The sequence below is a fragment of the Phocoena phocoena genome, chromosome 4 (genome assembly GCF_963924675.1).
Source record: "Phocoena phocoena chromosome 4, mPhoPho1.1, whole genome shotgun sequence".
NCBI classification, from domain to species: domain Eukaryota; kingdom Metazoa; phylum Chordata; class Mammalia; order Artiodactyla; family Phocoenidae; genus Phocoena; species Phocoena phocoena.
Genome location: NC_089222.1, coordinates 123880319 through 124024497, shown reverse-complemented (window position 1 = coordinate 124024497; position 144179 = coordinate 123880319). Strand labels below are relative to the sequence as shown.

Below are 144179 nucleotides of genomic sequence, written 5' to 3'. Positions count from 1 at the left end.
GATTTACAGTGACAAACTTTGTTTTCTCTCCTAACAGGATGTCATGGGTTGTGACATACCTCTTTCAGGGTCAGTAAATTTCTGGATAGTGTTATCTAGTTTTAACAAAATTAAGTCATAAAATGGACAAGCAGCTGAAAAATATCTCTGCAAGAAACTATGCATTGAAGACATTGATAGTAGTATAAGCACAAGCAAACTAAACATAGCAGAGTGTACATTTTCTTACTTAGCAAAGTACTTACATAAGCTCTTCATCAACAACTGATAGAATAAAAACAATGCCAGTATAATAAAATTTAAAGGGAAGATGGCAAAAATTAAAAGTTAGAAAACAATTGGAAAAGTGCATTTAATTCTCATCTAAGTATGTGTTACCCCTGGAGATTATGGTTGATGACAGTATTAAGCCATGATCATTAGATAAGCTGTTAAGAACTAAGCACTGAGAAAAGTGTTGATTTTTACTGAGCCATAAATATCAATAATTATTTTGCTGAGAGTTTTCTGTGTCAATAATAAATGATATAAAATATCAAATCATGCAGAATTATTGCATATTTATCATTATTCTGTCCTCTAAATATTTTTTCTACTTTTTATTTTATACTTTGTGGATATTTTATAGCACACATATGAACATATCAGTATGGCAGTATAATTATATAAACTGTAAACAAATAATATTCATATATTGGGAGTAAATTCAAAAAATTTAATGAGAGGTGCATGATTAAAATGGTTTGGTAATAACTGTCTTAGGATATGAATGACCCATTGTCTACACATTGTATTCATACAAATCTAAAACCACTAATGGAATTTTTTTATTCAAGCAATTGGTTAATTTGATAAATATTTAAAATCCATTAAACAGACTAGTGCCATGCAGAAAAAGAAAATGTTGCATTAATGCTAAAAGGCCTGTATTCAAAAATGAGAATTTTGATAAAATTTTAGCTAGTTTTTCTTATAAGATGTAGTTAAATTAGGCTAATTCATCACATTACATGGACATGAGCATAGGGTTCTAAATACAATGTGAAGAAGAGGCTTCCAAAAAATAAGAAAATAAAAACAAATAATAAGAATAAAAGAGTGTAGTAGCAGTTAAACAAATTTAAAAGAAAATAACAATTCTGCATGTATAAATGAACTTATATGGACTTGCAACTCAAAAAGCTTGTTTTCTGTGTAATAAATTGGTATATTTAAAATAAACAAACTATATAGTTGATACTATAATTATTAAATATTTTAAATAAAACTGCTTACATCAATGTGACTTACAATTGTTCCTGATTAATACAAAATACAAACATTTTTTTGTATAGGAATGCAATTGTGTATCTAAATTATTAACAATATTGTTCTTTGAATGTACAATATATATTAAACTTGTAATAAAAAATAGTGTATATTTAAAAATTTCTGTTCATGCTAATGATTCATATTTAAGGCTTTCAAATATAAAATTAGTTTATAAACTCAAGAAAATCAGCTCAGTTTTGCATTCTACTTGAAGTTAAATATTTAAAAGTAATTTAAAATGGGTTTTTGAGAAATAATTTATTCTTATATGTTTATTATTTAAAAATCAATGATATGTTTTAAAGAACCAAAGAAATAGCCTCAAGGATTCTAAATCATACTGTCACACATTGTAAATTGTATTTACCCAAAAGACTCTTTAAATTCTCAATTAGAATTAATGTACTTTTTGTTATTTTTGATATATTTTAAATGAAAAGAATAAAGTGGAGCTATTGTACTTTAGAAATATCAAACTTTTTAAAACGTCTTGGAAAAATTCTTATACCATGTTAAATATATAACATTTAAATTACGATTTTAATTCTTTATTTGGAAAACAGTGATTTATACTTTATTTGCAGACAGTGATTTTTATTTTGATCTTTGGGGAATGTTGGGAAACTTTAGGGGAAGAAGAATCTTCTGAGCACTTTTGAAATTTTATTAAATCCACTCTATTTTTCTCCTTTAATACAGAAACTAAAAGTAGACCAAAAAAAAAGAAAGAAGGTAACTGCCAATCTCAAAGAAAAATGCTTCAAACAGAGAGACATACACAATAGTTCAATTTCCAACTCCCCAGCTCAATTGGTATTTCAATTAAATATGAGGCAGTCAAGTAGGGTAGTCAAATAAATGTAAGATAATGAAAAGATGAAGTGCTCTTAATATAATCATCTTCAATTTAGTGTGCAGATAATAAAGTGAGCTAACTGATGACAAACCCAAATGCAAAGCAGTCCAGGCATTAATATTTATCATGTTCAAGGGAAGTTCAACAATTAAAATAACATATATGTAGAGTGAAATTTTTTAATACCTTAGAGACACAGCTTACATGTCTCTAAAAATGTTTTCAGTACCTAATAATCAGGAGCAACTATAATTCACATGGTTGTAAGCATTTGACTCTCAGAGGAAACTTGACAATAAGGAGATGCTGTGCTTTGGGTATTAAGACATAATACTTCCCACATCCAATGTGTCAGCTAAATGCGTCAATTTTACTTCCAAAGCATCTGTCTCCATATCCCACCTTTCTTTCCCATCTACAGTATACTCTAGTTCCATTTAGGTGAGATGATAATATATTTCAACTTCTCTATTGAAATATACCCCTTATGCTTAATCTTGGGTTCAAACCAATCACCACTGACACAAACTAAATTTTATTCCTTAAAGACAAAGATGCTACTGACATTCTCTATTTAAAATAAGAAAAATCACCAAAAGCAAGCAAATCAGCATGCCCAAACAAACTTGTGTTAGCTACCTGTTGCCTACTAGATAGAATTATGATTCTGGCTACTTAATGTCTTTCAAAATGTACTATCCAATTTCCCCTGAACTAGCTGTTTAAAATTCATGACACTCGAAGCTCAATCTCCTCCCAGAGCATCCTATGATCCTGCTACTCTAAACTCTTTAATTGTCACTCCTGGTCACGTTTGACTTGGTCAATGCACTGAACCTTTACAGATTTAAAGGCTAAAGAAGCCTCCAAGAAACATGTTATATATATATATATATATATATATATATATATATATATATATATATATATATACAATCTAAATGCATCTTCATCAAAATATATATTTCTCTTACTATGGTGGATTTAACTGTGTCCTCACATTTGTTGATACTCCTCCTTCTAGGAGGTGGAGCTTAATTCTCTTCCCAATGACCTTTGATTATGTCTCCAGTTCGTGCACAGACAACTTTAGAAGCTTATGGACATTTACAGGAAGTTTAGGTATATTTGTAAAAAGACAAATTTAATCAGATCTTGAACTTCCTATAGTGTTCTAAAAATGTCTACCTTGATTTGAGTAAATTCAGCTTTTTCTATGTAATTTATAAAAGGCAAAATCATAAAGACCTGTAAAATTACTAGAACATTTACTGAAAATTCTTAGTTAATAATATATTTTTAAGGACTGAATTTTGAATTTTTATTTTTAGCAAGATAAAAAAGTAAAGCAATTAACAATTTTTTTTCTCCCAAATTTACTTCATACTTTGTAGAGAGGCTACTGACTTTAAAAAAGCATAGTGGAAGAAAGTTACATTATTTTACATTAATTTTCAGAACAAACCTATGAAATTAAGAAACTCTTGCAAATTTGTTTAAATCACAGACCCATAAGCACATCTAGTTTCCCTCCCTAACCTCATAAATAACCAGTTAGCAGAGACAGATGCTCATCAATTCAAAATACAGTCCTGTGGAAACTCTCGCAAACTAGTATGCAATATAGTAACCTATATAATAGCTTATTTGTAGTAGATTTTAGAGTGTTTTTTTTTCCCATTTATATATGAAAATAAAATTACAACTGTATTAAAGTCCATTTCCTATTGTTCAGTCATCTGGGGACATGGAAAACTGCATCTCCCTCCTAATTACTCTACGTATGACTCATTTCTATAATCAGATCAACTTTGTCCTTTTCTCTAAGCTAAACAAATCTAATTCATTTAATGTCTGTTTGCCAAAGGTTAAATATCTTTGCTTCTCTTTTCTGACCATCTCCTGTTCTTCTACTCCTTTTTTTTTTTACATTTTAAAGTTCAGTATCTAAAACTAGATACAATTATAGAAACCTGATTGATGTAGAACAGTGAAAGATTACATCTACTTCTTCCATAATTATTTTATTTAATATTTCTTAGTATCTTATTTGATTATTTTTATCATGGTATTTCACTGTAGATTTCACCAATGCCATAGATGCCATCTTCAGTAACCCTTTTCTTCCCCTAAATCTTATAACATTTCCCCCAGAGGTTCTGTTCTTAATTCATTCATATATCAATAAGTTTGAGGCTCTGACAGTGCCATCTACTTCTGTATCTATCCTCTCCAATCCATCTATCTTAAACCATTAGATTGGCCATCCTAAAGTAGTATGGCTTCACTACATCTTATGGGAACCCATTTCCCGTTAGCTGTCCCATTAACCCTTCTGTTTACTTTGAAGATGTTCCTTATTACATCCCTGGACATGAAGTGAGCTGGATATTCCTGATAATTTCTCTTACAATACTCTCTTCCTCCTCTGTCATAGTATTTATAATACTCTTTTGTAATTTTCTATTTAAATCTTTGTCTTCCCTGTCCTAATCCAAATTCATTGAGAACATTGACTATGTGATGCACAATTTATCTTGACAGCATAGCACTAAGACTGTCCATACATACTTGTTATCAGAATATGTAAATGAATTAACATGCAAATAATGTAAAAATATGAAATCAATGAATTTAAATACTTTCATAAATAAAATTTCTCTGCAGCTCATTAGACATGTCTGAATCTAAACTTTTTGTCTATCCTAGAAAAAGGACAAGGGTGCATGTTATCTTGGAGGGAGGAGAATAAGACAAAACAGTAGCTCCTGGGTAAAGAAACTCTAGGTCTAAAAAGGGAGAAATAGGGAGATGAAAGAAGTCAGACCTGAGGTTCCTGAATACTCATCTGGGTTATAACTTCATAGATAAGGGACCATGAAACTACAAAATGCCCCTGAATAAAGGAAACATTTGAGTCCAGTGGGGCTTTTGTTTATCTTCTCATTAGGGAATCTGGACCAGACCCCTATTATTTATACAATTTTAGGAGAAGAGAAATAGTGCTTGATTTATTTAGAGTCAGAAAGGAGTTTAAGAATATTCTTCCTACACGCAAGTCAATTCTTGGGCACTATGGAGGGGTAGTCGAGAGCTAGTAGGTCAATAGCTAGTATTGAGAGAGGATGATGATTCCATGGCAAAGGCTACATTTAAAGAGCCTAGGACAAGTAGTCGGAAATGTTGGAGGCCCCAGGGTTCAACAGTACCAGCAAAAGCAGTGGTGGGGATGGGTCCACAAGGAGGGTCCAGCAGGCTCTGACTGTGGCCAAGACACCGATGAGCTTTCGCAGCCATAGTTTGCACCATAAATGGCAGAAGGACACCTAATGCTAAAGAGTATCAATGTACAATCCAGTAAGGACCCAGAAGACAGGAGAAGGATCTCATACAAAGCTTAGGCTCAAGACCTTGTCATGATGTGGACACATAAGCAGTCTTCCACACATCAGGCATACTGAGGAGTTGAAGAATCCCTGGAAGACTGGGCATTTTCCTAAAGGAGACTGTTTCAAAAGTTTTGTTTTGTTTTTTTTTTTTTAAAAAAAGGCTTCTTTACTTTTAACTGTAATTTTCCAAAACTCCCTTGTCCTCAGCAGAAATGGAAACTTTGGAGCCTAATGAAAAGGCTCATAGGAAATAATCCTAATGTATTTTCTAGAATACCTAAGGGATGTTATGAAAGAATTCTACCCAGCAACAGATAAATTTCATTTTTATTTATAAACAGATCATTTGCCCCATCGTCACTGGGTTGGATTCATGGGAATTTCTTGCTCCTTCACAAACTCTGAGTAAACATTCTAAAGCTGCATACAGGGTCAGAGAGCAAAACCTGCCCACAAATTTCAGCTTTAATATATTGGTACAAACGTATTATCCAGTTGGCCTTAATACCTATGCCTCCCATTATGGATTGAATTGTATCCTCCCAAAATTTATATATTGAGACTACACTCCCAATGTGACTGTATCTGGAGATTGGGCTTTTAAGGAGGTAATTAAGGTTAAATAAGATCATAAGGGTGAGTCCCTAATCTGATAGTACTGATGCCCTTATAAAAAGAGCAAGAGACACCAAAACTCTCTTTCCCCTTCTTTACAGAGAAAACATCATGTGAGGACACAGGGAGAAGGTGGTGATCTATAAATCAGGAAGAGAAGTCTCACCAGGAGCCAAATGTTCCAGCACCTTAATCTTGAACTTCTTGCCTCTAGAACTGTGAGAGAATTAGTTTCTGTTGTTTAAGCCACCCGGCCTGTGGTATTTTGTTACGGCAACCTGAACAGACTAATATACTACTCTAAATAAATTTTCTGTAGTCATATATATTTCTTCACTGTGTTGCATAGTTTCCCATTTTTGTGTATTTATTCATGAATCACCTCACTTTTTATTTTTTTCTTCTATTCCCGCTACTACTGATCTTTAATAATTAAGTCAGCTTCTATCTTCTAGGTCCTAGTACTCATTTTTCTCTCTCTATGCTAGGATCTCAGAGCTACACAATTTAGCTCTTAATTGAATCTATATTGCTCATGTTTATTTATTAGACTTTATTCAGCAATTTGACTTTGAATTTCTTGGGAAAGTTGGCAACATTTATACTTCTTGAATAAATCCTACTGGAGAACTTTATTCTAAATGAGAAAATTCTAGGAATATAAGAAAAAAATCCCATAACAAGAACATCTGTTTTTTCCCTCATTTCTAAATTATCTCCTTTACCCTTTTCTCTAGAAATTAAAGATGTTTAAAATTCAAAAAAATTCCTACTACATCATACAGGATGTTTGACTATTGAGTACATTCTTTCAAGCTTATGGTCAATGTGGACCTTCCGGGTCTATTTTATTTCGTTTGTAGTTTCATGAGGTTATTTTATTACCATACATTTTAATCCCATACTAATAATTAATTTCCTTTTAATGAATGTACTTTTCTTATTGTTTTTGTACTATGTATAGTTGTTTAGACTAATCTATGTTTTGAGTTTAATTTTTTGCTTTTTCTTTTGTTTTTTGGCTTTAATTTTTATTCTGTGACCATTTATTCAAAATAGCCATATCTCTTATATCTGAATATCGTCATAACATGTCTAAAATATTGTAGAAAAATCGAAAGTCATGGAGTCAGAAGACCATTAAATAATGATCTCTTTTTTTCCTCTGAGCTTCTTCGCATTCTCTTAAAAATATGGAAAATCCAGTCTCTATTTAATTATAAAGAAGAACTAAAAAAAAAAAAAAAAAGCTACAATGTATAAAATAGATAACTAATGAGAACCTACTGTACAGCACAAGGAACTCTACTCAGTGCTCTGTGGTGACCTAAGCAGGAAGCAAATCCAAAATAAAGAGGATATATGTATACGTATAGCAGATTCACTTTGCTGTACAGTAGAAACTAATACAACATGGAATGCAACTATACTCCAGTTAAAAATTAACTTTAAAAATATGAAAGTGTTTTTAAACCATGAATAACAATAAAAATATGCTATTCTTTGGAAAGATCAGAAATTTTAAAATTATTTAAGTTCCAACTAATTGAGAATACTTTATAAATAATTTAAAACAAAATGCTACATCATATTTTGCATACTATTGTAAATGTCAAATGTCATCAAATTCATTTATCATGTTATTATTTGATTAAAATATAATTAAACTTTTAAATGCCTAAATTAGCATGGCAATGATACTGATAGTTTTGATACAATTATTCTCAAGTAAATTTGCTATATGGGCCATAACCAGCTTATGGTACTTACATAGGTCTAAATATTCATCATGGTCATCTCTTTACTGTCACTAAATCTGTGAATTTAATTTTGCTGCTTGTCTGTCTTCTTTTGAAATAAAAAGACTGCACTAGGTTTAAAAAAAAGTAAAAGATTTAGACGTTGGATAATGGCATTGAGAGCAAAATCAAGGGGAAAGGGTAAGCTGGGACGAAACGAGAGAGTAGCATTGAGGTATATACACTACCAAGTGTAAAATAGATAGCTAGTGGGAAGCAGCTGCATCACACAGGGAGATCAGCTCGGTGCTTCGGGGTGGGATAGGGAGAGTGGGAGGGAGACACAAGAGGGAGGGGATATGGGAATATATGTATATATATAACTGATTCACTTTGTTATAGAGCAGAAACTAACACATTGTAAAGCAAGTATACTTCAATAAAGATGTTTTAAAATAATTTACATAACAATGTTGCTGTGTTCCAAGGGAAGTTACAGTGAATGGTACAAAAAGAAGTAGTGAGGATCCAAGAAAACTACCACTGACTCTGGTTGGGGCATGAAAGAATGTGTATACACAGATATACAAAAACATGCACAAGTACACACACATGTACATATTTAATAGTTTCTTTTTTTCCCTATGAATGATATGTATTCTACTGTCCTCAAAGTGAGGGCTCTGGGAGATCATTTATTCTGCCACCACCCTATCCCAGCTTATAATTGGTACCAAAAAAATTCTTACCCTAAAATATCTGGTATCTCAAGCTTGATTTACATATTTCCATTTCATAAGTATCCTCAGATAATCATATCTAAACAAGAGAAACTTTTGTTATATAAGATTTATTATATTATGTTGGCTTTTCCTTTTTGTTTTTTATCATCTCTAGAAAGTCTACTTTTCATAACATATTTTTAATCAAAATAAGATATTGCTATGTTGTTCATAGAATACCCCCCAAAAAAAATCCCTTCATTACTAAAGGCAATTACAAAGTGTAAGTATCATTTCTATCTGGCTATTAAGTCTCTGATCAATATGAAAGTAGCCAGGAAGCATAGGAGGTAATCTGTTCACTAATAAACTGTACATGAAACTTTGTGATTTATTATATTTTTAGAATTTAATGTGCACATAAATATTTCAATATGCTCATTTCAAATATATTCAGAAACATACTAATAGATATTTGGATAACACCAATAGATAGTGGATAAACACTAATAGATATTTGGATAAGTCATGAAGTCTGAGGTTTTAAAATTGAATTATTATATTAAATAGAAATAACCAGTGATGAAAGGCTATTTTTCTTATAAAGTATCATACTCTCTAGTTTTAATCATCTTTTACTCATATAGATTTTCCCAACACTTTCCACTGTCCCAAATCCTACAAACCAGAATAAAGCATTATTTTGTACCTTTAATTTCTCATTGTACATTTTAATCTCTTTTCTGGCACACCACTGTCTGTCTGAATTATACTCATGTGCCCATATACCTATGTTCTGTATTAGATTCTATAAAAAATGGTATTTGAGGATATAATATGTTTATTACAATTTATTTTTTATAGAATCTGGTACAGTTTCTTACACAAAAGACATATTCAATAATATCTCCTGACTCAGTAAATCTGTAACAGATTGTTAAAGGAAAGTTTCCTAACTTATTTTTTTATTTTTATTGGAATATAGTTGCTTTACAATGTGTTAGTTTCTACTGTACAGCAAAGTGAATCAGCTATACATATACATATATCCCCTCTTGATGTTACATTCCAAAGTAGCTTGTAAGATATAACTCTAAGCAGACATTTTATGGTAGATGATTGAGAACTAGTTAGAGGATTCACCCATATCTAATATATAAAAGGGTCAGATTTGTCTGTAGAATTTTGTGAAGAAAGTGTAATCGAAAATACCTGCACTAAAATTTCAATCTCCAGCAAGGAGTAGAATGCAGGCCACTATCCCAAGTTCTCAGGATGCAGTACCACTTGAAAGCTTACTATGTGTCTCCTGCCATTGAGATCGAGGGAGCTGATGTCTGACAAAGATGAGGGTGAGGACCTGGCTGGAGCAGGACTCTGTCTGGGAATGAAGTGTACTTTTCTGTCAAGCCAGTCAAAGGGGTGTGAATTCCAGTGACCTCTTTAAAAGTTTTCCAGTTTCTGATGAATTCTGCCAGAGAGTGAGATGTCCTAGGAGTCTATCTTCAGATGCCAAAGTAGAAAGGGGTTCAGGAGCATGCAGATGAAAGTTTGGCCTGGTCTACATTGAGAGAGTTGAAGCTGAAGGGGCCCTATATGGGACATGTGATCACAGACCACAAAAGCCCCAAAACACTTTAAGATGATACCTATTTGTTAAAATCTTTTGATTTTTCTTTCCCTTCCTCTCTTCTCTCAGACCAGCTCTGAGAAGGATGAAAATCTTTTATTGAAAAGAAAATATCAGATAGAAGAGAGCAGAAAGACCCCTAATCTACTTCTAAAACTGTAGGTTCTCACCTGCAACAAGCCTCAGCAGGAGGTGACGGAGACAATCTAATTGTCTTGTTTTTAAGAGCTTTCTTGAGATATAATTGACATAAAATAAACTACACAAATTGAAAGTGTAAAATTTAATAAGCTTGACAGATGCATGCTTCTGTAAGACCATAGCATAATCAAGATAGTCAACATATCATCACCTCCCAAAATTTCCTCATGCTACTTTGTAATCCTTTCCTCGTTCTTATCTTCACCCCACCTTGCCATCCCTAAATAACCACTAACCTATTATACTAGAGATTAGTTTGCATTTTCTTGAATTTTATATGAATGAAATTATATAGCATCTATTCTTTTGTGGGGAGGAGAGGTCCGGTCTCTTTTATTCCACAGAATTATTTGGAGGTTCATCCATGGTATTCTTGTATCAATGGTTCGTATCAATGGTTCACTCATTTTTATTGCTAATATTTCATTTTTTAGGTATACCACAATTTATTCACCTGGTAGTAGACATTTAGATTAATTTTGTCTAGTACAAATATTTCTGCTATGAATAAATGTACATTATTTTTGTAGGGATATATATTTCCTTTTTTTTCTCTTGGGTAAATGCCTAGGAGCAGAATGGATGGGTCATATGGTTGGTATATGCTTGACTTTTAAAAAAGAACAACCCAGCAGACATTTCCCAAAGTGGTTGTATAATTTTCATTCACACCAGCAGTGATTGAAAGAGTTCAAATAGCTCTGCATCCTCTCCAGTGCTTGACACGAACAGCCTTTTTTAATATTAGCCATTTGAATGGGCATGTCATGGTATCGCATTGTGATTTTAATTTTCCTTTCATTAAAAACTAATGATGTTGAGCATATTTTAATGTGTATATTTGCAATTTACCTAAAACTGAACATTTCAAATTATAGAAATTAGGCAGTTTTTATGACTTTAAGTGACTCCAGGTCTGTCTGTTCCTTGATTAAACAACATTCCAGTCATAATTAAATGAACTTTTGTTCAGCTTATTATTTCAATAAACACCTCCTGGTTTAGTAACTCAGTAAACCTATAATATCTTGTTTAATTAGTTCAAAGTTGTATAGGTGTTAATGTGGCAGACTGTTAATCAAAGAAAGCTGCTTTTAGGAAACAATAGGTTAATTTTTGATTGTTATAGTACTAAGCAAGGCATTTGTGAGAAATTAAGCATATTACCAAAAATAAGTGGTGAAACTGCAGGATGATGTGAGGTTCACTGGATGTCTTTTAAGTGTCCCAAAACAGGTTTCAGACAACTGTTTCAGACTGGAGGCACCACACTGAACATCATCCAACTAAGAATGAAAATTAAACATTAAAATCAATAAAATATGACTGCAAAGTTGATTTCAAATTCTGCAGTGTGTATTAAACACCAATGTTGTATCTAGTAAGCTATGATACAGTAGAGGCTTCAAATCCATCACATATGTGTTTTAAACAATCTTATATATGTTCAATTTTTAAATCCAGGACAAGAAGGAACTTGTGTTGCATAATCTTATATTTATTATATTTCATTCTATTAACCAATTATCCATACATTTTTCCCAAACTACTTGCTAACTTGACTCATAAAATCTCCTATAGTTACTCACTGATTCAATGCAAATTTTTTTCAGTAGTATTTTTAAAAAATGGGTTGGGGAGTTGACCCTGACAAGCAGCCACAAGATATTTCCAGTTTTATAAATGCAATTCCTTTGACATTACATTAGACCTTTTGCATTATTGAACTAATGAGGAAGAGAAATATAAGAATGGTGATTTAATATTAACCCTCAAAAGTAAGGTTTCAGCAGCATCCTTGCTGTCAGTCTATAAGGATGGTTGTAATAAATTGGAAAGAAACATCACTCTAAGAGCTCTCTTCATAAAAAAAGACAAAATAGTCACAAACTTGAAGTTTATTTTTCCAATGTCCACATACTCTGAGAAAGCTTAATTCATTTTTTATATAATTTTTAATCAATTTTTACTTTGAGAAATGGAAATGCTAGAAAAGAAAAATGAATCCCAGTAGTTAGAACATTCTCAGAATGTTTTTTTTTTCTGACCTAACATTGTTCCATAAATTTTATTAGCAAAATATTCAAAATTGAGTATGAGCTACTCTTTTCATGTGGAAATCTGAGAATCATTGTCCTGTAATTAGCTATAATAAGCTGATACTTCCCCTTTCAATTCCACACTGGAAGATCTATTTTACTATCCCCCACCCCTTTCCACTACTGTTACTCCCTTTTTCAACAGTGAAATACCTTGCTGCGATTGTCCACAATGCATAATCTCATTTGTCAATCCCAGAATACGTAGAAAGTGGTTTCAAATTTACTAATCCATACCAATACAGAAATCTTGCTAACTAGATTTCAGAACATTTTAAAAAATATTTTTATCTTTATACTGAAGGCATTATAGGCAAAATACAATGGTAATATGTTTACAAGTTACTTGGGCTGTTTCTTTGTCCCATCCTTCACTCTGGTTGTGCTATTCATTTGAAATACAGTTAGGTTAATTTGTTTTCCATTTTAACGTTTTTTTTCCAGCATCATTTATTTTATTTTATTGACTATATAAAACCTTAATTTGTATCCAAATGTCAGAACTATACCAAAAGAAGGGAGATCTGAGATGTTTTAGAACCATCATTCTTAGGTTTTGATTTTTAAAAGTAAAAACATATAAATTTCCTATTTTCCCTTCTTTCTTATGCAAATGGTAGCATACAATATACAATCTGTTGCTGTTTTTTTCTGACCTAATATTATTAAGTGAAATTATTTCACATTAGTTAATATAGAGCTTCTTCAGTTTTTCTAATAACTGTATAGACTCCAGTGTGCAATTATACCATAGTTTTTTCAGCCAATATCCTATGTTTGTGATTATATTTTCCTCCAGTATCTTGCACTTATAAATAAAGCAGCAATAAATAATTTGGTGCATGTGTATTTTCATATAGTTTGAGATATTTTTTTCATTCTAAAACTTGAAATTCCTAAATCCATATATTGTTTTAACATATATTAAAATGTTATCTTTCTTAAGAGTTATAAAAGCTTATATTCCTAGCAGCAATGTTTGAATGCTTGTATTTCTGTGAGAGAAAGACAGAGACAGAGAGATTTGTTTCAGAGATTTGAACTTTGCAGTAATTTCAGTGGTTTGACCTTATCCAGAACTGGTTAAGCAGTATTTATAAATCTGTTTTCTTATATCTGATGCTGGATCTTGAGGTACACAGCGACAGGCAGCAAGGAGGGGAAGATAGATGTCATGTCAGGGTGAGAGCAAGAACCCAAAGCACAAGCTATATAGCCCATGAGGAGAAGCTGAAACCTGTGTCACTTGTCGTTGTCTCTGTCCTCAGTGGCTTGGGTGTTCTACAGAAGCTGGGCTTTGTCACAGAGCTAACACAAACCCAACTTAGGAGTTAGTGAAGCCAAAAAAGGAACAAAGGAAAGGTGAAGCAACTGCAGGCCCAGATGCAGCCTTATATAAAAAAGAGGAGTCAGGCCATCAGCAACAAGGTGTGAGGGCTACAAAATGGCTGCCGCTTCACAGCCATCCTCGAATCTCTCACAGAAGTCTCTCCTATAACCCACTCTAAACAGAAACATACAGGAAAGGAAATAATAGCGAATGTATTTCAGCATAGCCATGTTGACACGTCACAAGACAACATAACGATTCTATACCAGCGTTTTCTATTTTCAAACTGAGTTCTCAAGTTCTGTGCTATGCAATTATGATCAGAAGATGATTAGAGACTTCTTTCCATGACTTTTGAGTGTAAGTATAGTAGAAGCTGCCATGTTCAGGCAATTGAGGAAAATGCATTTGCAAAGAAATGATGTCTAACCAGAATTAGTAATATCTAGCATGGCACTTAGCACAGTGGCAAAAAGTAAGCACTCAGTTAGTACAAATTAAATGAATGACTAGATTGGGGAAAGTGGAGAAAGGAGAAGAAACAGTCATAATGGATATGAAAGCAAGGCAAATGGTGCCAGAAACTTGATGGTCCTGGGGAACCAGAAGAATAGCTGAAAACCAAATATCCTGAAGTCATAGCTAAAAGCCTAGTGAATCAAACCCTGGATTTTCACATGGTACTTGTAATCTGATAAATAGATGGTCTTTTTGTTTGTTCATTTTAAACTTCCTTTTATATCTTTATGTTAACAGGAATGTTTACAAAATATTTTGTGGATTTAGTGTTTTCTGAAATGTGCACTGAAAAATTCTTGTCTATTTTCTACATCACTCATTTGCACAGATTTATAAAATACTTGCAGTAGTCAAGAAATTAACTTTCTTCTATTCAGTAAACATTATGAAGCAAACAACTGTCCTTTAGATCTATTGCTTGAATAGCAAAGAACAAATATTTTCTGGAGAATTTTGAGTAAATTCTTAAATTTATAATTTTCTTGGCTTATATTTTTTAGAAAGATTTTTTTAAGAAATGACCCAAATACCATAGTTTGTCTAGGGAGACTTTCAGTACACATGAAAGCTGGTAATACTTAAAATTTTGCTGTTAATATTAGATTACCACAATAGGATAGGAGATATGATCAGAGACCATGAATTGGTCTAACAGAAAATACTATGAGATATAATTTTGACCCGGATTCCTATTTTGATGAAGTGTGCAAACACCCTGTGTCAGAGCAAATTTATTTTAAAAGTCAATAGTGATAAGCGATGGATGAAAAGTGCAAATCTATCTTTGTGAGCAATAGAGTTTTAATAGAACTAATCTATATGGTCAAGAGAATAGCACGTGTCCCAGTAATGGTTCATGCAAGGTGAAAGATGGGAATTAGTTTTTCAAAAAGCATAAAGAAAAAAATGAAAAGTTAGTCATATTTTATCTTAAATACCATAAAGTATTGTATGCATTAGCCTTTGAAGTTTCCTGTTTCTTCATTGATTATTCAGTGTAATTATAACCATGCATGAAATAAGGTCACTTAGGATATAACTGAATATAGTAAACTTGAATTTAGCTTTGGAGCTTCACTCCAAAATGGAAATGAGTGTGGTTACTTAGAAAAAAATTTTTCAAACCAATTAACATATTCCCATTGTTTCCTTTATGACAGCAATTGCCATTAAAGCACTGTGCAAAATTTTACTGCACATCACATAATGGAATAGAAAAGTTCTTGCCATCTAACTTTAAGATGTAGAAGGATTATCATTATAAGTATTTCCAGCATTCTGAATTGTACCTTAAACATTTCTCACCAAATGAAACACATAAACCAGTTATAACTGCCAAGGCACCCTTTTATATCTTATATGTTGATTCCGCGAGGTGAAATAGTAGCATGATTACTCAAAAAACACCCAGAGAACACTTTTGATCCGCTTTTTGATCCTGTTTCTTCATTCGGTGAGAACTAAGACGCTTACTTACTTTCTCACTTCAATTGTCCTTATTCTGGAATACCAAACTCCATGTGGGCTGCCTGTCCAATATTGGCACTTTAATTGTATGTCAGTGATGAAAAGCCATTTCACTCCTTAACTCTTATTATCATGTGGAATGTTTCAGCCTTAAACATTTCAGTCCTGTGGGACTCATGGATGTGAAACTCATTGGCTTTCAGAGCTGGATGTTTTGGGCACCCATACCTCAGGTGAGAGCTTTAAAAGTGTGGGCTGTATGTGTGTTGCCCAAACTCTTTATTCTCCAGGGAGAAACTGGGAGTTTGGGGTTCTCTCCTAACTGTAAGACTCTGTGCCAGGAGTGGGATTTATGGCCAAACTGTATCTCAGCCCTTCCTATCTGCTTCCATGTGGGTGTTTTCTAGTCATCTGTCATGTACAAGTCTTTCAGTTAGTTTCTGGATTTCTCTCAGAGAAGATTGATCAATGTGTAGTTGTATATTCAGCAGGTCTGTAGGAAGAGGGAAAATTAAGAGCCTCCTATCCTGCTACCTTGATACATGCCCAAAACAAAACAAAATAGCACAAAGCTTCCCCTCTCTTTTTTACATTTTCTTTTTTTACATTTTACATTTTTTACATTTTCTTTGGTAGTGCCTTCCCACTCTGATCCTAGATTTGGCTGTGGGACTTGCTAATACGATAATAACAAATGTGATACAAGTAGAGCTTTCCAATTAATTGCACTTGGCAACTCTCTCTTGTGACAATTGAAATCATTTTGACTAGTCTATCACATTCATGTAAACAAAATCAGCTTATTGGATGATGTGAAACATGTGAAACGTGTGACCAGTATCCCCTGTTACCTTGGGCAATAGCCCACAAATCTCCAAACATGTGAGAAAGACCATTCAAGATAAGCCATCCCCCAGCCAACTCTCCAGCTGACTGCAAACACATGGGAAAGTGCAGACCAAAAAAACAGCAGACAGACATATCATAGATTTGAGGGAAAAAAAAATATGGTTGTGGTTTTAATCCACTAAATTTGGGGGTGGTTTATGAAGCAAAAACTAACAGTTATAGCAGAGAGGCTTTCCCTTACCATCCTAGAATAGTATATCTGATACTCTCTAAAATGTCATCTTGTTTTAAATTATCTTCATAGCTTTTGTAACCATCTGATTTTTTGTTTGTTTCTTTTTTCTCTGCATTTTCTCCACTAGATTGTAAGCTCTCAGAGACCATGATTTGACCTGGCTTTTTCATTCATATCTCCCAGAACCTATAGCAGTTTTTGACAAATACTAAGAAGTCAATGAATATTTTTTGAAATAATGATGAAAGGAAAAGTGTATTTGTAATCATAACACACTGTCAATACCATTCTTTAATATATTTGCTCATTCTATATGAGTTTTCCCAGAAAAAATTTTGAACCTTTTCCAGATATAATTAAGGTGTTTGATAAGTATTATTACCTTATTCTTCTATAGATGAATTAATTTTTGTTTTGAAGCCCAACTTTACCAAGTAGTGAACACTACAAATCTTTTAATTTGTGGCTCTTGAGCCTCTGCATTTTGAATAAGACTAAAGAAGACTAAATGAATTTGGGCAGTACAAAGTATTAAAAGGATATATTGACTACCCCTCTTTATCTTTCATTGTCCAAGCATCATCTGAGAAGTTCCTTTTTATATCTGATCTTCGGATACAAATCAGTGTCAGTCTCAGAAGCACCCTCAACTTCTACCATTAAATTCCCTCTCTTTCTCTCTTTTTCTCCCTTTCTACTTTCTCTCCTAGTTGTGAGGCACTCTAGAACTGCAGAAAATTCGAAAATTCAGCAGGGTAGTGTTGGTCTTTTTACCCTCCCCAGTTTTTTGGGATTTTTAAAAAATTATTTATTTATTTATTATTTATTTATTTATTTATTTTTGGCTGTGTTGGGTCTTCGTTGCTGCTCATGGGCTTTCTCTAGTTGTGGTGAGTGGGGGTTACTCTTCGTTGCAGTGCGTGGGCTTCTCACTGCAGTGACTTGTTGCAGAGCATGGGCTCCAGGCACACGGGTTTCAGTAGTTGTGGCACACGGTCTCAGTAGTTGTGGCTCAGGGGCTCTAGAGCACAAGCTCAGTAGTTGTGGCACACAGGCTTAGTTGCTCTGTGGCATGAGGGGTCTTCCCGGCCCAGTGCTCGAACCTGTGTCCCCTGCATTGGCAGGCAGACTCTCAACCACTACACCACCAGGGAAGCCCATACCCTCCCCAGTTTTACTTTGCTTTACATAGAAAATTATTTGATACACTATGTAGTCATGCTGCTAGGATGTGCAGAAAATCTGTGAAGTTATCTAAGAACCCACTTTATGGAAACCCAGTAACAATGTCTATCCTCTTCCCTTAAGCCATGTTTATGTAAGCAAAATCTCTAGGATCATGCCATTACTTTGGGCATAAGTCTGTCTTGAGATTCAGTTTCCTCTGAGTTTCCAAGTTTCAGTTATTCCCTTGAAGGCTTAGCCTAATGGATAAAGTTCTGCTTAGGGACAAGCTCCTTTGCCAACTCTTCCATTTTTCTTATAACTTTCCCCTTACTCACTTAGTCCAGGGGTAAGGCAGATTCTCTCCCTTTATCATTCCAATCTTTGTGAATACACATTAATTAGACCCAAATCACCGAATATTCTTATTTTTAATATATATGTATGTATCACAGATAAAAATCAAGATCAAGCTAAATAACTTTCCTCAACAGACTACTAAGTCTTCAATCAATTCAGCCACTCCAAATATCATGATAGACTTATCTTAACAAATTATCCAATCTAACTAAGTCATTCTCAATACCAATGCATCCCAGAAACTTATATTTACATTTATGTGTGTTGGAAATCACAGATACTATCAATGTTTCTCAAAGTACAATACCTGATTCACCTGTAATCATCTGGATGCTATTTCAGAATGCAAACTCCTGATTCACACCCCAGAAATACTTAGTAAGAATCACAAGGATGGAGGAAGAGGGATCTGATTCTTATACACTTTAAAAATGAATGCATTAAAAAATGTACAATGTACATAAGAGTAAGTCTTTTAAAAATGTTTAGATGATGCAATTAGCCCACTTACAATTACACATGTACTTGAAGTTCTTTACATGTGGTATAAAGAATTCAATTCTATTCTCTCCTTCAAGGTAGAGCAATGGCTTGCCCTAACAAAAATGTTATCCAAGTATTAAGAATGCAATAACCACAGAGTGCAGAGATGCAGTGGAGCCTTCCAGACACTTGAACATAATATCATATTGCTACTGCTCTATGGAATTTGTAATTTCAGACACTACTAATTACATCTGAATAATTCAGTTTAGCTAATATGGGAGTTCTTATTATTAACATAATTGACTTGATTAGTTTCAAGATCCTGACCTTGGCTTACTTCCCTGGACTTCATATTTTAGAAAAAGATTTAATTTATAAACTTGTTCTAAACAAATCTGTGTTTGAAGTAACTCCTAAAATAGCTAAACAACTAATTCTTAAAGTAATTTGGTTAATTGATCTGTTGAGATTACCAAACGTTCAATATTTCCAATGGATTTTTACATAAATTTTGGACAAGAATGGACTTTTTAAAGCATATTACACACTAAAGATTTTTTTTTCAATTTGGTTAATTCATCTGTAACATTTTATGCTTGACTAGTAAAAAAATGTGTTAGTCAAAGTACACTACTAATAAAATTATTTATGCTTTTTGTAATACTTAAAAACAATTACGTGCATGCAATCATTCAACTCCCTGAATGATTGACATTAAGCATCATTTTATTTCTGGAATTGTCTTAAACACATGTGAAATTCAGAAAAAGTCTTTGAATAAAGTAAACAGAGTAATTATGGAAATACTTGTTGAGCTTGCAATATTATTTATTTAGCCTCTATTACAGTTTATAGTCTAAAGCCAGTCAACACAAGCCATTAGGAAATGGGTTTTGGATTCACACTTCCTTGTTGCAGATTTCAGCCATGTCACGGTGTTAAACTTCTCTAATTGTCAATTCCTAATACAAATGGTTTGAGGACAGAGTGAGTTATTAGTGAAACGCATAGTTAATGCTCACTCAATGATAGCTATTACTAGGCCTTGGAGGTGTTTTCCTATAGTTATATTCTTTATATATTCCAAAGTAGCTAATATAAATATATATTTTTAATATGGACACTTCTAGCTCTCCCATTGTGTGTCACACACATATCTGAGTTTTCATTGACTATGTTCCCCTCATTTGATGTAATAAGAAACAAAAATGATGAAGCTGTAAAAATTCTTCGAAGGACAGAAGAGAATCTTACATAAGCCCATGACATCGAGTTTTTTAAGGACACAATGACTATTATTGGAAGTATAAGTATCATTTATATTTATTCAGGTACTTTAAAACATCTCAAAAAAAAAAAAACACCTCTGTTTTCTTCAGTTTCCATTTTACAAATGAATGCCTTAACAAATGATCAGTATCTTTTATAAGCAGAGATTCTGATCATCACAGCTGTGGCCACAGAGCCAACAGACACAGTGGGCTACTCTATTACCATGTGATGTGCATATTCAGGTGTAAAAAATCCAAAAGGTGAAATTCATCTAGCTTCCACTCTGAAGTGATGGTGTGTTATAATAAAGAAGAACGTGATAAAGAACTACAGAACCTTGACCATCTTATTAACTACATTAAAGGGAGAGAATTGTAATATCAGGTAACAAGAGGAAAAATATGATATTCGTCAGTGAATTTGTATAAAATGTAGTAGTATGTATTATCATGTGAATGAGATAGGATTTTTTTTTTTTAAACAAAGAACAGGGCTTCCCTGGTAGTGCAGTGGTTAAAAATCCACCTGCCAATGCAGGGGACATGGGTTCGAACCCTGGTCCGGAAAGATCCCACATGCCAGAGCAACTAAGCCCATGTGCCACAACTACTGAGCCTGTGTGCCACAACTACTGAAGACTGCATGCCTATAGCCCATGCTCCACAACAAGAGAAGCCAGCGCAGTGAGAAGCCTGTGCACCACAATAAAGAGCAGGTTCCGCTCACCGCAACTAGAAGAAAGCCCACGCAGCAGCAAAGACCCAACATAACCAAAAATAAATAAATAAATAAATTTCTAAAAAAAAAAACTAAACAAAATAAAACAAAGAACAATGTAGACTTCTAATTTTGTAACCTGTGACTTAGAGTAAAAGAAATCACATTTTTCATTTTCTTTAGGCTATTCCAACTAACTTCTTCTAATTTACCAGCCAAATTGGTTTCCCAAATTCGAATGTCTGCCTATGCTAACAGAATGTATAGGGTAATGTAATTACTTAGTCCATTCATTATATGGGATAAAGATAGTACAGTTAAAATGTCAAATAGAATCAAGGCTATCTGAATGAGAAATACTTTCAACTGTAATTTTTCCTTTCCCAAAAGAGACATGAGGTATAATTTCCTGCATGCATGAAATGTTTTATATTAGCTTCTGAAAATAAAAGTCTCAGGAACCATTTCAAAGTACAAAGTACTTCATATTCGTGACTTTGGACAAGTTCTGTAATCTTTCAGGGCCTCAGTTTCCTCATCTCCAAAGTGAGAATTGTAAGCCACTATCCTCTCACCATATTATTAATCAAAAGTTTTATGAGTCCAGAAAACAATCAGTTTTTTAAGTAAGAAAAGATGCAGTGAGATTTTTCAATTTAATGAGATTGAAGCAATTACGATATTAAATTGATTGACCTTGAAAGCTGAAATTTAATTAAAAAGTGTTTTATAGAAAAATGGTAAAAACCACAACTCAGTAAACATATTTTGCCCACATATGCTTGGAGCAACTCTGCTTTTGTCTCCTGCAGAAACCATGCATCTCTTGGAAAGCACGTGACCCAGCAGCAAGGAGGTGTCAAAAGGAAGACAACCTGTCCAGAGCCCATTATAATTATTCTGTGAAAGTTTTAAATAGCAATATATCAGGCCAGGATGGAGACTGGGAATGAGAAAGAAAAGTGAATCAACATTTTATCTGCAAAACACAAACAAATATACACATACACACACAGAGTAGATGTGATTTTAGTAATCTCAGTAGGTCAAAAATAAAAGTTTTCTGTAAAACCCATATAATATGGATAATTTGAAGATGAGAACCTAAATTTTAAGCGACACATAGTATTGATTCTTTCAACAGATATCTTTGAGTGTTTAATATATTGGACACTTGACATATATCTGTGAGCAAAACATCAAAGATCCCAGCTCTTGTAAGGATGTACATTCTAGGAAAGGAGGTAGCTAAGAAATAAATAGTAATCACAGTATACAAATTATATATAAGGTTGAAAGCAAATAAGTACTTGGCAAATGGAGAGAGGAGAGAGAGGAATGAGAGACAGGGAGAGAATGGTTAGTTGAAGGGGATTGAAAATATACTTTCTGACCACAATCAGCTGCATGCAATATAGGCATGGAATAGTCAGGGAGGTAAATTTAATTAGGTTTTTCAAAATGTGTATGTGAAACCAGAAAGGGAAAGTGCTCTGGGGAATGTAGGCAAAGGATGATTATCATGACTGACCACAGGATTAAACTTAGTTAGCAAGACAGAGAAATCATCAAAGCAGCAAAGAACAGTTGAAAAAAAGTGTTGTGTAGAATCCATGAAATATATGTTTTGTAGATCACGGAATATCTTAAATGAGGGAATAATAGGGAATACACTGTTCTAAACCTGGATCCTTACATAAAATGAAGCTTGCATATATTGATAATGTATAACATAATAAAGATTCTTGTCTAAAAAGTAAAATTGTTTGTATTAATATAAAAATAATAAAACAATAATAAAATAAGATAGTATACTACTGAGTTTTTTCATTAGGAAAAATAAAATTATTAAAATCATGCCAGATTGAACCCAACACATGAAATAAACATTTTAGTATTTCATTTGTAATTTGACATTGGTCACTGAGATGACATTGGAAGTTTGCATTTGTTTTTCTTACTTATATTGGCTGGCATTTTGCAGATATGGAAACAAAGGCATGGATAAAGAAATGGCTTGCTGATAGAGGTTCCAGGACTTAGACTCAGAGATTGACCCTTGCTAGTGCTTTTGAGAAAAAACCACAAGTCCTCCCTGATAGATATGTTCAACCTCATCTCTTTGTATCACTGTGTGAGAATAGCAACAGACATAAGAAAACTTAATTGTAATGCCTAATGATAGGAGTTCTCCTATGCAGATTACTTAAACTATTATTCATGTTATTCTTTTATGTAACATTATAATTGTATGTAATATTTAAAGACATACCAAAAATAAATAATAGTTAAAAAAATTAACACCTTGAGGGAATAAAATTCTGAATATGCTATTGTTATTTTAGATGAGCAAAGAGGAACTCTCAAATACCTTGAAATTGACTTTTGATTAATTGCATTTTTGCCAATCTCCATAACAAAAAGTGTGATTTTTCTTATAGCAAAGATGTCAATGATTGTTTTCCTAACAGATGCAGTGGTGTCCAGCTTCATGCAATCCTGACACCCTCTCTGAATACAACACAATATATCATTTTTCAATTTTACTATAACAAGAATCCTTCAATGTAAGTTTTTTCTTTTTGGAATGTGCTAAATAGAGGTGAAACTATGTTGTTTCCTAATCCACAGTGAGTTTGCATTTAAAAGAATAAAGATTAATATTAGACCTTCTGACTGAAATGCAGTTTAACCTTTGTGTCATATTTTGAAGCATACTAAAATCTTTAGCTAAAATTGATATAACTACATATTTTTATTCAGCCAAATAATTTTAAAAAGAAAACAGTAATCTTTTTTAGTGCATTTCAAAAAAACTCTAAAATCATCAATGACAAGGTTAATATTTCAGGGCAGTCAATCTGTCTTCTGAATATGCATTGTCAGGCAAGCCCTAGATACCACCAAAATATGTTTCCCTAATAGTAAATCATCATCATGATTGCCATTATTGATCTGTAGAACCAGTAACTGAATCTATCCATGAGATTCAACACCATCTATCTTGATATTATATAGTCCCATCTTCCTGCCTAAACCCATTAAACTGTCATCTGTGGGTTTACATCATTTTTATTTGAGGGGCCTAGTGAAACTTTGCACTTTTCTTGTTTTCTAAAACACTTCTAAGACCAAACTGTCTCATCAGGAAAATTTCATTGTTTCCTGTTATTATCTGTTACCAAGATTGGAGGTCATAATAACTTTTAATGTAAGTATAACCATTAACACAACATAGCATGGTATATATAGTGTGCATGTTTATTTTCATGTCTATACATATACATATATGAGTGTATAATGTGATGCCAATTTAAACCTATTGGAACATGGGAAATATTATGTATATATCGAATCAATTAAGAACTGGAGAATACTATTTAAACACTGTAGCCTATCTCTCCAAAACCATTAAATAGTAATAAAGGAAAGATATTACATATAAATTATATAGTTAATACATTTTTCTGGAGTTAAAATAAGATATCATGGAGTATGAAATCAGGATTTTTCTCTTCCTTTATTTCCAAAGACTTTCAGGGATTCATTAATGGATTTCAATGTGTGCATGGATATATTGACAACGCATGCAAGAGATGTTATCTATGTGCATCTCTGCTAATTGGTGAGGAAAAAGTCAATAGTTTTCAATATCTCAGGAGATATCATGATCTATAAATTATTAAGAGATACAGGATAACTAAAAACATTTTTAATTTAAAGGATAATTATAAAAAGCAATTTGCTGAAAATTAAAATGTAGCATATTTTACTTAGTTTACACTAAAAACATTGAAAGTAAGCAATGACAATTGGTTTAATATCAAAATGAAACATAAAACACTGCATAGCTGTAGCCTAAAGCTCATTGCGTGAAACGTGTTAGAAGTGTTCAGAGTAAAACAAATAGATATTGCAAGTAAAGAAAAAGAAATGTATCTATATCTCTATATCATCTATCTTTCCATCTATCTATCTACGCATCTATGTAAAAGTTAGTATAATATATAACCTTTGGCTTATGAGTAACTTTTTATGGTTTTGCCTATATTTTCTACATTCCATGATTATAAATTACTTTTTATCCTTATAAAAGTATAAATATTGCCGCTACAATACAGTGCATTTGTCAATTATATTTCATAGGTGATGAAACTTTGAAATTTTATTTATTTGTTATTTAATTCTTTAACATCTTTATTGGAGTATAATTGCTTTACAATGGTGTGTTAGTTTCTGCTTTATAGCAAAGTGAATCAGCTGTACATATACATATGTCTCCACATCTCTTCCCTCTTGTGTCTCCCTCCCACACTCTGTACCCGGCCACTCTACGTGGTAACAAAGCACCAAGCTGATCTCCCTGTGCTATGCAGCTGCTTCCCACTAGCTATCTATTTTACACTTGGTAGTATATATACTTGTATATATAAGTATATATATAAGCCACTCTCTCACATCATCCCATCTTACCCTTCTCCCTCCCTGTGTCCTCAAGTCCATTCTCTACCTCTGCATCTTTATTCCTGTCCTGCCTCTAGGTTCTTCAGAATCTTTTTTTTTTTTTTTAGATTCCAAATATATGTGTTAGCATATGGTATTTATTTTTCCCTTTCTGACTTACTTCACTCTGTATGACAGACTCCAGGTCCATCCACCTCCTTACAAATTACTCGATTTCGTTTCAATTTATGGTTGAATTAATATTCCATTGTATATATGTGCCACATCTTCTTTATCCATTAATCTGTCGATGGACATCGACATAATTTATGATTTATTTATTTATGATTTATATCATATGTCAATTTATGATTTATTTATTTATGATTTATGTCATAGAGAGTTCTGCCTATGTTTTCCTCTAAGAGTTTTATATTGTCTGGCCTTACATTTAAGTCTTTAATCCATTTTGAGTTTATTTTTGTGTATGGTGTTAGGGAGTGTTCTAATTTCATTCTTTTACATGTAGCTGTCCAGTTTTCCCAGGACAACTTATTGAAGAGGCTGTCTTTTCTCCACTGTATATTCTTGCCTCCTTTATCAAAAACAAAGTGACCATATGTGGGTGGGTTTATCTCTGAGCTTTCTATCCTGTTCCATTGATCTATATTTCTGTTTTTGTGCCTGTACCATACTGTCTTGATTACTGTAGCTTTGTAGTATACTCTGAAGTCAGGGAGCCTGAACCCTCCAGCTCCATTTTTCTCAAGATTCCTTTAGTTATTGGAGGTCTTATGTGTTTCCATACAAATTGTGAAATTTTTTGTTCTAGTTCTGTGAAAAATGTCATTGGTACTTTGATAGAGATTACATTGAATCTTTAGATTGCTTTGGGTAGTATAGTCATTTTCAAAATGTTGATTCTTCCAATCCAAGAACAGGGTATATCTCTCCATTTGTTTGTATCACCTTTAATTTCTTTCATCAGTGTCTTATAGCTTTCTGCATACAAGTCTTTTGTCTCCTTAGATAGTTTTATTCCTAGGTTTTTTTTATTCTTTTTGTTGCAGTGGTAAATGGGAATGTTTCCTTAATTTATCTTTCAGATTTTTCATCATCAGTGTAGAAGCACACAAGAGATTTCTGTGCATTAATTTTGTACCTTGCTACTTTACCAAATTCACTGATTAGCTCTAGTAGTTTTCTGGTAGCACCTTTAGTATTCTCTATGTATAGTATCATGTCATTGGCAAACAGTGACAGCTTTATTTCTTCCTTTTCTATTTGGATTCCTTTTATTTCTTTTTTCTTGTCTGATTACTGTGGCTAAAACTTCCAAAACTATGCTGAAAACACTGGTGAGAGTGGACAACCTTGTCCTGTTCCTGATCTTAGAGGAAATGTCTTAAATTTTTCACCATTGAGAATGATGTTGGCTGTGGGTTTGTCATAGATGTTCTTTATTATGTTGAGGTATGTTCCCTCTATGCTTCTTTCTGGGGCTTTTTATTGTAAATTGGTGTTGAATTTTGTCAAAAGCTTTTTCTGCATCAATTGAGATGATCATATGGTTTTTCAACTTCAATTTATTAATATGGTGTATTACATTGATTGATTTGCATATATTGAAGAATCCTTGCATTCCTGAGATAAACCCCATTTGATCATGGTGTATGATCCTTTTAATGTGTTGTTGGATTCTGTTTGCTAGTATTTTGTTGAGGATTTTTGTGTCAATGTTCATCAGTGATATTGGTCTATAGTTTTCTTTCTTTGTGACATCTTTGCCTGGATTAGGTATCACAGTGATGGTGGCCTTGTAGAATGAGTTTGGGAGTGTTCCACCCTCTGCTATATTTTGGAAAAGTTTGAGAAGGATAGGTGTTGGCTCTTCTCTAAATGTTTGATAGAATTCACCTGTGAAGCCATCTGGTCCTGGGCTTTTATTTGCTGGAAGATTTTAATCACAGTTTCAATTTCAGTGCTTGTGATTGGTCAGTTTATATTTTCTATTTCTTCCTGGCTCAGTCTTGGAAGGTTGTGCATTTCTAAGAATTTGTCCATTTCTTCCAGGTTGTCCATGTTATTGTCATATAGTTGCCTGTAGTACTCTCTCATGATCCTTTGTATTTCTGCAGTGTCAGTTGTTATTTCTCCTTTTTTATTTCTAATTCTACTGATTTGAGTCTTCTCCCTTTTTTTCTTGATGAGTCTGGCTAATGGTTTATCAATTTTGTTTATCTTCTCAAAGAACCAGATTTTAGTTTTATTGATCTTTGTTATTGTCCCCTTCCTTTCTTCTTCATTTTTTTCTGATCTGATATTTATAATTTATTTCCTTCTGTTCACTTTGAGGTTTTTTGTTCTTCTTTCTCTAATTGTTTTAGGTGTAAGGTTAGGTTGTTTATTTGAAATGTTTCTTGTTTCTTGAAGTAGGATTGTGTTGCTGTAATCTTCCCTCTTAGAAATGCTTTTGCTGCATCCCATAGGTTTTGGGTCATTGTGTTTTCATTGTCATTTGTTTCTAGGTATTTTTTGATTTCCTCTTTCATTTCTTCAGTGATCTCTTGTTTTTCAAGTAGTGTATTGTTTAGCCTCCATGTGCTTTTATTTTTTACAGTTTTTTTTTTCCTGTTATTGATATCTAGTCTCATAATGTTGTGGTTGGAAAAGATACTTGATATGAGTTCGATTTTCTTAAATTTACCAAGGATGGATTTGTGACCCAAGATATGATCTATGCTGGAGAATGTTCCATGAGCACTTGAGAAGAAAGTGTATTCTGTTGTTTTGGGATGGAATGTCCTATAAATATCAATTAAGTCCGTATTGTTTAATGTATCATTTAAAGCTTGTGTTTCCTTATTTATTTTCATTTTGGATGATCTGTTCATTGGTGAAAGTGGGGTGTTAAAGTCCCCTACTCTGATTGTATTACTATTGATTTCTCCTTTTAAGGCTGTTAGCATTTGCCTTATGTGTTGAGGTGCTCCTATGTTAGGTGCCTAAATATTTACAATTGTTATATCTTCTTAGTTTGATCCCTTGATCATTATGTAGTGTCCTTCTCTGTCTCTTGTAATAGTCTTTATATTAAAGTCTATTTTGTCTGATATGAGAATTGCTACTCTAGCTTTCTTTTCTTTTCCTTTTCCATCCCCTCATTTTCAGTCTGCATATGTCCCTAGGTCTGAAGTGGGTCTCTTGTAGACAACATATATATGGGTCTTGTGTTTGTAACCATTCAGCCAGTTTATGACTTTTGGTTGGAGCATTTAATACATTTTTATTTAAGGTAATTATCATTATGTATGTTTCTAATACCATTTTCTTAATTGTTTTGTGTTTGTTTTTGTACGTCTTTTCCTTCTCTTGTGTTCCCTGCCTAGAGAAATTCCTTTAGCATTTGTTGTAAAGATGATTTGGTGGTGCTGAATTCTCTTAGCTTTTGCTTGTCTGTAAAGGTTTTAATTTCTCTGTCAAATCTGAATGAGATCCTTGCTGGGTAAAGTAATCTTGGTTGCAGATTTTTCTCCTCCATCACTTTAAATATGTCGTGCCACTCCCTTCGGGCTTGCAGAGTTTCTGCTGAAAGATCAGCTGTTAACCTTATGGGCATTCCCTTGTATGTTATTTGTTGTTTTTCCCTGTTCCATTTTTTTTTTTTTTTTTTTTTTTTTTTTTGCGGTATGAGGGTCTCTCACTGTTGTGGCCTCTCCTGTTGCAGAGCACAGGCTCCGGACACGCAGGCTCAGTGGCCATGGCTCATGGGCTCAGCCGCTCCACGACATGTGGGATATTCCCAGACCGAGGCACGAACCCGTGTCTCCTGCATCGGCAGGCGGACTCTCAACCACTGCACCACCAGGGAAGCCCTCTCTTGTTGCTTTTAATATATTTTCTTTGTATTTAATTTTTGATAGTTTGATTAATATGTGTCTTGGTGTATTTCTCCTTGGGTTTATCCTGTATGGGTCTCTCTGCACTTTCTAGAGTTGATTAAATATTTCCTTTCCTATATTATAGAAGTTTCTAACTATAATCTCTTCCAATATTTTATCAGTTCATTTTTTTTTTCTTCGTCTCCTGGGACCCCTATAATTTTTATGCTGGTGTGTTTAATATTGTCCCAGAAGTCTCTGAGACTGTCCTCAATTCTTTTCATTCTTTTTTCTTTATTCTGCTTTGTGGTAATTATTTCCACTATTTTATCTTCCACGTCACTTATCCATTTTCTGCCTCAGTTATTCTGCTGTTGATTCCTTCTAGAGAATTTTTATTTTCATTTATTGTGCTGTTCATCATTGTTTGTTTGTTCTTTAGTTCTTCTAGGTCTTTGTTAAACATCTCTTGCATTTTCTCCATTCTATTTCCAAGATTTTGGATCAACTTTACTATCATTACTCTGAATTCTTTTTCAGGTAGACTGCCTATTTCTGGTTCATTTGTTTGTTCTGGTGGGTTTTTACCTTGCTCCTTCATCTACTGTGTATTTCTCCTTTTGGTTAACTTTCTGTGTTTGGGGTTTCCTTTTTGCAGGCTACAGGTTTGTAGTTCCCGTTGTTTTTGGTGTCTACCCCCAGTGGCTATAGTCGGTTCAGTGGGTCATGTAGGCTTTCTGCTGGAGGGGACTACTGCCTGTGTTCTGGTGGATGAGGCTGGACTTTGTCTTTCTGGTGGGCAGGACCACATCTGGTGGTGTGTTTTGGGGTGTCTGTGACCTTATTATGATTTTAGGCAGCCTCTCTGCTGATGGGTAGAGTTGTGTTTCTGTCTTTCTAGTTGCTTGGCACAGGATGTCCAGACTTCCTGGTCATTGAGTGGAGCTGGGTGTTTGTGTTGAGATGGAGATCTCTGGGAGAGCTTTCTCCATTTGATATTATGTGGAGCTGGGAGGTCTCAGGTGAACAAATGTCCTGAACTCAGCTCTCCCACCTCAGAGGCACAGGCCTGACATGCAGCCAGAGCACCAAGAACCTGTCAGCCACACGGCTCAGAAGAAAAGGGAGAAAAAAAGTAGGAAAGAAAGAAAAATTAAATAAAATAGTTATTAAAATAAAAAATAATTATTAAAAATAAAAAAGTTAAAGTAATTTAAAAAAAAGAAAGAAGAAACCAACCAATCCAAAATACAATTCCACCAATGAAAACAAGCACTAAAAGCTATACTAAAATAACTAAATAAATAAAAATAACAAAAAAAAATGGACAGACAGAACCTTAGGACAAATGGTAAAAGCAAAGCTATGCATACAATATCACAGGAAGAATCATAAACATACACACTCACAAAAAGAGAAAAAGGAAATATATATATATATATATATATATATATATATATATATATCTTTGTATATAAAAAAAGGAGGAAGAGAACAACCAAATCAATAAACAAATCTACCAATCATAATAAACTCTAAATACTAAACTAAGATAAACATAAAACCAGAAACAAATTAGATGCAGAAAGCAAATCCCAAAGTTTACAGTTGCTCTTAATGTCCACTGCCTCAATTTTTGGATGATTTGTTGTCTCTTCAGGTATTCCACAGATGCAGGGTACATCAATTTGATTGTGGAGATTTAATCCACTGCTCCTGAAGCTGTTGGGAGAAATTTCCCTTTCTCTTCTTTGTTTGCACAGCTCCTGGGGTTCAGCTTTGGATTTGGCCCCGCCTCTGTGTGTAGGTTGCCTGAGAATGGGGTTAATGTAGCTGCTGATAGGGGGCTCTGGTTCACTCAAGCCAGGGGGAAGGAGGCGTACAGAATGCAGGGCTACCTGGCGGTGACAGAGGCCAGCTTGACATTGCAACAGCCTGAGGCTTGCTGTGTCTTCTCCAGGGAAATTGTCCCTGGATCATGGGACCCTGGCAGTGATGGGCTGCACAGCCTCCCAGGAGGGAAGGTGTGGATAGTGACCTGTGCTTGCGTCCAGGCTTCTTAGTGTCTACAGCAGCAGTCTTAATGTTTCATGCCCATCTCTCGTGTCCGTGCTGATAGCCATGGCTCACCACCATCTCTAGAGCTCGTTTAGGTGGTGCTCTGAATCCCCTCTCCTTGCGCACCCTGATACAATTGTCTCTTGCCTCTTAGGCAGTTCCAGACATTTTTCCCGGAGTCCCTCCAGCTAGCTGTGGTACACTAGCTCCCTTCAGGCTGTGTTCACGCAGCCAACCCCAGTCCTCTCCCTGGGATCTGACCTCTGAAGCCCGATCCTCAGCTCCCAGCACTCACCCACACCGGCGGGTGAGCAGACAAACCTCTCAGTCTGGTGAGTGCTGGTTGGAACCGATCCTCTGTATGGGAATCTCTCTGCTTTGCCCTCTGCACCCCTGTTGCTGTGCTTTCCTCTGTGGCTCCAAAGCTTCCCGACCCCCGCCACCCCCCACCCCCATCTCTGCCAGTGAAGGGGTTTCCTAGTGTGGAAACTTTTCCTCCTTCACAGCTCCCTCCCAGAGATGCAGGTCCCATCCCTATTATTTTGTCTCTGTTTATTCTTTTATCTTTTGCCCTACCCAGGTACATGGGGAGTTTCTTGCCTTTTGGGAGTCTGAGGTCTTCTGCCAGCATTCAGTAGGTGTTTTGTAGGAGTTGCTCCACATATATGTAGATGTATTTCTGACGTATTTGTGGGAAGGAAGTTGATCTCCATGTCTTACTCCTCCACCATCTTGAAGGTCTCTCTGAAACTTTGAATTTTTAAATTATAGAAGCTGTGTGCAATTGAACATACTCTTTATAACAACTATTCTAATTGTAAGGTAGGAAAATAAACTACAGCTAACTGAAAATAAGTATTCCCATTGTTGTTCCATGTTTTTTTCCCACATCAATGCCTCTGGAGAGACAGGTAAACAATTTATTTTAACTTAATAGAAATGGCAATGTTTGGTCAGAAGGAAAACAAAACCTTTTCTGCTCATGGTCATCTTCATCGCTGTTTCTCAAATCCCTGAGAACCAAAGAGTAAAGTTTTAACTAATCTTCTTTTTTTTTTCAGTCTTTCTTTTGGCAAACACAATCCTTTACACTATGGTAAATTTTCCAGAATTTGTGAAAGCGCTAAAAAAAACAGTGATTAAAGATATTTAAATATACACACACTGCACCTTCTCGAAGAAAATGCATGTGAAATAGTGTGTGTATATATATATATATATATATATATATATATATATATATATATATATATAGTTATAAATGCATTCAACAATCATATAAGGAATATACAATGCACTGGATTCTAGGCATCAGAGAGGGAAAATGATGAGGCTATCTTTTATGTCTATCTTCAAGGAACTCACACACTGGTGAGTTATATAATGATGCTATAACACAATGAGTTCACTGCAGTGATGGAGAGGTTCCCTAGGCAGTATGAGAGCACATCAAGTGATACTTTTCCATACAAGACTAGCAGGATACTAGAAAAATTTTCCAGGAAAACTGATAGCAACACTACAATGTCAACAGTTGCATACTGACCTTCAGCACCACCATCCTGTGAGCTCCTTGGTCACAGTTACATTGTCTTCCATAACTGAATTTAACACGTGATAAATATATAACATGGTGTATATCATATGGCATATAGTACTTGGCAATGTACATTGTACGCACTGAGTTCTTTATGAATACTTGACAGTGAATGTAGCTAAGGAATATATTAACCCACATTTTATCATTTTTCACCGTAATTAGGCCTAATTTGTTTTTTTTTTTTAAACTGGGTTACACATAAGCATGTTTTGAAGACAGAAATATAACATTAATGAAAACGTATACATCTCAATATTTTCAAGATTTCTAAGATATTGGTCATTGAATCAGTTCCAGCCATGATGAATTCTGCAGTCATAGGCACAATTTTATGCACAATAGACACTTGCTCTCTTTCTCCCTCCCTCTCTCTCCCCACCCCAATCTCTCTTATTATTCATTTATATAACTATAACTATAGACATATAGAAAGTGATGAGGAAACCAGTAAAAAATATGTATAAATAATACAGTAAGATATAGAAAGTTGAAAGAGATCTTAAGTTAGTTGCTATAATCAGAATATAGCAAATAAACTTTTCACAATAGGTGAGTTTTATGGATTTAAAACATCTCTGAAGATGTAGTTAAACACAGTTACTTGTTTTCATGTTTAAACTATCTATTTGAAACTTTTTGTAACAAACATAAATGTGTTTTGCTCCAACAGAATCTCAGTTCATACTTTTTTTTTAACCAAAAGCATTTACTGAACATATGGTGTTCATATTTTTCACACCAGAGATTTGAAGAGGAATAAGACTGGCCCTAAAGCTGTAGACCCAGAAAAGTGCATTCTGTGTGATGGATGTCAGGAATATTCTCAGATGAACGGGTATTTTTTTCTGGGCCTTAAATTTTAAATATTTTATCCTAACTTCCCCACACAAAATTAGTTTTCTAATTAAAAAAAAAAAAAAAAAACAGCAACGTGTGCAAGGGCTCATAGGTGTAACAGAACCTGGGACACACGGCTGACAGAGGGAGAGATTGTGAGGGTGGGGGAATGGGGATTTGGATTGGGGGGGAGGGAACAGACAGAAAGATTTTGCACCAGGGATTTAAGGCATTATTCTACAGGCAGGAGGAAACAATTGGTGGGTTTTTGCACAGATTTGTTTTACAAATCTGGGTTCAGTGTCAGTGGTTGACTCAGCACACAAGAGACTGGGAACAACAGGAAATTTTGCAAGGGCTAATGAGAGAGATGCTGGCTGCCCTGATTCAACCTTTCAATTTCCCACAGTAAAAATGAGAGAAGGCTTGTGTGTCCCCATTCAGTTGTATGCCAAGAGTGGGGTAATGAGAACAGACTACTTTGGGTAAAGGCAATGTGGGTGTGTGTACATTGTAGAGAAAATGAAAACATAAAAACACCAACTGAAAGTCTGTCAGCTTTGTTTTCTCACCGTGATTTAACAATGCTAGACAAGATCAGAAGCTATCTTTTGTGGCTAAGTTCTAAACAATTACTGAGGTTAACATTTAGTTTCAGTAATATATCTGTAAGCTTCATCTTATTACATTTTTATTATTTGTCCTTTAATAAACATTAATACAAAGAATTTCTATGTGGAAGTTAATATGGAGAATTTCTAGTTACGCAGACATCCCCCAATGTTCTGAGACTTCGCTTCACAAGCTCATCTTGAGAGTAAGTTTGTAAGAATTCACAATTATTTTACCTTCTTTCAGTGCATTTTGTCTCCAACCTCAAAAGTGTTATGCAATTATTTTTGCAAGAACTGTATGCAATTTTTCTTTTATCAGTTAACTTTCCCCCCTAAGTGAAGCTTTAAATGAGGTTAATCAGAAGCAAAATATATTCACAAACAGCCAGAATCAGCCTTGAAAAATGTACAGTGAAACACTAAGCTTTGAAATCATTCTTTGAAAATCTGGGCATGGAAATGGCAGAGTTGGCCATTAATTATGTAACCACAAAAGTAAGGAAATGGAACCTTCCAAACAAAAGTAGATTCAAATTTCAAAGAAGAATGCCTGGAGAACTGACAAAAGATGCTCGTCTTATACTGCCAAAGACTTCAAAAGAGAAATATTTTATTTCCTTGATTACTTTCATCAAACACTGGATGCTCATTATGAATTAATGAATCAACAATGTCAACATTTAGCCATTTTTATTAATTTTTGTAGAGAAAAATAACTTTAGAATTTTTAAATAAATATAATTGAAATTTATGATGTATTTTTGTATTTTAAGATATTTTAATGGAAAATTTGTTACAGCAGGAAAAGAAAACACTATAATAGATTCCCAAGTAGGGGTTTTATGAATCTTTACACAACTTATACTTAAGACTTTTCTTAACGATTTGTATATGTTACTTCATGTGAAAGAATAATTTGAAAATTAAAATGTTTTTTCAAAATTAAAATTGGGCTTCCCTGGTGGCGCAGTGGTTGAGAGTCCGCCTGCTGATGCAGGGGACATGGGTTCGTGCCCTGGTCTGGGAAGATCCCACATGCCACAGAGCGGCTAGGCCCGTGAGCCACGGCCACTGAGTCTGCGTGTCCGGAGCCTGTGCTCCACAATGGGAGAAGCCACAACAGTGAGAGGCCCACGTACCACAAAAATAAATAAATAAATAAATAAATAGGGCCTCCCTGGTGGCGCAGTGGCTGAGAGTCCGCCTGCCGATGCAGGGGACACGGGTTCGTGCCCCGGTCCGGGAGGATCCCACATGCCACGGAGCGGCTGGGCCTGTGGGCCCGGAACCTGTGCTCCGCGGCGGGAGAGGCTACAGCAGTGAGAGGCCCGCGTACCACCAAAAAAATAAATAAATAAATAAATAAATAAATAAATAAATAAATAATTAATTAATTAAAATTAATAAGAAACACACTGACCAATAAAGAGAGAAAATAGAGAAATCTGCCTATAATAGCTATTGGACATGAAGAAGATTAATTTTAAAGAAGTCATTGACAAATTTGTATAAGTTAAATGTCAAAAACAAAAAGAAAATTGTAATGTTATTTATTAATGCAACAGATTAATAGAAAGACATGTTTTTCCTTCTTTACAAAAATTATACATAATGCAATTAAAAGGTAAAAATCCATTATTTTTCTCTTTATTTTATATATGTTTTTATTTTTCTGCAATACTTTCATACATATGAAGTTGGATAAAATAAAACTATCCTTTTTCTGGCCATTATTGACACTTGTTTCATCTTATTATTATTCCTAAAAATAATTGTGTCATATAGATAAGGTGGACGTTAAAAAATGATTCATTCTGGCTGTCAAATAAGTCAGGCATGCCAATGTCTTCATTAGACCTCCAAAAATCTCATTTTAAGTCTAACCTTGTGCCAACCTCTGGGAAAATTTAAATAAAATCTATGAAGAATTCATTGTATAAATCAGATACTAATGATACTTAGGAATTTTGTTAGATATGATAATGGCATTGAGATTATTTAAGAAAATGGTCTTCTTTTTATAGTCACATGATGAGTGAAAACTATGAAGGACTGAGATTTGCTTAGAAATACTTCATCATAGTAAAAAGGAAAAATAAAAGGAGGGAAGAAGGGAGAAATTGAAAAGAGATGAAACAAGTTTAGAAAAATGTTAATAATTTTTAACCTGAATGATATATATTTAGAGGTTTATTATTCTAGTCTCTCTACCTGTCAAATTAACAGAATTCTTCATAATAAGAGACAGTCAAAGAAAGAGTTCATCTTGATATATGGACTTGGATTGACACATTGTGTCACTATATTTTCTAAGAAAAGCTGACCTCCAGTATGACTGAGTAAAAATAAAAATGTTTTACCTTCTTGTACTTGCTTCAAAGACCCGAGGTCTACACCAAAACTGTGTAGCTATCCTTCCAGAAAAGAGATACAGAGATATTTATTTTGTCAGGAGATACAATATTTTGCTCAGTCTCTCTCTCTCTCTTTCTCTCTCATCAGTGTACCTTATTCTCCCTCCATTCAGAAATTTCACCTTGAATAATAAGCAGATCTGAAAGTGGAAACAGTACTGTAAGGGTGGTCACAAAAAGTAAAAGATGGAGAGAGCTCTTGTTGTAATGCATAAAGAAAATTATGAATTAGTTTATTCACCAGGTCAGAGATTCAGTGAAATATTCAATGGAAGTAAGCACAGAATCCAACTCAATGTAGTAATATCCCACCAATGATATAACTAGCCTCAACTGATTACTTTTTATAGATCAAGATCTCTTCCAGCTAATTTGTGCCTTCCATTTCTATTTCTAGTTCATTAAGAAAATCCTCATTAATGTAAAGAGGGTAGACCAAAAAGAAAAAAAGTTAGGAAAATGTTTGCAACAAATAGGAAAACATTTGCAAAAATGAGGCTATGGATTTGGGAAAAGAAAGTGAAGCACTTCATCCATTACCATGGAGGCATTGGTCACCACAACAAACCCAAAATAGATAATATGTGGAATTAAGGTTGATGAAGTAACTAGTTGTGTCATAAGGACAAGGGCCATATGAAAGCATGAAAACAAGGTGGTGATACCGAGCAGGGCCCTGTGGGGCTTCTGGGCATGGAGGTTTTTTTGTTCCCCATTTCTTGTAGGCAAGACTCCAACTTCCATGAAGTTCCCTGAGTTCCAAAAGGCAGGTTTGAACTGTTCCTAATCAAGGGAGGAGCAGCCACAAAACCACCTGAGGCAAAATTAAAGAGACCAGAGAAGCTCATCAAGATTAGGAGACCACCAGAGACCCTTCACACACCCTAATCTTGCCAGCAACCCCACTCTTTTGAAACTTTGCAGAAGAAAGAAGAATGCAAGACAGTTACTGCCTTGATCCTTATCACATACCTCTGACCACTACCCGACTATATAACCTCTCCCTATTCCTCAGTGAGAGGGGCACAGTTCTTGAGGCACTAGCTTACTGTGTTCCCCCTTTGCCTGGCAAAGAAATAAAGCCACTCTTTCTTTCTCCTCCATAACTCTGTATCCATATTTCTGTTCGGCATCGGTGCACAGAGAGCCAAGATTTTGGCAACAGTGGGAAAACTTATGTATATATGGTAATTCAGGAACTGATCTGTGACTGGAAATGTAGAAGGAATAAGAATAGACTAGTTCAGCAGAGGAGCAGGAAGTCTGGATTCATGAAGAGGCAGATTTCATGGCTGGCTCAGTTATGATCTGGCATGAGATAGATAGGAATTTAGACAATACAAGACTGTTTGCAAAAATGCCAGCTTGGTCATACAAGATAGCCTTGTTGCACCATGAAGGTAGTTTCAGCAAGGTTAGTGGATATAATCAGCTTTATTAGAATTGATCAAAAATAAAGAATAAGATTATATGAATAATTAAAACTAGCAAAAGCCTGAGAGCAAATAACTAAGGGTAGAACCAAGATTTGAGGCAAAAACTAGGTAAGTTCCCAGGCAGTGTCAAGCAAAAATTGAAACTATAAAAGTTAAACGGATAATGAAGACTATTAAATACTATTGCAATAGGGAAGAGAAAACAAAGCAGTCTGAACTTACCTCTGTTCGAAAAAACTAAAAAAAGATTGGTGAGTTTTTAAGATGTGGGCTGAAGGATAGTAGACTGTTCTGTTTTTTAATTGATGCTACCTATGGAAAGGTCAACTTTCTCCTATCTTCAAGGCAGGAAGGAATTTTACAACTTGGAATTAGACTGGAAGGCAGTAGCTCTTTCTTCCTTGATGATTACATTTCAAAAAGATGCCTCTCAGGTCCTTAAGAAAGGCAGTCCTTGGTTGCAAAACTAGAAAGATGATTTTTAAAATATTTACATTTCAAAAGGACAGAGAAAGAATTTTCAATTACAGATTTTCTAAAGTAAATGTTCTAAGCAAAAGGAGGTCAAGGGCCTAAAGTCAGGAAGAAGCCTTCTAAGGTTTAGTCAAGCTAAGGGAAATGGGAAGGGTATTTTGGTCTGGAGGCTGTTGTTACAATGGGGAACTGAGGAATGAAATTATCTCAAGTTATTTCTAGATACTTTGGAATATTTTGGAAGTAGACCCTTCTGTACTTTAAAAGAGTCTCAGCTGTTGAGCTCTAATTACCAGAAAAGTAAGGCTTTCTTCATTTGATACGTTGTTTTTTTTTTTTTTAATCAAGGCACATTTCTCTTTTAAGATTTTGGCAGAGGTATCAAATGATCCTTTACCAAGGCCTTCAATAAATCTAGAAACCCAAGCATAACTGAAAAGCATTAGAGTCCAGCTGTATCTTTCTTCAAACAAGGCATATGAAATTCAGACCAATGAAATGTCTTAAACAAAGTCACAGAGGTAATTAGTTATAAAATTAAAACCAGAACAATGTTTCCTCATCTATAGCCCTTTATTCTTTCCCATATATTACTTTTAGTATTTTTACTATTCTCTGAAGATTTCTAGAAACTGTAAAAAATTTCAACTCTAATGATTGAGTTATAGTTATAGAGAGAGGCAGGGGATGCTGCATCCTGTTCTGTAAGTTCTTTAAGCTGTTATTTTCTGTTGCTTCCACTGTAAAGATGCTTGGAAACCATGCTAATAAGCATAACCTTTTATATGTTTGAGTATAGTTATTAAATCTGTCTAGGCCTTTCAGGCAAGATATTCCCAATTCTTTTACTCTTTCTTTACATATCATATTTTCCATCATTCTTGTATCTGTTCTCTTATGAAAACTCTCCAAGTCTTTTCCATGCATTTTTATGTTGGATAATCACAAATAGAAGATATGGTAAAAACTCTAGTAAAATATTCAATTCATGAAGCATTTTCTATTATTTATTCTCTACCTCTGTAGATATTTCACTTATGCAATTTCTTCGATCTCTCTAAGTTTGAAAAATCATACAAGTATTCATATAACTAAATGCAATACTCCAAAATGTTTTAACACAAGTTTTTGAGATTTTTATGAAATTTCATAGCAGTGCAGTGTAGTTTAAGAGAATAGGCTATGTAGTGTTTTTTAAACTGCTGTGAAAGCCTCTTTCTGACAATTAATTAAATGTGTAACATCGAGTATGTTTTTTTTAGTTTTACGAGTCAACAAATTATTCTTAAAATTATTCTTACTCTTAAAATGAAGGTATTAATACAGACATTGAAGATTTTTAAAAAAAATGTATTAATGAATTAGATATACTGGATTTAAATTTCCTGGAACTCTCTTGAAAACTGTACTTCCTCATGAAAACTTAGTGTATCATTTGAAATATATATTAGCATCTTTACTCAAGGTTATTCATTTATACTAAATGAAGGCAAAGCACTGGTGTTTAGATTCATTTTATCATTTGTATATATCCTACATTTTCTTTTCCCCTGAGTTTTTACAATGTTACTGCTGAATTGCACAAATAACCTACTTCAGAGTTTATCAGGCTTATTTAGCTGTGAAACTCCTGGTTCACAGGGAATCCTTGATGACCAAAAGGTAAAATAAATAAGGTCAAACCTGCTATCATTTAATCATAGGTTGATAGTTCAGTGTTTCATCCTCTCATTTTACCTTCTCACCCCACTTCTATAACCTTCTAGAGAATTTATTTTAAAAAAGAGTTGTTGGGGATATACCTATTTATAGGAGGACAATATTTGAACTCTATATTTTCCTAAGTATAGATTTTATTTTCTACAATATTGTAATATTTTAAAGATATAAAGTGTGTTTGTTCTTGTGTGTTTGTGTTTGTGTGTGTGGTCAGAGGTGGTGGTGCTGTGTGTCCATCTTCAGCCCTAGCATACAGGAATGATAATATAGGTTCCTTCTAAAAAATTATTTTTAGTTCCCACAACTCCTTATTATCCCATTTACTTTGCCTAATAATTTACCTCTAAGGGATAAGTTTTTTAAAAGTTTGGAAAAGAGAAAGCAAAATGGTTTTCCACACCTGTACTATTGTAAATCCCTTCCCCCACTAGCCTGAGGAACACAGATGAAAGAGAACTAGGACATTATTGTACAGTCAGTGCTTTATTAAAATAATATATTCACATGTTCCAGGATCTCATTAGCTTGAAGCTCTTTGCTTATTTTATTTATGTATTTGCTTATTTTCACAAGTTAATTTAAAATATGTTTACTAGTATATTATGAAGAATCCCAATAAATAATTGAAACTACTACTATGGAAATAGATATATTTTGTAGTCTGAAATATGCATATTACATCTTTTGGCAGGAAATGAGAATACTATCTTTTTCTGGATAAAGAATAGTAGTCACATAAGTTGGTGTCTGAATTACAGTATAATATAGCACAAGGCATCATAATATGTCACAATAACAACACTGGGTACAATGTACCACTGTGCTATAAACTTTGAGTTGTTTTATTGATAGCCTGGCACTGTAAGCATGAGTATCTTGTTATAATTTAACATGAACAATATTTCTGCAGGCATTTTAACAGTGGACAATTTTATTGTTAGTCAAATCTGGGCTTATCCAAGGCAGGTAAATATAAAAGACAAAGACATGTTGCTTCACAGTTTAGTGACCAATATATAAAAAAACATTTTTTTCCCAAATATAAATAGCTTCTGTATTTGTTATGCCCAAAGAGATATAAATATTTGTCAATATTGAATTTAATGAATGCTATGTGCTTTACATGTAGTTTTTTTACTATTCTGTAAGTAAATTGATTTTAATAGATTTAACTCTTCATGCTTAAATATATATATATATATATATATATATATGTAGAGAGAGACAGGAAAAAATATATATGTATTTTATTGAAATAATTCTGAATTAATAAAGAAAACATATCATGGCTCTTGGAGGCATATATGAGTTTAAGCATATTAGTAGCTAGTAAATGCCTGGTACTCAATAGAAACTTATTTAAAGAAGAAAACACTTTCCTTTTATATTAATTTTAAATTTACTTTCTACAATCTTCAAAAATAATACTTTTATTTACTGTCAACCCACAAATTACCAGTGCAGGTCAAAATTCTCCCCCTTATCTTCAAAGTTAAAGCAATTCCTTATTCTTGGACAGTCTCTTTCACTTGTCATCTCTAAGCAAATATCTCACAAATTTTAAAGTATATCTTATTTTTCTTTCACTTCCCAATCTAGTCACAAACATATATTGTATACACATATCACTCTAAGTACTATGATGGATATGGAAAACACAGTGTCAACAAGAGAAATACATTTCCTGTCTTCATGGGTCTGATACTCTAATGGCAGAATACAGAATATAAACAAGTATATAAATAATATAATTTCAGAGATTACTATGTGTTTTGAAAAACCACAGCAGAATTATTAGTCAGTGAACAAGAGGAAAAGCTACTTGGGTAGGATGTTGAAGCAAGGGCTCAGAGGGGTGGCAGTCCCGAAATCTTATCGATAAGCCACATGAAAATCTGGGGCTAAGACCATCCAGGCAAAGAAACAGCAAGCATAATGCCTTGAGACTAGAAACAAGTTTGATTCAGTAAAGGAAAAGAAATTCAGCCATCTTTGTTTACATTAGAGGAATAATTTCCTATTTCTATCCTTGCCATCCTATATTCAATTCTCCAAACATCAGTGTTTGTTTAAAAATTTCATCACATACTCCACTTGTCTAGTTAAAGAACTTCTTTTCAAATGAAAAATAAATTCCATTCCAAATGACTTACCTAGCCTGCATAGCCATGTCATTCTGAATTCTGATTGTCTGTCTGACATCTTCCATCTGTCTTCTCACTCAGCAATAAGCTCCAACAATATTGACTTGATGGCAAAGGATAGAACATTAACACATGCATCAAGGTACTGATTTGCAAGGAGATATTTTTAATCACTAAGATGTACCGATAAAGGTGACAAGAAATGATTAGATTTGGGATCATTTTATCTGCTACTCTGTAGAGTTGTTGTAATAGAGAAAGAAAAATCAAGGATGTGCCCAAGATAAGAAACTAGATAAGAGGCTGAATGTAACAAAATGTAATCTGGCAAAACTGAATCTATTATTGGCTTCCAATCTGAAACTTTTTGTCCATTACCAGGAAAGTAATTCATTTGGAGTCTTTGTAGACTCTATTACCTACATACTTCATATTGGATCAGTAATTATATTCAGTTGATTATAAGGTCTTAATATTTTTTGTGTCTGTTTTCCCTACCAGAGTCAGGCATTATCCAAGTTAATATTGCTAGCTATATATACATTGAACTTCCAGCGTTTAATCTTCCTCTCCTTGAAATTATATTTCTAAAACATTCTAAAATGCAAGTGCAGGCATGCCATGTCCTGCATTAAGTCTTTCATAACTTTTTTATCACCTTCAATATCAAATCTAAACTTCATAGTGGGATATATATGTACCTCCATCTTAAGATTTCCGATCTTACCTCTGACCTATCTTTTACTATGTCCTTTCTAGGACTCCTGCTTCAGCTATTCTAAACTAGTTGTAGACCTTTAAATCTGAATGTTTCATATTCTTTTCTATACTATTTTTTTTTCCTTTAATATCCTCATCCATTATTGGACACTTATTCACCTTTGAAGATTCATTTTGAGAGCATTATCATAATGAGATTCACCCACCCCTCATTTATAGATCACAGTCTCCTTTGTGAACCGATTCGCCATAGGATACTCTTGTTTCTCTTTAGCTTTTTTGATTGCAAGAAATTGTGGTTAATGGTGACAGAAATGAGTATTACAAGAATACAGATGGAAGAGGTAGTTTTCATGGGGATTTAAATCCATGATTCACAAAGAGCCAGCCTTCATGGAGGTTAGCTCTATAGCAAGTTCTGGCTTCAAGGTACTGTGGTAAACTTAAGAATATGAATTGTTTTGGGGCTTCCCTGGTGGTGCAGTGGTTGAGAGTCCGCCTGCCGATGCAGGGCACACGGGTTCGTGCCCCGGTACGGGAAGATCCCACATGCCGCAGAGCAGCTAGGCCTGTGAGCCATGGCCGCTGAGCCTGTGCGTCCGGAGCCTGTGCTCCGCATTGGGAGAGGCCACAACAGTGAGAGGCCCGCGTACTGCAAAAAAAAAAAAAAAGAATATGAATTATTTCTATTTATTCTTCCTGCTCTGTATGACGCATTCACATTCTAAAACTCTCTTACTGTCTTTCAATTTGCTCACAATTTCTCTTTCTCTTCTTGGTAAAGCCCCCATAAATTTAATATGCATAAAACTCAATATGTCTTGCTCCAGTTCCAATTGCTTTTTTGTGCAACCAGAAAATCATATTTTTAGTTCAAATCTGGAAAGCTAATCTGAATAATCCAGCTAATTTTGGTATGAACCATGTCACAAAATCTATATTATGGGTCCCAAAGAAGCTTCTGGATTTCTTTCTTTTCATTATTTCTTCTGGGTCTATAAGTACATGGAATAAACCAAGCCTGCCTAGATAAAATGGGCTATGAATCAAAATATTTCCATGATAAGGATCTAGGGATGAAATGAGCTCCAATCCAAAATGTGTCATTCTCTAATTATTATTCATGTTTCTATTTACTTGACACTCATCAGTTATAAAGATGTTTGCTAAATGTGATCTAACCATCTTACATAACCACCGTAATCATCCTTATAACCACCTCACAAAAAGTATGATCAGACTTGATCTGATCAGACTATGATCAGAAACATAACCTGTTACTAAATCGAGAGGTGAGGAAAAAAAAGAAACTTATTTAAAGGCACTTTCCAGTTTTAGAATCCAGGATTTCCAAGCTGTGTTCATTAATTTCCTAGTTCAGTCATAACCCCATCCTAATGTTATTTCCTGTGAATCAAATGGAATAAATAGTAAATACAACCACAACTGACAAAACTTAAGTACAGTAATGGGATAATGGCAGAAAACCTGCAACAGCAATTCACATTTATAACAGGAATAAAAAAAGATCAAGGATAACACAATGTATTAGTTGCTAGTTATATCCATTGCTGCATAAAAACATCACAAAACTTTGTGGACTAAGAGAACAAAAATCATTTATTTTGTACATGTATCTGTAGTTTGGGCAGGGTTTGGGAAAGATTCAGAGGGAAGCTTGTCTTTATTTTAAGAGGTTCAGCTGAAGCAATTCACTAGAGCTGGAGGATCTACTTTCAAAAGGTAAATTCACATAGGTGTCGATTTAGCACTAGCTATCAGCTGGGACCTCATCTATACTGTCAGCAAATACCCATACACAGACCCTTTCCGTGGAGTCTGCTTTTTCAAGAGTGAGCATTGCAAATGACCATGGTAGATGGGCATGGCATGATTATGCAATATACTGAGACAGTCATAAAGAGCCATTCAGTTTCAAGGGGAGAAAAAAAATTCTAAGTCACTATAGAAAGAACCTATGGAATGGAGATATCGTGTTCATCATTAGAAAACTCAATCCCCAGCAATGGTTTTGACTACATACCTCACACACCAAAATACATCACTGAAATTTCTGGCTCCCATTCTAAGGCAACCAACAGTTTGTTAGTGATAGTGGATTTATAAACTACTTAATCACATGGTAAATAATATTTTCCCTCATTTGGTTCCCCATTTATAGATGGTGTGTTTTATACTCATGCCTAGAAATGGCATGGTGGGAAGAGTCTCAGTTTACTCCTCGTATGAACCACACACAGAATAATGATCACCAAGCTTGGATTATTTTGGTATTCAACTTCTTCCCAAAGTAAGTCACCAAGATTATAGGGTATTCCCCAGTGGTCCTGTGGTTAGGACTCAGCACTGTCACTGCCAGGGCCTGGGTTCAATCCCTAGTCGTGGAACTAAGATCCTGCAAGCGGTGTGGCACGGTCAAAAAAAAAATTAAATTAAATTAACAAATTAAAAAAAAAAAAAGATGATAAAGTCTTCCCAGCCTTGTTTACTTGAATAATGGCACCACTGAGGATCCTCTTCCTTAACAGATTCCCAGGGCTACTAACCCTAGATCACCTGTCACAGTCCTCAAAATATCCAACATACCTCAGGTACTAATAGGAAGTATTGTTCTCTTCCAATGCAGGGAAACATGGCCCATAATACCTTGTCTAGCCTAATTCAATCTTACTACCTTTCAGAAACTTCACCACTCAAAGTCTTTACATGGTCTTAGTTCAAATTTCTTTGCAAGAAATTGTCCTAAGGTAGTATCATCTTTATAAGCCAATTTTGCATAGACTGTAGGTGATGTAAATTGAATGCTTTGATGATGCATCAACATCCTGATGGAATCACTATGACCCTAAAGTGGAAGGCCTGGGTCATTTAGCATGAAGCTTGACCAACGAGGCATATGGAACTGAAAGGATGCAAGGTGGAGATGAGGCAGGAGTAGGCAACTTCCATTGCAAAAGCATATGGAGAGCAGGCATAAAGATTAACATATCCAAAATGACATAATGGAACTTGCAATTGCAATATCAAGTTTCTTATTATATTGCATCTTTTTTGCATTCAGGGTACATGTATGATTCATACTCTGTGCACTATGGCTGACACACAGTAATAATCTACTAATGTTATATACATTAATAAATGACAGAATGAAGGAACCAAGGGGTTATATTCTTTATTATGGCCACTATGACACTGGGGTATTGTAAATAGAGTTTATGCCAACTCTTATTGAAAATAATATGAAACCATACTGTATATGGTGAAAAGTCAGACAATTTTCAAGCACTGAGTCAGGCACTTTTCTGTACAGTGGAAAAGAAATGATCTATGAAGCAATTTGCTCATTTGTTTAGTTAATCAGTTATTTAAATCTATTCTATTATATATCTTATCAGGAGATATGTGTGCTCTAACCTGTCTACTAAAGAAAATATTTCAAGCTTAATACAAGACACAACACTTTTAAGTACTTGCTTATGAATGGATAACATGAATTCTCCTGTGTAAAACACTGAAAGACTAAGGTAGGAACTTAAAAAACTGGTGACAAATTTTAGAAATATTCTGTTCAACTCAGATACTCTAAACATTTTAATGCGTATTACCTGGCTATCTTAGTTATATATGAAGATGGGGGCACAGAAGAGTGAGAAAGCCATGGTGGGAAAAACTGATGGAGATAAAATGATATGGATAAGTTGGGAGCATTTGTTTTGTGTTGTTAGGACCTGAAAGAGGAAATAAAGAAGATCAGAATACAAAGAAACAATTTTTTTTTTCTGACGACATGATGCACAAAATAGCACTGTTATTTTTCATTAAATAGCGTTCTCTTAGTGGAACAAAAAAAGGACCACTAAATACAAATTATAACAGAGAAATAATTTGCATCAATGTTTCATATAAAGATTGGAATTCTGTCCCAAATTAGGATTTACAGAACTGGATAGTGGACATGAGATGGAAATCCTGACCCACAGCATTATAACTGTAGAAACAACATAGAAGCTGTGCCTCTAGGAGAAGGTATGAACAGTTTCAGATTTTCAGTTATAGTTTTGCAGATATTGACCGTCCAATGAAAGTTCACTTTAGCAACACAATATTTTCTCTGATGCAAAACGCTCGTAAATCTCAGAATCATCTAATTCTGGTCTTAACTACTCTCCATCCCGAAGTCTTGAAAGGGTGTTTATCATCTTCTGCAGTGCTTTTCTCGTTGTGCAGTGATACATTGTGTTGTAGGGACCACAGCACATGAACTGTTTGCTGCCAGGTGTGCCTGTGAATGTGAACATTCTACCGAATTTAAGTCATCCCTGGAAAGACTTGGAGAGATGGAAACGCCCTCCCACAGAGAATTTGAGAATGATCAAATTTACTGTAGCAAAAATGCAATGTGTGGGATCATTATATACCTTGCTTTGAATTTTCACATGTTTAATGCAAATCTGTGATAGTCAACAATTCAACATAGAAATACCTATTTACATACAAATAAGGTTTCCATCTCAGTGCTTTCAAGCATTGAAAATATATATATATAAATATGCACACACATATATATATGTGTGTGTATATATTTTTGATACAGAAAATCCAGTTTCTCTGTAGCAGGATTTCTGATTTACAGAAACTGTGAGATACTAAATGTTGTTTTAAGACACTAAATTTGTGGTAATTTCTTATGCAGTGTAGAGATGAATACACTCATGCATTCATGTGCCTGCAGCTTCAGTAGAATGCAGTAGTCTGAATCATATGAAACCAGCCATGATTTATTTTTTAAAACTTCCATATTTAGTAATTATTTAACATTTTACGGAGAAATATTTAACAAGAAAATGATTTCATTTCTATTTTGTGCCCTGTATCCATTAAAATGAGCATAAAAGTAGACAGGAGAAAAAAAGCAATTCTCCCCCGACTTACAGTCCTTAAATGCTTTGGTTCTAAAACAGTGTTGTAACTCAGAATCATCTGTGAAAGTTATTAAAAGGCTACAAGAATAATTAAAACCAATTCTCAGCTCCTTAATATTTGGGCCGACTGAATAAGTATCTTCATGTTTTCTATCTTTAGACACACTGGCGAGGGATCAAGTAAGAGTTGGTATCTTTCTTCAAAGGGAAGTGGCCTTTTTTAAGGACTGTGAAGTTAAATCTGTTGTACACCCTTAAACAACAGTCACTACTTTAATGGGCTTTTGGTTCCTCCAAGACAGATATGGTCTGACAATCAAGGCTGTTCACAGTAGGAATCCAATTACCTTCCTAACAACATCCTGCCCTGAATTCCAGATACACTAAAATGTTCAGTTCTCCAAACAGGTGGTGAAATCTAATGTTATTTGGTCTATGATCTACCTGCAATGCCCTTTCTACTTTGTCCCTTAACCAGTTTTTTCCACTTCTTCAAGCATGGCTACCTGGGCCTATGTCAGTGGACACTCCTTTCATGCTGCAATCATGCTGCAGAATTCATACTTCTTTTAGCACCAAGAATGTTACACTGTGATGCTTTGCACATATATTTACCTTTTTCATTAGACAACAACTTTTTGAGCTCAGGGTCAGTGTCTCATTCATGTTTATATGGCCAATGCTATAAATATATATGCATAAACACATATATGTGCATATATGTGCATATATATTTTTATATATATATATAATGTTACATAGTAAATATCTATGTGGTAAGCATTCTATAATTATTGAATCAACAGATTTAATTTTAAAATGTCCTTAAAAAAAAATGAGTCCTTCAGATGAAGCTTTTATTCCATAATAATTTCCATAAATGGGATGGTTATCTTTATCTGTCAATTTGGGTAAGCCATAGTAACCAGTTTTTTAATCATACTCTAGTCTAGATTTTCTTTTCTTATAAAAGTAGTTGCAGATGCTATTAACATTTACACTCAGCTGACTTAAAGTAAAGCAGATTACCCTCCATAATAGAGGAAGCAATTCTTCCTCAGTACTGCAACATGCAAACCTTGTCTGAGTTTACAGACCACTGGTGTACCCACAGATTTTGTATTTAAGACTGAAACATCAACTGTTACCTGAATTTCTAAGCTGCTAGCTAATACTGCAAATTTCAGATATACCAGCTGCCACAATTGCTTGAGCCAATTGCTTAAAATAAATCTTTCTTTAGATAGGTGTATAGATGAGAGATAAATAGATAGATAGATAGATATAGAGATAGAGATATATCTCTTAATGGTTCTGTTTCTCTGGAGAACTCTAACAGTAAATAAATTTTTATTGATGATGGCTTAATATTTACCCTGCCTTAAAAATGGTAAACTCAGCAGGAAGTGTAAAGGAGTCTTCCTAATCACTTTATTTTGAATCTTAAATAAGATTTTGAATCATAAATAGGATTTGTCTTTTGAAATATTTTTTTAAAATTTCTCTTGTAGGTGAAAGTAATTTAAAAATGTCAGATCTATAAAATTTGCCATGGTTAAAAGAGGAAAAGTATAAAGCCCAAGGTAAATCTTACTTCTTAACTTTCCTTATGTGTCCATATTAATGTGTAAATCTAAGCTTTGATTTAGATAGAGGGTTAAATGACTTAAAGATGTCATAATGAGATAAACTGCTTTTAAAAAGGTTTTTGATTGATAGATGAGCAGGAATTTTTTTAATGCCTTTACAATGTGTTCTTCGGCAGAATATCTTTATGAAATGAAAAGACGAGAATTATTCCCTTTAGTAGACATATGTCCTGTGGAAATGCTCAGAGCGATAGAGGTTGTGGCATGCAGAGTACTGCACCCCTACCCCCACCTCTCCAAAAAAGATTGTTTACATTCTAATCACAAGAATTTGTTTGTTACTCTCTATGGGAAAACAGATGTTGCAAATGTGATTAAGGTCCTCAAGATGCTTACATTAGCCTGGACCCAATTTAGTCACATGAATCCTTAATCAAAGGGAGACATGACTAGGGGAGAAATGGTCAGAAAAATAAAAGGCACTGGCTTTGAGGGTGAAGGAAGTTGGCTAGGAGCCAGGGAATGTAGGTGGCCTCTAGAAGCTGGAAAAGATGTGGAAACAGATTCTGTCCAGAGCCTCCAGAACAAAATGAAGTAGGCACTGACACCTTAATTTTAGGACAATGAGGCCCAATGTCAGACTTCTACAGAAATGCAGGATAATAAATATGAGTTGTTTTAAGCCACCAAGTTTGTGGTAATTTATCACAGCACCATTAGAAAACTGTACAGAGGCTTTCAAAATAATTGTGATATCGAGACATATCCATAAAGTTTAAACACGAAAGAAAGAAACACAAGGTTATTTTTGAAAGTATTTTTTTCCATATTCTGCAACATTGATAGCCCAAAGTGGGCAACTATTTGTTACACTGATAGTCTGTCTAGAACTTCCCTTTCTCTCCACAGTTCAAATAAGGCCATCTAGCACTTAAGAAAGTGTTTGGTCACACCACTGATGGTTTACCACCAGCAGGCCATTGTGAGCGCACCTCAGATGGTTTAGTTGGTGACTGTGCACAGCTGCAACTTCTCTATTATTTCCATGAAATAGACCTCAGTTCAGCTGTAACCAATTTATTTGCGCTATGGGGCATTATTTGAGGAAAGATAGAAATTTTGGACTTCATAATACTGCCTTCCTTCCTAGCCTACCACGGGCTGAAATTCTTGTCTTTCATGTTTCTAAGAAGTAGCTTTGCAATGGCATTGTCTCCAAAGGGCCACAGGTGTAATATCCAAGGTGAAATGCTAGCTTAAGGAGGCACAGTGAGTTCATCTAGATGGATAAGTAGCCTGTGGAACTCCAAGAATGATACTGGAGACAGCCAATTTTTCAAGTGTATTGGTTTTGTGAAAATAAGATAAAAAAGATTTCTTGACTGTAAGTGTTGAATTAATAAACTATGAGTTATTCACTGATGAACCGTTGTTCTAAGCTGCCCTGTTCCCTAAATAGAGGTAAATGAGTCAAGAAAAGGTAAAGATAAAATGGAGATAATGTCTGTTATCTCACAGGGTTATAACAAGGATAAAATTAGATAAAGGTAAAATTTTTAAAATATATATATGGAAAAATATGACTATTAAAAACAGCAGGGCTTCCCTGGTGTCACAGTGGTTGAGAGTCCGCCTGCTGATGCAGGGGACACTGGTTCGTGCCCCGGTCCGGGAAGATCCCACATGCTGAGGAGCGGCTGGGCCAGTGAGCCATGAGCCTGCGCGTCCGGAGCCTGTGCTCTGCAGCGGAAGAGGCCACGACGGTGAGAGGCCCGCATACCGCAAAAAAAAAAAAAAAAAAAACAGCAAAGCTACTGAAGAGAAGCAGAGATGAAAGAAAAATCTTATGTTTTTCGTAATGCTAATTTATACAAATTTTAAAAGGATTCAATAATAAAAATAGCTTTAATGCATTTTCTTCTTTAAAAAACTTCTGGGGCTTCCCTGGTGGCACAGTGGTTGAGAGTCCGCCTGCTGATGCAGGGGACACGGGTTTGTGCCCCGGTCCAGGAAGATCCCACATGCCACGGAGCAGCTGGGCCCGTGAGCCATGGCCGCTGAGCCTACACGTCCGGAGCCTATGCTTCGCAACGGGAGAGGCCACAACAGTGAGAGGCCCGTGCACTGCAAAAAAAACAAAACAACAACAACAACAAAAAAAAAAAAAAAAGAAAAAAAACTTCTGGTTCAATCTCAAAAAATTGAGAGTTCAAAAACAATTCATTGCCACCATGCTCTATGCATTGTTATTCTCTGATGTTCTCTAATGCCCAAGTGTTTTGAACCTAGTACTGTCCATTAAGACAAAATGGGGGACACATATTCAATTTTTAATTTCTAGTATCTGCATTAGAAATATTACAAAAGGCAAAATTAATATAAATAATATATATCAGTTAATCCAATATATCCAAAATATCATTTCAACATGGAATCAATACTAAAATTACTATTAATGTATTTTACCTTTTCTTTTTACTATGTCTATAAAATATGGTGTGCAGATCATATTTTGAACGAGCCACATTTCAAGTACCTAATAACCACATGTGGTTAGTGGTTACTATATTAGAAAGAATAGTTCTAAATGCAATGCTTTAACCATCCTCGGATTAAAAAAAAAAAAAAGCTGGCTGTCCAGTGCAAAGGTTTATCCATTTGATTTCTAAGAAAACAACTTGATATACTCTCATCTAGGGACCATCAATATGTGATGGAGGTATGGGCAGTTGTGGGCACTGACCTTCCTTCACAGCTGCACAGCTTCAACTAGAGTCATTCCAGTTTATTATAATTTGTTATTTTATGTTTCTATATCATTCTTTTTGAACAAACTTTCCTTGATTAAAAGAAAAATAAAACTCAAATAACAATGCTTTTAGGCAGTGATCATAAAACAGAACCCATACTCAGAAATAAACACATGGATATCATATACTTTGGGCCTGTACAATATTTTTATGATTATTTTTCACATCAACAGCTACATTTGTAGCCTTTTTTTAAAAAAATGACACATTCTTTGCATGCCCACTCCTCAGTCATCCATACACTCCTCTGCATTAATACCTTATATTAGCCCTCAATACTTAGTTGTGTCACCTATCAAGTTCCTGCAGAAAATGAAATTTTTAATTTGTGCTCTAATTAATTTAATTAGAGGTAGCTTCCAAGACCAGACAACCAGAATATCTGTTCATCTAAAGAGAAAGTCTGCAATTAGTTTTTATCCAGGTACTTGAGCAACAGTAAACAGCACATCTGGTCAGGAAATCTCAAATTTTATCACAACCAAATACAAATCCCCTTCTTAAATAATTCTAATAGCTGTACCAAAGACAGTAATCCAGCTATATGTATCAGATTTTAAATGAACACTAAATAAAACAATGTTATTTACTATCTAGTATTACTTGATAAACTGAATTGCTAAGATCCAAGAAAAATAATTGTTATGCCAAGGTAAAAAGGCCACTATGTAATTGAAACATTGATTAGTAAGGGGAACTTTCACTTTTGACCAAGGGAGAGTAACAAAGAAAGGATTTCCTTTCATCTGAAAAAACTAAAAATCAGAATAAAATAAAAGAATATGTGTTTTTAAAACCACTGGCCAGGGCTTCCCTGGTGGTGCAGTGGTTGAGAGTCCACCTGCCGATGCAGGGGACACGGGTTTGTGCCCCGGTCCAGGAAAATCCCACATGCCGCGGAGCAGCTGGACCCGTGAGCCATGGCCGCTGAGCCTGTGCGTCCGGAGCCTGTGCTCCGCAACGGGAGAGGCCACAACAGTGAGAGGCCCGCGTACCGCAAAAAAAAAAAAAAAAAAAAAAAAATCACTGGTCGTTGGACAATGAAGGATAACAAGCCATGACATATGGAAACAACTAGAAGAGCACTGCTGTTGTCCTAAATCACTTCCTTGAGCAGGGCTGGCTTCACAGCCATGAAACGTGTGCTGCTGCACAGTCTGACACTTGGTGCAGTGCCTGCTGTCACTGTCTTGAAATTCTTCATAATATTTGAACAAGGGTTCTTGTACCTTCCTTTTGCAATGGACCTGCAAATTATGTAACGGGTTCAAGACTTAAGACTTTCTGTATCACAGCACAGAATGGGGAATCCCAGGTGGGAGTTTAATGGATTTCCCATTTTGAGAAGATGGAGCTGAGAGTGCAGGGAAGCAGGGGCACTAGAAGTGACAAAGCACGACACCAGAGAGGAGAGGTACGTACAGATAGAGAACTCCAGAAAATTGCAGATCACCTCATTTGACTATTCAGCAGACATATGAAAAAACTGCAGGATGCTCAGGAAGAAAAACCTGAAAGAATCAGAGGAAATAGTGATTTGATCTCACACCTGTCTGAGAATAGTGACAATTCCCACCCCTTGGAGTTGAAACCAACATAATTCATGGGCATTGAGTCAAAACCTCAGATAAATTCTGCTCTGGTCCAAGCTAACAATGTTGAAAAGCAAACCCAAAAACATCAGACTGTTTTCAAGTAACTTCAATGCATCTTAGAACAAAGCACAATATTATTTAAAGGAGTATGAAATAAAAATTCAGCTTCCAGGAAAGTAAACTTCACAGTGTCTGGTATTCAATTAAAAATGACCAGGCATACAAAGAGGTAGGAAAATTCTCTCCACAATGAAAAGAATGATCTATCAATCAAAACCTACACAGAATTGACACATATGCTATATTAGTAGACAAGGACATTAACAACAGTTATTTTAACTTTATTTCAGATATTCAAGAAACTAGAGGAAAGAATGAAAATTTTTAGAGAGACATGGAAGGTATTAGAAAAGGTGCCAATAAAACTTTAAGCATGGAAAACCACAATGTTCAAGATGAAAAATATAGTGGATGGGGTTATCATCAGGTTAGACACTGCAAAAGAAAATATTAATGAATTTAAAGACATAGCAAAAGAAACATTCTAAAATAAAGCTCTGAGACACAATATAAATAGTAATATATGAAAAAGTGATGTTTTACAACTGCAAAGAATCAGATATGTATGTAGGTAGAGTTACCAAAGGAAAGGAGAAATAGGAAAAAAAAAAGTTCAATTGTGTTTCACAATGCAAATTAAAGTTCTTACAGGGAAGTGATATAAGTCAATTCTGCTGATAACTGTTGGCCAGAACTGATCACTTAGTCCTACAAGGGGATAATTTAGAGTGTTATGTTTCCTAAAGACTGTTAATATTTAGCAAACAAAACAATGACTACCACGCTGGAAATTCTTTGTTATGATGTAGTTAAGTCCAAATTGTCTTAGTGCATCATTTAGGCAGATAGAGAAACACTAGTCACTATAATAAATAAATTCTACAATTTCAGTAACTTAACACGATCAGGGCTATTTTTCTATCCTGTAAATATCTGTAGCAGCTGTAGCTTTCACTTAACTGTTTTCTTCCACTTGAAAGTTCAGGGATTTAGGCTATTTTCTTTTTGTATTTCTGCATTTTCAAAGGGCTTCAGAGTATTCTTCATCCAAGTTTAAAGAAAAAGAGAGGGTAGAAAAGGCATCCATGCTTCCTGGTTCATTTGGCCTGGAAAAAAACCCACATCATTTCCAGTTATATTCTAGTGGATGTGGCCACAACTTACTGCAGGGGATTGGGAAGTGTAGTTTCCACATTACAGTTTTATAAGGTTTACACATTTTTGATAGCTATCTTTTTGAAAATCCAAAATGAAAGGAATTATTTCTTGACATATACCAGGATACAACAATATACTTCCAATTTAAGATTAGATAACCACAAAACAGGAAGTTCAGGAATGGAGCTGGAACATCTTAATAACTTTCCTCCCGATCTTGTCTTCTTTTTAGTGCTTTTCTTTTTTTGGCATTTCTTCAGCTTTGACTTCAGACCATCCATCCCACACGGTGAAGAAAGCAGTCTCACAGAATCCAAGTCTCACATTTGCTAGAAGCTCACACCAGAGAAAAAAATGATTCCTGGTTATTCTTATTTCAAATTACAAAAGCCTTGAGGAAGGGCTGTAACTAGTTTCAGTGGGGTCAGGTACTTAATTCTGGACATACAACTTGACCAAAAGAACAAGGCATATGAGAACATGACCGCACTATATTTTTTAATGTAATGCTTAAAAAAACAGGGGGGTTTCCGGAAGTAAGAAAATAATTCATGATTAGAGCAAATAACAGCAAACAGGCACTTTCCATTGGTGATCTTCTCTCCTTTTTAAATGATTTCTCTCACTTAGAAATTCCTAATTTCTACCAGCACCCCACTACCAATTATGCCCAGTTATGCAGTTCAACAGCTGAGAATGTTTTCCTCAAGTTCTCTACTCCAATTTTCTCTTTCTCCTCTGTCACTGCAGGCAGCACAGCCACTCTTTAGCAGAGTGAATTGAGGCTATTGTGTATGAACATTCCAGCTCCCTGTTATTTCAGTGAAATTGTATTTATATCTAAATTGTTCATTACCTCCTTTCCTTTAGTTTCAAGAATTATATCTTTTTTAAATTTGAACTTTAGTGTCTCCACCTGCATTCTTCATCCTAAAATCTCCAGGTCATTCATTCCACTGTTATTTATTTTCCTATATTTTCAATTTATTTTTCTCTCTACATTCTTTTTTGGCACAGTCTTATCCACATTACATATCTGTTTCCTACCTAGGAAATGGCACAATTATCTATAATAATGGTGAATACCTAACTGGGCTGGACCTTGGGCTCATGTGGGGATTACAGCTGCTACCAAAGATTCTGGATTAATTGTAAGGGGTGTGAACTGTGTACCGAAAGTCTTAATAGTTGTTCCCAGAAGATTCTAGTAAACAAAAGTTTGAGAACCACTGATTTGTATAATTTCTTAGCCAAAATCTGATGCATTAAAAAAAAAAATAAAAACAAAAATGTCCTGTTACTCACTTGTGGGCTACCTGTCAAATTTATTCCCTCTGTATATGCATATTGCCACCTCTTTATTTGAGGAACTCCTCATTTCTCAGGATTAGTTTATTAATAAAATTAATATTACTAATCTTGATCTGCTTCCTGGTCAGTAAACCCTGCAAACTATCAGACTATTCCTTGTAAATCACAAAGCAGATATTTCATACCTGATCAAAAAACATTTGGAAATTCACTATTGTGATCAGCATGAAGTCCAAATGTTTTAGTTGGAGACATAAAACTATACTTAATCTTAGGCTTCCCTGGTGGCGCAGTGGTTGAGAGTCCGCCTGCCGATGCAGGGGACACGGGTTCGTGCCCCGGTCCAGGAGGATCCCACATGCCGCGGAGCGGCTGGGCCCGTGAGCCATGGCCACTGAGCCTGCGCGTCCGGAGCCTGTGCTCCGCAATGGGAGAGGCCACAGAAGTGAGAGGCCCACGTACCACAAAAAAAAAAAAAAACTATACTTAATCTGGTACCTGCCTAGCTATTCAGTCATCTACTATAACATGCTCCCTCCATCCCATGCTTTACCAACCTGATTCTTATGCTCTATCTGATTAGTATAAATTCTTGGATTTCAACATTTAGCTGAAACATCAGCTCCTCTATCCAATTATTCTACTTTTCAATGTTTCAACTTTCCACTGCATGCTCCAATTCAGGTAGACTTATTATCCTCTGCTTTGATGCCATATATACTTGTTGTCTTTTTGCATAAGGTCTATAAGCTTTGTTGCATTATTTGCTTATAGATTTAGTTTCATTCTCTAGATTTTAAGACTCTTAAAGCTAAGGGTCATATATTATTCATCTTTGTATTACACTTTTGTCCACTGAAGTGATCATAACTGGATGAATAGATTCTATATATCTTCCAAAATATTAATTCCACTTGAGAAAATATAATAGTGGAAAGTAATGATTTTCTAATGATGAAATTTCAGACAACAGAAAATATTTTGTCAATGATATCCTCAAATTAGGTGACAGTCTGTACTTATCTATGTATAGGTAGCACCTACATTTCATTCAGCAAGGCCACATTATAACTTCATGGGTTCCTTCACATATCTGATCTAGAACAGCTATTCTCAAAAGTGTGATCGCGGCACCAGCAGCATCATTGGCATCATATAGTCCTTCAGATATTTCTGATGTCCCAAAGTTTGAGAACTACTGTAGAGGTCAGGGAAAGAGCTCATGTTTGTTGCCTGACTTACTTTTTTCCTTTTATATCATGTATGGTGATTGGGAAAGCAAGCTGTAAATGTGAATTATAGCCAACATGCATCATCTGGGTAGTATAAGGAAGTGGCTTAATCTTTTGAACCTAAATTCTCTAATTTATATGATGGGGTAAAACACTGCCTACCTCTAGAGTTGCTGTGAATATTAAATGAGTTAAACCCTAGAAAATGTCTACCGTGGTTCATGGAGAAAATGCTTAGCACGATGCTTGCTCAGAAATTTTAACTGTTTTTTTTCTTTCCCCTTTTGATATTATTGCTGCTATTTCCACTATTACTATTATTTCTACAGTACTATTTTTAATACCATTACTACTATTATGATTAGTTTTACAGTTCTTAAAAAACAGTTGTGGGGAGGGAAGCGTGGGGGCTGGTGGTGTGATGAATTGGGAGATTGGGATTGACATATATACACTGATGTGTATAAAATAGATAACTAATAAGAACCTGCTATATAAAAAAATAAATTAAATTAAATTAAAAAAAATAGCTGTGAAGTGTTATATTTAGTTTCATATCATAGAGGTGGAAACAGACTAGAAGAGGTAGATTAATAAGATCACACAGCAATTACGAAGTGAAACCAGGATTAAACAATGAGTCAGTATGATGAAACCAGAGAACATAATTTTCATAGTAAATGTTACTACTTAAATAATTTGCATTTCAAGTGACAATGAAATACTTTAAGAAATGTTTAGTACATAAGTGAGAAGAAAGTTTGGTCATTTGATAAAAACTATACATACTGTTAAGTAATGCCAGGTTAGTGTCTTTTCAAAGAATAGTAACTCAGCATGTCAAAGTGGAAGCACAGTTAAAATATGGCAAGAAACATACAAGCCTTAAAGGCCTATTGCTTATTTTCTCTTTTGACATTTATAGTTATGAATGTCAACACAAATTCAACTGTATAAAAGAAATAACATATTTTTCCCAATGATTCAACTTGATTTCTATTTTGAATGCCCATAGCACTGAGGTTGAAAATTTTAACTCATTCAATCTAGGGTTTTTACCCAGTGCTGAGATTTTGTTGGGTTCACTTAATCCTTGATGTAATATCTCAATAGGGGAATTTTGAGATTTTCTTCATCCCATCTAGTCTTCAGTCATTCATTCATTAGGTTATCATTGAAATATTCCTCTTTCTTATCTGCTGACTTTATTCAGATTCTATTGTTCTTGCTGCTATTTTCATACCAATCCTAAAGCCACAGGTACATTCTATGGCTTCTTTGCCACCCTGGGGATGGAAATCCTGGGAAAGTTATTTGTGGCCCTTACATGCTTAATGCTGAAAACTTCCATTCCCAGTTATGGTGGACACAGAAGAGCCTAAATGCTTTGGAATGACAGAGAGTGAACTACAGAGAGAACAAGGACAACAACAAAATCAGCATTTATCATATGCAAAAAATTTCAGCCACATTTTTACACACTGTATATTTTCTGTACTATTGCAAGGCTTAAATCATGTCTTTAAATTCACCTTCAGTCTGCGAGCACCTAAGCCTTTTAGCTCTCCTTCACAAAACAAATGAATAGGTAACCATTCAGCTGATAAGCTAATTCAATTCAGTGGAACATGAACTACACACAATTTTAATATCTGTAATGTGTTTGGCAACAATGGGAAAAATCTGTATGCCCTAGAACAGACGTTAAAATTTTACCCCAGAGAAAGATGAAGAGAAACATATGGTATTCACAAGGTTAGTGATTAAATTTCAAGAAGCAAAGAAACATTAAACATTCTTGCAAAATGGAAATAAATAATATCAATAATGGTTCATACAGTCATGAAGAATTACATGGAAGAAACAGGTTTAAAAAGAAAATGTGAGTTAACATTGGCAAATATATCCCAAATGCCAGAAATAAGTTCAAAATGCCATTAAGTCCAAGTTTCAGCTGTTAGTTCTGAAGAATTGGCTGATAATACAATAATTGGCTTTGGGACCCTACACACACACCAAACATATTCACACATACACACAACCATGCACACATGCTTTATTTTTTGATAGATGATTGTAATAAACTTTAGGTCATAGTTTAATTATGTAGGCTTATTTATTGCACCAAATAATTCATTCATTCATTTCAAATTTGTCTTAATAATAAAGTTGATATTTTCATCATCTATGTAAATGAAGTGGTAGTTTATCAGATTGAACAAGCTGACTTCATGATCTGAAACTCAAATATCTAATTCCAGTGTTAAGCTAACTCATAAGACTGCTACTGACCCAGAAAGAAAACAGAAACTTTCACAGTATAGATGCTTAATGAATATTTATTTTTTAATGAATAAATTTTAGAATAATGAGGAAAGGATAAAGGGAGAAAAGGAACAACAAAAATGAAGGTAGGGAGAGGAGGGAGGGGAAGGCAGGAAGGAAAGCTGGAAAGGAGGGAGAAAAGGAAATAGAGAAAGAAGCAATGAAAAAGAAGAATTTTTAGAAACTTCAGTGGTCAATACGTAAAACTACTCCTTGATACTGTTCTTACTATTAACATTAGTAAATTCTTCCTTCAACATAAACATTACTCTGTACTGTGGTATCAGTCAATTTTTCACAGTAAAAATGGAGAATACTGTTTCTTTCCATATTATCATATTCTTCCACATAGTTTAATCCCAGAAGCTATTTTTAGAAATTCACTTTCCTTTGACACAAATATCAATAGCTCCATATGAACTATTAATATATTTTTCTAAAGCATCCATGATTCTTTTAAATTTCTGCTTCTACCACCCTATTTAGATTTTTATCTCACCACTTTAATAATTTCCAGGAATTAGACTCTCTCTGTAGACCAACAAAAAAGGCATTTAAAAGCTATCCTAGGGCTTCCCTGGTGGCGCAGTGATTGAGAGTCCACCTGCCGATGCAGGGGACACGGGTTCGTGCCCCGGTCTGGGAAGATCCCACATGCCGCGGAGCGGCTGGACCCATGAGCCATGGCCGCTGAGCCTGCGTGTCTGAAGCCTGTGCTCCGCAGCGGGAGAGGCCACAACAGTGAGAGGCCCGCATACCACAAAAAGAAAAGAAAAAAAAAAAAAGAAAAAAAGCTATCCTAGACTGGTTGCTAGAGAAACATTCTGATATGCTACAAGTCTTGTGGAAAGATAGTAGGTTGACTTTCTGGACTGGAAGTCATACTGTTTTTAATGATTTGACTTCCTGGGCTCTTTGCTGCAGATTGTGGGTGAAAGTTCTACTTTTATAGATGGTCTGTGAACTGAAAAAAAAAAGCACAATGTGAGAGCTGTGAATTCAGTTTTCTTTATAGCTTACTGAGGACTGTAGCCCGGGAGCCTCTCAGATAGCTCTGAGGGACTGTTCTGAAGAGGTGGTGGGGAAGGAGGTCAGTATATACATGATTTTGGTGATGGGGGTACTTGCAATCAAGTATACATCTCAGTAGAAGGTTGATGCTAGTCATGAAGAGTAAATGTCTCCATTAGTGATTTTACCGCTTTCCTAGGTATAAGAAGATGCAAGAAATTGTGCTCCTTAAATTTTCTTCTGAAAATATCTATCTGAAGCATGTTCAGCCAGATTTTCCCAGAGCATCGAGTGTCTCATTCCTGATCTTTGCCCTGAACTCCTTTCAGGGTGTGTTAAAGGTCAGCGACTCTATTGGCTAGTGACTTCATCCTTGTAGAAACAGACGGCAAGTGGCATTCTTTAGTTTGCAGGTCAACCATTGTCCACTTGTATAATCAATCTCTAATATGGAATATCACACAATCTGGATAAGTGAGATTTTGCCTCATTATTATAACTAGATGAAGCTTCATTGCAAAAAGCATTACAGAGGTGACATGTATTTTCATTGCTTCACATACGTAGGTATCAATACATAAAGTCATTGTGTCTCGTTATTTTTGTGCTAAGTTGAATCACTTGGATATGGTATTGTCCACCAGATTTCTTCATTGTAGAAAATCTTTTATTTTTTGCCATCAATAATTTGTAAGGTGATACTTTAAGATACGGTAAATATCTTATAAATATCCTGTTCTCCAACAACATTTTACCTAGTCATTTAGCTTCATTGATGATTATGACACAAAGGTGGCAAGATAGTGATCCTTTCCAATTATCTCATTCTTTCACTGCATATTAGCTTTCATTGTCAAGTAAAGAAGAGCCTTTTCTTTACCCTCCTTCCTTCTTTGTTAAAACATTATGGGGCTTCCCTGCTGGTGCAGTGGTTGAGAGTCTGCCTGCCGATGCAGGGGACATGGGTTCGTGCCCCAGTCCAGGAAGATCCCACATGCCGTGGAGTGGCTAGGCCCATGAGCCATGGCCTCGGAGCCTGTGCTCCACAATGGGAGAGGCCACAACAGTGAGAGGCCCGCGTACCACAAAAAAAAAAAAGAAAAATCATTATGGATCCATGGAAACTTTTGTTATTTGAAATTTTATAATGTATTACCTTCAATCCTTTTCTTTCTTTCTTTCTGTGTTTTTCTTTTTTTTTAATACACAATCTGTATTAAGTTTGGCCCATGGGAACACCTTTTCACTAGTTTCTTGCCCTTTTCATACTTTCACATCAGAATTTGAACACATACTTGCTTCCTAGAACAACATATTAAATGCTTATCTTGTACTTTGTCCCAAATATAGAATCAGCCATTTCTCCAAAGAACGTTGGTGCCTTTTATTGGGAACACATTATGACTTTACTTTTAATGCAGAAAAACTGGAATAATATTTTCTACCTTACTGAAGATATTTGTTAAGAAGAAGTTATATTTAAAATATTAATAACCTTAACATTAAAATTCTGTAATAACTAAATAATCATTAGCAATATAACATATGCCTCCAAATTACTTAATAATTTTCTAAGCAGTCACGGGTTTATTGAACCACCTTGATCTTTGTACTTACCTTTGCATCCATAAATACATATGAGTATTATTGGACTGCATTGGTAAAATAAAACAGGTAAGAATTACAAGGGAAAATGTTTGTTCAGTCACATGTTTCCTTACAGGGACTTTCCTTTTGCAATATAGTAGTAAATAAAAATAGAAATATCAAATTTTCTTCCTTCTTTTGTCCCTTGCTGGCTCCTTCCCGTGCTGGTCCACGCCCCACCTGCCACCGCCCGGCCTGCGGGCACTGCTCTCCGCCGCATCTTTGGCACCTCGGCCCAGAACAATGCTAAAGCAACCGTGCTGGGGGCTTGGAGGAGTCCGGCAGTCGCTTTCGCTTCTCCTGAAAAGCAGCCCCTTGGTGAGCCGCCCGACCCTCCACGGTATTGTTCATACACCCGGAGTGGCTGCCGATGGGAGCCACATCGCGACCAGAGCGATGGTGAAAGGGCACCTCGGAGCCGGGCAGCTGCCAGACTGCCCGGAGGGCTGCGACAAGGTGGCTATTACCGCGGGAGTCCCAAGAAAAGCAGGCATGACATGGGACGACCTGCTCAACACCCACGCCACAATCCTGGCCACCCTGACTGTTGCCTGTGCCCGCACAGCCCCGAGACCATGATCTGCGTCATTTCAAATCCAGTTAACTTCCCCATCCCAATCACAGCGGAAGTTTTCAAGAAACATGGAGTTTACAACCCCAGTAAAATCTTTGGGGTGACAACCCTGGACATTGTCCAAGCCAACACTTTTGTTGCCAAACTGAAGGGTGTGGACCAGCTCGAGTCAACGTTCTTGTCATTGGCGGCCATGCTGGGAGGATCATCCCCCTGATCTCAGTGCACCCCCAAAGTGGACTTTCCCCAGGACCTGCTGACTACCCTCACCGGGTCGATCCAGGAGGCCAGCACGGAGGTGGGCAAGGCTAAGGCCACAACAAACCCTGCCACCCTGTCCATGGCGTACGCCAGAGCCCACCGATTTGTCTCCTCCCTTGTGGATGCGATGAACTGAAAGGAAGTCGAATGTTCCTTCGTCAAGTCCCAAGAAACAGACGGTCCGTATTTCTCCACACCGTCAATGCTGGGGGGAAAGGGCATCAAGAAGAATCTAGGCATCGGCAAAATCTCCCCCGTTTGAAGAGAAGGTGATTGCCAAGGCCATTTCTGAGCTGAAAGCCTCCATCAAGAAACGAGAGGAGTTTGTAAAAAACATGAAATGAGAAGGCGGTTAGCGAGCAGTCCGTTTTCCTTAACAGATTAAGGCGTCATGTCAGTGTAAAGCCATTTCAGACACCTTTGTCTTTTCAGTTTGCTTTGATGATGAGTATTGTATGAACAAAACACCTCTTCCAAATCTCGGGTCAGTCTATCAGTGCATCAATAAAAGCTTTTCTTTTTCAAGTTCTCCTCCAAATTAAAAAAAAAATATTTTTTCTTTCAAACTTTTGAGTGTGGGAGAAAACAAATTCAAGGGAAGAGGAAAAAGTAAAAGTATATGTAAAAGTTTTGAACTACTCCAGGCAGAGAAAATAATTGTTAGTAGTCATACTGGGAAGACTTTTGAATTTAATAAGATAAAAATTAGAAGTTTTATATGAAACAAAGATTAGAAAATAATTAGATTAATTTAATTATCTCAATACTCTGTGTGAGAATGATGCAGGATGACCTAAACAATAGACTTTTTTGTGTTCTGATACATAATGAATGAGATAAAATTTAACTAACACACAACATGTAACAGGCTTGTAAAATAGGAAAACAACAACATGACTTAGAGGGAACTTTAGAAATCAATTAAAAGTTGAAAGATTTATTAAAATAATTTTGCAATTTAAATGTGACCTTTTTTATCTTTTAGGTCAAACCGATCATACATTTCTAACATACTGAACTATCAATAACTCATGTAATATTCCTTTTAAACAGATAAAAAATTCTGCTACAGCAGTAAATGACTGGGTTGCTGTGAAATGATGTTATAATAGTTTCAGTTGGCTTGAATATTTCGAAGCTTCACGTTCCCTTTTAAAAGAAGGACTTTAAAAACATTGAACATGTTGAGGGCAGTCATCAAAATGGAATTGCCTTTAAAAATTAAATGCATGCAGTTGCTTTATTTTTTTTAAGTCAACCCTGATTTTACTGGAAAAGTCACTGAAAGTGTTGTATGTATCAAAATATAAAATCAAATGATATAGGTGATCTTCAATTGATGAATAAAGAAAAAATTTAAAGTAGAAATTTCATCTTGACCTGTCAGGCACATTTATGGATTTAAGGAACCTCTATTTCTAGCATATACTGAAAATGGATTAGAAGAAGGAACATGGAAGTGTGTTAATAATAAGAATTGCATTGCACATTTACTATGTGCCTGACACTGTTGTGTTTAACTAACTCATCAATCTTTCTAACAACCCTACAAGAGAGATACCACTACTGGCACCATTTTGTAGAAGGGAGAACTGAAGCACAGTTTAATAAAATAATTCACCTGCAGTCATCTTGAGTGATGGAGTTAAGGCCCCAAACTAGGCAGTATTACTACACAGTTTCTTGTTCTAAGTAATGAGGTAATAAGCGTTAAAAATAGATTCAGAACAATTTATTTTAAAAAGAGATAAATGCAAGTTATAATGTTGAAATGCCTACGCATTATAACATAAAACATTTTGTTTGAAACATACAGAATAAAACTTTCTTTAAATTTAAATGATTCGCCAAAAAATTGAGAAAGAGTTGGAATTGGGAATAGATTCAAATTTTCTGAATTTAAATTCAGTTTTATTTTTGTAAGAACATAAATCCTATTAATAAAATTATTAGAATTATGACTGATGAAATTAAGGGAGAAAAGGTATTATAATAACAATAAACTCATATATAATGCTTATTGTGTGCTATCCACTTTCCTAAGTATTATGTATTTTAATACATTTAATCTACAGAACAGCCACATGAGATGTTACTATTCACACTTTTGAGATGAAGAAACTAAGGTACAAAAAGAATAAATACACTTCTCAAGGTCGCAAAACTGATAACTAGCAAAGCCAGGATTCAAACTCATGAAGTTTGGATCCAGAGTTCTTGCTTTTAAGTCCAAAAAAATGTCCACATTTCAATTTTGTGTCTGGAAAGATTTCTATTAGTAGAAATGAGGAAGGCAGAAAAAGCAAATGCTGTTTCATATTTTTCCCCCAAGAAATGGGGAAGATGAGTAAAAGTTTTACATATGCTATGTTTGAGTTGTTGAAGGGTGTGCTATACAAATGGAAATACATCTGAAATAAAAAGTAATATGCGGGACTAAATCCTAGCCCAGAAATCAGAATAGAAATTTGTAATTCAGCTACTGTATGGTTATTTAAACCAAGAAAGTAGAAATAATAACATTATTAATAATAATTATTATTATTACAATTATAATATGTACTATAATAATTCATTCTTATATTTAGGTTGTAGCTGGAGTTCTTGTCACATATATTATCTTATTTTTTTTAACATCTTTATTCGAGTATAATTGCTTTACATTGTTGTGTTAGTTTCTGCTGTATAATAAAGTGAATCAGCTAATACATATACATATATCCCCATACCCCCTCCCTCTTGTGTCTCCCCCCCACCCTCGCTATCTCACCCCATATTATCTTATTTAAACTCATATATTATTTAATTTAATGTCAGAGATTAAGCTCTATATAGAACAGAGAAGAATATCAAGACAACTCAGGAAGAAGAGTCAGTCAAGGAATAAGAAGCATCTGTAGAGATGAGAACTGATCCAAATATAAACCAAATTTCAAGAGTTTCAGTAGTGAGTGAATGATGAGCTAGCAAAAGCAACAAGATATTCCGTACTTTCAAGAGGTTTTCAGAGAAAGAAAAGAAAGAGAGTTTAAAGAGTTGGTCAGGATTAAATGAAAAAATAACTTTTAGCATAGGACAAGCTAGAACATATTTAGAGATGGGGGAAGAGAACAGATGGAGAAAAATAATTAAAGCACAGAATTGGGGAAGGGATGGTGAATGGATTGTGTTCTCTGTGACATGAGCAAATGAGATCAGAAACTCCATCTTTTCATTAGAGATCACGGACAATCTAGTAAATGAGGAAGTTTCAGTAGCAATTATGGGATAAGGAGCTAAAACATTTTGAGCTGGATGGCTGCAGAAAGATAGTCAATAAATTAATATGCTGAGAATATGGACTGGGAGCAGAGTATTGAGAAGAAAAAAATGGCATAGACATGTAAGGAAGTGTATTAAGGGGTCAGGAAAAGAAACATTTTCAATGAAGTCTATGGCATCTACTGGTCAGCTTTATGTCTCAAGCACTTTTAGGAAGAATATAGTTCTTAACCACTTCAATCTTTTAAAGTTAAAATATAAGGCTCATATTTCACTATCAAAATGCAATTATTTGACATTCCTTTCATTGTGCTAAGTAGGCAGACAATGGTAAAATCTAAGACTGAATGAATTCTCAAATGGGCCAATAAAGGATTTTTGGCATCATAAAATGTTAAATGGAAAAGGATTTTTAATCATAATTACCATGATCTACATTGGAGCTCAGAGAAGGCAGTAAAATCTATCATTAAATGATTTATCAGCAATGAATGTTTTAGTGTCCATAGGGTTCTTATGATTTTTAAAAGTCAACTTTTAAAAATCTCATTTAATTTCTCTAACTATTTAAGTTCTATTTATTTTAATCTTTAATTTGTGAAGCTATTTTTTACCTGCTTGAGTGTCCAAAATATGCTACACAGCTCTTGAGGGAAAATAAAATAAGAAAATCATGAAAAAATGAATAAACAACAAACAACTCTGCTCCTTGTAACATATAATTTCTTTATGAATTATGGATTCCATGAAAAGTACTAGAAAAATGTAAGCTTGTGATTTTTAAAAATTCTATGGAATGTAGACTTGTTGTGGTGCTTTAGAAAAAGCACATGTTTCTGGAATCCCCCATGGAGTTCTAGAAACATCTAGACACAAATCTTGCACAAGAATCAAAGAGATGAGATGAAGAGGAATATCACCTAAATTCTTTGTGTCAGAGTCACAGATGCATTGTCTGTGTGCAATAGCATTTATTTTGGTTATTTCTTCAATGTAGGATTATTCTATATACAGGATAGTTATCTTGAGTATTTATGAGAATTCTTTATCAAAATTCTACCTGAGTATTGTCTGAAAAGTTATGGTAACATGCAAGAAAAACCCTTTAAAACCAAAATAAAAATTAATTCTCTAAATATAATATGGCCCTCAAGGACAAAGTTCACTGTGGTCAACTATTATACAGCATGCAGTTGTTATACAATTACTTATGTCATGGTATAACAAATTACCACGAACTTCATGGCTTAATGCAATACAAATTTATTATCTTACAGTTCTGGAGGCCAGAAGTTTAAAGTCAGTTTCACTGGACTGAAACCAAGATGTCCACCTGGCCAAGCTCCCTTTGGAGAAACTAAGGGAGAATTTGTTTCCTCTCCTTTTCCAGCTTCTAGAGTTATATTTCTTGACTCATGGACTCTTCCTCCATCATCAAAGTCAGTGGCATAGCTGCTTTTCTCTCTGACTCTGCTTCCCTCTACTTCCTTCACATGGCTTTCTTCTTCTGTAGTCTGTGTCAAATATCTCTTATATAAGGGTACATGTGATAGCATTTAGATCTTGACTTTATAATACCTGCAAAGTTTTTTTGCCATATGGTAACATTCACAGGTTCCATGGATTAGGGTATGGATATCTTCTGAGGATCCATTATTCAGCCTACCACAGCATATAAGGCATAAAATAATCTGTATCACAGTATCTAATGTGTTTTCCCTTTAATGTATGAAAAGGAAACTGTCAGGAAAACCATTAATAATTAAGAACTTACATATTTAAAGGAGCATATGGTGTCAAAAAATCATGCTTCTACAAATCTTTGGTAAACAAGGCTGAACTCAAACTCTAAAAGCAGTCACTTTCTTCACCCACAAATCTCCAAGAATAGATAACTGTGAGGACATATCCTGGCCACAGCACTTTTCTGTCAAAAACGCTACCTAGCAAGTGTTTGCCCATGGATGAAAGAGTAGGAATATAAGCAGAATATCATGAGATCAAATGAAAATCAAGAACCAGGTACATCCAAAATGAAGTGAGAATAATGTATATTTCTCTCTACCAGTTGTCTAGGATTCTTTATATTTTTTATATATGTATATGTATATATACATAAATATATATGTATATGTATGTGTATATATATATAAACTATAGATAGACATAAATAATTGATCATTTTGTAAGTATGTGTGACATGACTGACTGGATCCACTCTACAATTGGTAGAGAAAACAATGGCAGAAAACATAAATACTGTTCAAAATATTTTGTTAAAATCACAGATTAGTAAGAGCAGGTGGCATATACTTAGCTTTAATTTCAAATGAGCAAGGAAAATTGTGCCTTAGCAAACAGAGACCTAGACATATTCTGACATGGCTTATTGTGGCAAGACAAGTGTACCAATTCAGATCTTCACAAGTTCTTAATCAAGACATGAGGCTCAGTGTCTATGTGCCACTAATTGGGCTATTATGTGCTGTCATCTTTGTTAGTTAACTCTTCGTATGTTTATATAATATCTCTTCAACTAGAATTTTCACCCTTGATGGGATATAGAATAGTTAGACGTTAGACACAATCATGCATAGCAATACATATTCTAAGAAAAATGTTGTCTCCTTTTTGACAATGGGAAACCCAGGAGTTCAAAATTCATTGTCATCTAAAGTCACTCAAGCAAAACATTTTCATCTATTCTGATGCTTAGTATAGCACCTCAGACATAGCATGTAATCAGTAAAAGTATATAGAATAGAACTCATTAATGTAATTTGTAAAAAAAAATCTGTACCTAGATAAATAATTTATTTTCAAGATGAGTACACACACAACAAAAAATAGTGCTTCAACATCAGGAAATGCTTAGTCAAATAAGGGGTTGTCACCTTTTTCTGTGGAAAAATAATAAGACTCAGCTGTGATTTGAAGAATGTACCCTCCTTATTTTTCATCTATCTTTTATACTCAAGACTTGAATTCACAGACATTGCTGAGATGATTTGCCAAGGCTTAAGACAGCTTCTTATAATGAAGGAGGTAAGGTGGATGTTATAGAGACTGTTCTACCTGGGGACTGTTCTATCTGGGCACATGGCCAACCAAAATAAAAGTTACATTTGTAAGTCTAGTTTTCAGAGAGGTATAGTTTTGAAACTAAGTTCAGGACACTAAGATATAAGCATGCATAACCTTGGCAACTACTGAAATGAATAAGGAATGAGTCTAACCCATATCCTTTTTTCCCCTTCCTTTTTTGCTGGCTGGAATGAGTACATAATGGTTATAGCTGGAGATGCCATGCTGGACCATGAGAAATCCTTGTGAATAGAGACTCTCACAGGTTGAGTCCCTAAAGCAGAGAATGAAATGAAGTGTAACATGCAAGATATTCATTAATAGTGTCATTTGAGTCATCCACAGTAGAAGTTAGGAGAAGGAAACAGGATTAGACAGAGGGAAAAGTTGAACTGAGATGGAGATCCCACAATAGCCTCCAGAAATCTTATGAGATCTTTGATCTTTGGAGCTAGACTTGCCCTTCAAAATAGTCCTATGGTGGGATAAAGTGGCCAGAGCTTTACATTCATGTATTGATCAATCACTGGCTGTGGGTAACGCTGGGAAGGCATAAGACCTTGAGTGAGGAACTTCTTTGCAGCTGAAGTAACCCCTCAGAGGTTGACAACTGTGTGTTCACAGCTCACCAACAACTGGGAAAACAGATCCTTCAGTGGTGGGCATCTGAAAGTACACTGTGTTGTTCGACACAGTGGCCAAGTCCAGTGAGTAATAAGTAGGGAAGTACTGTGAGTTCTGGAACCCTGAGAGAACTTTCCAGACTTGTACTGCCAACCTCTGGACTTTGACATGAGAGAAAACATTCAAACACTCTCACTGAACCATCTCCACTAGCATGGCTTTTATTACCATCTTTATGATCTTGTGTCCCAAAATTTACCTCTAATCTAGATCAAGTACCAGTATTATACAGTATATGAACTACTTGGCATTTCCATTTGAAACAATGACTGCATCTTTATTTCAACTTGAGCAAACTAAAATAAATCATCTCTCCACCAGACAAATTTTCTTTTTGTACTACCAATCTCAGTATATGACACAAAAATCCATGTAGATATTTTTATTTCAAGTCCAAATTTTTAGCTCAGGAAGCATTTTATAAGCTGAGCTTTTTTATAGCATCTCATGATACCTCCATCATTCATTCAAAAGTCCCTTTACAAAAAAATTCCCTTCTACAAAGGGGCTATTTTCTCTTAATTCTCTAATCCTTTGTCCACACCATTTTCTCTTTCTATACTTTTATACTCATCTCCCCTCCAATTAACTTTTGGTAATTCAATTGCATTTGTAATTATTTATCTCCAAACAAAGCATCATAATCTCTTTATATTATTGTGTCTCCAGCACCTACAAAATGCCTGGCTCACAGTAGGTCTGTCTTCATACTGAGCAGATGAATGAATGCAAGCATGAATGAAAGATACCCCTTGGCTCCATCTATCCCAGTTTTCTCCCCTTTCCATAGAAGCATGCCACAGTCCAGTCTTCGCAAGTTATAACTGTAGTGAAATATAGACCTGAAAAATATATTAGAATCAAATAACAAACAATGACAAATATTAGAAAAAGTAAATTGGACTTAATTTGTTAAACAATGTGGAGTCACAGAAAATTTTTAAGAAGCATTCAGGCAAGAACATGAGTGTTTAAATTCCAGGCTCTAGTTAATTAAAGATAACCAGAATGATCATTTCATTAACTGAATTCTTACTAGAAGTGTATGATCACTGTTAAACTGTGAATCACTTAATAGAAGGAATGCTGAAATCAAGATGATAGAATATGGACTGTGCTCATTAACTCTTCAGATAACATTAAAGCGCAAGAGGGGGAAAGGAAGTGGCTTAAAACTAAAAGGCTATGATAACGATTTAACGTGACCTCCAAGAGTGTAAAGACACAGAACAAAATGTATTAAAGATGAGATGAGGGAAATAAAACTGGAGAGGAAAATAATTTTTAAAATGCAAAAATATAAGATGTGCAAGTGTGGCAGATACATAGCTAAGTGTCATAGTAGATAACAAACTAGCCATGATCAGCTCCAGGGAAAGCAAATGTAGTGTTAAATTCTAAGTAGCAACAGTATACCTGGAGATGATGCAGATTCTCAAATTATATTCTCAGTGTTTTGTCTGTTTTCTTTCTTTTTTTTACACTTCAATCAAGGAGCTTTGTGGAAAATGTGGGGCAGATACGCAGAAAGGAAATATAAATTGTTAAATTGTTAATTAATAACTTCAATAAAGGAAGAGTAAATAAGAAGCGACCATACTGAAAGGTTACTAAGAGTTATGTTCTGCAAAGGGTAGTGTCCAGGCCACTTCCACCAAGCTTTATAGTTTGGAAGGGATTAAGAGCTAAGAGTAACATGACAGACTACATATGAGGGATGATTTCCAAATACTTGAAAAAATACCAACATAAGTTGCTATAAAGACAAAAATAAAAAATGATTACAACTTTCTTTGAATGATTTAAGTAAAATTCTACTGAACAGGAAATGATGCATTAAATCTTTTTGAGTTGCCTTATCCATTATAAACATTTTGATATTATCATTCTTAATATTGGTCAAACTGATTAAAAAATATATTGCTCAGTGTATACATTTATAAATAAAGAAAATGACAGTGCTGTGGAGAAAGAGAGGAGCTAACACTGAGGCAAACATGACACAGTGGAATGAATGCCAGCCTCACAAGTGATCTTGCAAGTGGTGATGATGGGTATTACCAGTGATTCACGGGTTCTCTGCTGGGAGCCATGCTGATCACATTCTGTGCTTAGTCACACTGAATTCTCTTAGTGATTCTATGGATAGACACAATCATCAATCTCAGTTTTAAAAGGATGAACAGGCTTAACAAAATTAAGCACACTCATGCGCTGGAATATGCACTCTATCTCATGTTTGCTGGACACTAAAATACATGTTCCTAACCATAAATAATACTGGAGTATCAGTCTCAAGTAAACAGGAGAGTCAGGCTGTTTGTTTTTTGTTTTTCCAGCATCCCCAATCACATGGTATTTACTTAAATATTTGTTGAACTAATGTTAAAAATGGAAAATTTTGGAAAATAAATTGAGATAAAATGAAGATGCTAAAATATCTACTGAGTATAACACACTCCTTCATTGCAAATGGATGGTATATGGACTGAATTGTGCTTCCCTAAAATCCATATGTTGAATCCCTAACCCTCAATGTGATTGTATTTGGTGACAGGCCCTTTAAGAGATAGCTAAGGTTAAATGAGGTCATAATGTTGAGGCCTGAATCCAATAGAACTAGTGTCCTTTAAAAGAGGCAGAGATCAGAGATCTTTCTCCACAAGCACACAGGAAGATTCAGCAGAGTCCTTTGTCACCTTTGTGAGCCAAGAAGAGAGTTTTCTGCAGAACCTGAACCTTGCCAGAACAACGATCTTGGACTTCCCAGCATCTACAACTGTGAGAAAATTAATTTCTCTTAGTTAAATCACACGGTGGTATTTTGTTATGGCAATATGAACAGACTAAGACAATAGCTTTACTTTAAAAGGACTGCACTAAGGGTTTCCCTGGTGGCCCAGTGGTTGAGAGTCCGCCTGCCGATGCAGGGGACACGGATTCATGCCCCGATCCGGGAAGATCCCACATGCCACAGAGCGGCTAGGCCCATGAGCCATGGCCGCTGAGCCTGAGCGTCCGGAGCCTGTGCTCCGCAATGGGAGAGACCACAACAGTGAGAGGCCCGCATACCACAAAAAAAAAAAAAAAAAAAAAAAAAAAGACTGCACTAAAAATCATATAGTTTATAATGTCAGGTTAATAGGCTAAGAGCTGAAGTACAGACCTTAACACCATAAAGGATAAAGTCAGAGAACAAAGTGATGAGGATGCCGGCTGTTCCTAAGAAAGTATGACTTTAAAGACATTCATCACTTTGTTATGCACTAGTTAAGAGCCAGACAGGGAGAGTTGTTGTTGTTTCCACTATTTTTGAAGATGTTTGCTTGCTTAAATCTGGGATAGGCACACTTCTGAATTATCTCTTTGTGTTTTTATTTTTGATACATTGGCTTCTACTGATATTAAACAGATCAGATTTTTCAATATTCATGTAATATTTACAATAATTACACATTGGCAGGGAAAAAAGTAGCATAGGATTAGGACCATGGAATACCTTTTGGGGTGGAAACACTAAGAAAATCTCCTTATAAAAGTGTTTTCAGTGTCATACTTTTAATATTCTCTTTCTTTTTTCATTTCTAATATCACTCAGTCAATGGCCTTAGTTGAGAGCTAAGCTCATAGTTTTAAGAGACTAACATGACAAATTATTTCTCTTTAATTCAATGCTCAGAAAAGAAGTTGATTAATACAGAAATTTTTAAAAAGATGAATTGGTTTGTGTTTACTTAAAATTATACAAATGCACCATAATGTCACTTCCTTGATTAGCCTTTTGAGTTACTCACTTTCAGTTGCAAAATGTTTAAATAAGAAAACTAAATAAACAAATCGCATTGAATTTCTTTTTAAAAAAGGCACTGAAAGTTTAGGAGTAATTACAGATTAAAAAAATGTGGTAGAGGGTTACATAGAGAAAGATTTCTCCAAAATATAAATTTGTTGATACTTAGTTTTCTATTCTAAACTATGATTTGATCTTCTATGTCCCTCATGTATGATTTATTTTCTGAGGAGAAAGATTTTTTATTAGGATGTGATATCTGATCCAATATTTTTTTTAAATGTTCTTCACCATTTCCTGTAAAAGTAAGGTGAGAAAAGGCTGTTAAATCATCAAATTATCATTGGGAATATAGGCCTTAGAATTATATCTACAGCAAAAAGTATCTGATTGACTTTTAAAAATATAACTCTAACTCCTCACAATATATCATTCTAGTTTAATTCTTAATTATTTAGCCATATTGGGAAATTTCACAGTTTTCTGCCTTTAAGTTTTAAGCTTCCCTGAACCTAATTTCCTTATCTATATTTTGAAAAGAAAATTTACATTAATATGGCTGACAGAACTGACATGTGAAGTTCCCCTTCTGTTCAAACACATAAAAATCTTCATAACAAGAACATTTTAATTCATAACAAAGTTTTCAACACAAAGCAACACTCTATTTATAATTTTACTCCAGAGTAATAAAACATGTGCTGTTTAGTCTTCTATATAACATTAATTATTGTTTCAACTTATTTGGTTTAAAATATTTGTGTGTATTCAAAAAATGAGTACTGGACATGTAAAGACTGAAACATAAATAAAAGTATATTCATTGAAAAACAAAACGCATATTACATTTTCAAAAATGGAGATAAAATTTAACAATTTCATTTTAGCAGGTATTATACAGAGATTCCATAGCTCATCACAAACATGTTAGGTATGTATAAAACCTGAAATATCATTTTTATAGCCCAAGTAAAGTATCTTAGTGGAAATAATTGTAAATAGCATGCTATGCTACACTCATGGTCTAAGCAAGACCATCTTAATTTTTATTAGCTATGTAGCCTATGCATATTAAGGGCTATTTTGAAAATGTCTTTTTCAAAGTGAAAATCTTTTTCACTTGTTTAAAACCACAACAGCTAAATTGTTACTTAGAAACATATTTGTAGCAAATTCCATTTTTGAAATGTGCATCTGCTAGAACCCCTGCAGTTGAGATTCACTGAAGTTTTTAAACTCTTATGTTGCATTATTCGGGTCTCTGAATCTCAATAAGCTTTTACAGACACATTTGTTCTGTTTGAGTAGCACTCTCCATCAATCTTAATGAATATTTTTACAACGACAACTTGTAAAGAACCATTCTGTCCATTAAATTACATGGGACTTTTAGCATCATCTTGAAAAAAAGATGCATCAGCTGTTTCCAACCACTTTAAAATACTAGATATATAACTTCTAGACTACAAAATGAAGTTGGCAGAACTTATATAAAAATACTCTTGATATTCTCATGCAGGCTTTTCTAAGACCGGTATCAATGGAGAGGGCCCAGGTTAAATAAAAAAGGAAATATTTAAATATTTGAGGAAAAATAAGAGGTAACACTTAGTAAATATGTTTACAGCCAGAATGTGTGGAAAGCACTATTGAGCACATCTGTTTAAAGGCTAAAGAAAGTTTTAGCATAAAAACAATGACCTTGAGCAAATACAGGCAAAAATAGATTTAAAATATGTGCTAATACATAGCTTTGGTAAAGTTTTGTACTGCCTTTTCTTTCCAGGAACTTGAGGAATATGAAGAAGAGTTTTAAACATCACTAAATTTGAGAGTTTTTCTTGCTGAATTGAGAGGGCTCTGGGAAATAAGTTTATGTAACTGGAAGAAAAAAAATCTGTTAATAGTTCCTGTTGTGTAAGAAAATGCCACTTCTATGTATTTTTTATAAAAAAGAGAAAATTTTATTGGATGTTTTCACTGCTATAATATTAATAAAAATACTGTATTTGAAAAATAAAAATAATTGAAATGATTCAACATTTACCAAATTAAACTGATGCAAAAAATTAATAGAATAAATATTTTATCACGCTATGTTTTACAAGTCTACCTTCCACATATTTAAATGTAATAGCAATATAGCCCAGAAAGTAAAAAATTGAACACATGTAATAGTCACCTTCTTTCCCTCGATAAATCTAATGGCAAGTGAATTATGTTTTTGTGAAAGCAACTGAAGTTTCTCTGTTTCAGAAGCTTTCCATCAGAAGAGCAATAGCAAACAAGTGTCTCCCATACCATAAAATTATGGCAACATAAAATACATTGTGAATTCATCCTCTGGACATCAATAAAAAATATATCAAAATGTCTGTGTGTGTTTTATGTTCCTAATTCTGCCAGAAACACATTCTATTATAAACCACCAAAATGTGAACAAGTTTCAATTAAGCATGTCTTATATTTTATGTACATTTCATTATTCAACTAGTGCTCAGATGCAAACTAGACATAGTCAATATATACTTCCCAACTCTGTCAATATTAAAAGTTAGATCAGACATAAAGCTGAGAACTTAAGCTTTTGTATATGGTTAGTCCATTTTAGACTTGACAATTAAATCTCCAGTATTCTCAAAGTATTTTTATTCTAAAAACTAAATTGCTTTCTAATTCATCATAGCAGCCTGGTTTCACCAGATATCAAGACAGCACATAATACTGGGCATGAATTTAAGGGCTTACTCCACAAAGCACATTCTAATTATTTTATTAAGCTATTTTTAGATTAAGTGACTATGTATTTGCACTAACTGAAATAAATAGATGATAAAATATTCATAATCTTTTATCTGTGATTATAAAATCCAAAAACCTCTGAAAGCTGAAAATATTTCCATAACTCAATGGGCAATAATATTTGACCTTCTTTGTATTCACTTAGTAAATTAGTAGATTTGAGATTATTAATAGTTATCCCACTGAGCAGAGTATTGATATGTTTCTGTGAACATAACATTATGCTTGATTACAGACCCTGCCAGGAGTGTTATATACACAGTATATGTGCATAATAACTCTCCAAAATATCTCCAAAATTTAAATTCTAAACATATCTGGTTTCATGATTTTCAGAAAGGAGGTTATAGACATGTATAAATATTTAAGGACACTGATTGATTTCCATATGTTGAAATAGCCTTGCATCCCAGGGATAAATCTCACTTAGCATGGTGTATGATCCTTTTAATGTGCTGTTGAATTCAGTGTGCAAGTATCTTATTGAGGATTTTTACACCTGTGTTCATCAAGGATATTGGTAGTCTTATTTAAATGTAGTGTCTTCAACTGATGTTGGTATCAGGGTGATTCCAACCTCATAAAATGAGTTTGAAGGTTTCCCACTTCTATTTATGGAATAGTTTAAGAAAAATTGGTATTAATTCTTCCTTGAATGTTACGTAGAATTCACCAATGAAGCCATAAGATCATGGACTTTTCTTTGTTGTGGTGCTTCTAATTACTGAATTAACCTCTTTATTTGTTATTGGTGTCTTCAAGTTTTCCATTTCTTCTTGATTCAGAAAAATAATACACACACACACACACCTCATCACCACCACGTTGGAATATTATTAGCCTTACAAAAGAAGGAAATCCTACCTTTTGTAACAACATAAATCAACCTGGAATACATTATGCTAACTGAAATAAACCAGAGGCAGAAAGACAAATACTGCATGTCCTCACTTATATGTGGAATCTAAAATAGTCAAAGGTATAGAAGCAAAGAGTAGAATGGTAGTTTCTAGGAAACGGGGAGGGGAAAATGGGGAAATATTGGTCAAGGGGTACAAAATTTCAGTTATGCAAATGAATAAGTTCTAGAGATCAACACTGTGAGTATAGCTAACAATACTGTGTTACATACTTGAAATTTGTTAAGAGAGTAGATCCTAAGTTTTATTTCTACAAAAAAAAAGGAATAAATATAATATAATATGTGATGTGATATTATATTAATTAGCTTGATTGTGATGATTATTTCACAATGTGTATGCTTACCAAATAATCAAGGTGTACACTTTAAATATATACAGTTTTTAATTTTCAATTATACCTCAAAAAGAAGCAAAAGTATAGGGATACTTTTCTATAGTAAGTAAGTAAAGGAGCCTAAAATTTTCTTCACAGTCCTCCATTCTGAGCTCTTTGTACTAAGATCAGAGCTAAGAAGGACCTTTCTGACCTTGGACCTACAAACCCTACTATCCTTCCAGGAAGTCATATCTATTTGGATCTCATTGTACCCAGTACTTCACATGTTTGGCAGTCTCATTATCCATATTTGGAACCTGGGATTCCACCAGTGCCCTATCATATGTAGTGGTAGAAATGTGCTCTTGTACTATAATTTGTTGGAAGAATGTGTTGCTTTGCATCCATAGCCAGAACTCTCCATAAAATACAGCACCTAATCTGACCACCCTTTCCTGAGCTTGGGTGACTGCAGGAGCCACCAGACTGGTCAGACTTTGTCAACTGTTGTGCCCATATGTTCTCTTTTTAATAGAGCAATTGATAAAAGTCATACCATTCTTTTGCTTAGAATCTTGCAGTGGTTCTCATTTCCACCCAGAGTAAAAAACAAATTCCTTCTGATGACCCAAAGGTGTTTCCTGTCCTGACTTTCTCATTGCTTCTCAGACCTCTTGCCCTCAGACTCACTCTCTCATCCTGTCAGCTCCAGCAGCATTGCCCTCTGAAGAGCTGTTTCTCTCACACAGCTTAAGGAATTTGTTGTGATTACATCTGCCTGAAGTATTGTTCTCTAGAATGTCCACATGTGAACTTCCTCACCTCCTTCAATTATTTGCTAAAATGTCACCTTTTTAAATTTTATTTATTTTTTAAAAATTTATTTATTTTTGGCTGTGTTGGGTCTTTGTTGTTGCACGTGGGCTTTCTCTAGTTGCAGAACGCGGGGGCTACTCTTCGTTGCAGTGTGCAGGCTTCTTATTGTGGTGACTTCTTCTCTTGATGTGGAGCAGGGCTCTAGGCACTTGGGCTTCAGTAGTTGTAGCACGCAGGCTCAGTAGTTGTGGCTCACGGGCTCTAGAGCACAGGTTCAGTAGTTGTGGTGCACGGGTTTAGTAGCTTCCCGGCATGTGGGATCTTCCCGGACTAGGGTTCGAACCCATGTCCCCTGCGTTGGCAGGCAGATTCTTACCACTGCACCACCAGAGAAGCCCAAATCTCACCTTTTAAATTAAAGCTGTTGACTACCCTTCCCAAATTTCAGCAGTCCCCAAACTCATTCTGTGTACTCCAAATCCCCCTTAATCTTTTCCATTTCTTTTTTCCATGGTATGTATAATCATTTGACACATAATATAATTTATTTATTTAATAGTCACATTAATAATAGAAAATTTTACCTGTATGCCAAGTTCATGTAATAGTTTTTGTTATAAAATAGACATCAACTAAATATTTGTTTTATGAATAAATGAAGAATGATTAAAATATCGTTTGGACATTATCTTAATTCAGCTCTAAGTTTAGTAAGTGTTGGATTATTGGAAAAAACATTGGATGAAGAATAAGAGATCTAGGGTTCTGTTTATTGTTCAGTTTGTAATTGACTAGCTTTGGACAAGTTACTTAATTTGGGCTTCAGTGATATAATCTGTTACAACAACAACATAAAAGAGGAGATAGGACTACTAAATTTCTTGTTTCCCTTCTCATTTTCCATCCTCTCGCTCTATGAGTGTTCCATAATTTGTCATAAAAAACCTAGAGAAAGGTACACAACAATCAGTTGTACACAACAGATACTTGCAATTCACGGTGTATAGCAGGGACAGAATAAGTAGCTGTTGAATAAATGAATGTATGTGAGGATGAAGATTGTTATGTGTATCATTTTAAATATTCAAATGTTAAGCTTATGAGTATGGAAAGTAATTCTGGGACTACATGGTGATTGAAGAGGCACTGCCAACTCTCCCACTGTATGAGCATAGAAAAGAGAGCAACAATATAAAAGTCCTTGATGGATCACATTCTACTAAGTGCAGTGAGAAATGATCCTTGTGGGACTGTAGAAAGGACACTTATGGAAGTGTGCCATGCCTGAGAAATTCTTTTTTAGTCTTGTTAGTCTTAAAAATGCATCTATAGTTGGAAATGGATAATGACCTTCAAGAAATAAAAGATGACCTAATCTTTCACAATCTTGCTCTGATGAGAGTAAGATACTAGTCCAAGTAGATATATTGCCAGCAATTAGCCCAAGTGCTATATTTCTGAAAATTTTGCAATTTCTATCTTTAAAATAGAATGTGACATAGTGGTACATTAATTTGTACTTTCACTACCAAGCTGAAAAAATAATTGAATTCCGCATGCCAACAATTCATAACACCCTTGAAAAGTTAGGCAAATGTTATTTTAATCATATTGATAAATAGTTTAAAAATTAATTGGCCTTGTCTAAGTATTATCATCAGAAATATCTCAATTCAGAATTAGTGGTTTTCTGCTAGTATTAATAGCGTTGCTATAGGTAAAAACAATCACTATAGGTAAAGTCACTTAAATGTATTAAATCCACTCACAAAGGTACAATATGTTGCGTTGAGAAAAATCAGAAAGAACTTTGAAAGCTTCTTTTGTCTCAAATGAGTAATGGATTATATCTGAGTGTTGTCCAAAAGTTCAGGGTAAACCAGAAAGGACCATAATCCACAACACACAGCATGGACATAACCAGATTAATATGGTTCTGTGAACTTTGTCAAAGCAGGAAGAAGAGGAAAAAATCCAAAGTAGCTTGAGGCAATAAAAATGCAGTGGAAATTTGAAACAAAATTTGAGGAAAGCCAAGTCCATAATTTATGATTCAAAGTGCTTATTGTATCAATGGGCTAGAGAATGGTAGGGGATAGAACAATGAAGTCAAAATATCTGATTTCTAGAGACTCAGAAAGGGCAGCATACAAGTGATTCAGAAATAGACATGGGTGACCTAAGGATAAAATATAAGTGAAGTAGGCAGCTCTTTAATAATTCTGTCTTGTGCTGTCATACACGGCAACCTACAAGACCCATGTAGGTTCACATCCTCCCACCACACAATGGGACAGAAAACCAGTCTAAGTAAAACATCTATCTTCCTTAAAATAATAATGAAAATGTATTCAAAGTTAGGAAACCTGTATTCTAGACTTAAATATGTCACACATAAAAATACACCACCAAACAAGTAACTTAATAATTCAATCTCTTTTTCTAAAATTAAAAAAACCTGAAATTAGCCTCTTAGATTAAATGTTATTGTAGCCATCAACAGTGGTTTTTATGCGTAAACAGTGATAGATCTGGCTGCCATGTGTTCCAAAACACAATAGACACAAACAGAAATATTTGAATCTCCTCCATTGAAGTAAGTGGTCAGTTAATGATAATTAACTTGCAATGTTATTTTCCCAGCCCTCCATATTTTCCAGCATCTCTGATAAAAACCTTTTCTGCCCTGTTGTCCTTCTCAGGCTTTTGAAAAGCAGATTGATTCTTGCCTTTGTTCCTTCCACACCTAGAACAGTGCCAGACACCTGGTAGAAACTCAGTAAATATGTGTGGGACTAAACTAAACTTTGACTACGATCCTCAGAATGTCCAACAATGTCAAAGTCAAAACTGCTTCTGCAAAATATCCCGGCACTCCCTTTATAAACAAATCTACATGAGTAATTTTAACTGTGTTTCTTAGTTTGGGTTCCCAAGAATAATGCTTTAAATAATGACTTGAGTGTAAGCAGGTGCTGGAGTAACAGTAGAGTAGCTGCGGAGGGCAGGCAGATAGAGATGGGAAAGGAGGAAAATGACAACAAAGGATGACTGATTAATATTGTTATTGCCGTGAGCATCTGGGACTAGAATCCTCTAGAGACCCTCTGAAGAACTGTGTAGAATAGACTTCAGAATTGTCCTGCAAAATATAGGAAGTTGGGACATTTACCCATTGACTCCCATCCTTAATGGACAAAGTTGTTCCCAGGAGTCTTAAAGTCTTTGAACTTCTGTGAGGCATATTCAGAAGGGCTGAGTGGCCCAGTTCAGCTTTAGAAAGAGGCATCAGGCAGAAAGACAGAGAAAGGTCACACAGCGCTTTTCAGGTGGATCAGTCAGCCTACAAGATGTTTCCACCAAGGCTGTGATGAAAATGGAGGTGTGCAGAGGTGACATGATATGGGGCATAAAAAGCGTATGCTGGGCTTCCCAGGTGGCGCAGTGGTTGGGAGTCCACCTACCGATGCAGGGGACACGGGTTCGTGCCCCGGTCCGGGAAGATCCCACATGCCACAGAGCGGCTAGGCCTGTGAGCCATGGCCGCTGAGCCTGCGCGTCCGGAGCCTGTGCTCCGCAACGACAGAGGCCACAACAGTGAGAGGCCCGCATACCACACACACACACACAAAAAAGCGTATGCTGCCATAGGATAGCTCATAATATTATATTTTAAAAATACTATAAATCATGTTAATGAAAACATAATCTTAGTAAATTAAATGCTCAATAGTATATTATAAAAGGCAAATGGACAATTTCTTTAAATGATGGACTTTCAAGTGTTCTTCCTATGTTCTTTTACATAAAGTGTGTTTCATAAGGTATGTAGTACATTTGTTCATTAATTTATTCACTCATTCAACCTATATATATTGAGGGATAACTATAGTCAGGCACTGTTCCAGGCAAAGAGGAAATATTTAGAAACAAGACATATAAGGAACTGTCTTCCTTATCTAGGCTTTTATTTGATGGGAAAGGGCATCCCAGGTCTTATATTATGCAAGAGCTAAGGAAAGTTGTGTTCTAACCATTAATATAATCTAGTGAATATTTGCAGACTGGCAAGGCTATGTGAAATCCTGGTTTCCTAAATAAAAGCTGATATATCTCATGTTAAATTCTTTTTATATTCACATAAATAAAGCACAATTGGCCAGATCACGAAATTATATTTCATAGGTTGCAACTCCATTTTATTTTTAACTCTCCTATACAGTATATCAAATTAAATACTTACATGTAACACATCTTATGCCAATGGTTTGAAGGCATTTGAGTGAGGGCCACTTGAATTACATTTGAATATTAATTGTCCTGGCAATAATAGCATCACCAACTGACTGACAGTTGTTCAACAGACAGCTAGGATTAGAGAATTTGTACATTGAGAACTTTGAAAGAGGTTAGATGAAATGAGAGCAGGAAAATGTTCAAGTAATAATGAGATTTGAAATATGATCTGTGAAGCATAACTCCTTACTTGGATTGACAGGTTATATCGCTCCCTATGTAGAGCTAAGTATGCTGTTGCCAGGAAATAATTTCATGTGCAAGGAACTTGGTATGCGAATTAGACATCATGGAATCTAGGGTGCAGAGGGTCTCTGTCCCTCCAGGTGGTGTAATTATGGGTGAGTCATTTGCTATGCTCCAGTTGCTTCATTAAGCAAGCAAAATTTATGCACTCAAAACAATCTCAAAAGTTTCACAATTAAAACGTTCTCCTGAAATTCCCTCTTTCTATGAATAATTCTTGAAAAAAAAAAAAAAGACTGGTCAAATCGTGGTTTATACTGGTGGGGTTTTGTTGGAGTGTGCACAAGCTACGAAATCAGTTTTAGTTAGCAACAGATGATATACATTTCAACACTAAAAATATCACTTTATCCTTTGCACAATGCTTATGGATCAAGATTTATATAGAGCTGATATTAGAAATCCTCCTGATATGCATGTCAGAACTGGTCAATCAATGTGGCTTCTAGTAAAATATGTACATTTTTTTTTCAGGGTGAGCAACCATATAACATAACTTAAAAGAACTGGCAAATACAAAAATGATAAAAGCACACTTTTTAAATATTTCTAATGTCTTTTCTTTATAGTTGTGAAGGGAGAAAAAACATATCTAAGTGCATGCATAGTTTATCTGACAAATAAAACATGTTTTGAAAAATGTAATGAACAGTTTCATATCTTTTGAGGTTTTGATAATTCTTCTTCTTGGAAGAAGTATTTTTACCTTTAATCTCAATAATGGAGTTTTATGGTTCAATGTTTGAGTCACCAAAAGATGGTGCCATTCTTTCACCTACTGTCTTTTAACTCCAAATGTGGAACATTCTTCTATCCTTTGTTTTGTGATGTTGGAACTGCCTTTCAGCAAGTCCTTTCCTTTCTTTCTGACTTTCTAATAATTCTCTTAATAGAGGGAACCAGATGGAGATGGGAAGACAGGAAGGTCAAAAAAGAACATAATCTGTTTTATTTGCAGTGTGTTTCAAACAGCTTCTCCCCACAAATTAATATTCTGCCTGGCAAGAGCAGAGCAGCTGTTGGTCCCAGTTCCAGCTTCTTTCAGTCTTCCCAGGGCTAACCTCATGTGCTCTCTCTCTCAGAGGTGCTAGCAACAGCCAGACAAACACCTCCTCTGGAGAGGTCTCAGCCCCATGGTCAAGGGGTCCCTCTCCATTTGTCTAGGTTTCCCTAACCTCAGGTTCCTCTAACCTGATATCTATGCTACCTGAGTCTTCCTGTTTTGCTTTTCCAACCATCTAGCAACCATATAACAAATTACCCTGCATTAAATTAGCTCTGTTGAAATACCTACTGTGATATTTTTGTTTTCCTGACTGAGTCTTTACTGATACAAAATATTTTCAATAAAGTAATTTCCTAGAATATTTTGTCTACATCAGTGAGTTTGACAAACCTAAAGAATTTTCAAAAATTAAAAATTAAGATAAGAAGTGATGTCTATTGTTGTGTTGATCCCAAATATTTCTTTAGTTTTACACAACTTAATATTAAAAATAACAGACTAAAAATATTATAAGAAATTATAACCAAAAAATTCCAAATATTTTGGTTGTTTTGATGTATGCCATCTCTGTGGTTGTTGATTGTCGGTTATTTAAGAAGTTTATTGGTTAGCAGATTACTTACAAGCAAGTATACACACACATACATACATAGAGACATGCTTAAATATACTTATAAGAAGGTAATTTTTCTATTAGTTCAAAAAATGATTTGGTGATAATAATCAAAAGTATGAGTTTATAAGGCTGTTTAATAAAAATAACTCATCCAGTGGTAAGCATTTTATTAGTTAAATTTTAGTACTTTAATAAAAGAAAAGTGTTACTTAGTTTTCAAAAGAGTATAGATTTCAAGCTTCAAAAATAACACAGAAAGTGTTATTATAACAAAGGAGTTATTTTTCTTTAATGCACACTTAAGTACTTTTTTTAAGTAAGGCTAAGTAATTTTGAATTCCCAGGTGAAATCTGCAGAATAGTTCATGTTTTTCAACAACCATTATAAGATATTCTATGGAGAAAATGAGGAATGTATGAATCTAGATTGTGTTTTTTACTTTCTAAAATAGCAGAAACTGTTAGCACTTCTGTTGGTGCGTAGGGAAGGCAAAGAACTAAAAACAGAGGCCATATCGTATATTAATACTGAAATAGGAGAGAAAAATGAGCTATTTAAATTTTTTTGTGAAAACCAAACCAAATCAAATAAACTACTACAATTTAATGCCATTGGACAATTTTTTATCATCCACTTCAGGCAAAGAATTGCAATAGAGATAATATGAATATTTTATAAGTAATTCCTACAGGAACTTCCCTTATGATATATGGAAATTGTGCTGTAATTATAAGGCATATTCGCAACCAAACAATTAGAAATAAATGTTATGGGAACAGGTACACATGATTAAATAATCTTAAAACACTAACTTTTTCAAGTGTAATGTAAGGTATACACTGCATGGAAGAACTCTCTCCAGCATTTCTTAAGAAGGCTTTAGTTGAGCAGAGTCTTTTTTTTTTTTTATATCTTTATTGGAGTATAATTGGTTTACAATGGTGCGTTAGCTTCTGCTTTATAACAAAGTGAATCAGTTATACATATACATATGTTCCCATATCTCGTCCCACTTGCGTCTCCCTCTCTCCCACCCTCCTTATCCCACCCCTCTAGGTGGTCACAAAGCACCGAGCTGATCTCCCTGTGCTATGCGGCTGCTTCCCACTAGCTATCTACTTTACATTTGGTAGTGTATGTATGTTCATGCCACTCTCTCACTTTGTCACAGCTTACTCTTCCCCCTCCCCATATCCTCAAGTCCATTCTCTAGTAGGTCTGTGTCTTTATTCTGTCTTACCCCTAGTTTCTTCATGACATTTTTTTTTCTTAAATTCCATATATATGTGTTAGCATATGGTATTTGTCTTTCTCTTTCTGACTTACTTCACTCTGTATGACAGACTCTAGGTCCATCCACCTCATTACAAATAGCTCAATTTCGTTTCTTCTTATGGCTGAGTAATATTCCATTGTATATATGTGCCACATCTTCTTTATCCATTCATCCAATGATGGACACTTAGGTTGTTTCCATCTCCAGGCTATTGTAAATAGAGCTGCAACGAATATTTTGGTACATGACTCTTTTTGAATTATGGTTTTCTCAGGGTATATGCCCAATAGTGGGATTGCTGGGTCATATGGTAGTTCTATTTGTAGTTTTTTAAGGAATCTCCATACTGTTCTCCATAGTGGCTGTACCAATTCACATTCTCACCAGCAGTGCAAGAGTCTTCCCTTTTCTCCACACCCTCTCCAGCATTTATTGTTTCTAGATTTTTTGATGATGGCCATTCTGACTTGTGTGAGGTGATACCTCATTGTAGTTTTGATTTGCATTTCTCTAATGATTGCTGATGTTGAGCATCCTTTCGTGTGTGTGTTGGCAGTCTGTATATCTTCTTTGGAGAAATGTCTATTTAGGTCTTCTGCCCATTTTTGGATTGGGTTGTTTGTTTGTTTTGTTATTGAGCTGCATGAGCTGCTTATAAATTTTGGAGATTAATCCTTTGTCAGTTGCTTCATTTGCAAATATTTTCTCCCATTCTGAGGGCTGTCTTTTGGGCTTGTTTATGGTTTCCTTTGCTGTGCAAAAGCTTTGAAGTTTCATTAGGTCTCATTTGTTTATTTTTGTTTTTATTTCCATTTTTCTAGGAGGTGGGTCAAAAAGGATCTTGCTGTGATGTATGTCATAGAGTGTTCTGCCTATGTTTTCCCCTAAGAGTTTGATAGTTTCTGGCCTTACATTTAGGTCTTTATCCATTTTGAGCTTATTTTTGTATATGGTGTTAGGGAGTGATCTAATCTCATACTTTTACATGTACCTGTCCAGTTTTCCCAGCACCACATATTGAAGAGGCTTTCCTTTCTCCATTGTATATTCTTTCTCCTTTATCAAAGATAAGATGACCATATGTGTGTGGGATTATCTCTGGGTTTTCTATCCTGTTCCATTGACCTATATTTCTGTTTTTGTGCCAGTACCCTACTGTCTTGATTACTGTAGCTGTGTAGTAGGGTCTGAAGTCAGGGAACCTGATTCCTCCAGCTCTGTTTTTCATTCTCAAGATTGCTTTGGCTATTCGGGGTCTCTTGTGTTTCCATACAAATTGTGAAATTTTTTTTTCTAGTTCTGAGAAAACTGCCAGTGGTAGTTTGATAGGGATGGCATTGAATCTGTAGATTGCTTTGGGTAGTAGAGTCATTTGCACAATGTTGATTCTTCCAATCTAAGAACATGGTATATCTCTCCATCTATTTGTATCATCTTTAATTTCTTTCATCAGTGTCTTATAATTTTCTGCATACAGGTTTTCTGTATCTTAGGTAGGTTTATTCCTAGATATATTATTCTTTTTGTTGCAGTGGTAAATGGGAGTGCTTTCTTGATTTCTCTTTCAGATTCTTCATCATTAGTGTATAGGAATGCCAGAGATTTCTGTGCATTAATTTTGTATCCTGCTACTTTACCAAATCCATTGATTAGCTCTAGTAGATTTCTGGTAGCATCTTTAGGATTCTCTATGTATAGTACCATGTCATCTGCAAAAAGTGACAGCTTTACTTCTTCTTTTCCAATTTGGATTCCTTTTATTTTCTTTTCTTCTCTGATTTCTGTGGTTAAAACTTCCAAAACTATGTTGAATAAGAGTGGTGAGAGTGGGAAACCTTGTCTTATTCCTGATCTTAGTGGAAATACTTTCAGTTTTTCACCATTGACGATAATGTTGGCTGTGGGCTTGTCATATATGTCCTTAATTATGTTGAGGAAAGTTCCCTCTATGTCTACTTTCTGCAGGGTTTTTGATCATAAATGGGTGTTGAATTTTGTCGAAAGCTTTCTCTGCATCTATTGAGATGATCATATGTTTTTTCTCCCTCAATTTGTTAATATAGTGTATCACGTTGATTGATTTGTGTATATTGAAGAATCCTTGCATTCCTGGAATAAACCCCACTTAATCATGGTGTATGATCCTTTTAATGTGCTGTTGGATTCTGTTTGCTAGTATTTTCTTGAGGATTTTTGCATCTATGTTCATCAGTGATATTGGACTGTCATTTTCTTTCTTTGTGACATCCTTGTCTGGTTTTGGTATCAAGGTGATGGGGAGCTCGTAGAATGAGTTTGGGGGTGGTCCTCCTTCTGCTATATTTTGGAAGAGTTTGAGAAGGATAGGTGTTATCTCTTCTCTAAAAGTTTGTTAGAATTCGCCTGTGAAGCCATGTGGTCCTGGGCTTTTGTTTGTTGGAAGATTCTTAATCACAGTTTCAATTTCAGTGCTTGTGATTGGTCTGTTTATATTTTCTATTTCTTCCTGATTCAGTCTTGGCAGGTTGTGCATTTCTAAGAATTTGCCCATTTCTTCCAGATTGTCCATTTTATTGGCATAGAGTTGCTTGTAGTAATCTCTTATGGTCTTGTGTATTTCTGCAGTGTCAGTTGTTACTTCTCCTTTTTCATTTCTAATTCTATTTATTTGTGTCTTCTCCATTTTTTTCTTGATGGGTCTGACTAATGGTTTATCAATTTTGTTTATCTTCTCAAAGAACCAGCTTTTAGTTTTATTGATCTTTGCTATCATTTCCTTCATTTCTTTTTCATTTATTTCTGATCTGATTTCTTTCCTTCTGCTAATTTTGGGGGTTTTTGTTCTTCTTTTCTAATTGCTTTAGGTAAAGGTTACATTGTTTATTCGAGATGTATCCTGTTTCTTAAGGTAGGATTGTATTGCTATAAACTTCCCTATTAGAACTGCTTTTGCTACATCCCATAGGTTTTGGGTTGTCATGTCTCCATTGTCAGTTGTTTCTAGACTTTTATTTTTTTTTTCCTCTTTGATTTCTTCAGTGATCACTTCATTATTAAGTAGTGTATTGTTTAGCCTCCATGTGTTTGTATTTTTTACAGGTCTTTTCCTGTAATTGATATCTAGTCTCATAGCATTGTGGTCAGAAATGATACTTGATAAAATTTCAATTTTCTTAAATCTACCAAGCCTTGATTTGTGACCCAAGGTATGATCTATCCTGGAGAATGGTCCACGAGCACTTGAGAAAAATGTGTATTCTGTTGTTTTTGGATGGAATGTCCTATAAATATCATTTAAGTCCATCTTGCTTAATGTATCATTTAAAGCTTGTGTTTCCTTATTTATTTTCATTTTGGATGATCTGTCCATTGGTAAAAGTGGGGTGTTAAAGTCCCCTACTATGATTGTGTTACTGTCGATTTCCCCTTTTATGGCTGTTAGTATATATGTTATGTATTGAGGTGCTCCTATGTTAGGTGCATAAATATTTACAATTGTTATATCGTCTTCTTGGATCAATCCCTTGATCATTATGTAGTGTCCTTCTCTGTCTCTTCTAATAGTCTTTATTTTAATGTCTATTTTGTCTGATATGAAAATTGCTACTTCAGCTTTATTTTGGTTTCCTTTTGCATGGAATATCTTTATCCATCCCTTTACTTTCAGTCTGTATGTGTCTCTAGGTCTGAAGTGGGTCTCTTGTAGACAGCATATGTGTGGGTCTTGTTTTTGTATCCATTCAGCCAATCTGTGTCTTTTGGTGGGAGCAGTTAGTCCATTTACATTTAAGGTAATTATTGATATGTATGTTCCTATTCCCATTTTCTTAATTATTTTTGGTTCATTATTGTAGGTCTTTTCCTTCTCTTGTGTTTCTTGCCTAGAGAAGTTCCTTTAGCATTTGTTGTAAAGCTGGCTTGGTGATGCTGAACTCTCTCAGCTTTTGCTTGTCTGTAAAGGTTTTAATTTCTCTATCAAATCTGAATGAAATCTTTGCTGGGTAGAGTAATCTTGGTTGTAGGTTTTTCTCCTTCATCAGTTTAAATATGTTCTGCCACTCCCTTCTGGCTTGCAGAGTTTCTGCTGAAAGATCAGCTGTTAACCTTATGGGGATTCCCTTGTGTGTTGTTTGTTGTTTTTCCCTTGATGCTTTTAATATGTTTTCTTTGTATTTAATTTTTGACAGTTTGATTAATATGTGTCTTGGCGTGTTTCTCCTTGGATCTATCCTGTATGAGACTCTCTTTGCTTCCTGGACTTGATTAACTATTTCCTTTCCCATATTAGGGAAATTTTCAACTATAATCTCTTCAAATATTTTCTCAGTCCCTTTCTTTTTCTCTTCTTCTTCTGGAACCCCTATGATTCTAATTTTGGTGATTTAATGTTGTCCGAGAGGTCTCTGAGACTGTCCTCAGTTCTTTTCATTCTTTTTTCTTTATTCTGCTCTGCAGTAGTTATTTCCACTATTTTATCTTCCAGGTCACTTATCCATTCTTCTGCCTCAGTTATTCTGCTATTGATCCCATCTAGAATATTTTTAGTTTCATTTGTTGTGTTGTTCATCATTTCTTGCTTCACCTTTACTTCTTCTAGGTCCTTGTTAAATGTTTCTTGCATTTTGTCTATTCTATTTCCAAGATTTTGGATCATCTTTACTATCATTATTCTGAATTCTTTTTCAGGTATTCTGCCTATTTCCTCTTCATTTGTTAGGTCTGGTGGGTTTTTATCTTTCTCCTTCATCTGCTGTGTGTTTTTCTGTCTTCTCATTTTGCTTATCTTACTGTGTTTGGGGTCTCCTTTTTGCAGGCTGCAGGTTCGTACTTCCCGTTGTGTAGGCTTCCTGTGGAGGGGACTAGTGCCTGTGTTCTGGTGGATGGGGCTGGATCTTGTCTTTCTGGTGGGCAGGTCCACATCTGTTGGTGTGTTTTGGTGTGTCTGTGGACTTATTATGATTTTAGGCAGCCTCTCTGCTAATTGGTGGGGCTGTGTTCCTGTCTTGCTAGTTGTTTGGCACAGGGTGTCCAGCACTGTAGCTCACTGATTGTTGAGTGAAGCTGGGTGCTGGTGTTGAGATGGAGATCTGTGGGAGATTTTCACCATTTGATATTATGTGGAGCTGGGAGGTCTCTTGTGGACCAGTGTCCTGAAGTTGGCTCTTCCACCACAGAGGCACAGCACTGACTCCTGGCTGCAGCACCAAAAGCCTTTTCATCCACCTGGCTCAGAATAAAAGGGAGAAAAAGGAAGGAAAGAAAGAAAAAAAGAAAGAAAGAAAGAAAGAAAGAAAGGAAGGAAGGAAGGAAGGAAGGAAGAAAGGAGGGAGGGAGGGAGGAAGGAAAGAAGGAGGGAAGGAAGGATAGAAAGAAAGAAAGAAAAGAAAAGAAAATAAGATAAAATAAAGTTATTAAAATAAAAAATAATTATTAAGAAAAAAGTTTTTTTTAAAGAAAACAAAAAATGGACGGAAGAACCCTAGGACAAGTGGTGGAAGCAAAGGTATACAGAGAAAATCTCACACGGCAGCATACACATACACACTCACAAAAAGAGGAAAAGGGGGAAAAATAATAAATCTTGCTCTCAAAGTCCACCTCCTCAGTTTGGGATGTTTTGCTATCTACTCATGTATTCCACAGATGCAGGGTACATCAAGTTGATTGTGGAGCTTTAATCCGCTGCTTCTGAGGCTGCTGGGAGGGATTTCCCTTTCTCTTCTTTGTTCTCACAGCTGCCAGGGTCTCAGCTTTGGATTTGGCCCCGCCTCTGAGTGTAGGTCGCCTGAGGGCATCTGTTCTTCGCTCAGACAGGACGGGGTTAAAGGAGCAGCTGACTCACGGGCTCTGGCTCACTCAGGCCGGGCGGGGGGGGGGGGGGGGGGGGGTCGATGGGGGGGAGGGAGGGAGGGGCACGGAATGCGGGGCGGGCCTGTGGTGGCAGACGCTGGCATGACGTTGCACCAGCCTGAGGCACGCTGTGTGTTCTCCCGGGGAAGTTGTCCCTGGATCCCGGGACCCTGGCAGTGGCGGGCTTCACAAGCTCCCAGTAGGTGGGTGTGGATAGTGACCTGTGCTCGCACACAGGCTTCTTGGTTGTGGCAGCAGCAGCCTTAGCATCTCATGCCCGTCTTTGGGGTCCACGCTTTTAGCCGCGGCTTGTGCCCGTCTCTGGAGCTCCTTTAAGCATCACTCTTAATCCCCTCTCCTCGTGCACCAGGAGACGAAGAGGGAAGAAAAAGTCTCTCGCCTCTTCGGCAGGTCCAGACTTTTCCCCGGACTCCCTCCCGGCTAGCAGTGGCACACTAACCCCCTGCAGGCTGTGTTCCCACCGCGAACCCCAGTCCTCTCCCTGTGCTCCAACCGAAGCCCAAGCCTCAGCTCCCAGTCCCACCCACCCCGGCGGGTGAGCAGACAAGCCTCTTGGGCTGGTGACTGCCAGTTGGCACCGATACTCTGTTCGGGAATCTCCCCGCTTTGCCCTCCGCACCCCTGTGGCCGCACTCTCCTCCACGGCTCCGAAGCTTCCCACCTCCGCCACCCACAGTCTCCGCCCATGAAGGGGCTTCCTAGTGTGTGGAAACCTTTCCTCCTTCACAGCTCCCTCCCACTGGTGCAGGTTCCGTCCCTATCCTTTTGTCTCTGTTTTTTTTTTTTTTTTTCTCTTTTCTTTTGCCCTACCCAGGTACGTGGGGACTTTCTTGCCTTTTGGGAGGTCTGAGGTCTTCTGCCTGTGTTCAGTAGGTGTTCTGTAGGAGTTGTGCCACGTGTAGATGTATTTCTGGTATATCTGTGGGGAGGAAGGTGATCTCTGCATCTTACCCTTCCGCCATCTTCCCCTATCTCCGGAGCAGAATCTTATTGCAAATACTTGTGTGTATGTACTGTAGGATGGGCAGTGGATACAGAATACTATAGTTTATGTGCAGGGAACTCATAATATGAGTATGAATAGAATGCAGTTGATACTATAAAAGTATATTAAGAGAGAATAAGATATTCAATTTAGCTTCCTCTTAAGTTTTCTGACCTCTGGTTTCAAAATGGAATTTGTCCCATAATGTTTTTTCCGTACCTATTTAGCTTGATTTGGGTTTTGGAGAAGAATCCATATGCACTAATAACCTAATTCAAAGAATTACAAATATGTTTTAAAAGCAACACATTGATAACTAATGTTTGATTTAGATCAACCATGCCTTTTCCTTAAAAAAAAATTATAGGTAAGGTACTAACTGAGCACATTTCCTACCGTATGTCTACAAAATAGCTGGACATTTGGGTTTTAAGAAGTGTAATTCACGAAAAAGTATCAACGACAACTTTTCACCGTATCTTGTTGATAACATTTTCAGTTCAATAATTAGGTAAATTTATTTTGTGTCATATTACAGGTACTCAAAAATAAAAGATGTAAACTAAAAATCTGCCAGTGAATGCTGTTACATTGTAAGAAAATGAAATAAATTAGAGGGCTTCCCTGGTGGTACAGTGGTTGAGAGTCTGCCTGCCGATGCAGCAGACACGGGTTTGTGCCCCGGTCTGGGATGATCCCACATGCCGCGGAGCGGCTAGGCCCATGAGCCATGGCTGCTGAGCCTGCACGTCCAGAGCCTGTGCTCCGCAATGGGAGAAGCCACAACAGTGAGAGGCCCGCGTACCGCAAAAAATAAATAAATAAATAAGGGATGTCGCCATTATTTTTCATCAAATATCAGAGTTTTTTCCCCCTAATCATAGAAAATAAGGAATGCTGGGAGATAGAGGAGGCACCACATGACAAAAAGGAGGAAAACAAGAGGAGGAGGGGGATGGGAGGAGAGGGAAGGGAAGGGAGGGAGGAAGTGGCAGAGGAAGGGGAGGAAAGAAAAGAGAAATCTGAATATCATTGCAACCTTTTGCTAACCAACTTTGCAAAGTGTCTCTTCCTTTCTACACTTTATGTTTTAAAAGATGCAATATCACTTTATTTAACTTAATATTTGCATACTCTTTAAAAATGTTACATCAGATAGTACAAAAAGCATTTCAATTTTATTATAACACTTTGGTCATAAATCTGGACTTTTACACTTTTACCCTTTGAGACAATCAGGTTGAAAGCAATGACTATTCCCAGTGTGAATCAAAGTTGGAATTTGCATGTGCATTAGGAAAATTATAAAAATGAGAATGTTCATGATTTCAATATTCATAGCACATTTCTAAGGCAATTTATGAAGCAAAGATTGAGAATTTTGGGTTTGTTTTAATCCCACATCAATGTTCATGGGTAAATCAGATCCACAGAATCTTCAGTAAAATTTATTCTTCTCAATGGAACTCATTCCACCAAATTTTCTCAACAGAATTACTTACATAGGGAATGAGGGCAACATTTAACTTTAAAATAATATTATATGCAATGTAAGAAAAATTTTGATTGCTTGAGGTATTATTTGAACACTGGATTTATCTATTATTTTAATAAATACTTATTAAATACCTATAATATGCAAGGCATTTTAACAGGCGCTATGAGGGAAAAACTTTTGAAAATGTATGTATAATCCAATGCAAAAGTATTTTGCATAAATAAAGCCTTTTTATATTTACTGTTTTCCTTTTTCCATAAAGCTTTCTCTCCCTCTCTTCCTTCCTTCCTTCCTTCCTTCCTTCCTTCCTTCCTTCCTTCCTTTTCTTTCTTTCTTCATGTCTGTGCTTCAATATAATCCACATCAGCACCTGGAAAGTAAATGATTAGAGTAGCAAATCTAGTATCTAGTCTCAATTCTGAAAAGGCATTAGTGTCCTTAGGGAAGAGAAAGTCGGGTGAACTGATCTATGCCTCCTAGTGAACATGGTAACTGTAGGCTTCCTGCAAAGCACATTACTGTAATGGCATTTAACAAGCATGGCTTTCTGGGAAATGTCATGTAAGCTTGTGACCATCTGAGGACAATGGAGATGGTTTATGACTGAGATTTTTTTTTTTTTGTGGTATTATTTATGTGGCCACAGTCATTGCTTGGTAACTTCACATTTTAATTTGTGCCACAACATACTCAATGTCATAAAAAAAGCACTTGGTGATCTGTTTTTCTGTCCCTGATATCTCTGTGCATTGTTTGTACCTTGTATCCTTGTAATTATTAGAAAAAAATTAAATTTGAGTAAAATCTCCAATTTGTGTGAACCTGATTTCAAATCCAATGCTTTGGGTTATTGCATCAACTTTGTATTAGGCAGGGTTCTCCAGAGAAACAGAACAAATGGAAGATATGTATTATTATAGGGTATTGGCTAATGCAGTTATGTATGGAAGCTGACAAGTTCCAAGATCTGCAGTCAGCAAGTTGGAGACCCAGGAGATCCAATGGTACTGTTCCACTCAGAATGTCAGTGAGGCTCAAGACTCAGTTTGAGTTATTGGTTCAGGAAAGAACCAATGTCCCAACTCAATGCAGTCAGGCAGGAGGAGTTCCCTCTTGCTTTTTGGAAGGTCAGACTTTTTGTTCTATTAAGCCCTTCAACATATTGGATAAGACCCACACTCATTGGGGAGGGCTACTTTACTCCGTCTACCAATACAAGTGTTAATCTCATCCAGAAACACACTCACGCACACATCATAGTAATGTTTGACCAAATATCTGGGCATATCAGGCCTCAGTCAAGTGGACATATAAAATTAACCATCACACTGAATATATATTTTTCCGTTTGCTTTTAATCTTGAAAAAATGTACAACTTTTTCTGCACTCTGCTCTTTTATCCAAAAATGACTTAAAGAACTCTCTCACTAAACTGAAACAATGCAGATTTCTTTTTTTTTTTAATGGCTGTATAATTTTCTATGGCATGTATTTACTTCCATAGTATACATATGCTATATTTTATCTATTTTCTTATTGATGACAAGAACTCTATTTAGTTTTATTTTGCTTTATATCTTTCTAGCTGATTTCTGTGTTGTTTATATTTTTTGTTCTGTGTTATAAGAAAAGTTACCAGAGCATTCAAACAACTCAGCATATGACTGATTTTTAAAATCTTGTCTCACATATATTTGACTTGAGGACTAGCCAGAGAAGACATTCTTCTAACCAAATAGGAATATATATATATAATCTACATTTATACCATAAGGAATTTATATTAGGAAGAAATCTTAAAGGTCTTCACACTTTTTAAAGACCTTGAAATTTTGGAAAACCTGAGGCATGTACTCATAGTATTTTAGGATATATTCTTAGTAAATGCCATTAACGCTATAAATAGTATTATTATATTCCTAAAAGAGGTAGCTTTAAGTAAAGTAAAACACCATACATAAATTAGTATTTCTCTTTTTTTGCATCATTTTCTTCTTTGGTTTTCAAATTTCCTTTTCATGAAAACAATTCACAATTCTGTTTTCATTTATGAGGTTTTATACTGTTCAAGTTTTTATTTTCTTTATGCCCTTTGTCCATACTCAACACATGGACTCTGAAAATATATGGGAACATTACATTTTAAACAGAATAGAAGATATGGCATGGCCCACACAAATAATGATCTAGAATTGAATAAATTTTACCATAAACATTTTGTATTCATTACCTGATAAAAATTCATATGTGCAGCATCTTAGATATTTGGTGTTATAAGAAAGCACATATTTTAGAAGGATTATATATATGTTATAATATTACCACTGATCCTTGAATATAAGCAAAAATGAACCAAGTGTTAGCATTCTGTGCAGTTGGGACCCTATATTATCCAGGGTTCTGAAGAGGAACAGAACCAAAGGATATATGTATGTGTATATATCCTTAGAGAGAAAGAGACAGATCTATTATAAAAAATTGGCCCATATGATTACAGAGGCTGAGAAACCTGATAGTCTGCCTTCTGCAAGCTGGAGACCCAGGAATTCTGGTGGTCTAATTTTGAAAGCCTGAGATCCAGAGAGCTGATTGTACAGATTCCAGTCAAGGTCTGAAGGCCTGAGAGCCAAGAGCAGGGAGAGCAAGAGACTAATATCCAAGCTCACTCAGGAAGAGAGCAAATTCAACCTTCCTCCACCTTTTTATTTTATCCGGGCCCTCAGTGGATTGGATGATGCCTACCCCCACTGGGGAGGGCAATCTGCTTTTTCAAATGCTAAACACTTGCACAGACACACCCAGAAATAATGTTTAACCAGATATGTGGGCATCTTGTGGCCCAGTCAACTTGACACACAAAATTGGCAGGATGAAAAATTAGAATTCTGTTAAGACAATGAGGAATATCCTGGACAAAATCATCTCAAGGGATAAAAAAGCTAGATAGAATGAAACAGCCCTAACTAAGCCATTAGAAGAAACAGTCATAGCTTCTGTCCTCAGATTCTTTTCTAAGCCCTGGAGCAAATTTAACTAAATTCAGAAAGAACAGTTTCTCTAAAACTATTCTAAGATATTGAGGCTGTAACAGCAATACATCAGTATATTTTAAGCCAGAATAAATTGTCTAGTCTGTCAAAGGCAGCTGAGATTTCTAGTATGATAAAGACTAAAAAGTACTTTTTGGATGTAGAGACAAGAGTTTATTTTTGATCCTAGCACAAGCCCCTTTAGAATAGAGTGAGTATATAGTGGAAGTGAATGGTGACAACACGTTCCTAAAATTTTGTGGAAAATACGGGAGACATAAGTAGAATTGTATTCTCATGGACATTGAATGGGTACATTGAATACAGAGAAAGCTCTGCTTTGTTTTGTTGTATGTGTGCCTGCTTGTTTAAACAATGGGTGGAAAATGAGCCATGTTAAAGAACAGAGAGTTAAATAATAGAAAGAAGGAGGTCGAAGATTTTGGAGAGAAGCAGTTAAGTGGCATGGGGAAGTGCCAAGAAGGAATGTAGGGAAAAAATCCATATCAGGTGTGGAAGGTTTAAGCTTTGTCAAGAACAGATCCTTCTCCATGTGACAGGAGAGAAAAAGAAATGGAGGAGTGCAGATGCAGAATATTTTATAGAATGGGTGGTCGAAATTTGAGATTGCATCTACATTACGGCTTCAATGTTCTCTGTAAAGTAAGACATGAGAGTATTTAGAAGATTTATAGTGTACAGATGAGGAAGGAAGCATCGGTAAGGCTTATAAATTTGAAAAAATAGGGACTAGATGGCAGATAGTACTTTAAACAAAGACACAACAGGATCTCCTGTGTCACGTGCTCTTCAACACTGTGGCCTTATCACTCATCAAGAATTGAAGTCCTTGTCTCAACCGTCCTGAATCTAGTGACTGCTTTCACCAATAAAATGCAGCCCAAATGATTCTGTACCAGTTCCAGATGTAGCCTTTAACTGGGCTTCAGCTTCCGATTCTTCTTGGAAGACAGCTGCATAAAAGAATTGCAGCTATCCTGAATCCATTATGTTAGTTAGCAGAAGGTAAAGCCATGAGGAGGGGCCATAGGGGATACCATGGAGAGACATAGGGAAAGAAACATCAGAATACAAAATCTGAGTAAGGCACCCACTTTGAATGCCCAGCACACTTAAGAATTCAGACTGCTCCTTCCTCAGACATTATCTGTCTACAACCAAAAGAGGCAACTACTTAGCTGAGAAGAGGCAATCCACAGAACTATGAGACACATTAATGATAAATTATTGATTTAAACCACTAAGTTTTGGGGTGGTTTTTACATAGGAATAGACAATTGGAAAATAATGTAGACTATGTTGTTTCAGCAGGTGCTAAAGTGAACTAACCAGAGAAAAATGGTTGGATATATGAAGCAGTGTTGAATGCCTAAATAAGGCATAATAATAATATAATATAAAATAATATAATAATAATACAGAGAAATAGTAATTTATTTTGGTAAACTTGATGTGCAATTGAGTAACTCCAACCAGCAATAGTCAGGAAATAAATATGAGCACTGAACATGAAGAAAAATACTTGTGATTGATCTTAAGGTTAACGCTTAGCCAGGACAGATACAAGAAAATGAAAATCAGTCAAGAGAGTAGAAGATCATGGAAAAGAATGATGTAAATTATTATTTCAACCTAAAATAAATGTTTTGTCGTCTTTGACTGTTTGTATCATTTTTCCTCTAACTGTTCTGGTGTGCTCAGAGTCTCATCATCATCGTCATAATCATCGTCCTCCTCACCATCACCATCATCCCATCACACCCAAAGATGCTCATCCATTGAATTTGATCACCGTTTCTCTACGTAAAAATAGTGGGTGGAAAACACTAGGTTCTTCCTTTGGGCTGCTGTGTATAGTTTCTAATCTTTCTCAAATGATTGACATTAATTATAGATCATTATTCTTGGGAGGATATGTCCTTTTCAACAGTCGGATTTGGCACTGGAGTTTCTCTTTATTCCTCCTCAAATTGATGCTTATAATTTAAAATATAGAAAATTATACTGAATCCTGAAATATCAGGCAGGCCCTCCTAAGCAACATTTTTCCCCTAAGTAAATTTCTCTTTTTATGTGTGTGGTTTTTTTTTAAAGAAACACATCTTGTATTATGTTACTTAGAATTATACCTGAAGACTTTATCAGAGATTAGAGAAACAATCAGAACAAGAAATGAAGTTCCTCTAAGTTTGCTTTTATTTTTGCGCAGTCTTGGTTACATGAAATTATTGACGGTCTTAAGCAAGCAACTTTACAATGATATGTCACACATATGTCATACCTACATTTTCACCACACTCCTGAACTGTAAATCACAGTTACAACTGCCAAGAAAAAAGAGCACTTTAAATTTTAATAACTAATTTTCCCTGTTTTCTGTTTTGCTGGCTGCCAGAGTCCTTTTTTATGCCAATGGAAACCAAAATAGAATGAGATACCTTTACAGTGATTGTGCCAGAGGGGAATCATTGTGTCAGTGAGAAGTTGATATAAATGAAGTTGAAATGTTATTTCTAATTTTATTTACTCTTAGGAAAGAAATTTTCCTAAGAAAATACAAGAATCACACAACAGTAATCATTCTGCATTAACTTTTTTAAATGAATTAAAAATTGAATTGGCTATATATTCATTCCCTGTGTTCTTCAGCAAAGCACAGGATAATTACTTGTTGAAAAAAAATTTAATACAGTCATTAAAAGAAGTATGTAGAACCATAGGCTACTACCCATTGGACAAAATATTTGTGACCCTGCTTTTTCTATTTGGTCATGCAGCCTCGGCATAATTTTGCAGTTCAGCCATTCTATTAAGTAGTGCAGTTGTGTCCAAGAAAGAATAAAATGTAAGGGAAGCAATTTGTCTTCTGAGGTAGCTTAGTCACTAAAATTTATCCTCCCTCCATTTTATAACCTAGTCCCAACAGATATTCAGCTTTACTTTTATTTACATAAATCAGGATTAGGCAAGTCCACATTTATATTCCCTTTCCATTTACAAATACCTTATTAGGTCATCTGTTACTGTGTAACATTTTTCCATAAAACAAGGACCCCACACATCATTGCTTTGTGATTTCAGTACTACTGTCCATCCTATAAAGACTTTCATTCATAGATGGAAAAAAAGAGGTCTACAATATCTGGGTTGTAGTAAAACCAGAGATGCCTGATATTTCATTCTTTTCTGTCTTAGTAAACTAGCTTTGAAAAATTTTAGACAAAGAGATAGGCATACACACTGTATTGTTTACCTTCTTTTTTTCTATTTTTTTTTTTACTATTTTTTTAATAGATCTTTATTGGAGTATAATTGCTTCACACTACTATGTTAGTTTCTGTTGCACAACAAAGCAAATCAGCCATATGCATACACATGTCCACATATCCCCTCTCTCTTGAGCCTCCCTCCCATCCTCCCTATCACATCCCTCTAGGTCATCGCAAAGCTCGGAGCCCATCTCCCTGTGCTATGCTGCTGCTTCCCACTAGCCAACTATTTTACATTCGGTAGTATCATTTTTAAGGTTAACATCTCCTTGGCCAGTGTTTATTCATTAAGACTCTGTTGTCCATTGAGTGTTATTGATCTTCTATTTTAATAATAAATTCTGTCTCCTAGGTTTGGGGCATTGCTCAACTAGAGGTTCTCAGCCTCTAACAGTTGAGTACCAGTCTCACCTGCCACCTGTTCTCCATTCCATAATCCAGACACAGAGCAAGGCTGATGGAGGCTGTCACTGTGAGTCCTAAAGAGTTTTCCTCTTGCTGCTTAAATGATTTCACCATCACCTAATACAAAACAGCTGTTTGAGGATTCTGTTCCCTTCCATTCTTCACAGGAAAGCATCTCCACTTTGTTGGGTAAGCACAGTTCACAAACAGGCAGAATTTTGTTACATGTCAGACTTTTTGTCAGTGACCTGTGCCTCCCACTGAAGTGCCAGACCCAGAGGTAACACTCCTGATACTTTGGGAAGAGTCGAGGTCTTAAAGTCTGAAAGTTGGTTCCAGGGTAGTACTGTCAAAGATCTCAATTTTGTGTGGAATTTGATGTCACATTGGTAAAATAGTCTTTCAAATTCATATATTCCCACCAAACCACAACATATATATGAGCCCAGTGTTTTATAGCTATCCCAAACCTGAGCCCAGAGGGTCAGGGGACTTGCACAGAAGAGATAAATACTAGAATTGGGTGGGATTCAGGCTCAGTCAAGACATTTCCATGCACCTATGTGCACAGAGAAGTAGCAAGGGAGAAAAAGAGTAACAAAATGTAAGAGAAAGGAGTTAAAATTAATTTTTTAATGTAGATAGACACATAATAAATGATACAGGATTAAATATAAGGTGCTCAGTCTTAGTAAATTCAAGGATTTGCTTTCATATACTTAATTATTTGTAACAGCTTTTAAAAATTCCTTTCTTTGAACAATAAAAGAAATTGATATGACCAAGGCATTTTTCTTTCTAAAATATTAAATATTTAAGCATAATCTTTTAGCATTAGGATATTATAATTGTCACAGTGATTCTCTAAAATATAAGAAAACTTTCCCAGTAAAAGTTTTAATTATGCATAATAACCATCAATCATTCAACATTTTAACAAAACTATTTTTTATTGTTCTGAACCTAACCGATTAAATGACAACATTCAGGAAATTACACTCAGAGAATATTCTACTTTGAACTTTTGAATTTGTTTATTTTTTTCATTTCTCTGTAGTACATATTGCTAGCTGAATAATTTGTTGCTTGTTATTGTTGACTTTCTTGATAGCTTAGATACCTTAACCAGTTATAATCACCTGCATGTTTAAAATCAACCATATTTTTACATCAAAGCTAATTTTTAAAGGGCCCCTGGTAGTATCACTTAGTTTGTCTCCCTATATTATCTTGAACAGCACCATACAGTAGAAACATAATGTAGATGATGTATGTAATTTTTAATTTTCTAGTTGCTATATTAGAAAAAAATAAAAGAACAGGGAAAAATTATTCAGTTAGATATTTTACATAAACCAGTATATTCAAAATATTATCATCTCAACATGTAATCAATATAAAATTACAAATGAGATATTTTATATTTTATGCTGTATATGAAATTTATTGTATATTTACATCTCAATTTGAATTAGCCACTTTTTAAGTGCTCAGTATTCACATATGACTAGTGGACTCCATACTGGACAGGAAACTCTAGAAAGCAAAGCAGTATCTTTAAATTGCTTCAAACAAATGCATAAAAAGGTCACCGAATAAAACTAAGTGCTCAAGCATTCTCACTTTCTCTAAATGTTAACACTGTTTTTAATTTTTAAAGTGGAAAATCTTCCAACCAACTGAAAAGTAGATTTAATAGTATTATAGATCCTTGTGTTCATCACTCAGCTTCCAGAGTTACCATCTTATGTTGGTATTTCATGTCAATTCATGTTTCATCTTTATCTTCACCCACTCTCACCCTCTATTTTTATTATAAAATGAATTAGAGACATCAAAACATTTCATTCATATCGTTACGTATGTATCTCTAAAAAGTAAGCATTTTAAAAACATAACCATAGTATAATCAATACACCTAAACTATGTGTTGATATATTAATACTATTCAATATTGAGTGTCAGTGTTCAAATTCCAAACATAAGGGTCAAATTTTTAACAATGCTTTAAAATATTTAAATTGTTTTTATTTTTTTAAGTTTATTTTCCTCTATGAGACTGTCATTCATTCTGTCTCTCCCCCTTTTCCCCTTTCTCTCCTTTTCATTCATTTGTGGAATAAACATTTTTCATATTTTGTGTTATTTCCATTTTATTTTATTTTTACAATTTTTCTTCCTGTAGCATTTCCCACATTCTGGAATTTACTTATAGTACTGCTGTGGAGTAATGAAACTGCTTTCTCTGTTCACTGTTTTCCCTGTATATTGGAAGGTAAATCTAGATTCAGGTTTGATTTTTTTTTTTTTTTTTGACAAGATTATTTTATAGCATATCTGTATGCTGTCTGGTCTTTTCAACTGGAGATGCATATTTTCCATCAGGCAATGCATATCATCTGCTTGCCTTCTTTTTATGATATCAGCAGTTATTTTTGATTAATGCATAGCTCCGTTGCATCATTGAGGACAGCAAAAAAATTTCTAATCCAGATGTTCATTCTTCATGTATTACCTGGAAAATTTCTATAAAAAGAAATTGCCCATCATTTCCTGCTTGATTACCCAGTAGTACATACAATCTCTAAGGGAAAGACTTAAATACTTGTTTCTTCTGACTTTATCAGCTTTCAGCATAATTTTTCCTCAAGCTTAAAAAATGAATGTTTAAAAAATTTAACTCATGGGTATAAATTGATGGATTTACTTTTTGTTATTCAAAAATATGCCATCTTTGGCTAGTGAAAGCTCTTTCTAAGAGGTTCCTGTGTCTTTTTGACATGATCCTCGCACTGTTCAGAGCTTCCTTGCCATCTGATATTAGGATATTCCAGACTCATCTTGTGTATTATCTTGCCTATAGCTAGAATGAGACCTTTTTCCTCTGTATCCAGGATCATTTTTGTGGAAGGCCTATATGGACTAGAGATGCTATTGCTAAGGGATAGCCCTTTGTTTTGAGGTCTTTTTAATAGAAAGTGCTAGAATATTTTGTTGTCTGCTTGCTGGTTTTCATAGTAAAGCATATAATGAGTTCACAGCAATATTTTTAATTTAAAATGCAGGTTATGGGATGTTTACTTAACCTGATTTACCTTATGTTTGCATCTCCTTTACCCCTGCTGAGAGACACTTTTATCTAGAACATTGAGAATGAGAAAATTAAAACATTATATGATTACTCAGTTTTTATACCTTACAACAAATACAACCATCTCCAAAATTAAAATATCACACCACTTCAAATGATATAACTTTTTTAAAAAATTGATATTTTGTAATATTTTTGTTCCACTATAAATTTATAGTCAAATTACTGTGTTTTAAATCCATTTGGCATAATTTTACCTGTGTGGCTATGAACAGCTGTGTGCATATTTATATTCACTCATTACATTTTACTTTTGATTGTATTGTATTTGGATATTTTACTGTAATTTTGTTTAATAATTATATGAACTATTTGCATGGCTCTAAAGTAAAATTTACAAGTAAAATCTAAACTAAAATTGATAAAACAAGGACGATTTAAAGGAGCCTAGTTTTTAAGATAAGATTATCCTCTATATCTTATTTCTTCCATTATAAGTAACCTTTATTTTTATTTCATTGAATATTCTTTCATGATTTGTTTATTATAAACAGATAAGTTTGTATTCTTTATCCTTCTTAGATAAACTGAACCACACTGTAGATCCCTTTATAATAATATATAGACATGAAATGTATGATTTTTTAAATTCAGAAATATTTAAAAAAAAAACAAAGTTTTTGTGTAAAATGAAGGAATCAGAGACTATCTTTCATATTTTGCATTGCCTATTATAAACTTTCTGAAATAAGGACCTCACAGATATCCAAAAAGATAAAAACTTTACTGTCTCCTTATGAAGGGTAGCCTATACATTTTTTAAAATAAATTGTAGATTTTTTATTGGAATATGCATTTGAACTCAGAGTAGTCTTTCAGAGAAGGGGACAAAGATAAGTTACAGTTGGTTGTCACTTAGACGTGGGGAAAATGGCCATTGGGTCTGCTTCATTTTGGAAATTTGAGAATGGTTTCTCAAAACCTTTTATTTCCTCTGAGTTTGAGAATATACCTTTCCCAGTAGGTGGTAAATACTATCTTCAGCAAGATGAAGCTATCTTCTCTAAGTATCTTGTATTCAATTAAGCTCTGCTTTTTAAAATAGTATTTATTAATATGTCTCATTGTATGGATGATAGATCCAAGTGAGAACATTTTACTTTAAGTAATGTAAACCAGTTCAGAATCACTATTAAGTTGTGATTTTGAATTGCTCCAGTCATGGCCAATTACCAAAGAACTAGTTTTAAATTCCTTCCATTTGTCTTCTCTCTTAAATTTAGAAAAGAGAAAAGATTTGATCGATGGGGTTGTGTATGATTTGCTCCAATCAGAGAATTCTGTCAGGTGTTTATAACCCTCTGCAATGAAAGTTTACATGTCCAAAATGCCTGGAAACAATTTTTATATTGCCTTAAATACATATCTGGGCATTTTAAGTGTGTTTGCTTTAACCAAAATTAATACTAAAAAACCCCCCAAAAACAAAAACACAAACACTGTTAGAATTCATGTAATAACTCATTTGACGTAAGATAGATTGATCTTTTGCATATATGCAATATATATGTTTCAAAATCAAACACCCTGCCAACTAGACCACACATTTTTAAAGTAAACACCTAGAAAATCAATTCTCTCTCAATTTTCTACTCTTTTATTTACATGTTAGTACTCAAAAATGTGAACAAGGACTTATCTTTCAAAGGAAAACTCTCATCAACAGCCTGGAGTGTTGCATGCTTGTGATAAGAAAAGGGCACTATAATGTGGGAGTGAAAAATGTTCTGAGAGAGAAATTCAGGACATACAAAGTGCAAATTTTCTTTAAATACAGATAATATTGATCTCTAGTGAGTCTTATATCTTCTAACTACAGAGATACACATTTCATTCAGTAAGTCACCTTCACAAAACATTAGCATGTTCAGACAGGGACCAAAAGATGGCACAGATGATGATGTTGATTATGAATCATGTTTCAGAAAATCCCATGAGCTTATAAGCTGCTTTTCCAACTACTTGATTTTTGGCGATCCAGTTAAAGGAGTGAGGTTAAAGGCAACTGGGAGTCAGGTACAAAAATTAAAGCAATGATTAGCTGAAAGTTCATGCACAGTATGGGCAACTGAACATTGGACAGTCTTTGTATTGGACTTTATTGCAAAAAAAAATATTTACTGATTCTCTCCATATTATAATTTTTCAACTATGTGTGACTATTTTCTACCATTTCTATAGATAATTCAGAGCTGAATCTAACTCTTTTTTATATGCAACAGCAAATGATTAATTAAAGAGTTTATGATATTCAAGAAAAACATACCTCAGGGCTTAAAGATAATCATAACAAAGGAGATCCAGTGAAATTGAGGAAAAATGCATGCATCAAATAACTTATTCTTCCCCATTCCCTCTTGTACATTGCCCTTCTAGCAATTAAGTTCCTTTCCATTCAGCTCTTGGAGATATTGAATTCTAAATATTGAAGAAACCACATTTCATTGAAAAATGCAACACTTTCATTTTGGCATAAAAGATTTAGTTTATCAGATATGAAATTTTAATCTGAATTTCCCTTTTAAGGGTATTGCATTTCATTATCTGGAAGCCCTACATATAAATGGGAAAAATAGATTATTTTTTCCAAATTCACAGTGTTTAGAAATCCCTTCAAAAATGTTAATTTACTTTTTAGATATGGAGATTTGGTTTTCAAATTGATGGACTGTTATTTTAGGGCTAAAAATTGTGTATCAGTCAACCTAATATTCCATTTGCACATCTTCAAATGAGTCAACTCCTTTCTTCTCAGCCATTATTTCCGGATGTGTGGTAAGTGGCCAAATTTCTTTTTATCAGAATTTTACGATGCTTCATCCAAGGAGCACAGGAACATTGACAAATGTCTTCACTGTTTCCGCTCCTAACCTTGTCTATTAAAGTAACTAAGAAATGCATGAAGTTCATTAGTGATCCAACCTGCCTTATCTACACTGTTGAAAGTTCCAAGATAAGTAGAAAATCTTATTTAATTTTAGTTAAATCACTCCATAAAACCTGTATCTGTATATCTCTGAATTAAGTGCTTACATAAAATACAACCCTAATTTTTAATTTGCTGTTAGTAGAGAAAGACAGATATTATTATTTTCACTTTGCAAATAAGGAAACTCAAGTCCAAGAAGAGTCGTTAAATGATGCTCAAAAAGAAATAATGCTTATCAGAAGAAAAAAGAATATAACTTACAATCTTCAGCTCTGTATCCTGGGTACTTTGAACCACAGTCTCCTTGTACAACGTGTGAGAACCAGGCTTTGTAAAATGTGAATGCTTGGAAGGATACATGGACACTTAATTTCTCTTTCCATTTTTACCTCCTAGTATTGAGCATCCTGGGATTAACCCTTAGCTCATTTTTCATGCCTATATACATTCATTCCCTCAGGCACCCACTCCCATACCAGTGACATCAACAATGGACTTTAAACTTATGATAAGCAAATCTACCATTTTGCCTACCCTCAGTCCTGCCTTCTTGTAAGTCTTTTTTTAATCTCACGTGTCCCACTCTATCAGATGTCTCCTTATAGATCTGCTAATGTCTCAAAAGCGTTTTTAATTTTCTTCCCAATTTCCCTACAATGCCCAGTAGTTCTGCTGTTGCCATTAAATCTTTATGATTGTCCTTTTCCCTGAACATCCCAAACATGCTAGTTTCTAGGGCTACAGGCATTGTTAATATCTTCCCACCATTGCCCTCCTATGCTAGCATTTGGGAAAGCATATGAAATAGAGACATTTACCACAGTGATAAAATACACATTAAACGTAACTTTGGAGTGAGCAAGCAGGGGAAACTGTTGTTTGTTCTCACTCCCCCCTGTTGCAGAAGGGGCCCCAATAAAGCCTTGCCTGAATTTCTTGTCTGGCCTCTAGTCAATTTCTATTGATTGGGGAAGGCCAAGAACCCTGGTCGGTAACATATTTTGTGGCGCCCAACATGAGGCACTTGTCCCCAACTGGAAAGAGGATCTGGGCCCCTTCAGGACCACAGATTGCAGCTTCACTGTGGGTGACACGTGGCCACCTGAACCTCTTGTTTCAGCATCACCGAGTTTGATAAGTCTGCCTTCCTGGCCTCTGTGGGCCTCAGTACCCTCATTCAGGCAACACTTTCCCTCTCACCTTTGTCCTTTTTCCCTCACCATTTTCCCTTTCCCCTTTGTCCCTTTCCCTCTCCTGAAATCTCTCTACTTCTCTCTCTGTCCTCTCCTCTCTCTGTCCTCTCTTATTTCTGTCCTATTCTTACAAGAGAGTAGATGTCGGGCAGCCTCAGCCTCACTCCTCTAAGCTTGTGAGACCATATGCTCCCTCTGGCTGGTAATGGCTCACCTTGATGGGTGACAAGCAGAGGTGGAAGAGGCTTACCTCACACCATGCAGACCTTGGTCCAGCAGGCTCTCCTGACTGGACATTTATGAGAGTGATAGAGGTTCAAACCTCATATCGTGTAGTGGCTGGAAGTCTGATCGTCCCAATATTCTCACCTTTATTTTCCTGCTGCCAAGAGAAGTCTCACTGGGAATGGGCTGAAGCGGCAGATTTCTTTTTATTTTTTTTCGGCAGATTTCTATACACTGGTGTACGTGTGGGTGAGAGTCCCACCAGTGTGTTGCAGTCCCATAGATGACGTAAAACTGGCTGTTTTCTGGGCTTGATCACCCTGGTGGGCAGTGGACAGGGTGCTCCCTCCTTCATTGGCCCTTTCTGGAACCCCACAGGTTGGTGCCTGAATAGACACCTGCAGGGGGTGGGTTGAAATAGTCAATCTCTCTCTCTTTCTCTTTTTCAGTCTTTTCTGTCCATCCTCCCGTTACCTGTCCCTTGTTCCTCACCCCTACACTCCCATTTCCTATATCCTTCTTGAAAATTTCTTGTGTGTCTTTAAGTTTTGCGATTGGTAACTGTTTGTGTTGTAGTTTTGTCTGTCCAACTACTTCTGCAAGTCTCTGCCGACATTGTGGGCACCATGGAGCACTGACACCTTGAAGTACTCATAGTCCACATTGCCTGAGACTCCAGCCATAGGTTACTTAAGGGGATTTTAAAGAACAAAAAGAAAACATGGGAGCTTGCATTTTTCCCTCCTCTGCTTTTACAATGTAACTCTTCTGCCTTGGCTCTCAGGAACTACCTGATTCATCTGTAGTCCCCCAGACTGAGGAAAAATAGGGGGGGCATTTTAAATTCAAGTGGGGAAACTATGACGTCTCTTGTTCTGTCTTTTTTTTGCGGTACCCCGGCCTCTCACTGTTGTGGCCTCTCCCGTTGCAGCACAGGCTCCGGACGCGCAGGCTCAGTGGCCATGGCTCATGGGCCCAGCCGCTCCACGGGATGTGGGATCTTCCCGGACCGGGGCACAAACCCGTGTCCCCTGCATCGGCAGGCGGACTCTCAACCACTGCGCCACGAGGAAAGCCCTCTAGTTCTGTCTTTATGTAGAAATTAACTTGTAAATGAACTGTATTTAATTGGCTTAAAGGAAATTGAGCACTTATACATTTTCAGAAATATAAAGGAGGCTCAGCAGAATACATTTTGGATTCATGTGATCTGGGAAATATTCAATATTTAATTAAGATCTGGTATTAGAGCTAGCTTAAGCTTGTGGGTTTAATTAATACAGACCTGTCTTTAGAGTTACCAACATTAAGTATAATACTTTCATTGTACCTAGGGTTACTGGAAGTCAATAAGTACATATTGTTTCTGTCATAAATCTGTCAATAGGGAAGACAACCTGATATGATTAAATTTTTAAGTAAATGTAACTAGGATAAGAACGTTTTGGTAAACTCTAAAGGAATAATTATGTTTAGGAAACATCCATCTAAAACAGCCTCTCCAAATTTTGGTAAATTTGAAATAAAATTAAGTTCAATGATAGGAATTCACTGAATATCCAGGCCATTTCAAATAAGATAAAATATTGGGAATATTAATTGCTAAACAGGTCTAAATTTGCCTACTTTCATCTTCTTGTGAGAGAGAAACTAAGCATGCTTGGTGTCACCTTGAGATGTTCTTTACCAACCTATAGAATGCTAATGTAAAAGACAGTTCATTGTTGCTTAAGGAAAGTAGGATGAGTGTGTTCAGAAAAGAAGGTATGAGGAATGGAAATATATTTTGTTGCAAGGAAAAAAGTTGATTTTGTCCTAGAGCTGGTTATTTCTGAATGAAAAGGATAAGGGACAAAGTATGGCTACAGAAAGTTTTGGAATGTTTGCAGAAGGAACATTGAGAAAAGAATTTTGTATGTGGTCAGGGTCTTCTGAGGTTGGATTAAATTTAATTAAGTAAAAGGATTTTATTAAGAGTAGGCTGATGCAAGACTAGATTTGGTTTCTCTCTCTCACAAGAGAAAAAAGTTTTCCTGAAATGCTGCTTTTGATAACAGATCGTGTGAGTTTCTGTGCCTTTAAATGATCTGTATTTACTTTTGAAATCTTTTTTCCACGTTAGCTCAAGGGGTAATTGCTTCATAGCGACCTATGATTCTATCTGTCCAGGTGTTCTAAATTTTTTTGAAATTTTTGACAGACTTCCCAAATACATCATGGTTATTCTGGCCCACTGTTGCACCCCAGATAAAAAGGGACGTTTACTGAGAAAGGCCAGGAAACATGCAGATGGCCTATTGGCCACCAATCACACCACCAAATTTATCAGGTGGGTGAGGATGCAATCCCAGAACATGACCCACACTGAAGATCGTGTAGGCCAGGCTAGGATGAGACATTACAATACTTGTCTATCAGAAGGAATGAAAAGGTGTATGGTGAAGCCTGTAAATTATGATAAAGTCTGAGAGGTTACACAGGAAAAAGGTGAAAAACAGCAGTCTTCCCGAGCCGGGTGACAGAGGCATTCAGCAGGTACACCAATACAGACCCCGAGTCCACAAAAGGGAGCACACTATTGGCCATGAATTTTATCACCCAGGCTACTCCTGATATCCAGAGAAAATTATAAAATCTTGAGGCCGGGCCCCAACCCCATTGTCAACCGTGGTAGAGGAGGCCTTCAAGGTCTATAACAACCGAGACTTAACAGAGGAGGCCAATAGGATAAGAGGCTAATAAAGAAAACGCAGCTTTGGGCTGCTCTGATTCACCCACCACCTCGAGCGGACACTGGAGGGCCAAGAAAGCTGGACAGACCACTGAGAAGCCGCCTGAGCTCTAACTGGTGTGCCTTTTGTCAGAAAGGGGGGTACTGGAAGGGGGAATGTCCTGAGCACCCTCCTGTGGGACGCCCGAGGGGCAACCCCAACTGACCCCAGTTCCTTGCGAATCTCTCAGATGAGAGATGGGCCCGAGCGCCTGCCTGTTTTCAGATCCCACTCCATGCATCCTCATGACTCCAGTGGAGTCTCGGGTCACCCTCGATGTGGCAGGTAGGAGAACTGAATTTCTTGTAGACACTGGAGCCGCTTGCTCTGTTCTGACTTGTCCAACTGGCCCCCTCTCCAACCATGATGGGAGTTGAAGGATGGCCAAAGGTAAGGCGACTTCCCTCTCCCCTTGCCTGTGGAATCGGGTCCATTATTATTACTTACTCCTTTTTGTATATGCCAGAATGCCCTGTCCCCCCTCCTCAGGAGGGATTTGCTAAATAAGTTAGGAGCTAGTATATTCTTAGGACAAGGTGAAGTCCAAGGAGGTAAAGAATCCAAGCAGAGAATGCATCTATTAGTAGCCTCAGATGACCCACCTGTTGGGCATCAAAATTTTCCCCAAGACATCCCCCAAGAAATTACAGAACAGGTAGATCCTTCAGTTTCAGATACCTCAGTGCCAGGAAGGGAAAAATGTGTTCCCCCAATAAAAATAAGGTTAAGGCCTGGGGAGAAATACCCATGGAAGAGACAATATCTTTTTTTGTTTGTTTGTTTTTACATCTTTATTGGAGTATAATTGCTTTACAATGGTGTGCTATTTTCTGCTTTATAACAAAGTGAATCAATTATACATATACATATGTTCCCATATCTCTTCCATCTTGTGTCTTCCTCCCTCCCACCCTCCCTATCCCACCCCTCTAGGTGGTCACAAAGCACCGAGCTGATCTCCCTGTGCTATGTGGCTGCTTCCCACTAGCTATCTACCTTACGTTTGGTAGTGTATATATGTCCATGCCTCTCTCTCGCTTTGTCACAGCTTACCCTTCCCCCTCTCCATATCCAGATAAAGAAGATGTGGCACATATATACAATGGAATATTACTCAGCCATAAAAAGAAACAAAATTGAGCTGTTTGTAATGAGGTGGATAGACCTAGAGTCTGTCATACAGAGTGAAGTAAGTCAGAAAGAGAAAGACAAATACCGTACACTAACACATATATATGGAATTTAAGAAAAAAAAAATGTCATGAAGAACCTAGGGGTAAGACAGGAATAGAGACAATATCTTTTAAAGCCTGAGGCCCTGGGGGCAATCCAACCGCTGCTCAGCAGATTCCTAAAACACAGACTCATTAGGCCCCCACCAATTCTCTTGCAATACCCTGATCCTCCATGTTCAGAAGCCTAACAGGGAGTATCGGTTATTGCAAGAGTTACAAGCAATGAATGAGGCAGTCATCCCTGTTCACACATTGGTGCCAAACCCATACATCCTCCTCATCCAAGTGCCAGGGAATGCTCAGTATTTCTTTGTTTTGGACCTCAAAGATGCATTTTTCTGTATTCCACTACATCCAGACTCTCAATACCTCTTTGCCTTTGAATGGAGGGATGCTGACACCCTGGAAGCTACCCAATACACATGGACAATGCTTCACAGGGCTTTTGGGACAGCCCCCACCTTTCTTAAAATGCTTTAGCAAGGGAACTGAGGGAACTGAGCCTGGAGAAGGGAACTCTGCTACAATATGTTGATGATTTATTGATAAGTAGTGAGACCAAACAAGATTCAGATCAAAATAGTGTTAGAGTCCTAAATTTTCTGGCAAAAAGGGGATATAAAGTCTCTCCAAACAAGGCTCAGATCTCACAGCAATGGGTTCACTATTTAGGATTTGTTTTGACCCCAGGGGCATGAGCCCTGGCCATGGATCAAAAAACAGCAATTAGTGCATTACCATCTCCAACCACAAAGAGACAACTCCCAGGCTTTCTCAGGATGTCTGGGTTCAGTTGTATCTGGATTCCAAGTTATAGCTTTATAGCAAAACCCCTATATGAGGCTCTAAAGGGAGAAGAAATGGAACCCCTTCAATGCAATAGGGACCATCAGCAGGTCCTTGAGACTGTAAAGCCTGAATTGAGTAGAGCACCAGTACTGGGCCTTCCAAATTTGGACGAGCCCTTTACCCTATACATTTACAAGAGTTCAGGGATAGCACTAGGAGTCCTGACCCAAAAGCTGGGACCAGATAAGAGACCAGTGGCTTACATCTCAAAACAACTGGACTTAGTGGCCCTGGGATGGCCAAGCTGCCTGCAGGCAGTAGCAGCCACAAACTTGTTGGTTAATGAAGCTTCCAAGCTCATCCTGGGACACTCAGATGTGTTAACCCCTCATCAGGTACAATCTGTGCTGGAAGTCAAAGAACAGCATTGATTGATGGGAGGGGTTAACAAGATATCAGGCCCTTCTAATGGACACCCCTAACATAACCTTAATGGTGTGCCAAAACCTGAAACCAGAGACTCTGCTTCCAGCGGTCGAGAGTGGGGACTTAGCACATCAGTGTATAGAGACCATATAACGAACTTGCTCCAGCAGGTGTGATCTTCTAGATGAGCCTCTTAACAGCCCTGAGGTCAAATGGTTTACTGATGAGAGCAATTTTGTAGAAAAGGGAAACCTAAAGGCGGGTATGCTATAGTTGGTCTAGATGGAGTCACAGAAGCCATTGCTCTGTCACCATAGACATCAGCCCAGAAGGCTGAACTAATTACATTAATGAGAGCTTTGCAATTAGGGAAGGATAAGAAATTAAATATTTTTACTGACTCTAGATATGGGTTCCATGTACTGTATGCTCATGCTGCCATTTGGAAAGAAAGAGGAATGTTAATTGCTACAAATTTCCCCATAAAACATAAAGATTTGATTCTGGCTCTTTTAGAAGCAGTACAACTTCCAACCCAGGTAGCAGTGATCCACTGTAGGGGCCATTGGAGGGATGGATCTTTTGAGAGCCAAGGGAACAGCAAAGCTGATCAAATTGCAAAATAGGCAGCTCGACTGCAGGAACCTGAACAAGTTATGGCTCTAGTAAGATGGCCCCCTGAACTCCTTAGCCTTCTCCAGTATTCCCCACAGGAATAAGAAAATGCTGAGAAATGGGGCTATGAGAAGGGAAGCACAGGCTGGTATAAAAAGGAGGATAAGGTTCTAATCCCTGAGGCCCAACAATGGAAACTCACTAAGAGCTTACATGATGTCACCCACTATGCACTATGGGATGCACTATGGGACTTGATGCAAAAGGCTTTTTCAGGGAACAGGCTTAAAAGAACCATAAAACAAGTAACGCTTGCCTGTGATTTATGTGCCCATAATAACCCACAGACCCATCCAATCCCCGCTTCGTTACTCAGGCCAATTCAATGCCGAAGTACATATCAGGGGAAGACTGGCAGTTAGATTTCACCCAAATGCCCCCATGGTCAGGATGTAAAAATCTTCTGGTATTTGTTGATACTTTCACAGGATGGGTTGAAGCCTTCCCCACCCAATCTGAAAAGGCTATGGACGTCTGTAAGTCCCTTTTAAAAGAAGTAGTTCCTTGGTTTGGACTCCCAAAGTCCCTCCAGAGTGATAACGGGCCCTCTTTTATAGCCAAAGTCACACAGGGGCTCACAACAGCCCTAGGGATGGACTACAAGCTACACACCTCTGGGCACCCCCAGGCTTCAGGAACAGTAGAGAAAATGAACCATCTAAAGAAAACTTTAGTAAAGCTCTGCCAAGAAACGTGTGAATGCTGGACCAGCCTGCTCCTTATTTGTACTCCTCAGGATCTGGGTAGCCCCCAGGGGTGGTCTGAGACTTAGGCCATTTGAAATGACCTATGGGAGGCCTTTTCTCACTACTGACGTTCTACTGGATGAAAAAGTGAACCAGGCCCAGAGATATACTATTAATCTAGCACAAGTTCAGAAGGTAATCCAGGGCTATGCCCACAAGGCTCCTACTAAAACTACGGAGGAAGGAACTATTCCTTCACAAATAAACCCCAGGGACCAAGTTCTTCCTAAAACCTGAAAAGAGGGATCCCCCCCAAGACCAACGATTGCCAAGATGGAAGGACCCCTATAAAGCAATTTTAACCACACACCCTGCTGTCAAACTACAAGGGATATCTAGTTGGGTACAATTGTCCAAACTAAAGCTTTTACCTCCAGAAACCCCTCAGGTCACAACAGAATAACAATACACCTGTAAGCCAGTGGACGATCTGATATACCTATTCCAAAGACAGGCACCATCATAAGTAAAATGATGTAGTGGGTTGGCTCCTATTTGAAGCCTTAACGGGACTTGAGACCTCCCTTGTTTCCTTGGCTGATGTGGTTCTTGACAATCGCCTGGCCCTTGATAACCTTTCGTCAGAAGAAGGCAGAGTGACTTCATAATTTTTACAGGGGTGATATCGCCTCCCTTGTTCAGTCAACAGTTAAGGAAGCCTAGAGTTAACCCTGGTTCCTTCTCTTACTAGGCTCTTTAATGGCTATCATTGTTCTTCTCCTTTTTTAGCCCTTGTCTGTTTAAGATTTTGGTTAAGTTTGTGTCTTTTAGGCTCCAACAGTTTGAAGTAAGTCTCATTTCATCTCTCATTTTGTGGATTTTACCCTTTTAATTAGAATCATTTCTTATCACCATCATTAAATGGACATGTTAAAAAATGCCCAATTCTGATACTAAAAGGACTTTACAGTCAATAGTCAATTTTGCTTTATTTCAAATTTTAGATAACTTTTCTTAACATTATATTCTTTTGACAAATGATACTGTGTTACCATCTTCAGTCAATGTTCTTTGTCTTGTGGACACATTTTATCATAACATTAGTCATGTAAGGAGAAAGGAAAAAAAGGAAGACAGGAAAAGAAAGTTCATAAACTCTAGCCATGTAGTTATTAAGATATGAGACTAGCAGTTCAACAGAGATCTCTCCCCACTCTTAAACAGGAAAATGGTACTTATTCAATTTCTATACAAGCATTACACCTAGTTTAAAGGAAGCTGTAAGAATCTAATAAATGGAAAAAAGAGAATCACATGATTGAGTTGATTTGACTTTCATGTGGTCTGTCTACAAAATCTGTGAACTAGAATAAAAGAAAAATAAATACACCTCCAAGGACAATGGAGATGAAGAAAGTCCCTACTCAAAGTGATCTTCCAAAGGTCTATAACAGTAGTATCTGAATAACTGGGTTCATTACCACACTTAGTCCCAGAAAACCTGGGGTGGAGAACAAATTACCTTGTACATCCTTTTTTGTATAATGTGTAAGACTTGCATTATTCATCATCATCAAGGAAGCATAGTAATTCACACTGAGTCATTAGAAGCCAAAATTCTCAAGTGGCACAATTGGTGATGCAGCACTTTGAGTAATAATGTAACCAGCATTAAATAAATGGTGTCAAGAAACTGTGAGGAAAGAAGATCTATATAGTTTTAATGCAAACACGTACTGAAGAGCCATGGCTTTGTATTGTCCTTTTTCAATGGAGATGATATGAAATTAGTTAACAACTACATTTGACAATGAAACACACACACACCAATAGTCCCTATACCAGCATAGGAAAAGACAGTGTCTGGACACTGGAAAAATCTTCACAGGCACCGATTGAATAATAAATACATCAGTACCTCTTCTCTGTTCATTATTTTAAATCTTCATTGATAAATCACTATAACTCGCATTGGTCATTCATTTTATAATAGATTTTATAGTCAAATTGTTTATATAGATAGGGCACAGCAAATATTTCCTGGTCCTGTACATCCTGTATATGATCTTGACCTAGTCATATGTCTGGTCTTCTACACTTATAGATAGCTGGTTCCATAAGGAAAAACATTAAGATAGCAGGTCCAAAGTAAAGCCATCTCCAGCCCAAATCTCACTGTTTACATTAAGTTAAATTGACTAATTAAAAACCTATATCAAATTAATTTTACTATTCCAGGAAATTTCTCACCTAGAGAGGTGAAATTGCAAATTACGTTGTTTATTTTAGGAACTTCCACAATATTTTTCTATCCAAACACTAGCCTACTCAAGTTGTCAGAGTAATAGACCTCTTCTCAGAGCAATTGATTGTTGTACTGTTTAAAATTAATTGCAAAACTCTTGACTCACTCTGAGCACTATAACTAAACTATTTTTTCACAAATTCTGATTAGGATTCTAACTTGAAAAACCCATCTTAAACCAAACTCTTATAAGTATTTCACCTTTGACCTCTCCTTACCTTATACTATCAAAACTCTACAATAGCAGAATAATAGTATTTCTTACTGCAGTAAGCAGTAAACTTGATTTTAGTGATGTCTTTAGAAAATTGGGTGTTGACATACATTCCCGGTTAAAATACTTGAATAAAAATGTGAATGAATAGATCAGGAAATATCCTCTTTGAAAAAAGACAATTTTAAAACATATAATAATATTTTAAACTATATTTTACAGTATTTATTAGAGACTACCATAAATGAGCTAATGAAGGGTATTTGCATTTTAAAGATAACATTTGTAAGAGAGAGGTGTCCTATGTGACTTCTATCTTCATAACCTATATGTAAAATAATACTATTATGGAGGAAAGACAAACTCTAAAAATGTACTGCCAAACAACCATAGAAAAGTCAATCCCAGGCAAAGTATGTATATTAATTAAAAAAAAAAAAAACTTTATTGCACACACAAAAAAATAGCCCCCTTTTAATACATACCAAATAATTTCAAATACTGATTCCTCTTTTTTGAAGCTATTTTAAGAATTGATTTTAAATTCTTAAGTTCATCTTTCCAGTTTAATATCATGTTAATTAACATCTTAAAATGTAGAGCTTGCAGAATATCACTTCTTCAATATTAATTTTTCTTCCAGTAGACTTTCTAACTTAAAAAGTATTCTAGTACTCCTGTCCTATAGATTTACATGATTTAGTCTGTCAAACGTATGTGAAATGTCTGGTCTCACTTTTGCCCACAGAAAACTGTGTAGTATCCATAATTTTTAGCTTCAGGTTTTGACACCCAATGTGGATGTAAGGGGGAATGGGACTTATTCTGTGCCCTAAAGAAATTTGTACTCAAATAGTATTCCGGAAAAGTAAACAGGAAATTATAATTTGCTAAGTGTTACAATTAAAACTGATACTTGAAACTAGAAGAGCAACACCTATCCAAGCCTTGGAGATGCAGGGTAGAATCCTCCTAAAAATTTCTAGAAAACTAGGTATGGCGTGACCATATTGTGTCATATGGGATTTTATGTGGTCGACAACTGCAGTGTTTTCTGGCTGCTCAGTAATGAGGGAAAGGCCTCTCATCCACAATCAACAGAACCTTATGATATCTGTAACTAAATCATCAAAATATATCTTCAATATTTTTACTTCTTCATTGGCATATTTCGTCTTTTCTTCTTAAAATTTACTGTGACTCACTTTGTTTTCAAACATGTATTTAAATCTCCCAGCTATATACTTTACCTTTATTGAACTTCTCCTTTTAAAAAAAAATGTGAAAGTATTTTTTTCAGTAATTTTTCAGTAGATTTACTTTGTTGCTTCCTTCCTCCTTTCTTTCCAAAATATATACTTAAATCACTTTCCAAGTATATGCTATTATGCATTGGAATTTCCTTTACTTTTGTGTGCAAGGACTTTTCCTACAACTTCAAACCTCAAAATAATAATTGGAAATCTGGGACAATTTTGAATTGTCCTCATAACTTCGATGTGTTGTAACTGGTATCATAATCTTCTGCCTGGTGGTCAATACCCCTTAATTCTTCCCTCAGTAGATTTTCATTAAACAACACACTACATGCTTCATAACGTGTGCCCTCATTTCTTTAAGGTTTTATTTCTTTAAGCCCTGGCTATAATAGGGGAATTTTCAGCTTCCTAAATTCCATCAATTCAACATTGATCTCAAAAAAACTAAAGATATCAGCCTCTGTCAAGATTTAGATGTACAGCATTGGTTTGCCAATCAGATGAACCTACAAGAGACTTCAATTTGGAAAAAAGAATCACATGTTTAACTTTGAGAAGTGGTAGTGATTGTAAGATTGAGTCCTTTCCTGTATAATCTTCTGTGACCATGGAAGCTTCCTCTAGAGCTTATGGAAGCAGCAGAAGTTGGAGTGGCTTTTTAGCAGCCTGTTCTATATTTAAGGAGGCTTTGTTTCATGCCTGGCTCTCCAGTCCTATCAGCAGCTCCACAGACTATCAAAAACAAAAACCTCTCTTTCTGTTTAATCAGGAAGAGTTATATCTGTTACCAACAAATGTGATTATTATGGCCTCTGAATGGTTAAACCGTAAAACCTCTATGACATAGCAAGCTTATCTCTTAAACCATCCTTGCCCTCAGAGGAGCGTAAGTTGAGAAGCACCAAGAAGTAACCACACAGAAAGAAGTTCTACCTGATATATTATCGGAACATGTGTATTAGTTACCACTGGCTGAATAACATGTTGCCCCAACATTCTGCAGTTAACACAACACATGCTTATCATATTATAGTTTCTGTGGGTCAACAATCCAGGTATGGCATAGCTGGGCCCTCTGTTTCACAGTCTCCCAGTAGACTGTAATCATGGTGCAAGTCCAGGTTGTATGGTCTCACCAAAATTCTTAATTCAGGAAGAAACCATTTACAAGCTCAGTGAGCATGCAGTTCTTTTCTCGATGTTGGACTGAGGGCCTCAATTCTTTGTTGGCTCTTGGCCTGAGGCTGCTTGAAGTCCTTTCCACGTAGGTCTCTCTCTCATGGCAGCTTGCTTTATCAATGCATGCAAGGTTAGAATGTAATCTGGAGACTGTACTAGCCATACCGAAGTCACAGTCTTTTGTAAATTAATTTGAAAAGGGACATCTCCTCAAATTTGCTGTGTTCTGTAAGTTAGATGCAATTGTCTCAAAAGGAGGATATTACTCAAGGCCCTGGGTATTAGGAACAGGGATCACTGGGACCCTCTTGAAATCTGCCTAACACAATTTAATCAAATTACAGGTAATCTTTCTTATGCTCAGCCAAAAATTAGCTAAAAAAGAAAGTCCTTATGTTGACAGCCATGAAAGGTATTGACAGAAAGGTAAAGCAATTCCATTTGTTAAGGCAGTAACACAGCATTCATCTGGGAGAAAATTTAAATTTCAACTATTTGTTTGGATTGTACAATTAGAAATTAAAAACCTAAGATGCATAACATGAAATTGTAAAAAATTGAATCTATGTCATAGGAGAAGGGAAAAGATAGTTTATGAAGTGAAATTTGGAAACTTCAAAAGATATCCACAGACAAACTCTCTTTAATGACTAAGATAAAAAGAAATTACTACTTAATTGTGAGATACTGTGAATAACATTTGGCTAAAAATAGTTGAGTTGTAAACATGAGACCAAAAGAAGAAATCTTAGAAAATAAAAGGGAAACCAATATAAACTGGTGAAGGATTTGATCACTACCGAGGAAAAATTTAAGACTGTATGTTATTTAACTTGCAAAGTTTTTTGTAACATTTATCGTAAGCCTGTAACATAGAAAGTATAAATTTTTGACTTCCCAAAATACCATCAGAATAGCCTGTTGATTAACCAAAGCTGAGTTTATTACCTGCTGTATTAAGGGAGAGTGTCTTTCTGACAGAGTTATAATACTGCTTGGGAAAAGGGAAAATAGGAACAAATACTAGTGTCATCAGTAACAGGACATATTTCTACCAAGGAAAAAAATGTGCAACTCTTACTAAATAATCAAAGGATTGCTAGCTAAAGTTTCTCATTCCTAGGAGAAAAAATAAACTCAGAATTTGAGAAATGGATGAGAGGAAATTAGAACTCAATTTAGTGAAAGTCTTAAATCACTGTTACATTTAGAGAGAATTCTGAGTGAAGTGTTAAGGGACCTCAGATGAGTAAGATATTTTTGAAATGGGAGTATTGAACAGAAATAGAAAGGGATCTCAGTTCTGTCTTGCTAGGATTTCTAGGACTGCTGGCTATAGATCTTCAAAAGATCACTGGAGTTGATCATGCAAAATTAAGTTTATCATCCACTACTGCAAAGCATCCATTTGATAAAGTCTTAGTGGTGTTATTTGCTTTGGGGCAAATAACAATAGATTCTCAGTGTCTTGGGTGGGAGTTTAAGGTAGGCCCTTCAATGTGGGGATCTGATTGGAATAAGCAAATTTTATGAAATAGTATTTTAATGATTAGGAGACATGAGAGTCTGGAAAAAATGAATAAATAAAATGTTTCAAAATTGAATGTTTTTTTAAAATTTTATTTTACTTTTTTTATACAGCAGGTTCTTATTAGTCATCAATTTTATAAACATCAGTGTATACATGTCAATCCTAATTGCCCAATTCATCACATCACACCCCTCAGCCTCCCACAACTTTCCCCCCTTGGTGTCCATACATTTGTTCTCTACATCTGTGTCTCAATTTCTGCCCTGCAAACCGGTTCATCTGTACCATTACTCTAAGTTCCACATATATGCATTAATATACGATTTTTGTTTTTCCCTTTCTGACTTACTTCACGCTCTATGACAGTCTCTAGATCCATACACGTCTCTACAAATGACCCAATTTTGTTCCTTTTTATGGCTGAGTAATATTCCATTGTATATATGTACCACATCTTCTTTATCCATTTGTCTGTCTATGGGCATTTAGGTTGCTTCCATGACCTGACTATTGTAAATGGTGCTGCAGTGAACATTGGGGTGCATGTGCTGTTTTGAATTATGGTTTTCTCAGGGTATATGCCCAGTAGTGGGATTGCTGTGTCATATGGTAATTCTATTTTTAGTTTTTTAAGGAATCTCCATACTGTTCTCCATAGTGGCTGTATCGATTAACATTCCCACCAAGAGTGAAAGATGGTTTCCTTTTCTCCACACCCTCTCCAGCATTTGTTGTTTGTAGATTTTCTGATGATGCCCATTCTGACTGCTGTGAGGTGATACCTCACTGTAGTTTTTATTTGCATTTCTCTAATAATTACTGATGTTGAGCAGCTTTCATGTGCCTCTTGACCATCTGTATGTCTTCTTTGGAGAAATGTCTATTTAGGTCTTCTGCCCATTTTTGGATTGGGTTGTTTGTTTTTTGGATATTGAGCTGCATGAGTTGCTTGTATATTTTTGGAGATTAATCCTTTGTCAGTTGCTTCATTTGCAAATATTTTCTCCTATTCTGAGGGTTGTCTAATTGTCTTGTTTATGGTTTCCTTTGCTGTGCAAAAGCTTTGAAGTTTCATTAGGCCCCATTTGTTTATTTCTGGTTTTATTTCCTTTACCCTAGGAGATGGATCAAAAAGGATCTTGCTGTGATTTATGTCAAAAAGTGTTCTTCCTATGTTTTCCTCTAACAGTTTTATAGTGTCCAGTCTTACATTTAGTTCTGTAATCCATTTTGAGTTGATTTTTGTGTATGTGTTAGGGTTAGGGAGTGCTCTAATTTCATTCTTTTACATGTAGCTGTCCAGTTTTCCCAGCACCAATTATTGAAGATACTGTCTTTTCTCCATTGTATATCCTTGCATCCTTTGTCATAGATTAGTTTACCATAGGTGCATTTGTTTATCTCTGAGCTTTCTATCTTGTTCCATTGATCTATGTTTCTGTTTTTGTACCAGTACCATATTGTCTTGATTACTGTAGCTTTGTAGTATAGTCTGAAGTCAGGGAGTCTGATTCCTCCAGCTCCATTTTTTTCCCTCAAGACTGCTTTGGCTATTCGGGGTCTTTTGTGTCTCCATACAAATTTTAAGATTGTTTTCTCTAGTTCCTTAAAAACTGCCTTTGGTAATTTGGTAGGGATTGCATTGAATTTGTAGATTGTTTTGGGTAGAATAGTCATTTTCACAATATTGATTCTTCCAATTTAAGAACATGTCATATCTCTCCATATGTTGGTATCATCTTTAATTTCATCAGTGTCTTATAGTTTTCTGCATACAGGTCTTTTGTCTCCCTAGGTAGGTTTATTCCTAGGTATTTTATTCTTTTTGTTGCAATAGTAAATGGGAGTGTTTCTTTAATTTCTCTTTCAGATTTTTCATCATTAGTGTATAGGAATGCAAGACATTTCTGTGCATTAATTTTGTCACCTGCAACTTTACCACATTCATTGATTAGCTCTAGTAGTTTTCTGGTGGCATCTTTAGGATTCTCTATGTATAGTATCATGCCATGTACAAACCAAGACAGTTTTACTTCTTTTCCAATTTGTATTCCTTTTATTTCTTATTATTTTCTGTTTGCCATGGCTAGGACTTCCAAAACTATGTATGAATAATAGTGGCGAGATTGGACATCCTTGTCTTGTTCCAGATCTTAGAGGAAAAACTATCAGTTTTTTACCATTGAAAATGATATTTGCTGTGGGTTTGTCATATATTGCCTTTATTATGTTGAGGTAGGTTCCCTCTATGCCCACTTTCTGTAGAGTTTTTATCATAAATCAGTGTTGAATTTTGTCAAAAGCTTTTTCTGCATCTATTGAGAAAATCATATGGTATTTATTCTTCAGTTTTTTAATATGGTGTATCACATTGATTGATTTTCATATTTTGAAGAATCCTTGTATCCCTGGGATAAATCCCACTTGATCTTGGTGTATGATCCTTTTAATGTGCTGTTCGATTCTGTTTGCTAGTATTTTGTTGAGGATTTTTGCATCTATAATCATGTGATATTGGTCTGTAATTTTCTTTTTTTATAGTATCTTTGTCTGGTTTTGTATCAGGGTGATGGTGGCCTCATAGAATGAGTTTGGGAGTGTTCCTTCCTCCACAATTTTTTGGAAGAGTTTGAGAAGGATGGCTGTTAGCTCTTCTCTAAATATTTGATAGGATTAAACTGTGAAGCCATTTGGCCCTGGACTTTCGGTTGCTGGAAGATTTTTTTTTTTTTTTTTTTTTTTTTGCAGTACGCAGGCCTTTCACTGTTGTGGCCTCTCCTGTTGTGGAGCACAGGCTCTGAACACACAGGCTCAGCGGCCATGGGTCATGGGCCTAGTCACTCCACAGCATGTGGGATCTTCTTGGGCCGGGGAACGAACCCGTGTCCCCTGCATTGGCAGGCAGACTCTCAACCACTGCACCACCAGTGAAGCCCCTGTTGGTTTCAATTTCATTACTTGTCATTGGTGAGCTCATATTTTCTATTCTTTCCTAGTTCAGTCTTGGAACGTTATACCTTTCTAAAAATTTGTCCATTTCTTCCAGGTTGTCCATTTTATTCGCATAGAGTTGCTTGTAGTAGTCTCATAGGGTGCTTTGTATTTCTGCCATGTCTGTTGTAACATCCCTTTTTTCATTTCTAATTTTCTTGATTTGAGTCCTCTCCCTCTTTTTCTTGATGAATCTGGCTAATGGTTTATCAAATTTGTTTATCTTCTCAAAGAGCCAGCTTTTAGTTTTATTGTTCTTTGCTATTATTTTCTTCGTTTCTATTTCATTTATTTCTGCTCTGATCTTTATGATTTCTTTCCTTCTGCTAACTTTGGGTTATGTTTGTTCTTCTTTCTCTAGTTCCTTTAGGTGTAAGGTTAGTTTGTTTATTTGAGATTTTTCTTAGTTCTTGAGGGAGGCTTGTATAGCTCTAAACATCCCTCTTAGAACTGCTTTTGCTGCATCCCATAGGTTTTGGATCATCGTGTTTACATTGTCATTTGTCTCTAGGCATTATTTAATGTCCTCTTTGATTTCTTCAGTGATCTCTTAATTAATTAGTAATGTAATGTTTAGCCTCCATGTGTTTGTGTTTTTAAGGTTTTTTTCCCTGTAATTCATTTCTAATCTCATAGCATTGCGGTCAGAAAAGATGCTTAATATGATTTCAATTTTCCTAAATTTACTGATGCTTGATTTGTGACCAAAAGTGTGATCTATCCTGAAGAATGTTCGGTGTGCACTGGAGAAGAAAGTGTAATCTGCTATATTTGGATGGAATGTCCTATAAATATCAATTAAATATACCTACTCTATTGTGTCATTTAAGTCTTGTGTTTCCTTATTAATTTTATGCCTGGATGATCTGTCCATTGGTGTAAGTGAGGTGTTAAAGTCCACCACTATTATTGTGTTACTGTCGATTTCCACTTTTATACCTGTTAGCAGTTGCCTTTTTTATTGAGGTGCTCCTATGTTGGGTGTATATATATTTATAATTGTTATATCTTCTTCTTGGATTGATCCCTTGATCATTACATAGTGTCTTCCTTGTCTCTTGTAACATTCTTTATTTGAAAGTCTATTTTATCTGATATGAGTATTGCTACTCCAGCTTTCTTTTGATTTCCATTTTCATGGAATATCTTTTTCCATGCCCTCACTTTCAGTCTGTATGTGTCCATAGGTCTAAAGTGGGTCTCTTTTAAACAGAATATATATCAGTCTTGTTTTTGTATCCATTCAGCAAGCTTGTATCTTTTGGTTGGAGCATTTAATCCATTCACTTTTAAGGTAATTATCAATATGTATGTTCCTATGACCATTTTCTTAATTGTTTTGGATTTGTTTTTGTAGGTCTTTTTCTTCTCTTGTGTTTCCCACTTAGAGAAGTTCCTTTTGCATTTGTTGTAGAGCCAGTTTGGTGGTGCTGAATTCTCTTAGATTTTGCTTGTGTGTAAAGCTTTTGATTTCTCCATCAAATCTGAATGAGATCCTTTCCAGATAGAGTAATCTTGGCTGTAGGTTCTTCCCTTTCATCAGTTTAAGTATATCATGCCACTCCCTTCTGGCTTGTAGAGTTTCTGCTGAGAAATCAGCTGTTAACCTTATGGGAGTTCCCTTGTATGTTATTTGTCATTTTTCCCTTGCTGCTTTCAATAATTTTTCTTTGTTTTTAATTTTTGCCAATTTGATAACTATGTGTCTTGGCATGTTTCTCCTTGTGTTTATCCTGTATGGGACTTGCTGCACTTCCTGTACTTGGTTGTCTATTTCCTTTCCCATGTTAGGGAAGTTTTCCACTGTAATCACTTCAAGTATTTTCTTAGGTCCTTTCCCTTTCTCTTCTCCTTCTGGGGCCCCTATAATGTGAATGTTGGTACATTTAATGTCCCAGAGTTCTCTTAGGCTGTCTTCATTTCTTTTAATTATTTTTTTCTTAATTCTGTTCCACGACATTGAATTTCACCATTCTATCTTCCAGGTCACTTATCTGTTCTTCTTCCTCATTTTTTCTGCTGTTGATTCCTTCTAGTGTATTTTTCATTTCAGTTATTGTACTGTTCATCTCTGTTTGTTCTTTATTTCTTCAAGGTGTTTGTTCTTTAATTCTTCTAGGTCTTTGTCAAACATTTCTTTCATCTTCCCAATCTTTGCCTCCATTCTTTTTCTGAGGTCCTAGATCATCTTCACTATCATTATTCTGAAATACTTTTCCGGAATGTTGCCTATGTCCCCTTCATTTAGTTGTTTATCTGTGGTTTTATCTTGTTCCTTCATCTGGTACATAGCCCTCTGCCTTTTCATCTTGTCTATCTTTCTGTGAATGTGACTTTTGTTTCACAGGCTGCAGGATTGTAATTCTTCTTGCTTCTGCTCGAGTTTTCATAGCATGTAAGACTCAGGGACTGTGGGGATCACCACTGAAGACTTCTGTATTTTACATGAAAACGGGTAGTCACTTGCCAGGAAAGGAGGCAGAAAGAATGAAAGTTGTATGCTTTGCTAATTTAAATTAGGGGACTTTTTGTCCTGAAATAGGGGCTTTTGGCTCAGATGGGTTTACTACTGTCCTGAGAAAGGCTTTACTTGAACAGTTTAGTCTTCAGATAAGTTAATATCTGGGAAGTTTCAGAAGTAAACAAAGAAATTATTTACTGATTTTACAGACTTGTCTTCCAGGGAAAGAATTTGGAACAAATAGTAAAAATGTAGGTAGCTTTAATTCTCAGCTCTAATAGTCATGCTCTATGTGTGCAGGAAGTATTAGTTCTAATAGTCATGTTCTATGCCTGCAGGCAGTATTAGTTCTGAGTATTGTTATTTCCCACACTTTCAAACAAGAGAAACTTTTAAGAGGTTTAGTAAGTTTTTACCACTTATTCTAGAATAAGACCAAAGGAAAACAGGTAAGAAAAAAAGAAAGCTTTAATTATTGCTAGCAGACAGATTATTCTGAATGTAAAACAGAATCTGTTTTCTGGTCATGAGTAGACATTTTGTATATGACACACATCTACGTTGGTCATGGGACAGAAAACTGAGAACTTGAGTTGGTGGGGGTTAATGGTACATAAGGCAAAATGAATGAACAATGCTCAGTTCTCAGAATCACATGTCCTAGGAGTAAATAAATCAGGAATAATTACAATCTGAGAATTGGGTTTATCAGCAAAATGGGTGTTTTTTTCCCTGTGCTTGCAACTTTTGCACCATAAGCTTTTCAGAAAACATCTTAATTATTTATATCACCCAAAGCTACACAATTAAAAAGTGGCAGAATCTATATTAGAATCCAACACTATCTTATTTTAAAATCTATGCTTTTAAGCAGGGATCATGTTGTCTTATAAATTGTTATATCAAATACACATGCATAATAGATGCTTGATATATATGTTTAATAGATACTTGGTGACTAAATAAATATGCTATGATGTATCCAGCTTCATACATTAATGACCCTTCACTATTTTTGTTGTTATCTATTATGTATATGTGCATACATGTGTGAAGGAGGTTAATATATGACAGCTTATTTTACATGTTGTGATATTTAGAAGACAGTGTGATCATGGACACATATTCTGATGATATGGAATTATTTCCAATTCTTTTTTCTTAATAAGGAGAAATGAGAGAATTTATTTTCCTTAAAAAGTGTGTGTACTGAACATCTGTTCTAATTCCTCATTCAACTTTCTTTAAATGCTACTACTTATACATATCAATTGAAAAATTTTATAGCCATAAACAAGAATGAAGTACTATAGGGCAGTAGGAACTTACAGATATAATACATTCATCTACTAATTTATTTTTTCAATATATATTTATTAATGATTTCCATGTGCCAGATGTTGCTGAAAACAACATAATTTTGATTTCAAGACCCTCACATTGACTTAATACCAATGATATATAGTTAGATAAAATGAGTTGTATGACAATGATACATGCTATGATTTCAAATATATATGTATATATATATAGATATTTACATTATGTATGTACCTATATGTATATGTACATACATATATAACCTGTTTTCCATTAATAAGTCTGGAAAATTCCCTTTACCTTTGATCACTAGCATTTAGACAATGGGGAAATTATTTACTTTTTTATCCTTTCTTCACTGAGAATATTTGAATTATTTAAAATATTTTAAATTGTTTAAAATAATAAGTTGTCACAAATAACACTAAAATAATGTCAGTAGACCTAGCTTTTTAAAAAAATTAATTTTATTTATTTTTTATACAGCAGGTTTTTATTAGTTATCTATTTTGTACATATTAGTGTATATATGTCATTCCCAATCTCCCAATTCATCCCATCACCACTCTCCACAAGCCCCCGCTACCCCCACCCCACTTTCCATGCATTTGTTCTCTACATCTGTGTCTCTATTTCTGTCTTGCAAACTGGTTACACTGCACCATTTTTCTAGATTCCACATATATGTGTTAATATAGGATACTTGTTTTTCTCTTTCTGACTTACTTCAGTCTCTATGACAGTGTCTAGGTCCATCCACGTCCCCCAAATGACCCAATTTTGTCCCTTTTTATGGCTGAGTAATATTCCTACATATATATATATATATATATATATATATATATATATATATATATATATATATATATATGTACCTCATGTCCTTTATCCATTCATTGGTCGATGAGCATTTAGGTTACTTTCATGAACTGGCTATAGTAAATAATACTGCAATAAACACTGGGGTGCATGTGTCTTTTTGAATTACAGTTTTCTCTGGGTATGTGCCCAGAAGTGGGATTGCTGGGTCGTATGGTAGTTCTATTTCTAGATTTAAAGGAACCTCCATACTGTTCTCCATAGTGGCTGTATCAATTTACATTCCCACCAAAAGTGCAAGAGGGTTCCCTTTTCTCCACACCCTCTCCAGCATTTACTGTTTGTAGATTTTATGATGATGGTCATTCTGACTGGTGTGAGGTGATACCTCATTGTAGTTTTGATTTGCATTTCTCTAATGATGAATAATGTTAAGCATCCTTTCATGTGTTTGTTGGCAATCTGTATATATTCTTTGGAGAAATGTCTATTTAGGTCTTCTGCCCATTTTTGGATTCAATTTTTTTTCTTTTTGATATTGAGATGCTTGTAAATTTTGGAGATTAATCCTTTGTCAGTTGCTTCATTTGCAAATATTTTCTCCCATTCTGAGGGTTGTCTTTTCATCTTGTTTATGGTTTCCTTTGCTGTGCAAAAGCTTTTAAGTTTCATTAGGTCCCATTTTTTTATTTTTGGTTTTATTTCCATTACCCTAGGAGGTGGGCCAAAAAGGATCTTGCTGTGATTTATGTCATAGAGTGTTCTGCCTATGTTTTTCTCTAAGAGTTTTATAGTGTCTGGCCTTGCATTTTGGTCTTTAATCGATTTTGAGTTTATTTTTGTGTAAAGTGTTTGGGAGTGTTCTAATTTCATTCTTTTACATGTACTGTCCAGTTTTTACAGCACCACTTAATGAACAGGCTCTCTTTTCTCCATTGGATATCCTTGCCTCCTTTATCATAGATTAGTTGACCATAGGTGTGTGGGTTTATCTCTGGGCTTTCTATCATGTTCCATTGATCTATATTTCTGTTTTTGTACCAGTACCATATTGTCTTGATTACTGTAGCTTCATAGTATAGTCTGAAGTCAGGGAGTCTGATTCCTCCAGCTCCGTTTTTTTTCCCCTCAAGACTGCTTTGGCTATTTGGGGTCTTTTGTGTCTCCATACAAATTTTAAGATATTTTGTTCTAGTTCTGTAAAAAATACCATTGGTAATTTGATAGGGATTTCATTGAATCTGTAGATTACTTTGGGTAGAATAGTTATTTTCACAATATTGATTATTCCAATTCAAGGACATGGTATATCTCTCCATCTGTTTGTGTCATTTTTGATTTCTTTCATCAGTGTCTTATAGTTTTCTGAGTAAAGGTGTTTTACCTCCTTAGGTAGGTTTATTCTTGGTATTTTATTATTTTTGTTGCAATGATAAATGGTGTTGTTTCATTAATTTCTCTTTCTGATCTTTCATTGTTAGTGTATAAGAATGCAAAAGATTTCTGTGCATTAATTTTGTATCCTGAAACTTTACCAAATTCATTTGTTAGCTCTAGAAGTTTTCTAGTGGCATCCTTAGGATTATCTACATGGAGTATCATGTCATCTGCAAACAGTGACAGTTTTACTTCTTTTACAATTTGTATTTCTTTTATTTCTTTTTCTTCTCTGATTGCCATGAGTAGGACTTCCAAAACTATGTTGAATAATAGTGGCGAGAGTGGACATCCTTGTCTGATCTTAGAGAAAATGTTTTCAGTTTTTCACCATTGAGAATGATGTTTGCTTTGGGTTTTTCATACATAGCCTTTATATGTTGAGGTAGGGTCCTTCTATGCCCCCTTTCTGCAGAGTTTTTTATCATAAATGGGTGTTGATTTTTCTCAAAAGCTTTTTCTGCATCTATTGTGATGATCATATGGTTTTTATTCTTCAGTTTGTTAACAAGGTGTATCACATTGATTGATTTGCATATATCGAAGACTCCTTGTATCTCTGGGATAAATCCCACTTGATCACGTTGTATGATCCTTTTAATGTGTTGTTGGATTCTGTTTGCTAGTATTTTGTTGAGGATATTTGCATCTATATTCATCAGTGATATTGGTCTGTAATTTTCTTTTTTTGTAGTATCTTTGTCTGGTTTTGGTATCAGGGTGATGGTGGCCTTGTAGAATGAGTTTAGGAGTGTTCCTTCCTTTGCAAATTTTTGGAAGAGTTGGAGAAGGATGGGTGCTAGTTCTTCTCTAAATGTTTGATAGAATTTATCTGTGAAGCCATCTGGTCCTGGACTTTTGTTTGTTGGAAGATTTTTAATCACAGTTTCAATTTCAGTGCTTGTGATTGGTCTGTTCTTATTTTCTATTCCTTCTTGGTTCACTCTTGGAAGATTATACCTTTCTAAGAATTAGTCCATTTCTTCCAGGTTGTCCATCTTATTGGCATAGAGTTGCTTGTAGTAGTCTCTTAGGATGCTTTGTATTTCTGTGATGCCCATTGTAACTTCTTTTTCATTTCTAATTTTATTGATTTGAGTCCTCTCCCTCTTTTTCTTGATGAGTCTGGCTAAAGGTTTATCAATTTTGTTTATGTTCTCAAAGAAGCAGCTTTTAGTTTTATTGATCTTTGCTATTGTTTTCTTTGTTTTTATTTCATTTATTTCTGCTCTGATATTAGTGATTTCTTACCTTATACTAATTTTGGATTTTGTTTCTTCTTCTTTCTCTAGTTCCTTTAGGTGTAAGATTAGATTGTTTATTTGAGATTTTTCTTGTGTCTTGAGGTAGGATTGTATTGCTATAAACTTCCCTCTTAGAACTGCTTTTGCTGCATCCCATAGGTTTTGGATCATTTTGTTTTCACTGTCATTTGTCTGTATGTATTTTTTGATTTCTTGTTTGATTTTATCAGTGATCTCTTGGTTATTTAGTAACATATTGTTTAACCACCATGTGTTTGTGTTTTTTGTTTTTTTTTTTTTACTTTTTTTCCCCCTGTAACTGATTTCCTATATGATAGCATTGTGGTTAGAAAAGATGCTTGATGCAATTTGAATTTTCTTAAATTTTCCAAAGCTTGATTTGTGACCCAAATGTGATCTATCCTGGAGAATATTCTGTGTGCACTTGAGAATAAAGTGTGTTCTGCTACTTTCAGGTGGAATGTTCTATATATATCAATTAAATCTATCTGGTCTATTGTGTCACTTAAAGCTTGTGTTTCCTTATTTATTTTCTGTTTGGATGATCTGTCTGTTGGTGTAAGTAGGGTATTAAATTTCCCCTACTATTATTATGTTACTGTCGATTTCCTCTGCCATCATGGTTTTTATCATTTGCCTTATGTATTGAGGTGCTCCTATGTTGGGTGCATATATATTTATAATTGTTATATCTTCTTCTTGGTTTGATCCCTTGATCATTATGTAGTGCCCTTCCTTATCTCTTGTAACAGTCTTCATTTTAAAGTCTATTTTGTCTGATATGAGAATTGCTACTGCACCTTCCTTTTGATTTCCATTTGCATGGAATATCTTTTTCCATCCCCTCACTTTCAGTCTGAATGTGTCCATAGGTCTGAAGTGGTTTCTTGTAGACAGCATATATATGGGTCTTGTTTTTGTATCCATTCAGCAAGCCTGTGTCTTTTGGTTGGAGCATTTAATCAATTCATGTTTAAGGAATTTATCCATATGTACGTCCCTATTACCATTTTCTTAATAGTTGGGGGTTTGTTTTTTTAAGTCCTTTTCTTCTCTTGTGTTTTACACTTAGAGAAGTTCCTTTAGCATTTATGGTAGAGCTGTTTTGCTGGTGCTGGATTCTCTTAGATTTTGCTTGTCTGTAAAACTTTTGATTTCTCCATCAAATCTGAATGAGATCTTTGAAAGGTAGAGTAATCTTGGTTGTAGTTTCTTCCCTTTCATCACTTTAAATATATCATGCCCATCCTTTCTGGCTTGTAGAGTTTCTGCTGAGAAATCAGCTGTTAACCTTGTGGGACTTCCCTTGTATGTTATTTGTCATTTTGCCCTTGTTGCTTTTAATAATTTTTCTTTGTCTTTAAATATTTTCAGTTTGATTACTATGCATCTCAGCATGTTTCTCCTTGGGTTTATCCTGCCTGGAACTCTGTGCTTCCTGTACTTGGTTGGCTATTTTCTTTCCCATGTTTGGGAAGTTTTCCACTGTAATCTCTTTAAGTATTTTCTCAGGTCCTTTCTCTTTCTCTTCTTCTGGGGTCCCTATAATGTGAATGTTGGTGCGTTTAATGTCCCAGAGGTCTCTTAGGCTGTTTTCATTTCTTTTCATTATTTTGTCTTTATTCTGTTCCATGACATTGAATTCCACCATTCTGTCTTCCAGGTCACTTATCTGTTCTTCTCCCTCAGTTTTTCTGCTGTTGATTCCTTCTAGTGTATTTTTCATTTCAGTTATTGTACTGTTCATCTCTGTTTGTTCTTTATTTCTTCAAGGTGTTTGTTCTTTAATTCTTCTACGTCTTTGTCAAACATTTCTTTCATCTTCTCGATCTTTGCCTCCATTCTTTTTCTGAGGTCCTTGATCATCCTCACTATCATTATTCTGAATTATTTTTCTGGAAGATTGTCTATCTCCACTTCATTTAGTTGTTTATCTGGAGTTTTAGCTTGTTCCTTCATGTGATACATATTCCTCTGCCTTTTCATTTTGTTTCCCTTTCTATGAATGTGGTTTTTGTTCCACAGGTTGCAGAATTGTAGTTCTGGCTTCTACTGACTGCCCTCTGGTGGATGAGGCTATCTAAGAGGCTTGTGCAAGTTTCCTGTTTAGAGGGACTGGTGGTGGGGAGAGATGGGTGTTGCTCTGTTGGGCAGAGCTCAGTTAAATTTTAATCCCTTTTCTGCTGATGGGTCATGCTGAGTTCCCTCCTGTTGGTTGTTTGGCCTGAGGTGACCCAGCACTGGAGCCTAGAGACACTTTGGTCTGGCTAATTGCAGACTCTGGGAGGGCTCACACTAAGGAGTACTTCCCAGAACTTCTGCTGCCAGTGCCCTTGCCCCACAGTGAGGCACAGCTGCCCCCTGCCTCTACAGGAGATCTTCCAACACTAGCAGGTAGGTCTGGTTCAGTCTCCTTGGGGTCACTGCTCCTTATGCTTGGGTCCTGATGCACACACTACTTTGTGTGTGCCCTCCAAGGGTGGAGTCTTTTTTTCCCCCAGACTTGTCAAAGTCCTGCCATCAAACCCCACTAGCTTTCAAAATCTGATTCTCTGGGAATTCTTCCTCCTGTTGCTGGATCCCCAGGTTGGGAAGCCTGACGTGGGGCTCAGAACCTTCACACCAGTGGGTAGCTTCTGTGGTATAATTGTTCTCCATTTGTGAGTCACCCACCCAGCAGTTATGGGAATTGATTTTATTGTGATTGTGCCCCTCCTACCATCTCATTGTAGCTTCTCCTTTGTCTTTGGATGTGGGATATCTTTTTTGGTGAGTTCCAGTGTCTTCCTGTCAATGATTGTTCAGCAGTTAGTTGTGATTCTGGTGCTCTCACAAGAGAGAGTAAGGGCACATTCTTCTACTCTACCATCTTGAACCAATCTCCAGACCTAGGTTTAATACTAGAACAAGTAATATATATAACTCATTTTTTAATTAAATAGTCTTAAATAGGGCTTCCCTGGTGGTGCAGTCATTGAGAGTCTGCCTGCCGGTGCAGGGGACACGGGTTCATGCCCCGGTCCAGGAAGAACCCACATGTCGCAGAGCGGCTAGGCCCATGAGCCATGGCTGCTGAGCCTGTGCTCTGCAACAGGAGAGGCCACAACAGTTAGAGGCCTGTGTACCACAATAATAATAATAATCTTAAATAAGTCATTTCTTTTGAAGTAAAAAGCATGTCTTTTCCAGACAGGTTCTTCCTGTGTAAAATGATGCAATTATCTACTTCATTATAAATGTCCCTTCCAGTTCTAATGTCCTCTGATTCTAAACAATAACCAATCAGAGACCCATGAGAGAAAAATACAAAGAGTAGGGAAGATACAAAATAAATTGATAGCATTATGGTCACTAAGTAAAGTTTACATGCAAAAACAAGAATCCTCAGATTTAAATGTATGCCTTCATTTTTCTCTATAATTGTACAAGATGTATTGGCTATGTCTGCTGATTGCAAATCACATGATGGATAGGAAAAAGAGACAATCTTTCAGGTGAGGAATCCAACTTAAATTCTCACACATTTTTTCTTAAACTGAGATCTTTGGAAAACTAGAAGCAGAATAATTAGGGATAGTTTATTAGACATGCATATCCCTGAGCTGCACCCAAGATCTATTGAGTTAGAAACTTGTGGCAGATCCCAATAATTGTCACATTTTGAAGTTGTCAATTGCTCCAGTTATCCTTATAACTGATAACGTCTAAGAACCACCTAGAATTAGAATTAGGGAAAATGGTAGCCAGTAATAAGTATGAAATTGAAGTAATGGGTTAATTGCAGAGTTCATTACATCAGTATTAATTTGTTTTTTCATGAACCTGTCATGAGTCCTCTATTCTGCATCTGGATGACCACTGGTTCCAAGTTATAGGAATCTGAATTGATAACCTTAGAAAGAATGCAGCAGTAATATGATTGGAGTGAAGTTAATAAGAGATTTCCACAGTAATAGAGAATTAGATTTTAGGCAATGTTAGCACATCAATGGCAGAGCAGTGTTTCAAGTAGTTCAAAGGAACCACAAGTAAACTTCACAAGCGAATGATTCAAAGCTCTCAAAGACAGTACAATTGTACTGATTTTCTGCCTACTGGCTCTGAGGGAAACCATGGCTGCTCCACCACATTTTGAGAGAAAGTGTTAGAGGAAGGGAGGTATTTCCAAATGCTCTACAGTGCCCGATGAAGGTATGACTTACTATCCCCTTAAGCAGAAATGACACAAGTATAAATGCAAAACATAAAACTTATAACAGCTTTTGCTCAGCTACCATTCACCATTAAAGTAAACTGTTCCAAAGGATTTCATGTCAATAAAAGCAGTCAACAATTTGAAGAGATACAGGTGAATTAGATAATGGTATTGGGGGTGGGGTGGGATTGAGAAGAACATTCCTATTACACTATTTCATTGGAGCCATTTACAATTTGTTTTTGGTAAGGTCACTTATTTTTTTGCAAATGCTTCAAATATCATTCAAAATAGTGACTGTAACCTTAACAAAATCAAAAACTTGAAAATATGATGAAAATGTTGGACTTCTCACAAGCAAAGTGCATATATACAGAAAATTTCCATGACTTCCAGAATCTCTTGGAATCTCATTCACGGATACTGAATTTTTACTTTAGAGGATGTTTCTGAAAAATTGGGTAATAAAATAACAAATATAAATTGATCTTATTAAAGATTTAGCTTTTCAAATTTGGAAAATTAAAAGGTGCTTTATGATTTTTTTAAGTTGTCAATCACAGCACAGCATTGGGTAGGTTGTACTATATATTAGTCATTTAATTTTATCTGTCAAAATGGAAAATATGTGGGTAGTCACTTGAAAGTTCAAGCAAATTTAAATGAATTAAAGGTTCAAATAAGTAATTACTGTCATTGAATAAAAGGTTACTTAGGACTAAACCTAACCACTCCATCTATTTTATTGTCTCCAGTCAAAGTTCGCTGGCTATATATCATTGCCATTCTTTTAAAAAAGCTGGCACAGGCATTGGTATGCTGACATTGAAACAAATTTTACAAGATATCTTGAATGAAGCTAAGCATGAGACCTGAAGTCTAAAGATATCCTATTCCTCTTTAATTCTACAGACGAATCTCTGACAGGTTAATGTTGTAAATCTCTTATAGATACTGTCATGAGTGTCTTCAAATGCCACTCAGTGTCCCCAAAATGCTCTCAAGAGAGAAAGATCAATTATGGGTAAACATAAAGGGAAAGTAGCAAGAAAATCAAAGTTTTCAAAGAATATGTAATAGTGATTTGAATTTTGTAAAATATTAGTCAAAATCCTCAAAGACAGAATTACTGATAGTTGAGAAGGTCAATTATAAGCTCTAAACCTTTGACAGCAAAATATTAAAATAATAATATAAATTTAAGGAAAATAAAAAATAATTTATATTAAGCCTACATAATGACATTTAATTAATAAAAATAATAGTTTGTTGAGCATATACTGTGTATTAAGTATATTTTATTCATCAAGTTTAATCATCCCCAAAATTGGACGAAGATGTGTTCCCATTTTTTCTCATAGTCAAACTAAGGTGCAGCAAAGTTAAGGCAGACTGAGTGTCACATAAGCAGAACGTGTCATGGTCTAGATTCAAAGCCAGGTTTTGCTGGTTTCAAAACTTGTCTTTTCTAATGAAATGGAGATTTAGTAATTGTTCAGATTATGTCATCAATGTTGATAGCAAATAAACTTGGATGGAATTTATATCAGTTAAGCTTTGCTACGTCACAATGCTCACCCTCTCAAAAAATTAGTAACTCAAAACACTTTTCCCCCCTTGATTTTGTTGTTTGTCTAGGTGGTTTTCTTGGTCCAGGCTGGGTGGTCTAGGATAGCTTAACTCTCATGTCTGAGACATCAACTGGGACTGGGTCACTCAGGCTCTGTCTTCACGTGGCCTCTATGCTCTAAAATACTAGCCTGAGCTTGTTCACACAGTGACCAAAGGGTTCGCAGGGAGAAGAGTGGGCAAGTCCCAATGGGCAAACACCTGGCAAGCCTTGGGTTAATTTACCTTTGCTTCCACTAACCAAAGTAAGTCGCATAGTCAAGCCCAGATACAAATGGTGAAGAAAAATTCTTCATCTCTTGATGAGAAGTGATGCAGATTATTATAGCCTTAAAAAAATTAATCCATATAAGAATTATCTAGTAATTTTTTTACCTGCTTTTATAACCAATAATATGGGAAGATAATCACCAAATCTTCAGCTCTCCCTTGGTCTAGATTCAAAATTTGTTTGTTTGAAATAGATGAAATCACATATTTAACATCATGAATATCATATTTGGCATATGTTTGGGTTTCATGGTATCTAACTAGCATTTAAATGTTATTTGATACCATAATAATCATGTGGAAAGCAGGAATGATAGAACATTGAACAAAAGACCCATTAAACAAAAGAAAATCTAAGAAATATTGAGTTTTAATTAACTACTTAAAGTCACAGCAATTTTGTAGCCAGTGAGGGATTGGAATCAATGGTTGGTTTTCCTTCCAGTCTGTGCCCAATACAATACTCTGGAAGAAACTGAATTAATCTTATGTCTATTTTTAAAAATTCCTTTAAAAAGATCTGCTCAAAAGCAAAGCAAAACAAAACGAAAACAATTGTGCGTAACTACATATATAATTATTCCTCAACACTAAAGCTGTCTTATAATCAAAATGTTAAAAAAGAGTGTTACATTAAAACTCATTACATGCTCAAATTCAAATTTGTTATTAGAAAGGCTTTTTCATTTACCTGTGTTCTGTGATGGTTAATGTGAAAGAGTAACTAGAATTATGGCAATATTTCTGTAAAAATGAGTCAGCAATGAAGTTAACAGTTATTTACAAAATAAAAGTATGCAAAATCCAGAGAACTTTGATCTTGTCATGCTTTTTGCTACCCACAAACATTCCAATTATTTTATTTCATTTACATATTCAGTGAGTACATATTCTCCCTCCTGCGCTTGTTAAAAGTTGTACCGGTAGGTAGGTTAGGTTGAAAGATCACTTAAGTAATATTCCTCAGTGTTGCACTCAAAATCCACCATCAGCCTTTATAAGCAGCATCTACTCCAATTCACCCTGATGCTTTCTTCTGTGCTGGGAAGTGGGAGGAAAAGGGGGGAAATTCCTTCCAAATTCAATATACTGCTCAGGGTATTAAGAGAAGGTTCTTGTTGTCCTTGTCTTCCTGGGATTCTAGGCTTTAAGTGTTCAATGACAGTCTCAACATGTGGAGTCATGTGTTTCCTATGAGTTTCATCAGTCTCTCAAACAAATTGATAATTTTAATTGACAAGACCTCTGTAGAAATGGCTGAAATCACAGAAGTTCTGCAAATTGGGCTTCTTCTGGGGCTCTCACCGTGTAAGTTATCCATAGAAAATGTACTTTGGTCTATTTACTTAAATATTTTATTTAAAGACATATGTAATGTACATTTATTTATATAGTACACATTATAAAAAACAACTTAAAATACCTTTTAAAGACATGTGCTTCTGCTGAAGGCCAAAGGTGGATGAGATGGCACTTGAAATGTGATATGCATCCAGATTTTGAATAACATTAGCAGAATAGCTAGTTAATTAAGTAAGTTACACCTTGGCACTACTGCACCTAAGTTCATGAGTCCAATTCTCATGTGGGTCAGTTAGCATCACTCTGTTCTGTCCTGTGATGGCAACACTAATGTCCACCAGAACTTTTATGAATATGTGTCCATTGTTCCTCAGAGGCTGGGCCAGATAATACAAATGATTTCATACCCACCATCCATCCTGCAGGGGAAAAAATTTCAAAGCCTGTGATCCACCAGCAGAGGGTATTCTACCATATTTTTACGTGTGACACTCATGCTAGAGATATTAGCTTAAATATACTGTAGATACAAAGAAGCATAATTGGTGTTCCACCAATTAATGGAAGTTGAAAGAAGGGAAATATTATTATGACAAAAAGATTTTATCAAAACGTATCTTTTAATCTAAAATTTATATTAAATATTATATTGAGCTTGGGTGAACACACACTGACACACAAAAATGAGGAGTTTATTAAACCTAATTGGGAGGAATTCAGTATTCTGTGAGTTAGATGGATGGCCAAAATTGATCTCTAGTTTAGCAGTGGAATTAAGTCACAGTCTAGATTACCTGATTTAGTCCTTATTTAATATGAGAATAGGAAGGAAAATAAGTTATCTTGAAAGGTAAATGTCCTACAATTTGAAGTAACTGCCAACATAAATTAAACGAGATGAATGTATTAAAATCTGTATGTATGTCAATAACATTACAACCTCACCCGACCTTGGAAAATATGTTCACTATTCACATCACTGAGGAATGAACATCAGGCATTCACTGGGAAAATTAAAATGAATCTCACTCTGCTACATTTCCAAGGATAAAGTAGTTTTCTCTAACTATAGAAATGCCAAAAGTTAATCAAATTTGCAAAGCTGAAAATGGCAACACTATAGTAATATTATAGAGACGTTTTTTTCCACAGCTAACAGTGGAAGCTTAATTTTCAAACATATATAGTATGTATGAGTGTAAATCCTCACATTAGATTTGCAAGGAAACTAAAAACTCTGTTGAATGAACAAGGATTGAGGAGAAGGAAACAATAAATGTGTGAAACACAATACTGGTTAATACCTCAAAATACTGTCTTATAACACATGGTGTCTTTCGAGAAGTGATATACACTATGAATCATACTTTAAAATAGATTAACACATTCCACTAGTGATATAAACCAAAAGATAATATTTCACATTTAAAATGGTTGAAAATTAATACCTAGAATATACATTAAATACAGTTTAAAATTTTTTAAGTCACATGTTTCTGTACAAGGGAGAAAAGAAGGGGAGAGAATGAACATCACATCAACACAGGTACTTGAATGATTGTGATTTAGGGTTTTTTACAGTGTGCTCACAAACATTCACATCCTTGAGCTAAAAGAATATGTGCCCCAGGATTGTGGACTATTTAAATGAACCATGTGACTTGGTAAAAACAGGCCAGTCATACTTAAAAGTCAGGTAAATAAATGAGATTCATGAGATTAAGATGAATTTATAATATTCTAGATGTATATGTGTGTTTGTGTATTTGCACATGATTCTGACACGAAAAGTCACACAGTAACAAATCTGAGGCCGTCAGTGAAAAAAAATAGAGAGCCTCATCCAACAATAAACATTCACTTCTTTTACTACTCCTAAACCTTTATTAGTCAACTTTTTAACTCAAGAAAAATTGGTCATATTTGGTGGTCTGTTGAGAGGCAGGACAGATTTATATTAAGGAGAAAACAGAGATTCCAAAGAGAGATGAAATACATAGCTTTGAAAGAGTCTTCATTTATTCAACATATATGTATCAAGGTTCCTTTCTACGGCCAGCACTGATTCTGTTGCCAAACCCAGGTCTGGCTGCTTGCCACTTTAAAGCCAGTTCCCTAGAGACAAGTGTTGGTAGGAAGGAAAGGTTGCTTTACATTGGAGGCGGGCAGCCAGGGGAGAGGACAGACTCCTGTCTGAGAACCAACTCCCGATGGCTGCTCAGGGGACAGGGGCTTTTTTGTGTGTGTGTGTGGTATGCGGGCCTCTCACTGTTGTGGCCTCTCCCGTTGTGGAGCATAGGCTCCGGACGCGCAGGCTCAGCGGCCATGGCTCATGGGCCCAGCCGCTCCGCGGCATGCGGGATCCCCCCGGACTGGGGCACGAACCCGTGTCGCCTGCATCGGCAGGTGGACTCTCAACCACTGCGCCAACAGGGAAGCCCAGGACAGGGGCTTTTAAAGGGGGGTTTCAGGGTTGTAGTCTGAGGGAGGGAGTGGAACAGCATAGTCGGCTTTTACAGTCATCTTGAAATCAGTAATGTGGTGGTCTGATCTGCGTCATCTTGGTTATTTTAAGTACAGTTAATCTTTAGTTCCAGGATTTGTTCCCATTTCTTTGAGGCCAGTTCTTGGAATTCTGGCAGCTTATGTCATAGCTTCAATCGGTCATCATGTAGTCATCCTCCTTCACCTGGTGGAGCCTTCAGTATCTGCAAAACAGCTCACAGGATATGGCTCAGAATATTATCAGTAGCCCTTAAGGAGGAACTAAAGGTCCTTGACTCTGCTTAATGCTTAAACTATTATTATTTGTTCTCCTTTGACTGTTCTCACTTATTTCTGCATTTTCTCACTTCTCTGATTAAATTTACTCTTTGGCTAAATTTTTCCACAGACAAAAGGCAGGCTGAGGACATGGCGGCGGGATGGGGTCAAGGACCATAGGGTTCTGCTCTGTTTCAATTCCAAGTGATGAATATTATCAGATAATCTCTGCTGTCCTAGAGCTGACTTTCAAGTGGGATGGGGCAGACAATAAACACAAGCTAAATCAATAAAATGTTCGCTGGTGAGAGTTTTGTAGAGAATAAAAATAAAATAGCATAGGAGGAAAGGGAATAAAGGAATGGAGAAAGAATGTGCAGTAACTATTTGATATGGGTGTGAGAGAAAGCCTTTTTAATAAGGTAAAACTTGAGCATGGAAAAGGCGTCAATATAGTGTGTGTGCAAGTTCATTCAAGGCAGAGTGGAAAGCGAGTGTAAGGATCCTGAGGTAGGAACAAGTTTGGTCTGTTCGCAGAAAAGCAGAGGCCAGCAAGACAGATCAGAGTGTGTAATGGAAAGAGTCAGGGGAGATGGGGCAGGCTTGCATCTGATCTCACAGGACCAAAACAAAAGCACAAATGCGGCTCAGGATTTCAGGTCTAAATATGTATATGTATAAATCAGTCTATCTAATTCCTAAATAAAATAGATGCTAACTTTCCATATTGACAAATATACTTTTCCAACAACCAAGAAGACCATATGAATTTTGAATTCTTGGACTCCTTTGTGTTATCACAGAAATACAGTGACACAGAGAGAGCCTGCTAGGGAGACTAGTTAGGATCTACTACAATAATCCACTTGAGATAATGGAGTTATGGGCCTGGGTTTTACTGAAGAATAGTAAGATGTGATAAGATTCTGGATGTGTTTCAAAGGTAGATTAGATAGGATTAGATAGGATTTGCTGATGGACAAGATAACGTGACAGGAGATAAAAGAGGGACCTTAAATGGATGCAAGATTTATAACACAAGGAATTGGAAGAGTAAAGCCCCACCTTTTTTTTTTTTTTTCCAGCAAGGAGGATAGAAGGCTTTTTTGGACATACTAATTTTTACATGCCTCTTAGACATCCAAGTAGATATTGTAAGTAGGCTTC

General features: G+C 35.6%; 1 pseudogene; it reads left to right on the top strand.

Annotated features, from left to right (window-relative positions):
- Positions 1-63474: 63474 nt before the first annotated feature.
- On the top strand, positions 63475-64161 carry LOC136122499 (malate dehydrogenase, mitochondrial pseudogene; annotated as a pseudogene).
- The last annotated feature ends 80018 nt before the right edge of the window (positions 64162-144179 follow it).